Source organism: Gymnodraco acuticeps, unplaced genomic scaffold, assembly GCF_902827175.1.
Source record: "Gymnodraco acuticeps unplaced genomic scaffold, fGymAcu1.1, whole genome shotgun sequence".
Taxonomy (NCBI): Eukaryota; Metazoa; Chordata; class Actinopteri; order Perciformes; family Bathydraconidae; genus Gymnodraco; species Gymnodraco acuticeps.
In genome coordinates this window covers 698,839-843,017 of record NW_022990023.1, presented here as the reverse complement: position 1 = coordinate 843,017, position 144,179 = coordinate 698,839, and the positions used below count along the sequence as shown (strand labels likewise).

At 39.6% G+C, this 144,179-nt stretch overlaps 2 protein-coding genes across 2 annotated transcripts; one reads left to right on the top strand and one right to left on the bottom strand.

Annotated features, from left to right (window-relative positions):
• The first annotated feature begins 25,249 nt into the window (after nucleotides 1-25,249).
• gfra1b (gdnf family receptor alpha 1b) lies at nucleotides 25,250-52,375 on the top strand. The gene is made up of 10 exons (XM_034214291.1): nucleotides 25,250-25,779; nucleotides 26,080-26,388; nucleotides 27,331-27,414; nucleotides 40,614-40,792; nucleotides 43,803-43,975; nucleotides 44,557-44,666; nucleotides 46,076-46,210; nucleotides 47,226-47,428; nucleotides 50,170-50,217; nucleotides 50,723-52,375. Exons 1-10 carry the CDS (start codon nucleotides 25,740-25,742, stop codon nucleotides 50,861-50,863), a joined length of 1,422 nt encoding a protein of 473 aa, XP_034070182.1. The 5' UTR covers nucleotides 25,250-25,739; the 3' UTR covers nucleotides 50,864-52,375.
• Nucleotides 52,376-70,315: 17,940 nt separating this feature from the next.
• On the bottom strand, nucleotides 70,316-139,035 carry atrnl1b (attractin-like 1b). The gene is made up of 29 exons (XM_034214375.1): nucleotides 137,892-139,035; nucleotides 135,284-135,367; nucleotides 134,365-134,478; nucleotides 133,978-134,106; nucleotides 133,278-133,486; nucleotides 131,375-131,549; nucleotides 130,403-130,490; nucleotides 129,488-129,743; nucleotides 127,232-127,415; nucleotides 126,967-127,121; nucleotides 126,743-126,827; nucleotides 125,749-125,963; nucleotides 125,267-125,385; nucleotides 124,819-124,951; nucleotides 122,620-122,807; nucleotides 120,865-121,078; nucleotides 120,103-120,294; nucleotides 115,896-116,129; nucleotides 114,449-114,586; nucleotides 112,192-112,285; nucleotides 103,039-103,091; nucleotides 100,959-101,053; nucleotides 100,619-100,697; nucleotides 98,419-98,576; nucleotides 95,785-95,846; nucleotides 91,741-91,819; nucleotides 83,152-83,259; nucleotides 73,219-73,333; nucleotides 70,316-72,150 (listed from the first exon to the last, which is right to left on the bottom strand). Exons 1-29 carry the CDS (start codon nucleotides 138,140-138,142, stop codon nucleotides 72,026-72,028), a joined length of 4,131 nt encoding a protein of 1,376 aa, XP_034070266.1. The 5' UTR covers nucleotides 138,143-139,035; the 3' UTR covers nucleotides 70,316-72,025.
• Between the last annotated feature and the right edge of the window lie 5,144 nt (nucleotides 139,036-144,179).

The following is a 144,179-nucleotide window of genomic DNA, read 5'->3' as shown; positions in this document are numbered from 1 at the left end:
TCTAAAAGAGTCTGCTGGGGTTTTGTTATTAAAATGTCTGTGTATGCTTATGAATACAGAACATAATGCCATTGACAGACATGCCTCTGAAGCCAAATCTCTTCAAATTTAACCAAATCCATTTTCATCCAAACTGAACAGGTGTGAACCAGTGAGTTTGCCTTGGCAATGATCTTCCTTAAATTTAATGAGCATACTATAAATATAATACAAGTGCTTTCAAGCAGCTTAACATTCTGTATGAGTGCCAAATTAATGGTCCCATATTTTTGGTCAGATACCAATTTGTACAATTAAAAGAGTGTATGCAAATAGTCCACATGCCTCCTTTTGATAATATTGTATCTGGTGTAGTGCAGTCTAAACAAGTGTCATCTGCTGAACTGGCACTCTCTCATATCTATGTTTTGATGTATGTACCCACTACACTGCTGTACTGTAGTTATCTGTTATCAAACGCACATCACAGACCTCCCACAGGCTGAACATCTGCAGCAGTTCAAACCGGCACAAGCTACAGTTCTCATCTACATTTACTGAGAATATGTTCTGTATATAGCTGCTTGGTTGTACGTTTTACACAATGCCTCACCCGACCTTCCCTCCCAAAATGTCACTTAGCTTTGTCAAGGAGTCTGGACGGAGTCTGGAAGTGTTGAAGTGCTTCCCCTGTTGTTTTCCCTGGTGGCAAAACAAAGGAGATTGTTCCTATAGTATTAATCAGTGGTTGTAAATCCCACAAGGAAAATGTAGGGTTTGACATTTGAGCTGCAAGACACATTCATTTAAAATTCCTGCTGAGAGAAATTGAAAGATAAGATACAAGTTTTTAATTGGAAGTACAGCAAAGAAAATAGTTATTATTATGATTATATGTCATAAACGAAAAATAGCTTTTAGATTGTATTTGAATCAACATGACTTTCAGTCTAATTAAATACTGAAATGTGGGGATTAACTTTCCTACTAATATTTGAACAGTTTTCCTTTGAAGAAACACACAATATGCCCCCATAAAAAGCCTGCCCTGCCATTATTAATTCCTGCGGATAATAATTTGATGAAGAACAAGGGAAAGTGCTTCACATGCGACCCTGTAGGAATCGACGTCTGAAAAAAAAGGAAATATGACAACATTGAAGATTCAACAACTGTCTGTTGCTGCAAACAACAGCATGACACACTGTCAGTGACTCTCAGCCCAAACCGGAGCACTCTAATCTACTCTGTGGTATCTCTGTAGTCGTGAAGCTGCTGCTGTTGTTACACCTGTCTGGTCTCAGCCTCATCCTCCTCAGCAGGTGAACTTCTTTAAAACACTTGTCAATCATGATGAAGAGCCATCTACCGTGAGCTGGTGTGTTGCCTGAGACTGGGCTTACTGCCATCTGTTAAGCCAATACTGAATCTATAGGCATTAAACAAGACGAGCTGAAAGTAGGTTGAGCTGAACTGCTTGTTTATTTCTTCCTACCACTGTTAAATGGCTAAAATATCCCTGTGATTCATGCTAACCCGCTGCAAAATGAAAAACACCCCAAAACTCGGCATGCACAATTAATCAAAATTGAAATATGGAGAAGACCAATATTCAAATTGGAACAAGCATCATATTTGTTAAAGTCTAAATATGTATAGAAATACCATTTTGACTGAAGAATTATGGAGCTGCAGATATATCCTGGCCTCCAAATTGTTTTCTTCAGACTTAACAGGTTTGGTACATATAGTCTTTCAAATAACTAAAATCACAAGCATAATCATTTTAATATATTGTTCAATGATAATGAAAAATATGACTCCAAAATGAGCAATCCCCCAATTTAATGAAGAATATCACAATTGCAATATCAGTCAAAATAATAACCGTTACTTGTTTTTTGCAAATTGTGCCGCCCTATCCAAAATATAAAGAAAAAACCTCAATGCATTTAATATGAACGATTGAATCTTTTAGATACAAAATAAGAATAAGACCTCTGCAGTTTTGTAATCCCTTGCACCAACTATAGATTAAAGTGATGGAATGACGATATTTATACAACATATTACTGGAGATGCTTTTGCTGAATTCTAATTACAGAGGCATTGAAGGCCCCTTATGTTTGCACAAAAGATAAACAGTATCCGATTTGTAAAACATTAATCCGTTTACACACACAGAAACATATGTAGATTAAAACAGTAAAACATTCATTGTTGAATATTATCATATTATCTCTATATACTGTAAGGGCACGTTGGGGGTTTTCTTAGAGACTGAGGCTTCATGCAGAGAGGAGCTTTTAACAGATTATAGTCGGAGGGATGGTGTTGAATGTTGAATGAGGAATCTGTAAAGTCGCCCTGAGCATTGTCCCAGAGTAATGAGAGATCACAAAATGCATGATATCACTTCAACTGAAGGGGGCTAAGCTATTGTACTGTAGTAGCTTGACTGATGAGTATTGCTATATTGTGAAAAAAATGTCTCATGTCTGTGTCGATGTTGTTTGTGACTGACACCTTGTCACAGTTTGGATATCCCAAATTAAATCATCATGCCTCAAAGAAATCAGTCGATCATGCCTTCAGTCTTGTTGAATTTACAGATTGTACACTTCCCAAAGAGTCCAATACACACTACAGTAACTACATAGTAAGTCGAAACTGAGTGGACTTTTTGACATCCGTTATAACATTATTCTATAACGTTTTTACATTTTATGGGTAAAAAGAAAAGAGAAAAATGTGCAACAAAGGTAAAGACTAAAAGCATAAGAAACTAATCTAGGTCAGTTGATAGCTTAAGATAGATTAAACACTTTAGCTATGATTAAAACTTATATTTTAAAGATCCAACATTGTGAGTAATGAATAAGGCAGTAGCTAGATCTAACGATAATGGAAAAAAATAAAGTTAAACCACATAGGCACATCCGGCTAAAAGTGAACTACTCTAGCTTTACATGGCAAGCTTTACAGCCTCACTAATTCCCATTATGTCATGTGCTTAAGCTACCATTAAATCCTATATTTAAATGTAATTAATGCAACATTATTTTTAATGAAGCTGGCTCATTAGTTCAAATAGACGAAAGAGGTAGAACAAGTTTCTAAAAGGACTGTCCTTCGCCTTTGTAAAGCAGTGTATGTTATGAAAAATCATAATTTTACAAAACAAAATGGAGTTTAAATCGGGTACACAGTGAGAACAAAATATGGAAAAATAGTTCCTACTTTTTTGATACATGTCCTGCAATAGAGTTATCTTAGATTATGCACACGCCTGTACCCCTCATCCATCACATACAAGTGCACAACTGTTTGATAAAAGATAGTGTTTTGTACACTTGTGACAGCTCACAGGGTATATAAGCCATCTGAAATGTATAATGTACACCAAGCATGAAAATAGACCATGTGGACCAAGTGTGATAAGACATGAACATCTAAAGATACTGAGGTGTGCTTTGCAGCTGTGCTACAGAATATACTGCAAATAACAATCATGGTAGGGAGCACAATTTCCCCTTTAGCCATCACTATGGCAATGGAGTTTATCATAAAACAACAAAGTGTCTTGATAGGTTGAGAAGAGGCTACAGCGGGGTGTGCTTCACCCCAAACAGTGTCATTTGTGGACACCATAAATGATTTTTGCAGTATCAAGTGCAATACGGTTACCGGACAAACCAAATAAAGACCTAAATATATGTTTTAAAATACAATGTTCAGAAACTCAACCCCAAGATTTCTAATAAAATCGGATTAAATCAGTAATTAAAAGCATAAAGGAATGCTCCCTTAAAAACACAAAACGAATCCTAACAGGCCTTACATGTGTGAGAATAACAGCAACAAAACAACCACAAAATCAAAGCCTAATAAAGCTGCTATGTGTCACCCCTTACACTACTCAACTTATCAAAATGAGACATATAACCCTCTTTAAGCAAACTAACTATAAATACTGCATAACACACATGCATTATGAAGAAGAATAGCTTTGTTTGTATTCATTTACACACAAAGAATGAGGTTATTTCTTAACGTTGTCATTAAAAAGCATTAATACTAACACAAAGCATGCTCATGTTAGTTACAGTATCAGTGAATGGATTGAGGTTTTCGAATCAAATGTACATAAATAATTGTATATAATTATATTAATAACTGTAGCAGCGATAACAACTTCCTTATAATTACGGCCATTATTATTTCTTAAATTGGTCCATAGGGGCACTTCACAGTACAAAGCAAATCAATCAATGTTTATTTATATAGCCCAATATCACAAATGTTACATTTGTCTCAGTGGACTTTACAGTTTGTACAGAATATCAGTATGACAATACGACACCCTCTGTCCTTACACCCTCACATCGTGAGGGGAAGAGCTCTGCTTTTCCCTGGTTTAAGGCTCTGAAGACAGAGAGGTTAGGCCTTCTAGGCAAGTCAGTATTGAGGCACCTGTGATTTGCTCTGTTGCCTCGATTAATTCAGCGTTTGATATAAGGAGCTATCCACTGCATAACAAAATGGTAAAGTCCTGGGAAAAGGCTCAGAGTGCTGAATGTATTCTATTTAAGTATGTCTATGTGTGGGAGAGATTGTGGCACACAAGCGGTGTCCCAATTTCATACTATATGCAAATTCTAACTGGGTGGGTCACATGAAAGAAAAGTGGCGACAAACTGGTAGAATAAAAACATGTCAATGTATTTGGATAATTGGGTGGAATTTCGACATACATTACAAATACATTTGATGAACTCTGTCAAAGCAGTCCAATATATATAACGAAAGTGGAAGAGCTACTAAAAGCTAGAGACAATTCAAACGCAATGAAGAAAAGTGGAACGAAGTTTGGGGGAACAGTACATTTATGTCTTTTATGCAAACTAGCATTAAAAGGATTACAACGTACTGGCAAAAATGATATCCAGTAGAGCATTGATACACAGGCTGAATATATCTATCCTATAATACAAGCTGTTCGGTGTGCAAATGTGAGATTAAAGATAACACTTAAGACCACACATTAGTACTTTTCTGTGGAGCTACAGAGAGGTAGTTTTAAAAGGACTGCATATGGCAGTCAACAGGGCACTTGGTTGGGTTTGGTGATTTCATTTTAACAACGCTTCTGTAGAAATAACAAATACTGTTATTCTGTTATTTATGAACAGAGAGCAGTGGTAAAGAAGCAGGAGAGACCCTGAGGACTCAGAAAGGCAGATGAAAGCGGCTTTTTTTTTAAAATTGTAACTCATGAATAACAAGCAGAAAAGCTGAAGCAGCAAAACAGGCAGAACAATAAAAGTCCAGACACATTCAGCATTCAGATACACTGTTCATAGAAAAGAAGGACAGATCATGAGTGTGCATGGCAAACCAGCCCATAGTCAGGTCTACATTATAGGGTCGGTCCCATTGTAAAATGAGTTTTTGCTGATTTTTCTCTTTTTGCTGTTGTAAAGTCAATAGAGTCATATTAACATGCAGCCACCATGACGAGAGTTTTGTAATATCTGTTATGCCAAAGCTCTTTTGCTCAGTCAATTCCCGAAGCTGTATAAAAAACTCCGGAGACATCTAATTCAGTTGGTCAAAAGCAATCCATCAAAGTAAACCGAAGGCCACAAAACACATTTTTTGGACGTTGCATCAGAGCGGTAATAAGGCTTTGGCTCTACTCAGAGTTATATTAACGCCGCTATAATGGCCCTTAGTTCGATTTGTGTTGCTTCTGTGGTTTCCTCTTATTATTATTATTAATATCGTTGCTTTATAAAGTCATAATGTTCCCCTACAAAATGTGGTTATGCTCAAATTCTCCCTGTGTCTATCACAACCCAGTCTGGCAAACATGAAAGAAAGCTGGATTTGATGTCCTTGTGTATACAAAACAACAAATATGTCACCTCTCAAAGTGATGAATGCTGTAGAGGGAGGCAGGAAATAAGAAGAAACTCCAATCACACTAGAATGTTCCTTTTAATACCCCACATAAAAGGCCTTGCACTTTGAGTTATAACAGGATGTGCACATTATTCTGCAAGGTGTGCGCTTGTACAGATTCAACACTCCTGTCCTCACACCACCCCAGCTTGTGTTGCACTCAAACAATGGATAAGACAAGCTTCAGTCTGCAGTATGGTGCCGATCAAAATGTGTGTCCCATTGCTGGTGACATTTCCTGGTGGACGTGATGAATTTTAATTTGGTGGTTAAAGTGATATAATGATACAAATTCTGCATTCAACACGCTGCAATTCATCATGTAGGCAGGTGGTAAAATTATTAAATTAAAGTTGTAAAGTGTGTGCAATACACCTTTCAAACTTCAAATAAGGTCTGCAAAATTCCTTAATAACTGTCATCAATTGCATTATGGACAAGTGCAACATTTAAATTGCAGTAAGCACAATATTTGGTGAAAACAAAATTTGTATTAAAACACTATTTTCAAAATAGTTTTGGGGAGCTGCAGTAATCAAATCGTATTCTAGGTACTTGAAAAACACAATCGTTTGGTAGAAATCCTTTAAAGGTCACCTAGCATACTCTTTTTCAACAATATGTTATTGGTCTCAGATATATATTAAAAAAAATCTCAAAATACCAAACAGATCGTGCATTGTAGCATCCCATAAACCCCTCTGTTTCAGCTCTAAGTGCCGATTATGTGTCTGTAGCTTTAAATGCAAATGAGCAGCTGCTGGCCACGCCCACTCTGCGAGATCATTGGTCAAAAGAGAGAGATTCAGGTGATAAGGTGGGAGGGTGTTACCTTGGTTGGTGATTGGTTAATGCTTGTACAATACAAACCAACTCAAGTGGCTAAAATCTGATAAGCTCATTTTCAGACAGATATTTATATCGATGGATCAGGACAAAAAGAGAGAGAATTGTTTTACCTGAAACTTTCCATAAAAGTGAACACGTATGTATGTGTAAAATACATCAACAAATTGATTTTTACATAATAGATAACCTTTATTTTTCAATGATATCGAGAATATTAATGCAAAATGATCAATCCCATTAATATCGGAAATCATATTCTAATATGAGTCAAAACATTTGCAAATAGTTATATTTGACAACTCGTGTAGCCCTGCTTTACATCACATTGTACTTATAAGCTGCAGCCTAAAACCATGATCAGTGCCAAAACTGGCCCTCCTTTCAATGGATTGAACACTTGTAATATATAAAACCATTAAAGTGTAAGGATCCTGGAATATATCCTATGGCCTACAACAGGATGTGCTGCTCTTTATACTTGCTGAAGCTGCACGCCTGAAAACACGACATACTGTAGGCATACAGTGAAGAGTCTGTTCAGCTCAACTGGCAAGAGAACAGCACTATCCACAGTTAGGTTCAGAATTCACTGCATACATCGTGTTAGTAACTTAAATAAAGACCAATAACTTGTGAACAACAGGTTTCAATATACCATTGTCACTCGCTAATGTTCATTGTTCTAAGGTTAGTGAACTGTGGCTTGTGTAAACACTCTATCAGCACCCCTCAAATCCAAATCTCAATGCTTTCTGGAATGACAAAGTTTACGAAGCATCTAGTGAGGCGTAGATGAAGAGAGATGACATGTCACTGTGCTTGTCTGAACTACATTTTGTCCAAAATAGTGCTTAGAAGGCTTTAAAATGTTTGATTTCAACCCTCTCTGTCCACATATGTAAAAGTTAAAGGTTTTGGCTTATTTAATCTTTACCTTCTATTGCTTCAAATTAAGATAGTAAAAACATTTAATGAAGACATTTCATTTGATTCCATTTAGAAAGGTTAAACCTAATCAATACGCCTGCAGTAAGTTGTGGGAAAGGTCATTTTGCAGGAATTAACCTCATTTAAATTAGAGAAGCTGCTTTCTAATCAAGGTTTGGTATTGTAACTGGACTGTTTGGAATTGAAGGATTTAATGAATTGCATTTTTAACTTAACTTTACCGGTTAGTGGTTTCATACGATTTAAGGATTTACCCTTTGTGGAACTCTTGAGGATGTTTAGAATAGTGATTTGGCTGACTGCAGATACCAGTTTTTGTTGTTGTGTATTTCTTTCTGTAAGAGGGGAACAAAGACATTTTCACTATAAAAAATGAATTGTTATGAAGCCATTCAGCTTTCCTTTTCATCTTTAACATGAAATTATTATTACTATTTTTTTAAGACTCTTTCTTCAAAAGCCTTTATAGCCTGCTATACTAGCCCAATAGCCTTGTTGAAGATACATTATTTCTCTTTTCATGTAAGCAGTTCAAAGTGTTTGAAAACAAAGGTGTTTTTTTTTTCTCAATCAAACAGGTGCAATTTAAAGGTTCCCTATATTATACTGTTTTTCATCAATATATTATAGGTCTCAGATATATACAAAACATGTCTCCAAATACCAAACAGATCATTGCAGCATCCCATAATCCCCTCTGTTTCAGCCCTGTTTCAAAAGTGCTGATTCTCTATCTGTTACTTCAGATGAAAATAAGGAGCCCCTCCCCACGCCCCTCTGAGAGATATTTGGTTATAAAGAACACAATGGTGCTCTCGGAGGCGATTCAGGTGATAAGGTGGGGGGGGGGTTACCTTGGTTGGTGATTGGCTAATGGTTACACAAGCCAAAAAAAACGTTATGACATCATAAAGTGGCCAAAATCTGATCAGCTCATTTTCAGACAGGTTTTTATATATATATATATAAATGGATCAGGACATAAAGTGAGCATATCTTTTAACCTGAAACTTTCAGAATCTCTTTACACAGAGGGGAGCAGGGGACACTTGTTTATGTATGAAAGACATGGAAATATGAATGTTGCATAATAGGTGACCTTTAAAGAAACATGTACAAGTTGTATGTCATGGATTTCTCCAAATTTGCAGCTGGATATGCCAGATTATATACAGTCCGTCAGAAATGCGGCCACTATAATCAAGAAAGTTTATTATTATTATTATTATTATTTGCCGATGTGGCAGTCAAGGCAAATATCTGCCAATACTGACGTTGGGCCGATACATTGAGACTTTTAAGAGCCAGCATAGGTACAGTAAAGCTGTAGCGATCAGCAGGCTGAGGCATTTGGTGGATGAAGTGGGAGGCAAAGCCAATTTGAGGTCTAGCAGGTAAATCAATGTGGACAGAGCTTAAAGCAATCAGCAGAGGGGTGTCTAAGAAAGCATTCAAAGCAGTCTCTACCATGCTTTGAGTAAATTGGTGACTGGTAGCTCCACTTTTTAACTACGCTATTGCAATGGATGTCGTCATTTGTGCATTAAGTGGCATGCTTGTTGTGATGTTGTTTATACAGTAGTTTAATTATAAAGGTTGCGTGCATTCTTTTGCCAGTATTATTTTGGTTGTATAACTGTATGCTAGAAATGGCTGTTGGTAGAAGAAGCCTTAATGATGATTTGATTAGTAGTTGATTAGTTTATGATCAATCATTGTGAGCCTTATTGTTGATTTATTCATTTCATAGAGGATAACTTGTAGCATGACTGTGTGTCTTTATGCTATCAGTGTGGTTTATTCGAGGAGTACTAAAAGGATGACATGTAATCATTTATCGTATGTTTACTTTGTATGAAGGAGAGAATAAAACCTGTAATATCCTCTCAGTCTTCGCAAAGATACTCTTGACTAACACAAGTATGCTGCCTTTAATACTGTTGTACAACAATATAATATTTCATTTCAATCTCCAGTGTGTGTTTCTATTGTGTCATATTCTAATGTCATGAGTGTTTAAGTAACACATCCATGACAGTAGCCTTGGTCGCTAAGTGACTTTCATGAAGCCCAGTGTGTGGGTGTGTGACGAAGGTAACTTCGTCACTGTGGACTGACGGCTTCGGGCCTTGTAATATTGCACATGTGGTTTGGTTTGGGGGTGTTCCCCAAACCCGTTTTGTCTGTTGCTCCTGATTGTGTTCACCTGGTGCCCTGTGTTGTCTCCTCCCCCCTCACCTGTGTCTTGTTGATTGATTAGTGTGTGTGTGTATTTAGGCTCTGTTTTCCCTGTCAGTGGACAGGTAGTGTGTGGGAGATCCTTGTGGCTGCTGACTGTGTTCAGGGAGGACAGTCATATTGAGGCTGGTGACTATGTGCACCGGGTTATATTTGAACTCGCTGCCTCCTTGCCTGGTCGGGCCGCTCAACGGTCAGCTTCACAGGGTGTTCTAGTTTGTATGCAGGTGGATTGGTTCACTTCATTTTCTGCCTGAATGACATTAAATAGTCAGTGATTTGCATCTGAACTGCATAAGAAGTAGTGTTCTGACATTTTGCAAAATGCCTAATGAATGGTATTTCAGAAGAGTGTTTTTTTCTATAAATAAATAACAGTGATACAAATATATTGTGAGATCTGTTGGTTAATGAATAAGCAGTTTTACTTTTCCGACACTTTCTTCCCCAGTATGCAGAGGGGGAGATGTGTTACTAGACAGAGTAGCCATTTGCCCTTGTGTGTCACATTATAGTGTGTTATCACGTCAAGGATAATTGGAAGTGTGGGAGGGAATACCAAGCGAGGATACGGAGGACAAAATTACAGCAAAGGAAAACAGTGAAAGCCAAGAACAATATTCTAGCTGCCTGCACAGAAGTAACAAAATATGTTGCAAGATCACAACTTTAAATCAATTGTAATCAACTTTAAATGAATTGTAATCACATTATATGGTTAATATGTGTGCTGGAAAGCGCATTAAGATTGACATCATCATTCATCACAAAAGGTACATTAGGCAGAAGTGCGTCCATAACATGAAGAGATTGTTGGCAGTGGGGAATAACTGTATTTCTATTTCAAATTATATTTCAAATAATTTGACAAATAATGTATGGGCATCACGATGACCTTGATCATTTTTAAAATGTCAAGTTATCCTATGGCTGTTTACTTATGAAAAGGGTTAATTTTATTTTTAAATGGGTACAACTCCATTATTATACTATTATATTCTGATTACCATTTTCAAAAAAAGCACAATTACTTTATGAGCATAAATCATTCATTCAATCATAAATCATCATTCAATCATCAATTTTCATTTACAAAAATTAAACTGTTACACAATTCATCAAATATTTAGTGTCACATCATGTCATATTTACTGCAGTGAGTCAGCTTGGTCGCCTAGATCTTACAAAGAGCAGACAGCATGTTTAATTTTTAAAACCTGCACAGCTCATTGTCTCTTTGTGTTCATCCAATCCCTATGATGACACTTTGTGTATTCTCACATGTAATTACTGTACCCCATCTGTAGCCATATAGCGTCATTACAGTAGGGTGACCAGACGTCCCCGTTTTCCGTGGACAGTCCCCGTTTGTATTGGCCTGTCCCCGGTTGAAACTGTCCCTGGAAATGTCCCAGTTTTTTTAATATACGTTAAAAACACATAGCAACGTGAAATAAAACGTTTCATGTCAGGAAACACTGGGTAAACACAGACTGTGGTCAAGCCAGCCCCCACTTTGGAAAACACAGTCAAGCCAGCCCGCACGTTGTATTGCGGTGCGCGAATATCCTATGCATTACGGTAGAGGCCTGTAAAAACTGCCTTCAAAATAAAAGCGTTTACTCGGTCAATAACAAATATACCTAAAAAACACACCAAACATATTCATATATACTGGAGCTTAAATTAATAAATATGTACTATATAATGTGATCAATAATAAAAAAAATAAAACTACGTATAACTACCACATTATAACTGAGTGAATGTAAAATGTAAGTATACAGTTATGAAGACATATCTGACATTTCCACTGGGTGACTAATTTCAATTGATGTTGACACCATCTCACAACACCTAAAATAACATTACTTTCTGAAGCACAATTTAAAATGTATGCTGTTTAAAATCTCAAATTAGATCTATTGTCCATCTATATTTTGATTATTATTTATTGGAAACTGTCCATAATCAAAGAGTCATTCGAAGTCAATTAAATACTTATTTCACTTCAGGGTGATAGCAGTCTTAGACAGGGTCAATTTTCACAAAATCAGAACCCCGAAGGCATTTTGTGTTTATTTATGCTATACAACATTTCTAGGGGTATTAAGGGGTGCTGAATCCAAATCTGCTGTATACGAAGCTCAAAAATGTCCCAAAATGCCTCAAAATTGAGAAATCCAACATGGCTGCCACCACCAGCCTGAAATCTATTTTAAGTATATCTTTTTGACTAAACAAGGTACAAACTTTAATTAAATGTGCTTTTGTAAGTTCTCCTCCATGGGCAATCTGATGCCATATTCAGATTTGAGATGTAATGTGAATAAACTGCTTAGATCTCATATATATTGCAAAAATAGTAGTTTTTAACTATGAATAATTACTCAGCTATTATTATTATTATCAGGCTAGTTTTACTTACGTTGTATATTGTTTTGAGGTTAAATGTTTCAAATGTGCTGTGATGGAACCTTTGCCTTCCCCACTATTGGGTGTGGACAACACATGGTTGATTCTGGCCTGAGCGAACTATGGGTCAAGTGTGATCTACTGGGGGCAAATGCTGCTCAGCATGTCATGGCAGGAAAGGGGTATGCACGTGCCATAAGGACCCACAAACTTACCCTACAGGCTCTTTGGCAGCTACTGCTCCCACGGCTTTACACATATCTGGATGAGGTTGATGTTTCACTGAGAGCTGAACTCTCAGATCTCTGTCAATCCATAGATGCTGACCACATTGCGCAGATGGTCGACAAACTGACTACAGACAGATTCCAGCAGCCCATGAAAGAGTTTGCTGCATCGCTTGCAGTTGATGACCCGAATGCCGCATTCTGGTGGGACTACATGACTATGGTCAGCATCGTACTCTGCTTCACAAGAGCGCAACGTGATGGATTGTGGGATCTCCACCTGTATGCTTTCAAACGTATGTTGCCCTTCTTCTTCAGGTACGATCATATAAACAATACCAGATGGGGTACTGTGTACCTGACTGAGATGTCTGCTCTCCCACCAGAAATCCGCCTCGAGTTTCAGAAAGGCAACTTCTTGGTTAAACGCAGTGATCGACGCTTCAATCAGGTTTCAGCAGATCAAAGTACTGAGTGGCTAAACGCTACAGGAAAAAAGAGTGGTGGTTTAGTGGGCATCACCAGGATAGCAACATCCCTCAGTAGATGGATATTGTCGTATAATCTGAGAACAGTCATAGCTTCTCAGACAAAAGCAATGCTGAGACTGACAACAGATGATGAAGACGATGAGTACACACACACACTGAGTGCATAAAGAGTAGAATTGAGAGAGACGACGGGGATGAAAGCAAAATATGTGTATCATTGAAAGAGCACTGTGTATTTCAAGATGGTGGGGACACACTCAAGAACATAATCAACAAGGAAGTGGTCACACCGGAGATTCAAGAATCTCTGCTTGGTGCAGAATACCTTGGACAGGCACAAATGAAAGTGTTTGTGGACAAACGTCTGTGTGAACCTCCAGCTAGTGACCAGCACTTGGGACTGAAGTCACCCAATCGAAAGAACAAAGCCAAGAAATGTGCCTCTTTGTATGAAGTCGTGCAACTTTCCAAGAACAAGCAAAACACCATCAAAGTGGACAGGCAGATTCTACAAAGGCTAGTCACAGCTTACAGAGCAGGTCGTAAGCAGTGGCGTTTTCTCCTGGAGGCTAAGGGAAGCCAGGCTTCCCCTGTTTTTTCGGATTGTAGTTATAATTTTAATAAATAAATAAAAACACTTTGTTTAGTTTCGGAAATTCTTTGTTGTGTGTTGCTGCCGGTCCATCTCTCCCCCATTCTCATTGAGTATTTTACAAAGAGTGAAACAGCGCCCCTCTAGATGTTATGGTGAAACAGTAGATTGCACTCACCGTTGCGAGAGGAGGCCAGCCGAAATTGGCTTCCCTTGGTGAAAAAAATGGAGGGATTGACCAATCAGACAAGGCTCACGTCATGCCCCTGCCAACCTGTGATTAGTCAGGGCCATGCCAAGGGAAGCCAGAGGCGGCTGGCTTCCCTTGTCTCACAATCCAATCAAATCGCATCAATTTAGTGTGGCAGTGACGCGTCCCAAAATCCGGAAGTAAGCTGCGCTCGGTTTCCCTCATGTTTCCCTCGACAACAAAGCAATGGGATTTCTCCATAGGATTTAGGAAAATAGCTCGAAATAAGGTCAGTGGAAAACGAACCTGTTAGATAAATGCACGTTTTGTTCAGTCGGATAATATCCACATGTCTACCCTACTTTTATAATTTTGAATCATAAATCTAATCGATAGAAGATAGATAGCGCCATTGCACCACTCTCACCGCCGTTAGAAAGTAGCAAGCAACTGAAGCAAGTGCAATTATGGAGGGTGGAGATTTGGAGTATTTCATCAAAAATAATTGTACTAAACTTCCGCTACAGCAGCAACAACAAATACAATCTGATGACAGGCCACTGCCCAAACTGGAGCTGTGTACAGCGAGGAAAAAAGGAGCGAATCGGACGTAAAACGTTAAAGGTCTCCTGATTTAGTTTGTGAATGAATGCTTATTAGAGTTTCGGCTGGAGAGTGCGTACGGACCTGTCGGTTAGATAACAGGCGTGTGTAAGTCCTGCATCTGTAAGATACAAATGTGGGTAAAATGATACCGGGTGCTGTAATCACTCATCTGGTTACGTTATTACATTGACCACCACATCCCCGACCCAAAAGAAAGGACGTATTATTGGCTTCCCCTAATTTTTTTCCCATGCCACGCTACTGGTCGTAAGGTAGACCTGGAAAATGTCCTCCAGCATGAACTCATGCCCATCCCGCCATCTCTGGCCGCAACTAACGGCAGTCTACATTCCACCAACAAGTCTGTTTTTAGCAAATATACTGACAAAACATGTCCAAACGCCTGCAGATGTGCCCCTTCAGGAACCCAGCTGCCTGGCTATTGATGGCCAAGCACTTGTAATGGCACTTGGGAAGCCGCCTGACGCTACAACATTTGGCGACTATGCCAACAAGTTTGCTGAGACGGTGTTGAAGATGGGAGAGAAGTACCAGAGGGTTGATGTAGTCTTTGACAGGTACCATGACGAATCCATCAAAACGGGCACAAGGAGGAAACGTAAACAGCGTCACCGACCAGTACGCAGAGAAATCGTTATTGACTCCGTTCCACTTCCAGCAGACTGGTCAAGCTTCATGGCACTGGAAGAGAACAAAGCAGATCTCGCTCGAATACTCTCAAACCATCTGATAGAACACAGCCCAGAAGATGAGCCTGTGGTTGTAGTATCGGGTGGGTTTGCTGAAGCAACCACTGTCAAGTCATCAGATCCAGATCTTGATGTCTCCTCTTTAATGGCTGACCACGAGGAGGCTGATACACGTCTGATTTTGCACTGCATCCAGCCTCCAATGGACACAATAGTTATGTCAGCGCGTGACACAGACGTGCTTCTTCTACTTTTAGCACACCATGACAGAATCGGATGTACCCATCTCTACATTAAAGCCGGGACATCAAAGGATCCAAAGTATTTTCCATTACATGACATTCGCAAGTTATTATCTGATGATCAAGTGGACACACTCCTTGCCTTCCATGCCATCACTGGCTGTGATAGTGTGTCTCAGTTCAGCGGTCACGGAAAGAAAACAGCCTGGCAGGCGTTCGAGCAACATCACACCGATCTTACTGGCCTTGGGAAGGGCCCTCTCACAGAAGGTATTGTAACATCAACAGATAAATGTATCTGTAAGATGTATGGTGTGCCAGAGGCAACAAAGCAAGTGTGAAGTTTCATATCATGCGTTCACACTATCAATCGACAATCTGGAACCAAGCTCACCTGCCACATCCTGATCTTCCTCCAGTGGATGAAATGGGATGGATGCACAAGGAAGGTCAGTTAGTGCCACAGCTACTGTCTTTGCCACCTATGCCTAAAGCCTGAAGGGAGTTCACTTCATGTGGGTGTACCAAGGGATGCCTCAGCCAACGCTGCAGCTGCAGGTATGTGTATAGAGGATTAGCTGATCAATGTGTACAAGATCGTAAAAATATGATAGACTGGTTGAGAATATCAGCCTGCCAGACTGCATACTGCTGACAGTTTGTTGTTAACAGATTGTTGAAACCATAACCGGATAATTGTGAACCTATAACTGAGAAAAAAAGTAACAAAGGAACACAATAAGTGTAAGGATAACTGTAACGTGTATTCCAATGTACCTGTACTTGTCATAATCTGTCTATTCTATTATATTCAGAAAGAGTCACATGGAATGTATAGAGGCATGCAACAGCAGGAAACATGACAACACCTGCCGGAACACTGAAGAAGACGCTGCTTTTTAAAAGTGCCTGCCTTTTGGCAATTTCCCATAGGGTTTGATGTAAAAAAGGCAGTGTGAACAGGCCCACTCCTTCTTCTTCATTGCCTTAACACTAGATGGCCTGAGAGCTTTTTTTAAAATTATTATTATTATTATTATGATTATTATTATTATTTTGTAATCATTGATATATGGTGGTGTTTTATGAGATACTTGAATGAGGTTTTTACCATTTCAGTATGATTTGTATTCTTATTGAGTTGAACATTCCAATGCACCCATACAGTATGTTCTTACTGTATTGGAGCAAATAAAAGCATCTATGGGGGCTTTGTTGACGGTACTGTTGCTCCACTGTAGGCCTAATCGCGTCATGTTTACGTTATGGTTTGGTGGCCAAATAATTTTTTTATTAATACACTTTCTAAGCAAACCCTGGTTGAGTCTGACAACTTATTTATCACTAATGACCACCTTTTTCACTATACATGTATGATTTCAAGCTGATTATTCACATTTGATCTAAAATCAGGACAGTATGTTAAATTCCCCATGTGTGAAAACATATAAAAACACATTTAATTCTAGTTTGTACCTTGTTTAGTCAAAAAGTAATGTACTAAAATAGATTTCGGCCTGGCGGTGGCGGCCATGTTGGATTTCTCAATTTTGAGGCATCCAACATGGCATTTGGGACATTTTTGAGCTTCATATACAGCATATTTGGATTCAGCACCCCTTAATACCCCTAGAAATGTTGTATACGTAGCATAAATAAACACAAAATGCCTTCAGCACTTTAAATAAGCACATTTTCTGAAATTCTGCTCTATCTAGTCACTCAGAGAGAATCAGGACATTCTGATGTAGAGTTTCAAAATAAAATACTTTTGAAATCTTATATGGGGCTATCGTCCTTCTGTTTGTATCCAACAGTTAAAATGTTCGAATTACATTAAACCAGAATTGTCCATGTTTTTTCTTTAACAGTGAAGGAAATTGGATATGTTAATGATTGACCGCAAAACTCAAAATGTCCCCGGTTTTAATTTAGAAAATCTGGTCACCTTACATTACAGATATATTAACAATAAAATGATGTGATCAGGCTCTTTAAATATTGCACTATCCCTGAGAAATTGTATGCAATCCCCAGAAAAATTACGTCTTACATAACCACTTTGGTAGCATCCCAAATGGGAGCAACCGCTAGCAGCGGGTTATAATTGCTCTACAAAAACGGGGCGAGTTTATAACAAGCATAAATATATCCCACTCTCAACTTCAAACCTAGTGAAGGACACCACATCCCAGGCATCAGGCAGGGAGTTAAGGCAATGTTAGAGGCCTGTGTCCAAAGCCAGGCAGTGTAGACTCAACTGCAGGATATGTGTGGAGCGTTTAAACAGAAGTATTGATATAGCACAGTAGCCATCTTGCAATAGAGCATCGAAAATTAACATTATGTCAAGTAGGCCTAGAGCCCTGTTTCATGATCAGGAAACATGGTAATGGTGTTCGTCAGGGACTTAGGCACACTCACTGTCTATGTGCATATATGCAGAGTTAAAAGAAATGCAAGGGCTTACGGTGAAAAAAAGAAGGATTTCACTGTTCCACATGACTGGCTCTGTCACCTCCACTGTCAATGTATTCAATGTAACTGTGGGAGGGAAAAGGCATCTTGCAAGATCGTGGCATGATAGCTAAATTCTCCCAGAGCATTTGAGGCGATGACACAATGGCAGTGCAACACTCAGCACTATTTTAAATATAATCTCCATTGTGCTGTTATGAAACGCTGTGCAGTCTTCACTTATTTGCATTGCTCCTTGTGGTGTAACAACACTGCCCCCTGCCGGTTTCTGACATGAACAGCAGATGACAACCAAATCTACACAATTAAATTCCTGCTGTGCTCAGTGGGAACGGTTTCTTCGCCATATGAAAGCAATAAATGATAGAATGCACTTTACTAACAGCTGACACAAGAGTAATTGCCAAATGAGCGTAGCCTTGCCATAAAGCAATATACTCATCATGTTTGCCTGTTCGCTTTCCTAAATGCCAGCTGGCTGTGTGCACACTTTTGGGCGTGTGTGTGCACTCATATGTTGACTGGTCACATATGGTAATTTGCAGTAAATCATACACAATACAGAAACACTTCTCGTATAAAAAAAAAGAAAAGAAAAGCCATCTGCCTAAAAAACAAAAACAAATTTGCATGTACTCAATTTTCCATGGTGCGACAATCTCTTAATGCTACAACTGTCTTACTTTTTGTTTTGATTTAAACTCATGAAGTCTCCATTCAAACATCCTATTTATGTGTGTCTTTAAAATAATCTTTTTATATTGCCTTTGTGTTCTTTTATGTGTGTTCTTAGTGCCTTTCTGTTGAAAACCGCAAAACAACTAAGCTCGCCTTAAATACTACTGACTTTGTGGGCAGCTTAAAACAAAAAAATAGGCCTATCAAATGACGTTTATCCTGAAACATTGGCCTGTGGGATAGGTTTTTTATTTATTCGTGAAAAATGTTTTATCAAGCAGATGTGTGTGTGATCAGCAACCACAAACCTTTACCATTAGCAACATCTTTAAAGAATAAAGTCAACAAATTAGTTAGGACTTAACCCTACCCCGACAACAGTAATTAAAGTGACATATAATACAGTACAAGAAAAACACCATAGAAAATAATCACAAAGGTACATAATAACTTCAGGCACTAGCTAACTTTAACAATCACTTATATAAATAGAAATAAGAGAACTTGATTTTTCGATTTCCTGAAATCTGGATTTTTGAAACACCTTTGGATATGTACTCAGCGGAACAAAGCCCTTAAATAGCCATGTTCCTTAAAAGCCACTCTTCTCCTACCGGAAAGTAACTTAGAGTGGATGAGTGCAGGTAGAGAGGAAGGTAGCCGGGGAAAGTGGAGGCTCCTTTAGGCCGTTTATATTCTACTTCATCAAAAATGGATGTCTGCAACTGAGGAGATGTACGTGCATTACCCCACAGTATGCTTTACACAGGTATGTCGAGATCGAATTTCTGAATAAGCACAGATCAAAATCACTTGAAATGTAATCTGTAATAATCCTGCTGTTTCTTTTACAAGCTGGTAATTTCTCTTGCTGTGTTTCCTCACATTCTATCATTGATGTCACATTCTCTCTTCAAGTGAGACAAGTGCAACCTCTTCTATATCCTCTATTACCAGCACAGCATGAAACACTGTAGCACACACATCCTTTTTTCTAGGTCACAGAGGAAACAAGGAAGGCATTTCTCTAAGACACGCATCTCCTATTGTTCAGTCCAGACAGATGTGCTCTCCATTGCCAAACTCAACCTCACTGCGAGTCTGTTGTTCCAATTACTTTACCCAAATCAAAGTAACCTTTCCTCGATGCTAATCACAACCAGACTGACCTTGTTCCTGCCTGAGGGAGGCTGGGAGTTAAACACAAGGCATTTGAGCTGCTTAATGACCTTTTTTTTTTATGTGCATCTCTGATATGCAAATTACTGCAGCAAGGTGCTCCCGAAATCTAATCAGCTCATCAGTTGTCGGAGGGAAACGGGGAAATATGGAGTTTCTATTCTCAATTGTTTTTCAGGTATTGTGTGGAGAAGAATGTGTCTAGAGACAGACAGACGGGAAACAAAGAGAGAGATGCAATGCGTCAAAAGGTTTAGAGTTTTGTAACTTAGGTAATGTATTTATATCCCCAGGAATACAGGAGGGAAGGGTTATGTATGGGTTCACTAAACAGCAGCTGAAATACAATTTGAGGGGTCAAAAATAGCAGAAATTAAATCCATTAGAGGTTCATTATTTGATTTGACTTGGGTTAGAAAAGTTTGTTTCAAGGCTAGGTCGGTTGTTTGTTTGTCTCTTGCCAGTTTTCTCACACAAAATGTAGTAGATGTATTTTCTCGACCCCATAACTTTCCATTCTCCATTTAAAGGCTGTCTGCCATGACATAAATAAAATATAACAAGATTCAATTTCTCCGAGGGTGTGTCTGACAAATCAACAATATTAATATAAATGTAGAAGTTATAACAGCAGAGCATGATTCAGCAGGTCAGGAAGGCTGGTACAGAGTTGTGTTTTCCACTAGATGGTACTGTCGTCTCTCTTTATATCTTTAGCACCTGCAAGTTCTGCCATCTTTCCTATTGCTCCAATGTGATCAGGGATGCTTATAATAGAACTTTATAAAGTAAAGCATTTACTGTAAATACATATTGAAAGAGGAAACTTTTAGAAACACATATATGTTACTGTGGCCAAAGACAACAATAGCTAGGCTTTGATTTTCAAGTTAAAAGACCCTTACATTTGTGAATATAGACATTTGATTTTATATTAAAAATGTTTGGACCGAGTTCAGGCTTCTAAAACTATTCAAATGACACGAGCTGAGAAGGGAAACTTTTTAAGTTGAACTGCTGGATTTCATGGGAGAATGGCATTTGAAAGGGGGTTGGTCTACACAGGCTAAAGTGATGGAGATTCCTGGTTAGAGAGACCAATCCCATCCTATAAGTTATAGGCAATAACACGGCATTAAATATGATTTTTATCTTTAATGTAATATGGCAAATCTATGCAAACCTCAAGTATTTCCTCCATGGTCAACGACAGCCTTAAAAACAAGATGAGGATTGCAACATTGACAGACTTTTATGCACAGGTGAACAGCAGTAAAATTGTATTTGACGCTCACACCTCCAAAGATCTGTGCTATCTATATGTTGCTTCTTCGAGGAAATAGCAATGGTAGTCACCTTCAAGTCATGCTGGTCCAAACACACTCTGGGGGACCAGGTTTCACAACGGGAGGAGAGATATCAAAAGATCCCCGGGAATACAAACATCCAAATGAATACAAAGTTCCCACTCTGTATGGATGCAACGTCCCCACAAAGATCTGACTCTATAAACAGGGCGGAAACACACTTGTAATGTAACCAATATGTAACTGTCAATCTATTTCTTTCACCACATTCCTGATTAGCCATCTTTTTGTAAAAATGAATAAACACACATATTGCCCATCCATATGCTCAGTGTGTTTCCAACACAGTGTTCTTAGGATCTGGCGGAATAACGAGCATTTGGAGCACACTGAGCAAAACATGGCTTCTTCCACTCTTCTGTTTTCATGGTCTTTACGCACATCCATGCCATTCACATCCATGCCATTCAGATCTTTGGCATTCATGCGAGTTTGTGTATTCTGCCATATTCTGGCACAACTGTGGGTGTTTGGGAACATGGTGAGCATGCAGATGGAGGGGATTATGCTACAGGAGACATTTCTATTGATGTGTTTGTACGTGTCAATGTCAGGAAAATCTTGTCACCATTGAAATCCAACGCAAGTAAATAAACCTGACCAGAGATTACATTTGAGGAAGCGTCTAAAAACATGCAGTTAACAGCTTTCAAGCTGACAGGAGCTGAGAGTAGGAGTGTTTGAATAAATCATGTTTGTGAACAAAACTAGTTTATCAAATATGGGTAGGCAGTTCAGTCTGTAGGGAATCGGCTTGGGAACCAGAAGGTTGCCAGTTCCAGTCCTATAGGTTGCATTGGTACTTTGAGAGGGCCCTTAAGCAAGGTGTAAGACCCCCACACTGATTTTTAATATCTGCCCACTGCTCCAATACTAGGATAAGTGAAATGCTTAAATGTCACTATGTGTGCAGTGTTTTTTGATTTAATGAAAATCATACAATTCCCTTATCTATTTTCAATTAAAAACGCAAAGATAACTTGGATCAAGTCACACTCTTAATTTTTCATAGGGAGTATAAACGTAATTTGTATGAACAATAAAATGACTGACTGGGCTTTTAAAGAGAATGTAATCCTTTTAACATGAATGGAGTTATAGCATCCCGTCAAAAGGTGCAGGGGCTGGCCTATAGGACCCGGTAATTGGTCAGTGTTGATCTGGTGATATACACAGAACAATAATATTGATTAGCCCCTTATAAATCTCATCATGCAAGCGTTCCTGTGCAGAGAAGGTTTCAGTGTTCTTAGGGGACACATCAAATGAATGATCACCATAAAGGGCTAGGGATGGATAATGCTGAGGCGAGAGCTTTTTGCAAGGTAATAAAGGGTCCTGGCATGAATGGAGCTCGAGCCTCTTCCTGTTTCTGATTCCCTATAGATTTTTCATTTGTTTAAGTAGGACATATCATATGCAGGAAATACAACATTAGCTACTGTCACTGGAAAACTTAACAATGGATGGCTTCCTCACCTCCACTGGGGATTGAATCAATCACATCCTAAAGCTATAACACTATATCATTGTGTGGTTATTTAGCTACAGGGTCATAAATAGTCCTTAACTGAGAGGTGATGATAATGCAAGTTAACATAATATTGGCCTATTATTTATATGATGTAAGTATTGTTGTCAGTCGAAATTATTTGAGGTTTTAAATGTGGACAAAGATTTCCTTTGCAAATACATATTTAATGGTCAGCTCAGCTCAGGCTAGAGATATTGACGTATCGGTCAAATAGCACAATGCATTTACAAGAGCCCATCCAATAATCTCTAAACACTTCATTAGAGAGGACAAATTGCCATGTGGTTAAAAATACAACTGAACACAAATTGCCCGAGAAAAATCTCCAATGGTGCTGCATGAGGCTGAAGGATGTTTCTGTGATAAGGTCTACAGAAGCTGTTCTTATCCTTGTATTAGTCTGCACAATACATAGACAAATCAATGTCTTTAATGGCTTCCTTTTACTTAGGATGGGAAGTGTGACATGAATTACATTTACCCGAATTAGTTTTTATTATGATACTAATGTAATCCACTGGGCACTCACAATTAATGAATCAGTCCTGCTCCAATCGATTCAATTTGCTTGAGAAATCTTTGCTCGACTCTTTTCATTTGTACAGGCTATTCATATACAATTCGTTTACATTTTATATTAAACCTGAATCAAACATTTATTTTTGCACCATTACTGCCAATGGCTAGAGCATTTGAGTCACTCACTTGCTAAAAACATATATAATCTAAATAAAATAAGAACATTCAACTTTGGCTTGTGTATAAAAAAGTTAGTTTTGCACCCTGACCCAAAGCTTAAAAATAAAAATGTTTTATTTTTCCCAAATATCTTTTTTTTGGTGGATGAATTCCCTAAGGGAGGGGGGCCAGTCCATGTACACATCTATAAATAAAGCACATACTTTTAAAATACTTTTAAAATAAATTATGTTTATCAAGGATGGTACAGTGGTGGTATGAATAAGGCTTTCTGTCAAACACCTTGATAGCTCTCTTGTACAGCTGTTCTATCGGTTTCAGGTTTGTGGCACAAGCAAATGACCAGTTTGTAAAATAGTATTCAATATGGGATAGAATCATACAGTGGAGGTATGACTTTGCAGCATTGACAGTTAAGAAGGTTCTAATTTGTTTAAAACTTTGCAAGTTGAATTTAGTATTGGATACTTTCTTAATATGTTTCTTAAAAGTCAAGTTCGAGTCCAATATGACTCCAAGATACTTGAAGTGGGAGACTAGTTCTATTTCTGCTCCGTTTAAAAACACATTGGATCCTTCGATTTTGACTGGTCGTTTCAAATCGAAGGATCCAATGTGTTTTTAAACGACTCGTTTGCTTAAACTTGACTCGTCACCATTTCGCTTTCAAACATGGGGACGATAATGCTTGTGCTGCTCAGGGCGTATAATGCCCGAAAGCAAACTAAAGAGGATATATAGGATAATTACTAAATGAAAGGTGGATTGGAACAGAAGGGGCTTTGTTCTGTTAATTGGGTAGCATTGCATTACAACATCAATAAAGTTATATTTACAAATATCTAATAGGTAGGACACCGATCCTGAAGCATCTTGTATGTTTATCATTTATCATGTATTGCCTGTATGTGAAGTGAGACACAAGGCTGATGTTTTAGTTATTTTGATAATAGCATGGGTGGTCTTACTTTTTCAGGGATGGTCACCAACTTCTATGACTAACGGGTAACCCTAAAGCAAGGCACTATCCATTCTGTCCAACTTGTTGAGTGGGTTTGATTTGTTTTCTTCATACTGGTCCCTAAGTGGACAAAATTCTGTTAGCATGAGAAAATATAAAAGCAGAACATACTGTAAACAGTATTTTAAGGTAGCATTCATACACAAAATCCTTTACCCAGTGAATTCTTCAGCGCTACGTCTTGTTTTTCCACTCATTCCCTAAACCCCCCTCATTTCTCGGGGCAGAAAAACAAACTTTGATAGAAAAGGTTCTGTCAACAGATATCACAATTTATACGGTAACTGCAAATTTAGATAAAGAAGCAATGTCATTTATTTTTTTCTCAGACAGATTCCACTTACCACTTTCAATTTTGGAGATTGAATACCTTGAAATGTTTAAACTTCTTACAAAAAACACAATTGCAGGCGACCCACTCTCTTAAATCAAAGTGCTGCAGCCTATTAATATGGAATACCTTGGCTGAAGAGTGCCTTCAGTGAGATACTGAAACATTTAAAAATGGCTGCAATTTAGCTGTTCAAGTAGGAAATATATCACATAAATCGGTTAGGTTCTCATGTTGTGCTGGCCTGCAGGTTACATAAATATATAATGGGCTATTATAAATGTTGAATTTCCACAGAGTTAATAAGTGAACTTGATCCAGCAGAAATGTTCTACATATGTAACATAGTCGCTGCTTGCCATCAATTTGTTTTGGGTGTTTTAGCAGGCTGATGTAAATGGAGGCTGTTAATGGGTTTATTGAGGTTATTGTGCGCATAGTCTCATGACGTCACGCCCTCACGCGTTGCATCTCGAGCCTCTCAGTTCTTTGTCATCAGAGTGTAGGACAGTCCGGATCAAACGGGGTTGTTTTGTCTTTGCACCTGCGGAACGGGATGGATTTCTCCAGCTTTTAGAGGATGTATCGTTTAAACACAGTCCAATAAGGGCAGTTATGGACACTTAAAGTTGAATGCATTCCTTTATTAAGTTGGTTTAGAGTTTCATTGTGATTTATTTTCGTGCGCGGGTGTAAAGTGTTTTCCTCCAACCCACTGACAGCCTGAGTTGGAGTTGATGTGAGCAGAGTGAAGTGGAAATGGTCCACCACCAGCGCGCCTCTCTGTGTCACGCGTGTTTTTTTCAATCGTCCAAAAGTCCGACAGTTTTGCACGATGTGGTTTTAGCTGGTGGACTCGGGTGGAGAGTTTGGACTCTCACTGTTGGATCTAGCGGACGGATCATCACCTGAACTAACATGATGTACAACCCGAAGAAAAGCGGATCTGTGTGACAACTTTTATTTGAATCCCCTCTTTAAAAACCACTACAAAAAGCGCAATGTTTTTAATAACTTTTGTCATGATTTTGTCCTTCCCGGGTAAGTTATGCTTTCATCTGTTGATTATATTGGCTATAATATATTTTAAAACTGCACCTGTTCCTTTACAGTTTAACACGCAGCAGACAGTTGGAATAGGGCACTTCTAGCCAAATGGCCAAACGTATGATCTGTTTTGATTGTTAGGGAAGTGTGTCTAAGGCTCATTGTGCCTCTGACAAAATAATCAACCACTCTCTTGTAAATATTGTAAATTGACTGATCGATTACATTTTGGTGTATAGAAACAAATTAAGAAATTAGTTCACATCTGGATCACAAATCTGTTCCTGCTCCCAGACTCCGGGTTAACCTTGAAGGGTGACGGCAGCTCGTCCTCCCGGCCCGTGCGCTTGGACTGCGTAAAGGCCAGCGAGCAGTGTCTGAAGGAGTACAGCTGCAGCACCCGGTACCGGACCATGAGGCAGTGTGTGGCGGGCAGGGAGAGCAACTTCAGCGCGGTGCAAGGTTCCGAGGCGCAGGGCGAGTGCCGCAGCGCCATAGAAGCGATGAGGCAGAGCACGCTGAACAACTGCAGGTGTAGAAGAGGCATGAAGAAGGAGAAGAACTGCCTCCGGATCTTCTGGAGCATTTATCAGAGTTTACAGGGTATGCACTGATTCATAAGATATACCTTTTACATTACATTACATTACATTGCATTTAGCTGACGCTTTTATCCAAAGCGACTTACAATAAGTACATTCGACCAGGAAGACACAACCTTGATGAAAACAGAATCATATAAGTACATCAGGTTTCATAGAGCCAAAACATTTAAAGTGCTACTCAACTGGCTTTAGATAAGCCAGTCCTTTATCAGTATATAAGTGCTTTGTTAAAAGTTCTATCGCTCGAAGTGGAGTCGAAAGTAAATTATAAGTTGTAGAAGAAGTATTAAGCTTATTGCAGTCTTCCTTTTAGATTTGACCATTAAGTACAGTCATAACATCAGAACATTTCATTTTTTATGTAAAAAGCATTAGGCTTATATTGGGTAATTACCACTGTATCTGGCAAAGGTGGATCTATAAAACAACTGCTTGGTCTAATCTTCAATAATGCATTTTTTTCCATACTGTTCACTTTATATGTGAAATATTGAACTGCAAAGACATTTCCAGATAAAGGCAGTGAAGCAAAAAAGCACCACATTTGTTTCTGAAATAAATGTAGTAGAGTAGAAGTGGCTTATACTCAAAGAAAGTGCTTAACACGTGTATTTCGGTCAAGTTAGAATAGTTGCTGATTGATAACACTGACTAATCCCAGAATGAATCAGATTTCAGTAAGCAATTATCTCATATCTTATTGTACTTGTAACAAGATCAAACTACGTCATGAGAACTATTGTCCAATTACACAACAGTACTCATATTTACAAAACAACCACGTAAGTCAATATGAGTGATTCACAGGGATTCATAGTGTTGATTCATAATTGACAAAATGTTCAAGTGTATCAGATAGGCTACCATCCTCCCACACCACATGTTTGCACACACAATGTCAAGCTCATATTGATGACAGTTGTTTTTCTCTCCCATGCAGGTAATGATTTGCTGGAGTACTCTCCATATGAGTCAGTCAATAGCCGTCTCTCAGATATCTTCCGCCTGGCCCCCATCATCGCAGGTAAGAAGCTGCTTTTACATCGCCAACATTCCTCACGTTTTAGTTTGGACATTGTGCAAAGTTAAAGGTCCCAAGTCATGGCCATTTCCACTGATCATAATTCCATTGCTGAGGTCTACTAGAATAGATTTATATTGTGCAATTTTCCAAACTCACATTGGTTTCTCATACAGCATCTCTGTAAACTAGGCCTACGTGTATTCACAGAATTTCACTCTCTGCCTTTAACGACTCGTTGTAGCTCCAATAACTCCAGCCCCCACCCTCCCTGTGAGCACAGTGTGCTCTGATTGGTCGGGACGTTGTGAATCGCGCTGAGCTCCGTGGAGGTGTGGTTTACTTGTTTAGCGACAGCGAAACACAGCCAAACTCATCCTGACCTGAGCACACACAAAGTCACGGCCGAAGTAAAAACAATAAGTGTGGCTTGATATTGAGTAAGAAAAAGGTTGATAAACGCTGTGAGAATGGGTCTGCAGAGAAAATCTCGCCGCGATCCCAACTGTCTGTTATCAGCCTGCAGCCAGGGAGGAGAAATCAGCAGAGCTGCCAGTGTGTGTGTGAGGAAGTCTGTGGATTGGTCAATTTGGACCAATCAGCGGGGGCTTAACGTGACGGCTCCGCGGACGTAACGTAACGGCTCCACGGATTAGTCCATTTGGTTCCGGGTACCGCATGACCGTATCGCGTCATAGCTCTGGGCGCGGCTACTGGCCATTCCTACGTCACGATACCCAGGAAGTAAACAATGGACAATGACGTTTCTCCAACGAGGCGTTTTGGGGAGGTATTTTCTGTGTTAGAGTTGTACTCGCTACAGGGTGTACTTTGAGGGTTTTGACTCTGCACACCGTTTACATGCATAAAAACCTTCATAACACACAAGGGGACGGGTAATAACCGGAAAAGCATGACATGGGACCTTTAAGTCACAGCACACACGGAGCCATTAATTCTCAGTTGTACTCTAAACCCGGCTTAAATCACCACCTCACTGCTGCAAATCTGTCACTATTTGACAACCACTCTTCTGTTGCCGTCTGGTTTCAGGCTGCAGCTTTCAACGCTCATTATCTATCACAAAAGCTTTTTACCTGCCACTGTGACCCACCGTATACAAAGCAGAGTCATTTAGAATATTTCACTTTCAGCTCTCAAAGCGATGAGGGGTTTGCATTTTTTTCCACTGAAAAACTGAACTGGAAGTAGCATTTAAGGAGGTATTTTTGAATTAATTACGCCTTTTAGAGCAAAGCCTGTGTTGTCCGAGCACCAGGAGCTTAATGTGTTGATTGTGAAAAAAACAGAAAAAGCCAAACAGATATGTTTGTTGTTGCGAATGTATGGTATAGTGGATGCTTTCAAATGTCAAAGGAGTGCATTTGGACTTATATATATATGCAGGTCCATATTTAGATTTCACACACACAGAGAAGCAATTAACCATCTGTCTGCCTTCAATGGCACTGATAGAACAAGAGCTGTGTGTGACAAGTGCAGCACTCTGGCTCTCGTCAGTGTTTGGCTTTCTGGCTGCAGGAGGGCGTCTGCTGCACCGGCCAGCTACCATTCCAGTGGGGAAAAAAATGGTCATTTGATTCTCCCTCTCCCTCTTTGCTGCTCCCTCTCTCCGTCTGGCTCTCGCTGTGATTGAATCCACTTAGCGTATCAAAGTGGCCCTGCTCCACACGCGATGACATAATGGCAAACTGTATTTCAAACACAGAGTAAATAAATATATATTGGAATTCGGATTTCTCCACAGCAATGCCAGACTAAGACGAATGGCAACAAAACTGAAAGTGGAAGAGTGGTTTCACAAGGCTTTCAGATAATGAGTACTAGTAAAACAAAACAGGAGTTACTAGAGGACAAGAACAACACATTTGCTTTTTGTAGATGAAACAAAAATGTGAAATGTTTTGATCTTGATCTCTAGGATATTAAAAAAAAATCTGATCTTCAAGGTGCTCTTCACTCACAGTCAAGGACTAATACAGACATGGCAGTTTAACTAGTGAATCTCTATTTGGTGCCATAAATAATCACCAATGTATTTGTGAATATCTGAGCAATATAAATTGAGATGCAGCCGAGTAGCCAGTTTAATGTATAGCTGTGTAAAAAGTCAAAGGCTATATGAAAAAATAAACCACCTATTGGGTTGAATATCAGGAATCCATTTGCCATAAGTGACCTCATTCCTCTCTGCAACTAAACCAGGCCTCAGGCAATGTGCAGTGTAAATGCAGTAGTAGAAAATCAAGCTGAAAATCAATGTTTGTTACTATACATTGAGGCAATATATACAAAAATATATCATTATATTTAATATATATGAATTAGTCGTCACAACAATAGCTGGGGATTGTGGGTAGTGTAGTCTCTTTGGCGCTCCACATTTCAGAGAAAACAAGTTGTTTCTCAGAATTGAAGGGGAAAAACACAAAAGCATTGTACACAATTTAAACCTATCAATGTCGTTTAATTAACAAAAGGTAATCTGGTGTTTTTGAGTTGATGAGTAGTGGAGATATCACTGTCAAATCAGTCGACAGTAAGGAGAATACTTACTTCCGGGTGTACAATTCTCCGTTATGCAATGGGAATGGACGCTCACATTGCCTTTAAGAGCTGCCGACATAAACGGATGCGGTGCTTCCCTGAGCGTCAAATACCGCCGCCGATGGGAATACATTGCAATCAGTTGAAAGCTCTTTGCGTCCGTTTATGAAGCTGAAGGAGACTCGGCGCGTCACAACTGGACGCCACGGGACCCTGACCAAGCGTCGCTCCTGGACGCTTAGGGAGTGAGAGTGTGTTGCTCAATCATAATCTAATATTTAATCAATCCGCAACCCATGCTATTAATCAGAAGTGTTCATGTTATGAACTGGACAGCTCAATCTTTGCTGATTAACCTTTTCCTATTTGTTGTGTAATAAATACAACTACTTATGATCCAAGCCAAGTTCTGTGTCAAGTGTCTTGCTGGCCACCCACTGATTAAAGTGAAGGGGGCTGGCAAAACAAGTCTCACTTAAGGTGGGCTGAGTTTTAAGGTGGACTAGCTTTGTTGTGCTCAGTTTTTAAATTCTACCTTCACTTAGTCACTTTGTCATATGCGTCTACAGAAAGCGTCACTTCCAATATATTATTACATTGTTAATTCAAACTGAAAGGAGTGACATTCAAGCCAATAACAGTTTGAATATAGTCTCCAGAAACAGCTGAATTAAATGCTGTGTCATTTAGAAATCAATGAAGTTAATGAAGTGCCTTTCAGAGACGTTACAATGCTGCTGCGCAGACTGAGGGAAGGAGGTGACTACAGAACTCTAAACGAAAGAAAGAAAACTGCTTCTGTACAACATACTGTGTGTTTATGTCTATATAATCTTTATGTAAGCTTAAATAAAAATCTTTGCTAAATTCCACTGATCTTATTACAACTTTAGGTGATTCCAGATGTAACTCTACCTTCTCGGTTATGCTTCGTTTGCAATCCTAGCTAGAGTTAAGAAAACATTGTTGAAGGGTATATCTTGTACAACCACATTCCCAACTTATAATTACAAAGATTTTTAGAGACAAGATGAACGGATTGTGAATTTCCTCAACCAGTCTGACACCACTGATGTAAGAGCAGATTACATCCCAAGGAAAATCTTTGGAGTGTACATGCTACATTTAAGAATAAACATGGGAATCAACTCATTTTGTTCTCACTGCTTCCCTTTAACAATGAAATAATAGCTAAATTAGCGCTTATTTGAGTATGAATATGTCAATTTAGACCAGTCTTAGGGCCTTAATTAATACCATTTGTATTTGCAGACAAACCACTTCTAATCTATTCCTATTAATACATTCCTGCCACTCGTGTTCCTATGATGATATACCACCATACATTGGAGCCCATTTCGTTTTAGAGTGACAAACTTTTTTTTTTTAAACCCTCGAACCAGATCCTCAGTTTACTTGTAGGATTAACTCACGTGTACTGACCTTACCACTGACCCCAGTACCGTTCCCCACTCCTCCCAATCTATCCTCATCAGTAGTCCAACAGAGATTCAAGTCGGTGAACAAGAGATGAAGACAGGCATGATGATTTTCCATTGCAAAGATCTCCAGAATAATTCAGTGGTTGCCTGGAGCAACAGAATCATCCTCTGTTGTCTTTGTCCTCTGCCATTGGTCCGATCAGACCATGAAGTAAATATGAGCAAACTGCTCCAGCTGAACATCAGAGTATAGAAGACAGTCTTTTAATCTGCTGATCCTTTAAACCAGGGGTGCCCAACCAGTCGATCGCGAGATGTGTCTAAAAATAGAACAACAACATTCTGCTTTATCGTTAATGTCCTGTAACATAATGTTCCTGTGCCAGAATAATGCACTTGAACGCATCAAAGCTTTGTGATTGGCCGGCGTGACCCCATGTGTCGGGGCGTGGCTGGTGGGCAGTGCACTATTTTCGCTGACGTTGTTGTCCGTGTCAACAGGAGTGACAGTAAAAAAGCAAAAAAGCCCAAAATATATAATTTTCACTCCGAGTGGGAGGATGATTATTTTTGTATCTATTCCAATTCAAAGTCCATCTGTCTCATCTGCAATGCGAGCGTGGCTTTATCGAAGAAGGGTAATTTAGGAGCGGCATTTCAAAACAGTGCACAAATGCTACGAGACGGAATTCCCTCCTAATTCTGCCCTACGCTCCCAAAAGGGGAGGGGCCTGAAAGGACAGCTAAATGCACAGCAGTCCATTTTCACCAGGCCCAACAACAAGAGCAAGGCTGCTACCATAGCATCTTATCGTGTCAGTCACGTTCTTGCGAAACACATGAAGCATTTATTTTTATAATCTACTAAAATGCAACAAAAAAAATGGTTCGATTCTATTAATGTTGTCTTTTTTATTGCACTTTGGCAGCAGATTCCTGTGTAGCTTCAGATCTGAGTTGTCTTATTAGTAAGCCTAATTTATACTTTTGTAGCAACACTGTTTTTATATAATGGCAAAGAATGGGTTCAGAGTCTTTTCTTGTTCTCATTCATAACACTCCGTTCGATGTCTCACTATGGGATGCGCCTCATCGCGGAGCAAACAGAAGCATCAATCTCATTACGCCAATCCTGATTGGCTGGAGATCTTGACGTCAGCGTCAGGGAAATCACCCCCTATAAGTAGCTTGCGCCACGACGCATGCGCCATTCAAACACCTCTTCTCGCTTCAGAGCACATCTCTATGGTAGCCGGACAAGCTTCACGGTCCACAGACTGAACCCAAATATCCATTTCGGTCGACGGGCGCTTGCCGGCTACTCCTTCTGCTTCGCAGGAAGACGGAAATTACTAACGCTAGTTATTGTTGAAATCGACCTCGCCGCTCTCTTTCCCCGGAAAGTAAGCTAGGTCTGACTTTTTTCAAGCTAGCGTTAGCTTGCTCCCTCACTACCGACACCACGGTAGCAAGGAAGTCTTTTCTTTTCTCTTCCCCACGGAGGAGGAAAGGATTAAAAGGAGCATACTGCCACACCAGTCAGTATTCTCCGGGAATAAAAGACCCACACCGTCCTTTTCTCCGGATTAAGGACAGGGTGGTTACCTCTTTTTCTCCCAACCTACCTGTTGAGAGTGGGTCCTCTCCACGCCACGAGGCGAACAAGATGGACGCCCCTCTCCCTCACACCAGAGGAGTCAGGGACTCGGTGGCTCGACTCTGCGGCTGCGGGTTGAAGATCTCGGGCACAGACACACACCAGGTCTGCTCGTCCTGCCTCGGGCTGGAACACGCCCGAGGCGCTATCGACAACCCCGGCTCGTGCGGACATTGTGTCCGCTTCACCGTAAAGAGCCTCCGCCGACGGCTAGCACGCCAAGCTAGCCTGTCGGAGCAGGAACCCCCCATGTCCTCTGACCTGCCGGCCGGCAGTCAAGACGCGGGGACATCTGCCACAGAGAGTGAACCCCTCTCCATGTCGGTCTGGGGCTCAGTATCTGAGATGGCCGCAGAACCGGATTCCCGCGCCCTGGCAGGCCGGGACCCGGTGGCGGCAAGACACGCGGGAACGGGACCCCACGCTTTACCGAGCTGGGGCTCCCGGTTAGACCTCACCATGGTCTCACCCGCGGAGGATGTCCTCGAGCTTCACTACGACGAGGACGAAGAGGACGCCTCGGTGTTCCTCCTGTCCGAGTCGGATGAACATGAAGAGGACATCTTCATGTCATCGGCTCAGGCTGCAAAGCCTGGAGCGAGGGCTGCTCTCCCAGACGATAGCCACACCAGCTTCGCCCTGTCTGAGTATGGACCTGCAGGCCGTGTGCAAACGCGCTGCGGCCAGACTCGACATCCCGTGGCCTGAAATGGCCAAGGAGACCTCCAGGTCCCGCTACGAAGGGAAACATTTTCCCCAAGCAGCGCGGACAAAGAGGCAACTCCTTCCGGTCTTCCCGGAGATGTTGGATGAGGTGTCGGTTTCGTGGAGAGACCGGCCCTTCAGCAACAAGGTCCCAATCCAGGGTGCCTCCTCCCTAGACTGTGACGGAATGGAGAAGCTCGGCCTGCTCCGCATACCGACCATGGAACCGCTGGTAGCAGCCCACCTCCTACCGAGGATGGGCCCGTCACCAAGCAGGAACCCCACGCTGCCGGCAAAGTCGGACCGATTTCAGTCGACAATGACTGAACGGTCCTACAAAGCCGCAGCGTTGTCCGCCAGGTCCCTGAATGTGGCCTCGCTGCTAACCGCTTACCAAGCGGAGCTCTGCGAGGACCTGTCGGGTAACCCGGGGGCAGCCACTCTGGACGAGATGGCAGCGGTCACAGACATCTGTCTCCGTGTCCAACGTTGCGCCGTCCAGGCCACAGGTAAGGCAATGGGGATCATGGTGGTGCAGGAAAGAGCGAGATGGCTCAACCTCACCAACCTCCCAGACCGGGAAAAGGAGGATGTGCTGGATATGCCCATCGTTCCCGAGGGAATTTTCGGCTCCGCTCTTGCTTCCATGCAAAAGAGGTGTGAGTCGAAAAAGAGGGAGGACGAGGCACTCCACCTCTGCCTCCCTCGAAGGGTCCAGCCGCTGCCTTCGCAGCAGCAGTCCTTCGCCCAAGCTGCCTTGAACCCTGCTCGGTTTAAAACACCGAGAACGCAGAGGTCGCAGGAGACGAGGGCGAGCTGGCCCAGAACCGCTGGTAGCAGCCCACCTCCTACCGAGGATGGGCCCATCACCAAGCAGGAACCCCACGCTGCTGTTACGTAAGAACTATAGGTTACTTACGTAACCCCAGTTCTCAGAGTAACATGAAGTGAGATGTCTCACCAGACGGCCCTCCTTGCTATGTGAAGCGAGAAGAGGTGCTTATTTTGAATGGCGCATGCGTTGTGGCGCAAGCTACTTATAGGGGGTGATTTCCCTGACGCTGACATCAAGATCACCAGCCAATCAGGATTGGCGTAATGAGATTGATGCTTCTGTTTGCTCCGCGATGAGGCGCATCCCATAGTGAGACATCTCACTTCATGTTACTCTGAGAACTGGGGTTACGTAAGTAACCTATAGTTTTCCTGTGTCATATGTGGCAGCACTGTTCAATGTTTCTTGAAAACATTACCCACTGTAGTATGTGACGTGTGAATAAACTCCAACTCTGTATCAACAACACTGTTGTGTAACTTCAGTTAAATACTTGTATGTGTGTAGATTAGAAAGAGGTAAGATAAACGATCTGCAGTATTTTATGAAGTATTCATCGTACAAAGGTCAGTTTTATACAAGTAGAAGTGTGTATTTACCTGTAGTAGGCTGTAAGTAATGGCTACGCCTCTCTATTTGGACTGGTAGATCTCGGCAGACTGGCAACTTTAAAAGTAGCTCTCGGTTCAAAAAAGGTTGGGCACCCCTGCTTTAAACACAAGACTGCTTTCAGCCGTATCAGCGAGTCACCTGAAGGCATTTCCTTTCCCACACTTTGTTTTCCTTCTGCCCCTCTGTGACCGCAGAATAACACCATTTGTTCCAACTGAGTTAAGCAGAGGGAGCTCCAAACCCAATAATAGACACAAGTTATGGATTACAAGTTTGAAGATGCTGCGTAATCAAATAGTACAACTTAAGCATTCAGTGGCAAACTTTATCTTATTTATTAGTAAGCATATTGTGTCAAATGCATATCCTAGTAGATATGCAACCATGGGTGATGCAAGCAAGGGCTAATCATGACTTTGAGATAAGAAAATAAAACGCTGTCGGCCGCAAATGATGTTTTCGGTCAGGCGTGGAAGTATTTGACGTGCACAGCTAACCACACCCTGCACCCACACACAAGCACGTATACAAACACTTAATCATTCATACTATGTGCATTTGTGCTAGAGACCTTCATCTCCATGCAAATCACCCTGCCTGCACGTTTTCCCTTACATAGACAGTGACATCCTCTCAGTGCCTCAGGCTTTCCTTACATCTCTCAGGTTGATGCATTAATGACTATCAATGCTTAAAAGTAGAAGGGAAGAAAAAAGACCCCCCTATTATTATTTAGCAAGTTCATAACTGACTTTATGAACAACACAAGGCATTGATTCGTGCTCTTGCTCTGATATCCTGCAGTCATAACAGCGCTATGTGTCTAGTCATCTTAAAACAATCTTATCTTCTATTAGAATCATTCTGAATATGGCCCACTTGAGACATGCAGGAGGTATTTCACTTCCGTTTGAATTAATATAGGATGACTACCTGGAGGATTAAATGGAAATAAAAGGAGGAATAGCTTGTGCGGTATGAACTAAGTGAGATTTTGCTAATTACATGGGTGCACTTTATAAATGGGTCTTGGGTCTGGTCATAAATACTGAGACTTTGGCGTGGATTTAGCGGTGCTGGCAGGGAGCCTGATAGGAGGCAGGGTGCCATGAAGGAATACGCCCTGACCATCGCTGTTTTCCATTATGGGAGATGATAAAGAGGGCACTAAGTGGAGGGATAGGTTTAGAAGGATTAAATAAAGCAGTGATACATTGTAAAGGAGGATTTTATGGCATTAATCTGGACAGCATTCAAAGACAATATAGCAATATAGTTGTCTTGCAGTTTGTGGGATAGGGCATTTTTAGGTAAATAAAGATCAAATGTTTAAGGTTTGGACATAGTTTTTAAACATTACATGGCAAATATACATACTTTAGCTGGATTCAGGTGCCAGAAAAGTTTCATTCAAAATAGAACAATGGGAAAATAATATGTGCCATATATAATTATGAATCATCTGCATAAAAATGTAGCTTTTTGATACCTGGAATGGATGCATAAGAAAGGGAATGAAAGGCTAATACATATTTTCATTGAGGCAGAAATAGTAATTTTGCATTTAACACAATGCTTAATTTAGACCCTGTTAAAAATACAGTTACAGAACTGTTGATAAAGGATAATGTAATCAAAAATGCATTGATCTTTTTCTAATTATTATATAAAATGTCTTAACTTAAAATACATGAATAACTAATTAGATCGAGTTATGAAATATACAATTAGAAACCTTAACAAATATATTTATTAAAATACACAGCCCTGTTCTTTAACATGGTTGTGAGCCACAGGACTCAACAATGCTGATCAGTTTTAACCGACCATATGAAGTGGGCTCCATTGAAAGACTTTAAATCCACTTCTCCTACAGATCTCCATACACACAGCTGGCTCTGGAGGTTTGGACGCACTAATACTCTACTATAATCTGTGTTACATACTGTATAGGAGGATTTACATGGCAGACGCAGATAAAAAGGGAAATTCCATGACACCATGTTCCTATACATATTCTGGGATTACAAAGAAAAGCTTGAGCAGTTGCTTTTCAGAACGTTTTTATCCAGAACTGCTACAATGGAATTAAACCATATAGAGAAAGGAGGTTTAATACCAGCTACTGCTTCTGCCACACCTATCAGTTATTTTGCACAACTCAACTCATTTTTGAATTATTCTAAATATTTCTTCGCTGATAGCCGATTCATATCACAATTACTGTAACCAATATAAATAAACCAAAAATGGTTCTTTACAAACTACAAATGATGATATTAGTCAGACGCTCATAATGGTTCCGACATGGATTTATTGGATCCTTGGAGAAACATGCAGTTAAGATAATGACTGGCCAATTAATTTGTCATCACTGTGGGAAAGGAGAATAGCAGGCTGTGAAGTTAGTTTAAGCCATGTTCTCAATAATACATGGCTGCTGAGGTTAACAGATACAAAAACTGACAAAAGAGAACATTAGATGGCAAAAGGTGGCATATTAGTTCTTTTCTGTAAGTAATACAATACGACGTTGATATTGTCAGACCCAATTCACCCCCTCTATAGTTTGTTGAATGGTGGCATCAGTTCAGGAAATTCAGTTGGTGCTTTTTATATCATGTGCAAAGTGATAATAATCCATCTAAACCTGCCCTGTTCGGACATTTAATTAGCATCATTTGCAGCTCGTAAACCAGTGTGAGTTTTGTAATTTTTTTGACTTTTTATAGCTCAAACAATGATCCAACTAGCCGATAAAGAAATCATTAATTGCACAATCCTAGTTTGTTTATTATGAAGTGCTTATTTTGTCTAACAGCTGTTTTAGTATAAAGTGTACTAAAGTCCTGATACATATGTTTAAAAGCTAAACAAAGATGCTAGCCATGTCAATCAAGCTTTGGAACATGCTAAAGCTCACTCATTTGAAGTGTTGTTTGTAATTAAATATAAAAAACGTTATATGCTGCTAAACGTTCATAATCGAGGGCCTTCCAGACACTGTAACTCTTGGCTGCTGTATAATAGAAAAGTTTGGTTCTCATATCTTTACTTTAGTGAATGCACGCCCCCCCCAGGACACCATAATTAACCTCTTCTTTGAGATATACATTTAACCCTACCATGCTGGCGGTCCTTCAAAAGGTCTTTTGTATAAACCAATTAGAGGTCAAAGGGTCAGATTCCAGTGTTTGCTACTCTGGTTTAGTTTGTGGTCCACATCAATGGCAGCATGGTGGCCTTGCTCAGGGGTGCAACTCAAGAAGGCTAAGTGACATTTGTTTTTCTTTAAGCCTATGGATCTTTGAACAAGATATGTTCTATTTAAGGGGGGGCATATCGCATTACAGCTCTTGGAATGCACTTCTAGGTAAATACATTTATTATACAAGAAACTAGAATAATGTTTAGTTAGAGTCAATAACGTATATTCTAGGTTTACATGTTGGCACAGTCGTGTTATAATTATTTTTGACAAATGACCTCTTTGTGGTTGATTTGTTTTTTTAAATGTCAGGCTTCACTCATTTTAAAGAGAAACATGACCATCAAGACTTTAAGACAGTGAGAGGATTACAGAAACAAGAAAAGAGTGTTTTTCTATTGATTACAATCAGTGCAAGCAGCACAGAACAAAGCACAGACAAATAATAATGTCCAACAAAGCCCTGTTTTTAAGACTCATTGCCAGTATTAAATAACTTCATAGACCAGCATGTGTTGAGCACATTTCTAGAATGTGCTACTACTAATGCTCTCAATATTCTTTTGTGGGAGATTTCAACAAAAGTAATTTTTTGAACTTTGCCATATCAACAATGTCATAACTCTCCGTCTGACTTCAATGTGATCTTAGAAACATTTAAATATGAATTGTACTCTTGAAACTGAGAATATTTGACCCCGTAATTGGCTTATTAAATGCAAAAATGCTCCAGATAGAAAAGGTTTTCTCCTGCCGTGGGGTGCTGCGTCTTTATGGAGTCACACTGTGACCTACAGCTCCAACCCTCTTACTCACACTTAGCTCGGGCCGCCTTCTACATCCACATACTTAGATGTATACAATTATGTCTTCCACAAGTAGTTACTTTTCAAATGTGTGTTTTTAAGACCAGAGAGAGCATGTCTCTCTTTGTAACTGTAATTGAGGTAGAACTGTCACACCTATGGCCCCAGACCTACAAACAACCACTAAGGGATCACAGCCCACATCTCTAGGCACTTGTCAGATGTAAGTAATGGGTTTTGCAATATGTGATTAACCCAAGGTTCAACAATGTATTCAGATGTAATCATGGCTCATTCTGCGGTGCATGAAAGAGTGCAGTGAGCTTCAATTCCACCTCAAAAGGCAGACTTACAGAATTCACCCTTCCATCTCGAGGCTGAGGATACAGTTTGTGTTACTGTGCAGGACCCGCTGGAGCAGGAAGGATTTTATACCAACAAATAAGAAAAATGAGATGTGAGGGAGTCATTATGTGGGCCATGGAGTGTTTTTAATGTGATGTGATGGAAGGGCAGGCAAACTGGGATCATGGAAGCAAAGATGGATGACTTTTACGTTACCTTGAAGCAGGGAAAAAGCACTCAGTCTGGGCAGGTTTTTTCACATTGAACGTTTGTTTTGTTTTTCCCAGAGAGTTCAGACGTGTAACAAAGCAACTGCAACAAATGTGAAGCAACTGGAGAACAAATTGGTGCAATAATTCATAATGAAGCCCATTTAAAAGATTGCTATATAATGTTTGGAAATACAAGCATGAGTGAGTTCAACCAGGCTCAGTTGCTCTATTTAATTGTCAGTAATGCAATACTAGTATAACATTATGAGGAACTTGTTAAAAAATATAGAAAATATATATCTGGAGGGACATTTTTGAAAATGCTGTATATATTTATTCTGGTTATAACTTTAAGATGAATAGTCTCTTCCAATCATTTTGGATAATTCATCATTTGGATAATTCAATAGTAGCTAAATATATTTAAATGTTATCTACTCAATACCTTTTTCCAATGCACCTCAAAGATACTCTCTTATGACTGGAGGAATGGAGATGTGCATTGTTACTGTACCAGGTATCATGTAAATAAACTGTCAGTGTCACATCCAGATGTAATGGAACTTTTACAAGCTGAAAATATGGATTATGAGTGGAATATCCCTTTTAAAAAATCGCCCTGCAGGACAACAGTATTTCTTTGTGGAGCATTTCTTTCTCTTTTCACTAGAAAAGCTCTTGGCTGCACTGTTGGCTGCACTGTATCCCCTCATATAATTCACTTTGAAGCACTAATCCTTCATGATGCGAGAAACTGTACAATACATCTTACATGATGAAATATGAATTGATGCGTTTCTCTTCTTCCTCAGTGGAGCCTGCGTCTACAAAGCAGAACAACTGTCTGAATGCTGCCAAGGCGTGTAACCTGAATGACACATGTAAGAAGTACCGCTCGTCTTACATCACCCCGTGCACCAGCAGGGTGTCAGCGTCTGAGGTCTGCAACAAGCGCAAATGCCAAAAGGCCCTACGACAGTTCTTTGACAAGGTAATTAGGCATGTGATTTCTCAGCGCTATGTTCTGCTTTTGTGTGCGTTTGATGTTGCTGCTAAAATCAACATCAAAACTACATGTGAAATTGTTTTTCTTTGAAACTTTTGAATACAATCACTCTGAAAAAGTCACAGTGACTTACCAGAACTTAATGGTCACCTATTATTCAAAATTATTTTTTGCACACGTTATTATTAATAATATACAAATATCAGTGTTTCCCATACATCGACATACAAACCCCACGGATCCTCAACTCCGATGTGTCTCACTCATTAAGGCGAGACACGGCAGGCAAAAACATCGTTTTTCATGCACTGGTCAATTTTGAGATTTTGTGCTATTTTGATTCTATAACATGTTTTCTTTCACGCTTTTGGAAGGAAAACGTACAAAATACACATTTAGGTGTTTATTTTACTATGGTTTGTCTATTTGCGTCTGTAGATTTCTCCTCAATCCACCAAAAGTTAGCATTCTACCGTAACATAAAGTACCGCGACCGCTGTTTGCACCATGTCATCAGAGATATCGTTGGAAAGCTGCCTCTCTCCTGCACAATCTCATCGGATCCAAATATGGTCATTTCCTTTGTATCAGCAACCAATCGTGAAAGTACAAAGGGGTCTTAAACCAAGAAACTAAATCTCATTGGCTGGTGTCAATTTGCGTCACGTGGTGTGCTAAAACACTTCTTGGTTTAGCTTTCGCTGGAAATTTAAAGTGGACCTATCGTGCTATATTTGAAACATATATTGTAGGGCCATACCTATAGATATAAAGTATATAAATATTTTTTTTTTTTTCAAAATACCAAACAGATCCTGCATTTTAGCCATGCCTCATTTCGCTCCATTTGCTCTTTCCAGCCCTGTTTTTGCAGGGGGCTGATTCTGTGCAACTGACCACGCCCTCCTGCAGGAGAGGGGAGTTGGCAGTTACTTTGGCATTAGGGCAGGGATATCTAGATACTTTCCAAGGTTTGACATAATGAATTGTGCTACTTTTAAAGCAAGCAACGATGTTTTCAAATCTGTAATCAAAAAGCTCCTCAAAAACACTATCGAAGCAGTTCCTGACGTTGCTACGTTAGTTCAAACAGTAACAACGGATAATTTTTCTTAGCGGATGCATGTCAATTTAAATCAATACAACTATTTTTTAAATCAATAAAATCATTTTCTAAATCCATAAAAGCATTTCAATTAATATTGGGAGTCATGTCGTTACTTTGTTGAGAATGTGGCCATGTAATAAGCGGGATAATGTGCAGCAACGCGGTCATTATGGGGAAAAGAACACAGACAGGCTGATCAGGAGCCCGACGCGAAGCGGAGGGATCTAGATCGGCATGAGTGTGAACGCTGCACATTATCCCTTACAGTACATATGATTATATAGAGTCATTATCCATTTGTTTTAAAGCAGGAGGCGCAAACGCTTGCCTCGGGGAGGGAGAAAAAGAGCCACAGCGGAGAATAAACAGAAGGACAACCATGGAAACCATGCAAGGGAAGTCTTCTTCGCTGCTTTTGTGGCAGACTACAGCGCCACTTACAGGCCTGACATATGTACTACAGCGTCTCCAGCGCTTTCGAGCAGCAATGGCCGGCCGTGGCCCAACCTCTCATTCCCCTGATAGGTGGAGAATTGATCAATAGCCATAGCGCCACCGTCCTGACGTCAGGACAGTGTTCAAATCTGGATCAGTCTGTATCAGATCCGTTGCAGCCCCTTTTTTAGAGATTTGGGTATGGAGGAAAATAGAGAGGGTTGTGTTTTCTGACACTTGGTGAGTTCCCTGACACACCGGGGACACATATTCATGTATAAAGACATACAAAAGTGCATTTTGCATGATAGGTCCCCTTTAAATCTCAAAATGGCAAAAGAACAGCGAAAAAAACATTCACATAGAAGACGACAACAATTGTCACTTGCACGAAGCAATGTTAGACAAAAACCAAATGATCCCGAAAATGAAATACCTTCACGGAGTGCGTAGAGGCGCAAGCTGTCATCCAAAGAACAGCAGGGTTAAGGTAGCGCCCCACTGCAATCTTTAAAGGTAGTTTTCTCAAAATGAGTTTTTTCTCCTGTTCTGAGTGAGAAATCTCCACTTCAGTAGCACTTACATAGACCAAACCTTCCAGTTATATTCCTATCAATATTCTGAATGCCTTTACTGAAGGGTTTGTTCATATATCATTCATAGCCTGAATTATATAACATTGAATACCTAAAAACATGGCGAAAATTGATATTTTAGGGCTGTTGACAGTATTTTCTGATTTATGGAGAGATAAAAAGAGATGTCCAAAATCCCTTCTGTAAAAACTTTAGATTCTAATATGACTACAAATGAAACCAGAATTTCGAACCTGACTTTATCCAAAGTTCAGAATTGTGTTCCTGAAATGTATTAAAATATGCGCATATCTAATTAGATTATGGCTCATTTGCATGGTGGGGCGGGGGGGTGCGGTGCCCCTAAAAATATAATCAAAGTATGTGGGAAACACTGGATAATAATAATAATTTAAAAAAATTATATTATTTACATCTTTTTTTTCTTTCTTTTTTTTTAATCATCTCGCGAACCCCACTTTGGGAACCCCTGTCCTAGAGCACCATTGTGTTCTTTTTAAGCAAATATCTCTCAGAGCGGCGTTGGGAGTGGCTCCTTATTTTCATCTAAAGTAACAGTCAGAAAATCAGCCCTTCTGAAACAGGGCTGAAACAGAGGGGATTATGGGATGCTGCAATGCACGATCAGTTTGGTATGTTGAGCCAAACACTTCAGAGACATATTTTGTATATATCTGAGACCTATAATATCTTGATGAAAAACAGTATAATAGGGGACCTTTAACTATAAAAGTATTTATTAACTGGATATGGTAAATTCCTCAACTACTCTAGTACAGGTGGTCGTGGCATTGGAATTAAAATATGTTTTTTAAAACATCAATGGACATTTTTTATGTTTTATTTCCATAAAAAGGTCCCATCTAAATACAGCTATGGGATGCTGTTTTGCGCCTGTCCATCGGGGGATCAGACAGCATGTGCAGAACGCCGACGGCAAACGATTGTCCCCGTTTGTTCCTACGAGGACAAAGACAAACCCAACTGTCTGTCTCTGCAGAACTCATGCAAGACCAACTACATCTGCAGGTACAAAGTGACGCTTAATGGGCTTCATCTTCACTCTTATGCAGTCTAACGTTCTTCACAATAGTGTCGGTTTTTGTTATGAGTTATTATTGAACATTATAAATGTGGCAAAATACTTTATTTGTCCCACAGAGGGGACATTTACATTTGTTACAGCGGAAAAGAGCTAAAGACAGCTTAATGTTAACTAAGAACACAGTCCCCCTGCTTCCACTCCTACTGCTATTTATTTAACTTTTAACTTTATGATTTGCCTTGTTTGTTTGTTCACCATGTAAAGCGGCCTTAGGTCCCTTGAAAGGCACTATACAAATGTAATCTATTACTATTATTATTATTATTAAGAAGCATGCATAAAAAAAATTAAGACAATTTCTTTTTTAAAGATTACACAATTTACAAAATACACATCCTGTAACAGTTCTGAAGATGTAGCAGCCAGGTATATATATATATTGCACAGTTATTAACGGCATATATATATATATATATATTGCACATAGTTGGTATTTAACAACAAGTTAAGCTTATATCTGATGCAGAATGAGGAAATAAGCATCTTTAATTTGTTATGTTTTTAGGTCAAGGCTGGCAGACTTTATCAGTAACTGTCAGCCAGAAGCTCACTCCATATCGGGCTGTCTGAGGGAGAGCTACGCCGACTGTCTGCTGTCTTACTCGGGTCTAATTGGTAAGTTCTCTGAAGCATTTGAAAATTGGCCTCAGAATTGTGTAGATAAGACTAGTAACAGGACCTAAAGCTGGACTACTGATGCCCTTTGTTCTGTGCCCCTGATATTACTCAACAGTGTGACATCCATTCAGATTAACATGTTGCAAGGTCGTTTTTGAAATCAATTATTTGCCGGACAATATTTGTTAATGAGAAGCATGATTAGAGGTGATGTAAAAAGCTTTAATTGGATTCTGTTTTTCTGAAGCCAAAAGATAGCAGAAACCCAAGAGTAGAATGTTGATTGTTCTTTCAAAAGAGCTGCACATAATATGTGTTAGTGCTACCATGACAGTCACTGTGCAGCTATGGCCTTGTTCAAACAGTTCAATAATTCAATTTCCCAAACAGCACTTGTTAAAGAATAGAAGAATAGACTTAGGTACAAATGTAATTTTAATAAAATATAGGAGAAAGGATATGAAAATATAAATCAAACCATGAACGAATGTCACATGACGTGCAGCCTACAGATAGCGCTTTATCAAAGATTACACAGGAACTGTGAATCTTTCTCTGTAGGCATGTATAATAATACAAAGCTGTGTATTCTTCAGTGGAGATTGAGGCACCAGATCCCAGTTTATGAATTACAAATCCATAGGGTACAATTCATTATAGCTCTGTGCAAGAGTAGTGATTATTTCCTTTTGTCCAGCCTCTCTGCCATCAGCGGGTTCCATTATGTAGAAAAGTAACAACGCTGAGTTTTAGTAATGAGATTTAAACACAGGGCAACAGTGACCAATTGCAAACTCAACAGGCAGACATTTTTAATCTACACCATTCATATTGCACTCCACACAGGTTACACCCTCTAATTGGGCCCCCTGGCTTCACCACTCACTTCTGTCTCCATACACAGAAATGTGCATGTACTTGCACAGCTAATAACTAAGAGCCTACTCAACCCATGCTTCCTGTAAAAAAAATGTGTTTGCAAATTGTCCTCTTTTTCAGTTACATCAAGATGACAAAATTGGCCGAAGATTGTTTCATTTAACTTGAAGTACGTGTGTCCCAGTTCGGTCACAACGGTCGACTCCAATAGGTGGAAGGCAGCCTTGAAAACTTTTTGCACATATGTTTGCATGTTGTTGAACAGGCCCTGGCATATATAATGCGTATACTTTACAAGTCATGGAAGCTTATAATCACGATGCTGCAGGTCGTTACAGTACGTCAGTGAAAAGGCAAAGGCAAATGGAGATAAAGGCACCCTGTAATATTGAATATCTCACTCTCATTGGCTGATCTGAATATAGACATTTGACACCAAAAGGGTCCCGTTTTAGAGGGTTTCAACTGTGAGAGTGGGACTACAGTTTCAAAGACTCAAAGTAGTTTTGTCCTCCTTTATGCTGCAGGTACAGTGATGACACCCAATTATGTGCGATTTCTTGGCATCACCCTGTCACCCTGGTGCGACTGCAGCAGCAGCGGGAACAGCAAGCCAGACTGTGACAAATTCTCTGAGTATTTCACCAACAACAGATGCCTACGTGAGTTCAAACCTTGTGCTTTTCTTCACCACAGAATGCCAGATTGACCATTTTCTATTTGTAATTAAAGACTAGGAGATGATGAATAAAACCTGGAGTTGTATGCTGATCTTTGTTCTCACTTTCAATACAATGTGTGTTACAAGAAATATCTTTTAACAGTTGTTTTTTTCTCATTCAGGCTCCAAATCATAAGGGTATATAGAAGAGCAATATTAATTGAATGGCAATGTCCTAAATTGCTTTTACAATAACTCATGCCCAATACGTTATTACTATAAAACTAAACACATTTCAAATGTGCTGGTGCAAAGGTATCTTAGAATAAATGTCAAATAGAAATTGCATTACAACCTTTTATTTTACACGTTTTCTTAATTCAAGCAGGGATGAAGTACATTTTTTGTGAATCATAAATATTAAAAGGCGGACGCTGCTTTTAAAAAGGATCTCTTGAGAAAGGTCAAGTGATTTCTTCTCCTTCACAATTATCATTTATTTAAGCTGAACATGGACAAAATATTCAGGGCCATGGCATTTGCTCTTATTTCTAAAGCATCTGCTAACTTATAAGATGCGCATAATTTGTTATTAAATGGACGTTCAGAGGGCATTTTGTTAGATAATACTTAAAGTATTACATGTTTTTATAACAGAACTAATGACATTGGGTGCATATTAAGTCATGTTTGAAAACAGATGGTTTATTTTGCTTTCCAGTCACATTCCATTTAGTTTTAAACAGAATATTACATTACATTACATGTTACTTGTTAGACGCTTTTATCCAAAGCAACTTACATACTCAATACTGTGGACAATCCCCACAGGAGCAATTTGGGGTGAAGTGTCTTGCCCAGGGACACAACGACATGCTGACTGCAGTGGGACTCAAACTTGCGAGCCCCTGATTCGAAGTCCAGCACTCTATCGACTTAGCCACAGCCGCCCTATAATAGTGCATACATTCAGAAAAGGATCAAGTAGGCCATTCATTAATACACTGTTCTTGCAGGTAATGCCATCCAGGCATTTGGTAATGGCACTGATGTTGGAGTTTGGCAACCCCAACCCCCGATCCAGCCCACTGTGCTGGAGCCTAGCATCACCCGGCGGGGGGGGAAGGATCGAACCGGTAACGGGCTGGATTCACTGAGCGACATGAACAAACTGGACCTCGATGACGACTCATTATACAACATCTGTGGGACCTTACAGGTGAAGTGATTTAAAGTAGAGAGTTTAAAAAGTGACGTTTCTGTTTTCAAATATAGGATGTAATTTTTTTTAAATGGTATATTTAATTTAACCATTAAATCTGTGTGTCTTAAAAAAAAAGACGAGTAGAAGATATGGAAACTGCATCAGTTTTTATTAGATTTTAAAGTCACAACAACATTTTTGGAGGAAGCGCAAACTAATCTAAAGAAACACGCAACATTTTGATGCAAATCTAATCCAAGGAGTAAATTATTTTTGATGTTATGCTTACAGACAAAACAAACATCAGTGTATGGAAATTCATAATAGAACTTTTCAATTTCTCAGTCAATTTACCTCCATTAATCTTTTCAATAGAGAAACTGTATTAGTCTTCTAAGGATTTCTATGCTGAAAAACAAAAAGTACAGCTACTTTTATTACTGGTATTATCATTAAAAATACTAATCCTTATGAAGTCATTCGTTTGTAGTGAGTTTTCCTCTTTTTATGGCTGAAGCCTACAATAGGACAGTGCCATTTTAAGGAAAAATAAGATGAAAACATTTACCACAACAACAAAGGATTTTGATATTTCCTTTTTGTCCTTGTGCATTTAAAAAGGCATCAGAAACCTCTCCAAACTTCTGAGCTAAAGTGCCTGACTCTAAATTGATATCAGGGGGAGATCTATTCAGAGCTTTGTGTCTGCGCGTCAGTCGTCTGGCTCCATGGATCGAGGTCTATGAAGGCACAGAATCCCCCCCCCCCACCCCCGGGCAGAAAAATGAGACGTCAGAGCGGAGTCAGAGTCTCCCAAGCTGTCATGTCAAAGCTAATTTGTTGCCAGAGTAACATCACAAATGGGCCACAGGGGTAGCGTGTGCATGCATGTGTGTGTGTGTGCAGGGAAACCATTTTATTGTATAGGCAAGGCAAGTTTATTTATATCCTTTATAAAAAAAAGTGTCTTCCAATTTCCTTTTTCTTGTGATTTCCTACCTATTTAGGGTTAAAAAAAAACATCTTGCAATTTAGACTTTTTGTATTGATTTTTATTTTTGGATTTTACAGTACGTCCACTGTAGAGGACATAAGGACCATTTTAGTGGGATAAAACCATAGACTGTATATATAGGATAAAACGCACCTTTCAACACAAAGCAATTCAAAGTGCTTTACAAAAATGAAAGACATTAAGAAAATGGCATTTAAAAACAGTCATTAAAAAGGAAAGATAATTAAAAAACATTAAAAGAAAAAAGTATCAGTATAGGTGTACCGCTTTTCTTCATTTGTAGGTGCATGTTTGCTGACATTTCTGTTACTCTTATCTGTTCATGCTTGAAAAATGTAAATGCCGATACCGATTACTAGAACTAGACACACAACTATTAAAAAAAAAAGCTAATTTGAGCATCATTTTGAGAACTGTGTTGCCCAACAAATCAAAAGTACATTTTTGACCTTGGAGACAGTAGTCGGCAAAATGACCTCACCGTCCATTAAGTAACATACTGATCGTATTGCATATCTTTCTCAGCAGATCAAGTTTCCACATTTCAAGCACCACTGAGAGTTCTTTCAACGACTGCTCCCAATTCAAAATGTAAAGAAAAATACATCTAATTTTAACATCTTAGACTCCTGGGACAAATCCATCTGTTGAGGAACATTGTGTGATATGATCGCAAGCTTTAAAACAGCTAACTGCGGCATCGAGCTTGTTTACACTAGACTCACATTTTATTCTTGGATCTTACTCATTTGACATGACATCCATATAAATGTGCTTCAAATGAACTGTTTGGCTTCACCAACACTTCAGACCTCTTTTATCCTCTTCTGATAAATACTATTGGGCTATATTTTTAAATGAGATGATATCACATAAGGGAGACAATCTATCATGTTGGCTTTTAATAGCGATAATATGATTTATCTTCAGTGAAAGAAAAACACATCCTCCAGGAGAAAATACCTCCTATAGAGCAATGAATCACTCCTCTCAGGTTCATAGAATTATTTCTACTTAAAAACCAACGCATGGACTGTTTATAATGTCCCCAAACCACTATGGAGTCACTTTATCATTTTCTGTTCATCTGTATCTATGAGTGTGTGTTTGTTTGAGTGTGTACACAATGTGTGTGGGTATTTTTGTGTGTGGCTGAAAAGGTTTGAGGAAAAGTTTTAAATGTATTAAACTGTCATAACCTTGAGTTGGGGATCACACACACACACACACACACACACACACACACACACACACACACACACACACACACACACACACACACACACACACACACACACACACACACACACACACACACACACACACACACACACACACACACACACACACACACACACACACACACACACACACACACACACACACACACACACACACAGCTGGAATCTCCTGCCCGAGGAGGAGGATTATACAAAGAGGTGCATGTAGGTCTAAACCAGGGGAATTGGTGGGCACTGAAAGCATTATCATACATCTTATTGTTGTTGATGCAGTAATGATTTTTGCTCATCCTTGTTTTACTTTAAAGTCGATGCCCTTCCTTTAGCAACCTCCAGACAGAGACAGTTTGTTCACTCCACTACGCTGACACTGGCTAAGAGAAAGTCTGCCGTTTGCTTCAGAGCATCTTTGCAGCCAGACTGCGATCTTAAAATACAGGCAAACGAAAAATGAAAATCGATGTTTCTGTGCCGTCACTTACTTATTTATTTCCTTCCAGGCCCAAAAACTGGTGTTGAATCTAACGGTGGATACTGCTCAATGTGTGGTGAGTATCGTTTTATACAATCTATTCAATTCATTATTTCAGTGTTGAACTACATATTTGTAAGGCAAATTATTGTTGTGAGCATTCTGATATCATAAGATACAACATATGGATCCCTTAAATGTTGTTATTAAAAGACCAAAAATATGCTTCTCACAGTCCAAATGTCTCTAGCAAAACTCGACACGTTTTTTTTACATTAAAAAGCTGACAAATGCAGAAACACAAAGAATCTGATCCATGTTCAACCATCCACACATAACTGACAATTAAACAAAAAGGCAGATAATTGCTTTGCCGTTGTAATTCATCAGGTCTTCATATGCACAAATTAACTAAAAGATATCTAAAATGTAAAAACAAATAACTCTGACCCTGAATTTCAAACCCAACATTATCAGAAATGGTGCTATCGTTGTAGTAGATTTCATAGTGAAGGAAAAACATATATTTTTAGATATCGTTCTACTCAACTTAACCTCAAAACGATGCTCTCTTCCCTCAGAACCATCAGCTGGATGAGTCCGCTGACTCTAAGGCCAACGCTCGCAGCGCGGCGGCAGACTTCACCTTCTCAAACCCCTCAAGTGTGCTCCTCGCACTAACCGTCGCTTTAATACGGCTCAAAGGTTTCCAACGTTTGTAAGATCTGAGGACTACGGATCAACACTCATCAGATTCAACTCATTTTGATTTAGACATTTGCCTAAGTGTGACACCTGCATTTTTCTTGAAATGGAACTAAGAGTGCTACAAACCTAGAAAACTGAGGATTATATCCAAGGAGTCCACGATGCTGAAATCAGACTCATTTGCCTTCCATAGGGGCAATTCGGGTCCTTCAAGAATCACATTCACACTGAGGAAGACTCACTCTTTTGGAGCTAAACCCTGTGATCTGATGAGCACGTGCGTAGTGTCACTTCTTGGGAACCGTTGCAAATCAGTGCACATTTGACTGAATGGACGGCCAACGTGCGGAGGAGTGTTTTCGGGATAAAGCGGATCATCGTCTGCATAACTGTGCTTTCATTCGTCCAGTCAGTAAACTGCTTTAGTTCAACAACAGGGAAACTAGGTGTTGTGCTGATATATAAATGTCACAAGAGACAACTAACACACGTCATAGACACAACGTATGGAACATGATTCATAACACATGCTAACTAAATAAACAGCGTAACATTTTGTCAGAGTATTCTCAAAGTATGAAGAACGCAAACAGCTTCTCTTCTACATGTTCGGTACTAGGTATAGATTTGTTTTGTAGATTTATTTGATTGTTACGTTGGTTTGTGGTTTAATCACATTGCCTCTTAAAGAACATTTTGTACATACGATGCATAAAGTGTACACTCAATTACAGTGTGCTGCCGTCAGCTTGTTACATATCGTCTGTAATGTTTTTTGAGAGTCTATGTTAGTATCTGGAGACTGAGGCCTCTCAGCATTACCCAGTGTAGCTATGATTTAAAAAATGTGATGGGGTTCTTTAATCACGTGGTTACAGATATGACTGTTGTGTGATGTTTTAGATGCAAAGAGCATATCGTTATCTTAAACAGTACTTTTTCCTCGAGGAATAGCAAACTATCTGTAACACCAACAAGAACATACAGACTTACAAAAGTGATTTAAATGGATAAAACAAAGTAATGTCATGCTTTTGTTCTAATGAAAGTACCTATGTTCTGATATTGATCCATATTCTTCACACTGCCTCCAATACATTTGATTTTTCATAACGTCCTGTTGAACAGTATAAGGAACTAAGTTTGATTTTTTAATAACAATGTGTACATATGCACTCGAGCAAATGCCAAAAGATTAAAGCCAAGATGAATACATAATTATTATAAACAGGGCAACTCTTTTTTATCATTCAAAGAATGTACAACATAATGATGATGAAAACTTGTTTCTTGCCATTTCTAAAAATACGAGTGTTCAAATCACATACATTAAAGCCTGTAATGAGGCACCTCTTTTTAGATTTCAAATGTATTTGTAATGTTTTGGTCCAAAAATACAACTGTGTATCTGACCTATAGATATTACCACTTGAAGACATCTCATAAAGGAGGCCACTTTTATGTACAAGACGTCTTCATGACCATTTGAAACATTGGAAATCTGAAATAAAAATGGTGAACAATGACTCGTGCTGGTTTCTACGATCAACTGCAAACGATACATCCTGTTTTTGCCTCGTAATATTCCTTTACCCCAATGTTAGTTCTGTATTTTTAGCATCTAGGATTATAAGGCAGCAGCAGACAGTTCGCTATTGTCAGTCCGATCACATCAGTCCCGTTGCGGAGTGACACGGCGTACAAGGACGCAGCCTGTAGAGGACGGACTGCTCACTGGACATGTCTCGCCAAGAATATGACACACCTGTTTTGGCACAGTGATGGAATACTTGACCTAGAGAGAGAGAGAGAGAGAGAGAGTCTAAGATTTATGTCCTTGAACCAAAAGGACGAAAACATCCCGCTCATGTTATGCATGAGATGGAAATGACAACTCTCCATTTTAACTGATAAAGGGAAAGTAGAGTGGTTGGAGAAATTGTAGTACATGAATTTCTAACAAATATTTGCAATACATTGGGATGATACATGTGTAGCTAAAACTTGAATGCACAATATCTGCCATTGAGCTGTATTGCTGTTTTAAAAAACTACATAAAACACACTGTTATGAAGATTTCAAGGTCTTTTAGCTGCCATAAACACTCAATGAGTTATTAATCCACGGCTGAAAATGGTACTAAACAAACGCTATTTACTATAAGAAAAGTTTGCTAAAAACAAAAGGATATTATTATGTTTTATCTTAGAAAGGAAAGCTTATATTTGTGACAGATTAAAGATGTATGTCTTCAAAAGGATTGAGCTAGGGGTTGAGATTGAAAGAAAGGATGGACCAACACAGTGTTGAATGTGTTAAACTAATATAATTAACAGCCGTAAATATAAAAAGGTATCCATACACAATGTGACACGAGATGGTGATCAATCAAAGGGGTTCTACAACATGGAATTTAAAGTCATCATGAAACATTTATAGAAGTTTGGTCGATTGTTGTATGTTTGTTACATTGTCCTTGTGTTTGTTTGTTCATCCTATAAAAGGGATACATGTCATTGAATAACCCACGCAGCACTACTCATAGTTCCAAATTCTTCATTGGATTTGATGGTACTATAACAGAGATGTGATTAAAATAAAAATTGCACTGCTAAGGATTTAACAATGTAACACATTAGTGACTAAGATAACAGTTGTCATCAAACCTATGATAAATACGATTACTCGTCGCCAGTGTAACTGTTTCCTCGCCATAAAGCCCAGAGGACTGGGTTACAGTATTTTGAGATGCCCCCTCCCACAACTATAGCACCACTGCAGATACACCAAATCCTAAAGTTCGGCATAGATTAGAGAGAAACTGATAAAAAGGTTTAATCTCAGCTGCCTGGTAGGGATCACATCTCATTACCGCCACTTTGACCTCTCCGGCGACGTTGTTTCAGCCGCTCCAAACTGCTCTGTGGATTTCACCCTTTCCATTAGCCATGAGAGCAGCACCAATTTCACTGTATTACTTTCTTTTTCTGTTGTGTCCAAATGTCAGGGAGTGCCTGACTTTTCCACAGTAAACACTCCACAGCTTCACTTATTCTGAGAGGCTTCCCCCCATGTTTTCCACAGCAGAGCAGAGATAAGAGATAATAAAGCCGTTCTTTGATTGCACATTGGAGCCAAAACTATAAGCTCTACTTAACTGAAAAGACTGAAAACTTCTTAAATCACTGGATAGATGGAGACGACCTTTTAATGTACTGGAGAGAGATGGATAACCCTGTTGACCTTGATAGGATTTGATCATACACAAGTCAATATTTTATTTAAGAACTTGTACAATATGAGATAATGCACTCTTAAAATGACCAGTAACTAGACACCTTTTGGTTTAGCTGCAACTAACTCTGATATAAATCAGAGAAAATGCAACAAAACCTCACATTAAAGAATCTAGAACCAAACGATTAGTATTTCCACTTGAATTGAACAATCAACTGATTACCAAAATGAATGAAAAAATACAGTACACCCGGAAAAACAACCTGAATGGAAAAGAAAATTCAGTTGAAGCCATGATTAGTCATCAAGAATAATGTAAACTATTGATATTTCCTGATACAGCAAACTGATGACTCATCACCTGACACCTTAGAAATATACATTTAGAATGCTATTGACATACCATACTAACATACTTTAGTTACTACTGACTGGTGCTGCACGATATATGTTGTCAAAACAATAATAAAAGTCTCTCATATTTTTCTGTATTGTTTTTTATTGCAATATGGACCAGGTCTGTATTCATTTATTTATTTTCTAAAACTTTACTCAAAAATGGCATGTTTATTTTGCCCTTAAGTTGTTAAAATATTTCCTTATTTGTCAAGTATTAATACAGACAGAAGTAGGCCTACAAAATCACATGTGGTTATTTCATGTTGAACTTACTTATTGAATTGTACAGAAAGCATGCTATATAACATGATATATTTCCATAACGAGATATGAAATGACCTATAGGAGGTGGATGTTCTTGACAATATCACTCAGTACATGTGCTGAGCATATTAAAAAGCTGTTCGTATTGTAGAACCTCTACAAAACTTCAGTATATATAAGATAAATCACAGTAAAGAGCTATCTGTATACAGTAAAGTGGGTTTGCATGAACAGAGTCTATGCTAACAGCCAGTAATGAAAATAGACTTGTTAACTTTGCAAAAGTAAAGCTCTTACTGGATAACCTGGATCATTTTCCTGAGTAATACTGGGAATCAAACTGAAGTGTAATGCCTCTCAGCCAGCAGTTCGGCACCACGGAGAGCGCCACTTCCACAAAGGGCAACCCGAGGTGAAACTGGAGAATATGACACCAGCTGTTCTCAATCAAAGTAATGACTCTCCCACATGAGAATTACCTCCATCTTCCCTTTAAATTACTGATGGTTAGTTGTTCATTTCCCATTAAAACCTGCCGCTCTCCTCACAACCAGTCGCTAACCTCCTATCTGGGTGTTTTTACTAAGGCAGTGTCTTTCTGCTTTAGTCACAAATTGGCTGCTTTTAAGATTACACCCACTCCACAAAAAGGAACTACTAATCAGCTTTATTACTGCTACAAACAAATCTCCTACTCCTACAGCAAATGTGTTCTGTCAAGTTAGAGATTACATGTATATAGTTTTGCGAAATGTGTGAAACAATTATGATTTGTTTGTCGAGAGCTGTTTCATTCTGGAGGTAGTATTGCTTGTAGCAGTCACATCTGAGACCTTGACACGTTGGCTGTGTCCTTCACGGGAAGAAGCCAGCTGGAGGCTAATCGTTACACAAACACGATACCTTAAATGACTCCAGTTGAGTAAACCTTGTGTTTTAAAGCTATTTGATATTGGCAAGCAGGCAAGTCACTTAGAGCAGAGTTATTATGTAAAAACAATATGTACACAGTTGATAGATGGCAACCGGGCCCTGACACTGTCACTCCCAAAAGCTGTTCTAAGATCAGCACTCAGCGAAAAGCCCTGCTCAAAGCTAAAGAAGACACATATTGTCCTGGCTATGGAATACATAGCAATACATTACATGTCACTTTTTAGACGCTTATACCCACTAGCAGAATACATGCTACTCTTTAGTCGATAAAGCTATATAATCCTTCAGATATGCAGGAGATAATAATTATGAGGCTAACTTTAACATATTCCACTCTCAAAAAGAATTGTTCGAAACACTTTTTTTGGTATAAATAAGCAGTAGATAACTGTCAGGACAACAATAATCCTCATGAATTACTGTGCAACTGCAAATGCACATTAATTAACACTTAAAGGTCACATGTCATGGCCATTTCCACTGATCATAATTCCATTGTTGAGGTCTACTAGAATAGATTTATACTGTGCAATTTTCCAAACTCACATTGGTTTCACATACAGCATCTCTGTAAACTACGTGTATTCCCTCTCTCCACTAAACGGCTTGTTGGCTTGTTGGCTTGTTGGCTCTTGCTCTTGCCCCCCCCCCCCCCTCCCCCTCCCCCTCCCCCTCCCCCTCCCTGTGAGCCCAGTGTGCTCCGATTGGTCGGGACCAGTCGGGACGTTGTGAATCGCGCTAAGCTCCGTGGAGGTGTGATTTCCTTGTTTAGCGATACACAGCGAAACACAGCCAAACTCACCCTGAGCACACACAAAGTCACAGCCGAAGTAAAACCAATAAGTGTGGCTTGATATTGAGTAAGAAAAAGGTTGATAAACGCTGTGAGAATGGGTCTGCAGAGAGAATTTCGCCGCGATCCCAACTGTGTGTTATCAGCCTGCAGCCAGGGAGGAGAGATCAGCAGAGCTGCCAGTGTGTGTGAGGAAGTCCGTGGATTGGTCAATTTGGACCAATCATCGGGGGCTTAACGTAACGGCTGCGCGGACGTAACGTAACGGCTCCACGGATTGGTCCATTTCGTTCCGGGGACGACATGACATCATGATGTCCCCGGAAGAATCAAATGGACAGTGACGTACCTCCAACGAGGCGTTTTGGGGAGGTATTTTCTGTTTTAGAGTACTTTGAGGGTTTTGACTCTGCACACCGTTTACATGCATACAAACCTTCATAACACACAAGGGGACGGGTACTAACCGGAAAAGCATGCCATGTCACCTTTAAGTCCATTATGTAAATGTGCCAGATTTACCCATAAAGGCTCATTTTCATCTGCAGTCCCTGGTAGGTTGATGGCATTTAAAGAACATACAAGAGCACATAAGCACAGAAAAACACATTAGCACAATGGCAGCACATAAGCACAGGTAAAAGCACATGAGCAGAATTAAAACACATAAGCACAATTGAATCGTGATTGCAGCACATAATGCACATATGGCCGGTTAAACGCTGTTTTTAAAAACCCATCAGCACACAAAATGACATACATAAGCACATATAAAAGCCAATCTGCACAGACAGTAGGAACAACAACGATATGACCCTTACTCAAGTCTATGACAGCACGTTTGATTGTCCAGTAACCTGTGTATGAACAGTGTAAAAGATTCCCGAAGCCAATGCTCAATACTACTACAAATCTGAGTTTTCAACAAACAATCGAAACAGCAAAGAGGACATATGCTGTAAGCCAACAACACTCATGATACTTGAAAATAATAGCTCATACTTCACTATAATGTAAATCAAAATACCATAATCCATCTGACAAACAAACAAATGGGAAAACACACCAAGCAAAAACTGTAAGCAAGCAGCAGAAAAAAGGAAAGTAAAAGCAGAAGATGCAAAGACACATCTAAAACATGAAGGCAAGGCAAGGCAAGTTTATTTATACAGCACCTTTCAGCACACGGCAACCCAAAGTGCTTTACAAAATACTCATCCAAATGCAGCGTCAAAAACATACCTTTTTAAAATCTCGATTTAAAAGTATTAACAGTTGCAGCTGACCTGCAGGATTCAGGGTGTTTGCTCCAGATGGTCGGGGCATAACAACGAAATGCTGCTTCTCCATGTTTAGTTCTGACTCTTGAAACAGAGAGCAGCCCGTCCCAGAAGACCTGAGACTCCTGGATGGTTCATACTTTTGCAGGAGATCGTTAATATAATTTGGTCCTAAACCATTTAGTGCTTTAAAAACCAGCAATAGTACTTTAAAGTCAATTATTTGGTAGACTGGAAGCCAGTGTAAAGACTTCAGAACAGGAGTGATCCACTCTTTTAGTGTTTGTGAGGACACGAGCAGCGGCGTTCTGAATTAGCTGCAGCTTTTTAATGGAGACCTGTAAAGACACTATTACAGTAGTCGAGTCTGCTGAAGATAAAAGCATGGACAAGCTTTTCTAAATCCTGTTGTGACATGAGTTTTTTTAATCCTAGATATGTTCTTCAGGTGGTAGTATGCAGACTTAATAACTGTTGTAATGTGACTGTTAAAATTCAGGTCAGAGTCCATCACTACACCTAGATTTCTAGCTTTATTCATTGTTTTGAAGTCTGCCGACTGAAGCTCTGCGATGACTTTTAAATCGTTCCTCCTTTGCTCCAAAAACAATAATCTCAGTTTTCTGTTTGTTCAATTGGAGAAAGTTCCTACTCATCCAGTCATTGATGTGCTCAATGCACTTACTCAGTGTTGTAATCGGAGAATAGTCTCCTGGTGAAATTGTTAAATACATCTGGGTGTCATCTGCATAGATATGATTACATTGCATTTAGCTGACACTTTTATCCAAAGCGACTTACAATAAGTACATTCGACCAGGAAGACACAACCTTGAAGAAAACAGAATCATATAAGTACATCAGGTTTCATAGAGCCAAATATTTCAAGTGCTACTCAACTGGCTATAGATAAGCCAGTCCTTTATTAGTATATAAGTGCTCTGTTAGCAGTTATTTGTTAGTAATTCTATCGCTCGAGGTGGAGTCGAAAGAGATGAGTTTTCAGTCTGCGCCGGAAGATGTGCAGGCTTTCTGCTGTCCTGATGTCAATGGGGAGCTCATTCCACCATTTTGGAGCCAGGATAGCAAACCCACGTGTTTTTGCTGATGGGAACTTGGGTCCCCCTCGCAGCGAGGGTGCAGCGAGTCGTTTGGCTGATGCAGAGCGTAGTGCACGCGCTGGGGTGTACAGTTTAACCATGTCCTGGATGTACGAAGGGCCAGATCCATTCGCAGCATGGTAAGCAAGTACCAGTGTCTTGAAGTGGATTCTAGCAGTTACCGGAAGCCAGTGAAGGGAGCGGAGGAGCGGCGTGGTGTGGGAAAATGTAGGAAGGTTGAAGACCAGACGAGCCGCTGCATTCTGGATGAGCTGCAGAGGTCGGATGGCACATGCAGGTAGACCAGCCAGGAGGGAGTTGCAGTAGTCTAGGTGTGAGATGACGAGAGCCTGGACCAGAACCTGAGTCGCTTTCTGTGTCAGCTGGGGACGTATCTTCCTGATGTTGTAAAGCGTGTATCTGCAGCAGCGGGTTGTAGCAGCGATGTTTGCAGTGAAGGACAGGTTGTTATCTAGGATCACACCCAGATTCCTTGCAGTCTGAGTCGGGGAAACAACAGAGGTGCCGATGTTGATTGTCAGGTCATGATAACTTAGGTCGTTGTTTTTCATAATTTGGGCCAGTGGTAGCATATAGATATTAAAAAGCAAAGGTCCTAAGATGGAGTCTTGAGGATCCCCACATGTCATATTTGTCAACGCTGATGTGTAGTTGCCTATAGAGACAACGTTTTTTTCCTTTAAGTAGGAATCAAACCAATTTAGGACTTTTGCCGAAAGTCCCACCCAGTTTTCTAGTCGTTCTAGCAATATGTTGTGGTCAACAGTGTCAAATGCAGCACTGAGATCTAATAATACCAACACTGATATTCTGCCACTGTCTGTGTTTAAATGGATGTCATTGAAGACTTTAACAAGAGCAGTCTCAGTGCTGTGGTTTGGTCGAAAGCCTGACTGGAACACATCCAAACAGTCATTTAAAAGCATGAAATGACTCAGCTGTTGAAAAACAACTTTTTCAATAATTTTGCCTAAAAATGGGAGGTTTGATATTGGCCTTTAATTATTCATTACGGATGCGTCTAGATCAGTGGTTCTCAACTGGTGGGTCGCGACCCACCGTTTCGAGTGGGTCGCAGATGTGTGAGAGAAGAAAAAAAAACTTTTATTTTGAAGGCCCGATTTTCTAACGCTGTGCATGCAGTAGGCTTTGGACTGGAAGTACCGGAGACCATAAACGGTCAGGAAAACTTCTGTCACATAGTGATCATCTTCTCAATAAAACATCTTTGCTGATGTTTTTTCGAGTCTTCTGGCCAATCAGAATCAAGATTGTTGCTGGAAAGCCCCACGGAGAATAACTTTGCAGTAGAATTATTCTTTATACATCCATGGGTACAACTTCAGATAAAAATGAACACATAATGAAATATGACCCCCGGTTTGATGACTGACAGGTCACAGAACAATGGGAGCTATCTACCCTTACCCACAATTTAAGTAATTCACATAGACTCTCTCCTCTTTACTCTTCTCTCTGTGAGGAGCAGCAAGTTCAGCTGTCAGAACAAAGTGAAAAACAAACAATGGCATAAAATATTATTAATACGTCGGGTAGTAATAGATTTATTTATTTTCTTCTCAGAGTGTACCAGAAGGCGTAGTTTATATGTTAGTATTTCTAAAAATCTCCTGGGGGAGAAACCCCCCAGACCCCCTGCTGGGGTTGGGTTTCCAGCATGTGTCTTTTTATGTTATACATTACATTGCATTTAGCTGACGCTTTTATCCAAAGCGACTTACAATAAGTACATTCGACCAGGAAGACACAACCTTGAAGAAAACAGAATCATATAAGTACATCAGGTTTCATAGAGCCAAACATTTCAAGTGCTACTCAACTGGCTTTAGATAAGCCAGTCCTTTATTAGTATATAAGTGCTTTATTAATAAATCTATCGCTCGAAGTGGAGTCGAAAGAGATGAGTTTTCAGTTTGCGCCGGAAGATGTGCAGGCTATCTGCTGTCCTGATGTCAATGGGGAGCTCATTCCACCATCTTGGAGCCAGGATAGCAAACCCACGTGTTTTTGCTGATGGGAACTTGGGTCCCCCTCGCAGCGAGGGTGCAGCGAGTCGTTTGGCTGATGCAGAGCGTAGTGCACGCGCTGGGGTGTACGGTTTAACCATGTCCTGGATGTACGAAGGGCCAGATCCATTCGCAGCATGGTATGCAAGTACCAGTGTCTTGAAGTGGATTCTAGCAGTTACCGGAAGCCAGTGAAGGGAGCGGAGGAGCGGAGTGGTGTGGGAAAATTTAGGAAGGTTGAAGACCAGGCGAGCCGCTGCATTCTGGATGAGCTGCAGAGGTCGGATGGCACATGCAGGTAGACCAGCCAGGAGGGAGTTGCAGTAGTCTAGACGAGAGATGACGAGAGCCTGGACCAGAACCTGCGTCGCTTTCTGTGTCAGCTGGGGACGTATCTTCCTGATGTTGTAAAGCGTGTATCTGCAGCAACGGGTTGTAGCAGCGATGTTTGCAGTGAAGGACAGTTTGTTATCTAGGGTCACACCCAGATTCCTTGCAGTCTGAGTCGGGGAAACAACTGAGGTGCCGATGTTGATTGTTAGGTCAAGAGTGGGACAATCTTTTCCCGGAAGGAAGAGCAGCTCAGTCTTGTCAAGGTTGAGCTTGAGGTGATGAGCAGACATCCACTGAGAGATGTATATACAGTTCAGCTTTGATTCCATCATCTCATTAAACCTTTTTTAAAGCATACTTTAGTTCTGTGAAAGGATATAAGGGATGTATGCACTGTACTTCACTTTAATTGTATGCTGAAAAGTATACATTACAGAACGATTTTTTTGTTGAATAGATTTGAGTGGTTAAAAATTTCGGGTCGCCATTTATTGACAAAGGAAAAAGTGGGTCCACTGAGAACCACTGGTCTAGATTATGCTTTTTTAAGAGTGGTTTAATTACTGCAGTTTTCAGGGCCTGTGGAAAAACACCCGAGTGGAGAGACTTGTTTACTACTGTATGTGAAGTCGATCTGAGGCCATGCAATGAACAGTTTTGAAAAATCTTGTTGGAATAATATCAAGGCAGCAGGAGGAGGATTTCAGATGTTGAATAATGTCCTCCAGGTCTTTATCATTTATCAGACGGAATTGTGTCATGATGTCTGAATTGATTTTAGGTGGACACAGGGACAAAACATTTGCTGTACCTGGTACAGAGGCACTGACTGCTTTTCAGAATGTTGTCAGTGAAGAAGGAGGCAAATTCATTGCAGGCCCTGCTGGATAGAAATTCAGAGCTACTGACACTGGGGGGTTTGTTAGTCTGTCGACGGTAGCAAACAGGGCACGCGAGTTGTTTTTGTTTTTGGTAATGATGTCAGAGAAGAAAGACTGTCGTGCCTTTTTTATTTCCTGATTATAGGAGTCTCTATTTATATATTTCCAAGTGAACTTGGAGATTGTTTTTTCTCCACCTGCGTTCAGCTTTTCTAAACTCTGTTTTTGCTGTTCTCACGGTCATGGCTTTTCTCCAAGGAGATATTTTCTTGCCAGATACTTCCTTTATTTTAAATGGGAGCAATGGTATCCATGATATTTGTTATTTTATAAATAAAATGGTCTACTAGCTCATTTACTGAGTCGTTAGCATGGGCAATTGAGGAAGAAAAATCTGAACAAACATTTCCTGTGCATTTTCAATAAGTAACGTGGTTAGCTACCTCTTTCTTAACAACTGTATGGACGGAAATAGAGCTCTCAAATACAACACAGGAATGGTCGGAGAGCGCAACATCAGTCACCACAAGCTTAGAGATGTTCAGACCATAGACATAAGGTTCAGACCCTTTGATACAATTAAATCCAGAGTGTGTCTTATTGTGTGTCAGTCGGACCCGTCACATGTTGAGTCAGTCCATAATTATCAATAACACAAAACAGTTATTTAGCCCCTCTGTCTGTCTTGCGGGTTGTCGACATGGATATTAAAATCACCAACAATGACTAGACGGTAGGGCTGCTCAATTAATCGTATTTTAATCGCAATTACGATTATGACTTGCAACGATTACGAAAACAACGTAATCGAAATAAAACGATTCTTTTATTATTACTTTTTTTTTTGGTTTTTCAGTTGAATTATACTTAAAGTTCAGGGTAATCAACTGTTAAAAACAGAGTTAAAAAAAAATTCTCCCATAAATTGATGTTTTCAAAGTAAATGGATAATCGTTTTTAATAAATCGTGATATCAATTATTGACCCAAATAATCGAGATTATGATTTTTGCCATAATCGAGCAACCCTACTAGACGGCCAAAGTCAATACACACTATAGACAGCAATTCGGTAAAATCATCAAAGTGAAGAGCAGCCACATGTCAAAAGCTTAGGCTGAATGATCAGCAGACATTAACACATAAGCAAAGTCTTACCTTGTTGAAGAGAAGCAGAAATCCCCAAAGGCTTAGCGTATAGTCTCAGAGAAGTCCCCAAATGTTCCACAGTCCCATGGAAACGTGCAGCTTCCATTTTTAGAAATGTTTGACTGACAGGGAGTCCAACTGAATCTCAAGTATTCCTCCAGAAAGCAATCCCGAATAACACGCTTATTATGATTCATTTCCAGTGGCAGGATGACAGTATTCACGGAAAAGTTACACAGGAATTTGTAAACGAGAAGATCAGGAGCTTAACTTTGAGCACAAACCACTTGTGTGTCAAAGTGTGGACAGTTTAAATAACCCGCTTTTCAGCAGGTGTGGTAAATAAAATACTGTTATCATCAGCTGGTTTGGGACATAATCCACTTGGACCGAGAGTTGTCAAATGTTTGATAGTTGGTGAAACACTCAGGGTTAGTGCCATGACGGAAGCTCTATGCAAATTACGTCCACTATACTGAATGCAAAAACAACTATTTTAATCGGTCACCATAGTTTCTATATGTCAATTTTATCTTGCTAAGTACATGTTTCTACATAAACTACATTAAACATTCAAATGTAGGTGTGACAAACACAATTTCTGGGTTTATTTCCCACTTTTCCCATTCTTCTGGCGAGCCCTGAATGCAGCATTAATAGGCGAATCGCGTTTCCGGTTATTTAAATCGGAAATTGTACTGTTCTTTAAGGAAGGTGTTTTTGATGCAAGTCAGTTTAACAATAGCACAAAGGGGGAAACATTTGACATAGCAAACCCTTTTTATTAAAAAGTGGGCAGATATTAAATAGGCCTAATATACAAAAACAAGCATAAACAATTATAGCTGAATCATTAAATTATTTTCTAAAACTCATATAGTAGACCTATCTTGATGCTTTCCTAGTAATGAACAGTACAATGCACTTAATGGTTGGCCACACCAGACATAAGAGGCCTACCTAATAGCTTTGCAACAACAATACAGAACAGTATATACTTTATAACAGTGTCACGTCTTTTGAGCATTATACAAATAAGTCTTAACTTCCAAAGAACATAATTTTGCATGCAGATAAGCAGTTATGATGAGGTGGCAGCAGTGGCACTCATCAAAAAAGATTACCTCATAAATCTAAGATCTTATCCCTATATATAGAGTGGACTGACATTAATATCTCCTGAATTGAAGGCATGTACAGTTTGATTTAAAATGTGGACAGCCATCCAAAGTCTTCCAGCAGGATTATATTGAATAGTTTGGCAGACCTGTCTTCTGACACCCCACCATAAATTATATTGCTGAAAGTGACAGTGTAATCATCATCTCTTGGTAATACTGGAGACAAACAGGAATGAAAGTCCATATACTCTTCAATCATAAGTAAATCTGGGAGCTTTATAGTCCTAAAGGTGAGGTCATCCATTCTAATTCAATAGGGTATTAGTCAAAGTTTGCAAATATTTCCTCATCGTCTGCTAGCTGTGTGTTTTGTGTGTGTCCCAAAAAATCATGTATACATACATAGCCCTGGCTCTGTAAATGGAAAACAAAGTGGCTTGGACTGAGCCACAAAACTCTATTCCAGCCAATCAACAACAAGGCATTTACGCTTGGAAAAGGCCAGGTATGTATAAATAGGAGTCAGTGTAAGCTGGAGGGATGGTACATATCGATGGGCTGTAATTGTGTGGATGTTGAGTTTACATATCATGTTAGATGAATCCAACTTTAATTTTCAAACAGATGCCACACAACTTAATTCCAACATTTTGTGAAATACAGATTGCTCTCCTGGCGGCGATAGGGTTAATCAGAATTGTGTGAACTTGTCTAGCAAGGGCATGTAACGGACATTCATTTATATGTAAAAGTCCCGCACTCAAGCCTTGAATTCATTTAGACATCTTACGCAAGAAAGACAAGGTCAAGGTCTCTTCTCCTTTATTTCATTTATCTCAGGAACATTTTGAAATGTTATCAGGGCAACAACAAAGTTAACTGAATTAGGTCCTATTTATAAGGAGGGGGAGACACTTTGACATTGAAAGACTGTTTTTTGACTTTGCCATGAGAGGAGAAAGACTTACATGACATAAGAGGTTTCTCTGTTGAGCAACTGCTTTTCATAAAGTGCTCCTGTAATTATTTCAGCAAAAACCTGACCATCAGAGCTGGACCAGAACAGAAAAGAGTTTGCCAACCATGACTCAGGCGCATCACAGCAGTCATGCTGAATATTTTTGGTGCATCCCTCTTCAGTACTTAGCAATAACCTCTGTTCACTCAGCTGTCAATTTGAAAAATAACATTCAGTCACACCTTTGAACACCAGCAGCATGTTTGGTGAAAAGCCCTCAGATTTCACTGCCTTCTTAGATATATTTTTCTAAAACAGGACCATTTATAACACATTTGAATATCATATGCACAAGGACTTGCTAAATAAATGTGTATGTATTGATTAAAAAGTAAAAACATTATAAAGCTACAATAAATCTTGACAATATATGCATATAGTATATGGTGTTCTGCATTGTATATCTATAAATCAGCACATGTTTTTCTTTGTTTTAATATTTACAGTCTGCTCTATTGCATAAATCATCGTCTTGTTCAGAAGATGTATAAATGAACATACATTTGTAATTTGGGATTACCCTTTATCAAATCAAATCAAGTTTTATTTATATAGCAAATTTATAAACGATTTTTGGTCGAGCCAAAGTGCTGGACATATAATAAAAATAGCCTACAGTAGAGACACTTTACAGCAAATACAACAGCACAGATTGTTCAGAATATCAGTATGAGAAAAACGCCACCCTCTGTCCTTAGACCCTCACATCGTACAAGGAAAAACTTCCAGAGAAAACCCACAGTTTAAAGGGAAAAAATGGGAGAAACCTCAGGGAGAGCAACAGAGGAGGGATCCCTCTCCCAGGACGGACAGACGTGCAATAGATGCCGTGTGTAAATCGAAGAGATAATACATTTTACAGCATATAGACCGAATGTTAAGAAATGCATGTGTCTGTAATAAGAAAATGATTTATCCAGATTTTTAGGAACAATCCCTCTCTCACACCTTTTTTTTCTATCTAGCTTTTCTATCATTCATTATTCATAACACAACTATATTGGCTTCTGCACAAATGGCAACGTTTGTACTAATGTGGCTTTTTGAAAGATGTGTCTATTGTCAACATCACTCAAACAGCAGGGGAGGACATGAGTCATACAGCACTTCACATGCAGGACTGGCAGCTGTAAGTACTACGAAATTGCAAAGCACAATGCAGCTGCAGAGACCACCCGTCAACTTCAGAGCCTCACCCCTCTTTAACAAGTGCAGACAGAGCGGGCAGATTGTCCTTTAACATAGAAACTAGAGAGTTATAAAGAGTTAAGGTCAAAAACTCATGCATGCTTGGGTTAAAAGCAATATATTTTACAGGTCATAGTATGCCATTGCCAGGGGTGTCCAAACTACGGCCCGGGGGCCATATGCGGCCCGTGGTCCATTTTTAATTGGCCCTCAGCAGATTCTAAAAGTATAATGGAATATGGCCCACACCTGAAACTTGTGTTTGTCTTATATTCCATCCATCCATCCATCTTCTCCCGCTTATCCGTGGTCGGGTCGCGGGGGTAGCAGTTCCAGCAGAGAACCCCAAACTTTCTTTTCCCTGGCGACATCAACCAGCTCTGACTGGGGGATCCCAAGGCGCTCCCAGGCCAGCGAAGAGATATAATCCCTCCACCTGGTCCTAGGTCTACCCCTTGGTCTCTTCCCAGCTGGACGTGCCTGACCTCCCTAGGGAGGCGCTCCTTACTAGGTGCCCGAACCACCTCAACTGGCTCCTTTTGACGCGAAGGAGGAGCGGTTCAACTCTGAGTCCCTCCCTGATGACCGAACTTCTCAACTTATCCCTAAGGGAGACACCAGCCACCCTGCGGAGAAAACCCATCTCGGCCGCTTGTATCCGCAATCTCATTCTTTCGGTCATGACCCATCCTTCATGACCATAGGTGAGGGTAGGAACGAAAATGGCCCGGTAGACAGAGAGCTTTGCCTTCTGGCTCAGCTCCCTTTTCGTCACAACGGTGTGGTAAAGCGACTGCAGTACCGCTCCCGCTGCTCCGATTCTCCGGCCCATCTCACGCTCCATTGTTCCCTCACTCGAGAACAAGACCCCGAGATACTTGAACTCCTTCACTTGGGGTAAGGACTCATTCCCTACTTGGAGTGGACAGTCCATCGGTTTCCTGCTGAGAACCATGGCCTCAGATTTGGAGGTGCTGATCCTCATCCCAGCCGCTTCACACTCGGTTGCGAACCGATCCAGTGAGTGCTGAAGGTCGCAGACCGATGAAGCCATTAGAACCACATCATCTGCAAAAAGCAGTGGTGCAATCCTTAGTCCACCGAACTGCAGACCCCCTCCCCCACGACTACGCCTCGAAATCCGATCCATGTATATTACAAACAGGATTGGTGACAAAGCGCAGCCCTGGCGGAGGCCAACCCTCACCGGAAATGGGTCCGACTTACTGCCGAGGACCCGGATACAGCTCTCGCTTTGGGAGTACAGAGATTGGATGGCCCTGAGTAGAGAACCCCTCACCCCATACTCCCGCAGTAACTCCCTGGGAACTCGGTCATATGCCTTCTCCAAGTCTACAAAACACATGTAGACCGGATAAGCGTACTCCCAGGCCCTCTCCAGGATCCTTGCGAGAGTAAAAAGCTGATCCGTCGTTCCACGACCAGGACGGAATCCGCATTGTTCCTCCTCAATCTGAGGTTCGACAATCGGCCTGACCCTCCTTTTGAGTACCTTAGAGTAAACTTTCCCGGGGAGGCTGAGTAGTGTGATGCCTCTGTAATTGGCACACACCCTCTGATCCCCCTTTTTGAAAAGGGGAACCACCACCCCGGTCTGCCACTCCTTCGGTACTGTTTCTGACTTCCACGCAACGTTGATGAGACGTGTCAACCATGACAGTCCCTCAACACCCAGAGCCTTCAGCATTTCCGGGCGGATCTCATCCACCCCCGGGGCTTTGCCACTGTGGAGTTGTTTGACGACCTCAGTGACCTCCCCCCGGGAGATTGGTGTTGATCCCCCGTCATACTCCAGCTCTGCCTCTAACATAGAGGGCGGAGTTGTCGGGTTCAGGAGTTCCTCAAAGTGTTCCTTCCAACAGCCTAACACTCCATCAGTTGAGGTCAACAACGTCCCATCCTTACTATACACAGCTTGGATGGTTCCCTGCTTCCCCCTCCTGAAGTGTCGAACAACTTTGGTGAAAGTCCTTTTCCATGTCTTCTCCGAACTTCTCCCACACCCGCTGCTTTGCCTCGGCCACGGCTGAGGCCTGTCTTATATTCTACTTCTTTAATTAGCCAACTTTTCAAACAAATTCAGTCAATAAAAGTTGAAAGCATTTTCTAACAAATCTTAGTTTATACAAAAAAAGCCCAATAACTTATTTACATAACAAGCTTGAAATATACCCTTCATGTTTCCCCTTCTTATAAGCAATCTTAGGCTTGTGTTTTAAGGCTGCCAACAAAATAATTGAATATTGAAAGCTCAGATGTACTGTAGGCTCTTTTATTTCTTAAAGCATATTCAAGTATCAAGCATAATTGACATACATTTGATTGATTTTGCTAACTTATAACTTAACTTATGAGGCAATATACCTCACCTCCAGTGAGTGGCCAAGCCCTTTGTATTTCTTTCTGTATATATTGATTTGTGTTCACCAACACGATTTTTGCATTTTTTTCGTGTCACACAGAATGATTTTAAAAGCAATGTATTGGTAGTATGTTTCGTGCCTGCTCCACGTCTTTTTGTCCGGTCGGGTCTTGGAAGACCAGAAGCTGTGCGGTTAATAAAAAAAATGTCTTACTCAATACACCCTAAGCCTAACCCTTTTATTTTAAATTGTATAATGTTGGAGTTTTTTTGCCGTCCGCGAGGAAAATAAATGGGACTCAGAGCCTCAGAATACTGAAATCTGTATTAAAAAATATATATATATCCTTCTAATTTGTTATTATTTGGTGCAGGCATGAAACATACTACCAATAGAAATACATTGCTTTAAAAATCGTTCTGTGTGACACAAACAAACCGCGAAAATCGTGTAACAAGAATCAATAGATACATTTTGTGATTATAACATGAAATGCCGTGAGACTGTTGGTATGTGGACCTCAATGAAAAAAGTTTGGACCCCCTGTAGTACGCTATTCCTCTGAAAAAGGGGCATTGTTTAAAATCTAAGTAAAAAAATCTTACATTTACCTGAATACAGTAGCGCTAAATGGTTTTCTCTTTAGATGTCTTGCTATCAACAACATTAAAACATAGCCAAACTCCTTTAGGGTCCTATGGTGGCTTTTCACCAAGTGCATGCAGCTAATAAGTATACTGTTGAGTAAGTGATGATTCTACAGAGTAGCTCTTTGGCAGGCTGCATCCCTTTTTCTTTGCATCCTTGTTCAAATGCACAGCACTTTAGGCTGAAGAGCGGCTCAAGCACTCTCAGGAGTTGGCACATCGAAGGACAAACCTCTTAATCTGGCGGGTTATGGAAAGGGCTAATGCAGCGTGTTCTTTTCTGTCACATGTACAGTCAAACTTCGCAATAGAAATGAAAAAGTTCGTTACAGGATAATTAGTTTTTTGTAATGTATTTGTCCAATCAACTACTATCCTTTTTCAATCAGAACCGTTGCACTTGTTTGCTTGTTTTGACTGCCTGCTGAATATTAAAGTCAAAATAGATTTAACTTAACTGGCATTTGGGTTTTGATTCAATTTGCCCGTTATCAGGACTGTAGAGGAAGAATACATGATAACAAGCTTCATCGATGCGTCTTATTCCATTTCAATTGGACTTTTCCAAGATAGAATTTAAGAAAAAACTTTAATCCTGAAAATTCAAAACAGCGTGGATGATTGTCAATCATGTAAAAAAACACAAATTGTACACATTAAAAATACACAAGACTCGAGGTGCACAACATATTTGAAAGGTCTGTTTTTTTTATTTTCTGGCATGTTGTCCATTTTTAAAATACACTGAAGATACTGATATGCAGTTTATCATCTTTTGTTCACGGTAAAGTTTGCCCCCAATTCCTATGTAATGACACTGTAATCGGATTACTCTACAAACACAAAATAAAAACACAATAGCTGGCATACTGTCCTTATGAAATGCATCATAGGGACAGGTTTGCAACAAAAAAGACAATGCCCATAAAGTCCAAAACAACAAATGTAAGTCAACGATAAAATCAAGTTAAATGCTATTACACAGGAATCTGTTAAATATCAAAAGAAAAAATATTAACAGAAATGCTCTTTTCACAAGTGTAGCAAAAGACAATGTATCATAGATATAATAGTAACAGGTGACAAGTACTAAAATAAATGATAATCTCTTGCCTTTCTGTCATAAAAACCTGACAAACACATCTCAAGAGATAAGAGTGACAAAGACTCACATTTGTTCCAACAAGACACTGTACAGCTCGGGGGGGGGGCTAAAAATGGTCGACAGCTTTTTAAAATTCTGCAGATCAACAGGCCCGCTCCTTCCATGGAAATCCAAGGCATTATAAAAAAAGGTAACGTAACTCTTTGTACTAAAGGAAGGAAATAAAGTCATAGGGCTCTTAAAAAAAACATACGAAACAAACTGGTTAACAGCCACAGGATGTCCCTGGTCTTTTTTTTTTTTTTTTTTAAAAGCAGACACCTTTTTTCTTTGACGGCATCTGCCCACCACACCAATCCAAGGGCAAGTGTAAAAAGTTGCACAGCAAAATGACACAATAACAAAGTACAGTAAAGATCCACCAGAACGTCGGTGTTTCTTTGCATTATGTAACTTCTTTGTAACAGTAAGCACACACAAAAAAAAACAAATCTGGCAGTTTGTGACAAATGAAACTTCCAGTTTGCTAATTAAATGCATCTAATTGTTCCTATGCTTTCCGAGTTGTTCCATGCTTTTGTCCTATGACTGATAGTTTGTCCGTGCCTCTTCCAGTTAGCAGTGTTCCCTCCGTGCTGCTGGTAGTGTTTGCAGTCTCTCTGCAGCATTTGTATTATGTATTACACAGAAAATACAGACTTTAGCTTCAGCTGGCTGGATGAGACCTATGTACAGGAAATGCTAAAACAGATCATTAATGGTAATCGGCAAAGTGGTGTTGTCAAAACACTATCACGGGGGTGTTAAAAAGAGGCCTAGCGCATAGCTGTCCCCGCGAAAAGGCAGAGTGATTTAGCAAAAGGCATTCGCATAGGAACTAAATGCTTTAGCACCATAGAATACCACTTGATGGCAAGCAAGAAGAACAAAACCCCCATAGGCAGAATGTGTCGTGATGATCTGACCTAATGTACAGACACCTTCCCTCATGCTGAGCAAAATGGATGATGAGGTGTCTCGACTGAAGCTTCGGTGGGAGCGAATCCTCTCGATTAATCTGTCTCTGATGTCGCTGATCAGGCAGGTTCCCTCAACAAGAACATTAGGCTCCATCTAGTTGGAGTTAATTGGTTCCAGAGATCAGGTGACCAGAAGTGGATTTACGTAGACAAGAGACGAGGGCAGGAAAAGTAAGCAGGGTTGTGCTCTTGTGGACTTTGCAAGTTTCAGTGAAAACTCGAGTGGTAGCAGCCAAGTGTTATTTTCTACATGTAGCCATGCCATGTCTCTGACTCAGACACAGGTGCCTTGGTGCGATGGATGATGGGCTTTTCTGTTCTTTAAACCATGGGACTTGTCCTTAAAATCTGATGGTTTCTGCTGTGAAATGTCTATCAACGCACTGGCAACGATGAGTCCTAAAGAAGGAGAAAGAAAAAAAAGGGTTGTAAAAAACAAACAATAATAACAGCAATTTCAACAGATTGCTTTGTTCAGTAAAAAACCACATCAATGGATATTACAGGCTTGTCTATCTTAGTTCAAACACCCAATTGTATGTAGAATGTTTTGCAGCTTCCCGGAGTAAATTTGTTTTTTTACCGATGGCACATTTTCAGCAGTAAGATCATAGTAGTGTTATTTATTTGTGAAGACTTGTATTTTTCTGTGTGTGCTTTGTGTGTTATATGGTAAGTGTTTTTTGGAAGGTGCACAAGCTGGCTGTTTGTGATGTTGGAAATAGAAGATTTTAAGACTATTAATTATTACATTTAATGAAAGTCGGTTGTGTCCTGCTATCTTAAAATTACATAACATATTTACAGACAGACAGACTTATGGGTGAATAAACCATGCTCTGATTAAAAACATGGCACTTTAGTACAAAACCTTGGCTGAGCAAAAGGTTTATGACCTTCTTTGTAAAATGTCCAGTCATTGTGTGTGTGTGTGTGTGTGTGTGTGTGTGTGTGTGTGTGTGTGTGTGTGTGTTTCTCAATGTCAAGTAAAGCTGCTCCAGAGCCACTATTTCAAGCATACTATGTCATCGAGTGCCGCCGAAGGACTGTTCCAATGTCCAGCATACTTGGAATTCTACCGAACCCGGCGTACTTCGTAGCAAGAAATGTTGAGGCTACACATGTGTAGACTCCGCTGTCTTAAAATCCCCACAATGCTTTGCGCACGGACCAATTTCCCCAAATCTGTGGTGGGAAAATGTAAGGCGGGGCCTCTCATATGACGCACACCTGCTAGCCTGTTCCACTCTTCGTTTCCGAAAGCCAGGAAGTATTCTTGCCTTGCTTCTGAAGCAAGTGACTCGGAAGACATGTGCTACCAAGCAAGCGTACTCGACATTGAGAAACACCCTCTGTGTGTGTGTGTGTGTGTGTGTGTGTGTGTGTGTGTGTGTGTGTGTGTGTGTGTGTGTGTGTGTGTGTGTGTGTGTGTGTGTGTGTGTGTGTGTGTGTGTGTGTGTGTGTTACCTGACTGTCCTGGAGGAGGTAAGTCTGAGAGCCCAGAGGGAAGACGCATGAGGACGGTCAACACAGCAGCTTTTCCTCCTGAACACGGCTCCATGGCAACGGGTTTAGGCGCACCCTGAGAATAAAGATTAAAAACATTTCATTTAAAAAAGGCACAATAATTAGGATTTGTCATTTATGGTTTGTAATAACAACACTCCTAGTTGGACCCTCCTCCTCAGAAAAAGAGGGTGTGAAAGCAGACTGTGTTTATTCTCGTTTCAGAACAAACTTTTTGCTTTTCATATTCAAATGATTTGGTTCCATGTTCAACATTTGTGTAGCTTCCTCTTGTTTGTGTTTACAATCTTGTACAGAAAGATACATCAACAGTAAGTCTATACATAGTGCTATACAACTAAATGTAGGGGAAGTAATATGGAAATTCAAAATTCAAATTCAATCCCTTCATTTATAGTAATGTTTACAGTAAAAACAACTGCATCCTGCAAAGACAACACCAATACTAGTACTTTGAGGCAATGTGGGACAAAAGATACAACTTTATTGATTTGATGGATTATAATCCCACAATCACTTTAGCATCCCAGTTTAAATCAAAGCCATGATTGGAAACCCTTGGCAGTTGAGGATCAGGAGAACAACAGGCACACAGATTAGCCGCTGGAGTTGCTACATTTAACAAAAACAATTGTGTGTGTGTGTGTGTGTGTGTGTGTGTGTGTGTGTGTGTGTGTGTGTGTGTGTGTGTGTGTGTGTGTGTGTGTGTGTGTGTGTGTGTGTCTGTCTGTCAGTCAGTCCATGTGTTGCGACAATGACCTACCCTCTCAGTTAATGGCCAAAACAGTTTTTCTCAAGCGTGAAAAACATGTCATCCTGATAATGAATGTCAAGGGTTTCACAACATGTTTTGGATGAGGGGAGAGAAATGGGGGAATAATAACATGTCTGAATAGAATTGACTTTGTTTCTGTGGCTGGCTGAATTGAAAATGGAGATGAAAGAGCCAGAAGAGACAACATGTTAGGGAAACAAGAAATGCATTAAAAACATGAAAGAATCGGGGGGTGGGAATGCGCTCTTTGGAATCAATGTGGAACACATATTTCACTGAAACACTGATGCTAACTTGTGTTTGTTTAATGAGCTCGTTCTTTCTTTATTTGTTAGGTATATTTAATAGTCGAAACTACATGTAGAGTGCAATCTTGTTCCTATGAAACATGCAGTGTCATTTCTAATGCAACCTTCTTTCTTTAAAGGATTAACCCAAATATACTTTTGAACTGAGTTCGTCCTTCATCAAAAGAGAACCCTCTTTGTCTAATTTGAATAATTTGCAGAGGTTATAAAAGCTGTCCACATTGGCCTGGGTTCATTCCGATCTGCCTGAACTGCTAATCATCTGGAACTGATACAGAGGGACGGAGAGATGAGGAGGACAGAGCGCAGGACAAAGGTGGAGCAATGCAGGAGAAGAAAGTATATTAAATGTGACGGACATAAACTCGGATTGTTAATCAGTCGTTACACTGGACACAAACTCCAATTGTTAATCAGTGGTTAAACCTTTATAAGAAGCCCAACATTTACTGCACTTTTTACTCAGGCCATATAACTTCACGAGTGTTCACATTACAAATTCTGATATCTCCAATTTAACTATATGTTTCATTTAAATAAAGAGCATACTTTACTTGAAAAATAATCAATAATAGAGGTGGAAGAAGTACTAAATATCCTTTGAATGAGTAAAAGTAGAAATACTGTGGTCTTAAAATACTCAGGACCACAGTAACATTACAAGTAAAAATGATTAATTAAAAGTGGAAGTACTTCAGTTGAAGTACAGATGTTATCAGCAAAAATGTACTTCAATAATCAAAAGTACTCAGTATGCAGATTTGTTACAGTATTATTGTTGGATAACTATTGTGTTTTTATCAACAACAAATACATGTTATTTATTTTTAATGTGTCCGTTTTTTAGAGTTGAGACAAATGTAGTTACTTACCGTTGATACTGGGTAGATTAATAATACAGTAAAGGATAATTTCATATAAAGTAAGCATTTTATATGTACAAAATAGCTTGTATATACAAGTGTTAAATTCATGTAGTGGAGTAAATATAATAATATTTGGCTCCAAATGTAATGCAGCAGAAGTATCATTAAATGTGTTGCATAAAATGGAAATACTAAGTACAAGTATGTCAGAACATTAGGAAAAATACGTAATACTAGTCAAATGTATGTTCCGTTCCTCCACTGCTTAACTCTCTTATCAATCACAAGTGTTTCGCTGCACAAAAGGAGACATGTTTCTGTATTGCAGACATGCCTTATCGAGCCTTACCGATTGTTTATCTGCAATATGACTCAACCCCATTAGGGCCCATGATCAGAACACAGTATTCTCATATTGCTTCTCTTCGGGGACATTCATGATCGAGAGGCCCATTTAGATTTACCGCTGACATACAAGGGCAATTACATTTCCAGCCATTTCATGACCATTCAAGTGATTCTGCTAATGAGCAGCCACAGTATACAAGCCACAGCCAAGCAAGGGAGTTCATTTAACCTATGCTGAGTTTTTATTAAAGCATATTCCACTGCAAACCACACTTACATGGACCACTGGTTGAAACATCATTACAGCCGTTCAAAACTAATTAATTGTAGAATTCTAATTAATTGTAGAATTCTAGAAATACTGTGTCAATCATTGGTCAGGGCTCGACATTATAAATGGCTCGCTGGCCCGGAAGCACTATTTAGACACCCAGGGCCAGCATAACGTAGGCAACTTTCCACTTGCCCGCTCAGGCCACTACAAATATTGTTTAAAAAAAAAAAAAAATGGTCCTGTGGTATAGGTATTTTGACAAGCAATTTTGTTAAATTGTTTCGTTTATTAACGCTACAACATAGCGTTTCGTAAGGCGGTTGTCGTTGTTGGATGAAAAGCAAACGGCTGTTTTTGCTGTGGAGCGCAGCGCGAGCAATCTCCCATGTGGGAGCGCGCTCCTTCACTACAGACTTTAGCGCCACCTAACCATTCGCCAAAGAAGTTTTTAATACCAGCGGTAACCGGGCAAGCGCCGGGCAAAAAACAATCTTCAAATAAAAGAATGTCACCGGAGGAGTTAAAGGAGAGTGACAGGGAGTATGAGAAGAAGAGGGAGAGAACGTTTCAGCCATTGATCGATGGAGTTGGCTTCAATATGATGCCAATATAAACAAGGTCTTTTATCGGCTCTGTACATCAATGCCGACCTATTCTGACAAGTAAGTGAAGAGTAGAAAACATAAAAGGTATTGGCTATAGGGAAATGTCCCAACAGGTTAGGATAATGAAGGTTCTAATCTAATTACATGTCTAACTCCTAATGACAGGAAGGCAGAAAGTGCATTATACAAATAATAATACTCATAATAATAGCAGACATTTTTTAACAATGACCACAATATAATTATTTTAATAAACCAAATATGAACAATTGAGGAAAATTAGGAAGAACTGATGATTCAAATGTTGTAGTACAAGTAGTATGTAGTTAGTGCATAAATTACTATTGCAACAAATGTGTTCATTGTCTTCATTATTAGTCGATATTTTGGACGAATGCTCTTGGGCCAGTGGAATTGTACCCTTAATGCCTACCCCTGCATTGGGTATTAAATGGATATATTTAATTTATTACGTGGCAAATGCCATTTCAGCCATTGCTCCAGGGATAGCAATGTGTTGATGACATTTCTTACACATTGTCGTGATCCCCAGAGAATAGTCCTTCAAACTCTGGTCTCAGACTTTTTTCTCCATGTTGCCATGTTACAAAGCTATTACTGTAGTTACTGCTCTACCTTGCCCCATGCTCTTGTAACCTAGGAAGCCATTATAGCAACTTATTTCTTCTTGCTATATCTGCAAAGTGATTATATTAATCTAGGATAATCATCCACAATTCAGAGTAAAAAACCCCATCAATAAATCATTTCATTTCAATTACAGAGGTGGCTTTTTTTTAAATGGCTGTCTCCATTTTCATATCTTTCAAAGGACACAGCCTGCAATTCCACCATGCATTAATCAAGCTCTATAAAGCTTATTCACACACACACACACACACACACACACACACACACACACACACACACACACACACACACACACACACCACACACACACACACACACACACACACACACACACACACACACACACACACACACACACACACACACACACACACACACACACACACACACACACACACACACACACACACACACACACACACACACACACACACACACACACACACACACACACACACACACACACACACACACACCTTTGGCCTGCTGACTAGTGTCATCCATCATACTAGCTTTCTGTTAGCGCTTCCATATGTTGAATGCCGGCCATAGTGATAGAGACATCTGTGACACCGCAACCTGTGGGCCCTGATTGGCTCTCTGTCCAACAGCTGTTGGCATCTTGCTCACTAAAAGCAATGTCCATCTCCTGGGGTTTCAAATGGACCAAAAATGGAAAGAATTGGCACAAAGGCTGTTGTAATTTGCTCTCGGACCAGCTGGAGGGTCTCAGTGAGAAAAAGCTGGTAATAACTAATGCAGTGAGATCTGTGCAAACGGAGAAGGAGACCCTAGAAATGAGTTCAAATGGATGTGAGGGATCATTTTGGTACGGAAGTCCTTCTGTGTTTCCTGTGTTAGCTGGATCATCTACTGGGTTATGATATTCTAAAATATGCTCCGAACCATGTCCTTAAAGTCAAATTAATGTACGTTTATATATTCTTACATTAGCAATTTAACCTGTATCCAAATCAACCGTGTTTTAGACTCGAAAATACATTGAGGTAGAGACTTCTTTTATAATGTAGTTGAGTTACAAACAAAAGCATTGCCTTCACTTACTCAGTGAACGCTCTGAGTTGGATGTACAAGCAGATCTGAAGGATCAAATACAGAGCCATTAGTGCTAGCGTGACATCAGTGTCCTCTTTGACATCAACAAATGCTTCCGAAAGCTAAGTGGTGCCAGATGCTGACCAATCAACCTTTATAAAGAGAATTAAGCTCAATTCATATGGTTCACCTTCAGCTGGAGCCAGGGCATGTGATGGAGCTCTATGTGGGCACACTGAAAACGACTTCTTCTTTTGAGATGAGTCCAAAGCACACCGGTATATATAAAAAGATGGTTGAGTTATGAACTTGTGCTCCTATATATTAAAATATATCACAAAGCTCTAGAAGAAATTAAGAGAAAATGTTCTCAAATCTCAATGTGTTTGGCAGCCATTCCATTCCGGTGTTCAATTCCTACACAGAGAAATGTCGTCAGTAGTTTATAGAATAATAAAAACAAATAACTTTAAATAGTAAAACCAGAGAAACTGATCATTTTGAAGTGGTCTCTTAAATCTTTCCAGAGCTCTATAGTAGGGCTGTGCAATTAATCGTATTTTAATCTCGATTCCGATTTTGGCTTGCAACGATTACGAAAACAACGTAATCAAAATAAAACTATTTTTTTTAAAAAAAAAAATTTTATTGTGTTTTCAGTTGAATTATACTGAAGGTCCAGGGTAATCAACTGTTAAAAACATACTGTTCACATTTTGTTTTCAATAAATGGATGTTTTCAAAGTAAATGGATAATCGTTTTTAATAATCGTGATATCAATTATTGACCAAAATAATCGTGATTATGATTTTTGCCATAATCGAGCAACTCTATAGATACTTAATGCAATTAAGTATATGCAATACATATTTTTTGCAATCAGAGATTTCAATATAAAAAAAGTTATATGGCAACTACATGTCTGAAAACATATATTTTCAACAGTTAAATAAGTGTTGCCTTTTGTTTACCTGCAAGGTATGTTGTATGACCTTTCAGGAAATGAATAATGTTATGTGTGTGTACTTTACATCTGGACACCACGCATAAAGTAATGCTTGCATCTCAACTCATTGGATGTCATTTGACACACACTTTGTTTGCTGGATTTACCATTTAGACAGCAGTTAAAAGATTGTTTTCATAATGCCTTTATTTTTAAATAATGGGTAACACATTTGGAAATGTGCCTGTATCCCGAATATACCGTGTACTATGTTACTAATTAGCATTCAGGATAAAGCTGAAATACATTCAGGACACAGGCATGTCAATCAGGTTTCTCAGGTGTTTTCTCTGGCAAAACTGTGATACTAACTTCTACAAAAGCTGTAGGGACATCTAAGGGAAACTGAAAGTCAAGCATTCCTAGGTTCACTCTGCATCTTGAAAGGGTCAAGAACCAGAAGACTGAAGACACGTTTTCCCAGTTATCGTTTCCAGAACAGCTTTGGGTATGGTTTACACAGCAATGCTCTCCAGTGGATGCAAACTCTCACACTTTTGCAGAGAGTGTAGAAAAGGGAGCAACACTCCTGGTATAAATGCTTGAATTGAACAGATTAAAGAATACATTCTGAGGACAAGTGTATAATTAACCTTTTACTTAAATAAAGGCAAAGCAATAGTCTCTAAAACTGTTCGGATTCAGACGGTACGTAGCTGCTCTAAAAGCACAACAAAAAGGTGCACTCAGAGCTAAGAAGCATTGTTTTTCTCCTCTTGCCCTTCACAACACAGTAATGCATGGTGAGTACCACTCAGCATTATACATTAACAGCTAATGCAGGGGCCTCTTTCCTGGTTGCCACAGTGATTTTATTCCTCTCAGCGGCAGGTGACACAGAGATAGTTCTGGCTGAGGAAACACTGCTGGACCTCAGATGTCAATTTGAGGATGTAGCTCCCCATATTGCTTCAAGCTATGCTTTCATCCCATGTGTCACCGAGCCCTGGACTGTGCTAAGCGCCAGATTTCAGAACTGCTTTCTATTTGTATGGGAGGTATTCACATGGCGGGAATAAATAGGTGAGGTAGGGACTGGATAGAACATTTCAGGATGAGCATGTGAGCCTAATGAATCACAATTTGAAGGAAATAGCATGCGTCATGTTCCCAGCAAATAACCCTGGAGGAGAAATGATGTTAAATGAAGACATGCACACTACAGGTAAACGAACAATCATGAAATGTTCAATAAAGCATCCTGACGTCATCCTTTTAATATCAGAGCAATCCCTTTTCAAGTCAGTGAAGCTTTTCAAAGTAATGACCGCCTTTTTCTTAATACAACCATAACATGTTTTAGCTTGAAAAATCTATATTCATCTTTTTTCTTCACGATGACATCATTTCGCATAAAGAACATTTATAACATCGATTGAAAAATTTCAGCAAGTCTGTCGCCCTGATTGCAGAGGACAATTCATAGAGAGAGGGACGTGGGAATAAGGGACGTGGGAATAAAGGACCATCGATGGCCGATTTCTTACTGATGTGAGGAGTGGATAAAAGGCAGACTTATTGCGAGTGGAGGGCATGAGTTGCTTGAGTACATCACAATAACGTCCAATTATGTGGCACAACAAAACTATTGTAGCGATGTCAGTGGAAGCACATACAAATTCTGGATTGAGATTCTCCAATGGGTGTCTTTGGGGCTTTGAAGGACTCAAGAACACTTTGGGTGAAATCATGTGATGGTGAGATGAGGACGATACAAAAAAAAAAGTGCCAGCCTGTAATATGGAAGACTATTATGGTATGCAGTAGTTGTTGTTGTTAACAGTGTGTGTGTGTGTGTGTGTGTGTGTGTGTGTGTGTGTGTGTGTGTGTGTGTGTGTGTGTGTGTGTGTGTGTGTGTGGTCTAGCATTACTATACTTGTGGGGACCTACATCTGTTTACATAGTCACGTGTGGGGACTCGTCTCCCTTATTGGAGGTCCCCATGAGGGGAATCATTAATTTTAGGGTGAAGACTTGGTTAGGTTTAGGATTAGGGTTAGGGTAAGGTTAAGGGTAAGGGTTAGGGTTAGGCATGTGTTGGTTATGGTTATGGTTAGGATAAGTCTCCAGAAAATGCATGTAAGTCAATGTAATGTCCCCTGAAGTGATGTATACATACACCATAGACCATTATCTATTAATTTCAAAATTACATAGATACGGAGTGAGAGGAGTAGTTCTAGATTGGTTAAAAAGTTATTTAGATAACAGACAACAATATGTAGAATTTGCTGGTAGTACATCGGAGTGTATGAACATAGAATGTGGTGTCCCGCAGGGCTCGGTTTTAGGGCCTAAACTTTTTATTTTGTACATCAATGACATATGTGAAACGTCAACATTATTGCAATTTGTGTTGTTTGCAGACGACACAAATTTATTTTGTTCTGGAGATGACTTAAACATTTTAGCAAAGTGTATTGGACATGAAATGGTCAAACTTAAAAGATGGTTTGATGAAAATAAGTTAACCCTAAATTTGAATAAAACGAAGTTTATGGTTTTTGCTAATAGAAAAAAAGATGAAAACATTTCACTGTCCATTGATGGAGTTTTTATTGAAAGGGTTTCTGAATTTCGATTCTTAGGTGTGACGCTGGATGAAAACCTGACATGGAAATCACACATAGCACATGTTAAAACCAAAGTGTCTAGGAATATTTCTGTTCTAAACAAGGCAAAGTATTTGCTAGATTACAAGGCATTGAGGATGTTGTACTGTTCACTCATTTTGCCATTTTTCATTTATTGTATAGAAGTGTGGGGCAACACGTATGTGAGCAACATAAAGCCATTGTCAATATTACAGAAAAGGGCAGTAAGAATAATTCATAAAGCTGACTCAAGAGAACACACCAACAGACTGTTTTTTAAGTCAGGACTCTTGAAACTCAAAGACATAGCTGAGCTGCAGACATTATCAGTAATGCACAAAGCAGAATGTTACCAGCATGTTTACAACAGTTGTTTGTTTTTGGATCAGACAAGGAAGACCACAGAAGGAAATTAAATTTTAAGCATCCATATGCAAGGACTACTCTTAAACAAATGTGTATTTCGGTAGTTGGTGTACAATTGTGGAATTCTCAACACAAGGATCTAAAGAATTGTATATGTATTTTTCAGTTAAAGAAGTTGTATAAATTAAGAAAGATGGGACTATATGAAGCAGAATGTGAATAAGTCTATGTACTCTGCTCCTTCATGTTTTTGATGTCTTTGATGTGATGTCTCCTCTGTATTTGCAGGTCCCATTGCCATTGTTATTGTTGTTATTGTTATTATCATCATGTGTCGCTTTCCACCTTCTTCTCCAGTAGGACTCAGATGAGGGTGTTGCACTTTTCTTTTCCTTATACATGTGATGTTTTGTTTCTTTCCGTTAACCATCAAGTGGGAAATAAGTATTTTTTTGTGTGTTTCTCTTAGTATCCTAAGATACTGTTATGTTTGGCTGTGAAAATTGTTTTTATTATTATGAAGGGCAGACCATCTATTTGTATTTATTTGTATTTTTTAGAAAGGGGCAGGTCACATAAGATTGTATTCTTCTCCCTGCTCCTTTTCGCTCAATGGTAGAGTCATGTTTTGTGGCAATTATTGTACATTTGGTTTTGCGTACCATGAGCGGGACAAATACAAATGAAATTAAATGAAATACATGCTGTGTGTGTGTGTGTGGTCTAGCATTACTATACTTGTGGGGACCTAAATCTGTTTACATAGTCACGTGTGGGGACTGGCTTCCCTTATTGGGACAAATTGGAGGTCCCCATGAGGGGAATCATTAATTTTAGGGTGAAGACTTGGTTAGGATTAGGGTTAGGGTAAGGTTAAGGGTAAGGGTTAGGGTTAGGCATGTGTTGGTTATGATTAAGGTTAGGATAAGTCTCCAGGAAATGCATGTAAGTCAATGTAATGTCACCTGAAGTGATGTATACATGGTGCGTGTGCGTGTGCGTGTGCGTGTGCGTGTGACTCACTTCAACCACAGGATGCAACAGTTCCGTTTCTTCTCCCCTGGAATCCAGTGAGAGCGCGACTGAGGCAAACGGACGACTGGCCATCTGCTGACGCTCTCTCATCAGCTGCTGTAATAACAAACACAGAAAGGAGTTCGAAATACGGTTAAATTAAATAACCAAATATTAATAAATATAAGTGCGTACATTGATTACATGAAATATAGCATCATAAATCAATAGAAAGCACATTGGGGTTCGTATGATGTTGAAAAAACTGAAAAACATATTTTATTTCAGCTTTTTCATAAAGAGGACTTACAGGAAGACACTTAAATCAATACCATGCATACAATCACAACAACTTCTGACAGTTGATCAATTCCAACTTCCCTAGTGCCATAAATACACTATATTTATGCAATATCCATGTTAATAGAAATAAGTACAATATTATTGAATTGTGCCTCTAAACCCACCAAGCCCAGAATAATGAGGATTTTGTCGTCTTTCATTTTGTATTATAATATTATAGACCCTTTTTTTCAATATTCAAAAAACAAACTCTCCGCTTAGAAATACTGCGATAAGCGTCAAGAGTGACACCATTCCTGTTACCTAAACTGTAAAGAAACTACACTCTCTTGTTCCCCACTAATCAATATTGTAAAACAACTAGCACCATTTCATCAGCAACGCGGTGTCTGATCAATATCTTAACAAGCCACCATTTTAGCGCCAAGGACATCACTGATTGGTATTGGATTTGTGATGAGCTTAAGTGTTGAGCATTAGGATCTAATTGTACTTCAGATTACAACGCACACAGAGCGGTTGTGATGATCGGCATCAAGATGTGCCCGTTCTTTACTGATGAAATAAAAACAACATGGCTGCATATATTAGCATGCCTGGCTAACTAGCTTACTACCAAACATAAGCTTGTAAGGTATTAAGCTAGTTGTATCTCAGCATTACTTTCAACTAACATCACGGATGCTGATGACGATGACCTAATCTTTTATTTTCAAGAAAAATTTACGCTAGAGGCGGTAGGACCAGAAACGTTTTTAAGCTTCTTCCTGCTCCTGTTTTTTTGTACCTTGAACATTTTTGTTGTTGTTTTGCTTCTCTTTGTCATAATTATTATTATAATTATTGTTGTTTCTTTGGTTTCTGAGATTGTTCAATAAATTGACTAATACAATTTTGCTTGGGAACGGTTAGCTTTATCAATCCTTTAGCACAATTTTATTTCAATTGTCTATACTAAGTGTGCATTTAAGACACTTTTAATACGGATTTTGGTTCAAAATGTGTCAGATGGTTTTATTAGAAAGTCAGGCAGAGACATTGATACTGATAGCTTATAAAGTTAGCTAGCTTCAGCAAATAAAATCTGACAAACAGATGTCATTTCAGCGGCAAAAGCAGTGGTCAACAATAGTGCGTAGCATACATGTATGTACTGTGGTCTTACATGGAGGGGCTATGCATTTATCTAAATTCAAGCATTGATTTCATTGTCCACCTCTTTAATGATTTTCCAGGTACACTTGATTGTTTGGCACTTTCCAATTATCTCACATTACCCGTACAATAAAAGTGGGTCAATAGTTTTATGGCTCTGAGTTTTCTGGTGGTCTTGAAACCTGAATATGAATTAGTCCTTGGTGTAGTAATGAACCCTGGTATTCTTCTGTCCAGACCCCCCACACTCACTCACTCTGAATTTAATTAAGTATTCATTCGTCTGGCTATTAATTGGCAAATTTCAGATGAGGTCTGGAGAGGTTGATAGCATTGTACAAGCGAACAAGTGGAGAAAAACTAAATCTGAAGATGACACTCATGGGGAATCAACGTCCCCATCTATATGACAATTGGAGAGAGCCAGAGCACTGTATTCGTTTTTATCAAGTTGTTATATTTCTGTTAGGGGTGTACACAGGAAAACATAGACAGTTGATGGAAATGGTTTTATTCAATTATGTCAAAAACCTTGATTAGATATTTGAAAGCAAACAGTGCCTCATTACTAGTACTGGCACATGCTGTTCTACGTCCAGCGCTTCAAATCATCTGTGGCTGTTTATAGAGGTCGACTAAAAAAAGACCTTGCACAGGCTTACAAGCAAAAAATCAAAACAGCATGTTTTCAAATATAGCTGATCTTTAAGAAACATTTTGAGTAAATGCACTCTAACCTGTCTGAAACGCAGGAAATGGCAGACAACAATGTAATGAAAAGCATTTTCTTCTTGATATTCAACAGTGAAAATCACTTCCTGACACAATATAAGCTAATGACGTCTTCTAAATGCGTGTTAAAAGTGTAATGTGTTTATCATTTATTTTAAAATGCCTAGGCTTCTACCTTTTTTTATAAAATAAAAGAAGTCAAAATGTAAAAACTGAGAAATATGGTCAGTGGGTTTTATTTATGTTCTGTGAATCATAAATAAGGCATTTTTTGTATCGATGCAGCCCATAATGACGCATTTTGAATGATCAACACTGGCTAGTTGTCAAGGCTCACTGAAGGGGGAGTGAGTGAGAGAATTGTTGAATCACTCTGAAAACATTCCCTGGGGGAGGTTAAGGTGGGACAGAGAGAACAACAGCCACATGAAATTGAGATTGATCACGCGATTGATTTTTTCTTTTTGAAGCTTTGATTTCTAAACTTTAAATCAAAAGGCTCGGGTTAGATTGTTGGACATCTCTACTATTAAACATCAAAACCAGCAACACCAAACCGCTACATTTAAGCTGCTGGGCCACTGCAGGTCAAAATGAGAAATTTTTGCCCTTTTCCAAAAGATAAAAGCAAGATGGAGGGCCCGGCGGGGTTGTTGCAAAACAAGAAAACAGCTCGCGGCTTATTACGGTTTCCAACACAAGAGCCTCAAATCCAACAACATTCATCCTAAATGTCAGATAGCAGTAATGTTATTTATCATGTTGCAGAATGCATTTATAGCAAAAAAGGAGAACAGAAGCTTTGCACAGGCATCAAAGAATGTGCTTGGAATACAATCATCAAAAGGCCACTGTATTACCAGATAGACTCTACAAATGAACACTACTGTAAGTAAAAGACAAAAGGCAGGAGTGGACCCTTCGAAAGCAAAAACTCGTTCTGATTTGGTCAAGAATACAAGCTGGAGCCATTCACTTTTGCGATAAGGGTGCACTGCTATGCCTCTTGATTAACTTGGCAGATGAGTGCATGAATTATCCGTCTTTTGAATACAGCATTTTGCTCCCTTCATTGGATCCTATAAAAGGGTATGTGTCATCCCGCCTCTGAGCATTTCCTACACCTAAGCAGGTCACTTTGTCCTTTTCAAAGATCACTGGCTGTGCCCACAAGGCGCTGCCCTGCAGAAGAAACTGAAGAAAACAAAACGGAAAATAAAATAAAATAAATGCTTTCACAATCTGTACAAACAATGGGATTAATGGACTAAACTCAATGAAGATATTCCATCACTGTATGCCATACTGATATGTTTGGTGGTTTTGTGTAGGCTTAAGAAGCAAGAAATCAATGAAATAGAAAAATAGAAAGTCGTGGTAAAAAGATAAGTAATAAGGTTCAACTCTAACATAAAATATTCATTAAATGTTCCCTTGCTGTAATTAATTTTTGCTCATTAGTGGTGCAGTCCAAGGGTAAACAATATCCTGAGTTCCTATCCAATATCCTAATCACAGGAACGTTCAATCATCTGTTTCTTTAGAGGAAATTATTAGAGTGCGAACTTTAAACCGAACACGGGACAATCAAGGTGACCAGGGGCTTAAGAGCAGGATAATCTGATTATGGCAATCGATGGCCGCTGATTGAGCTCTTCAAGGGGCATGGGAGGATTATGTGGACAATGTGTTGCTTTCAGATTTGTCAATGCAAGCACATAGATAATAGAGTTGTGTTGATCGAAATGGGTGGTTTACAGTCATTAGTATTACACTGAGAACGTATGTATGTTCTTTTTGCCGTTAGTCCGAAAGGAAAAAAGGCGACGGTGTAGATTTGATTCTTTAAAGAATATTAACTGGTGTGTTAATACTTTTTTTATCTCCGTCTCCTCTGGTGTGAGAGAGAAAAGAGAACGTCCTCTTTACCGTGGTGTCGGTGTGGAGGGAAGAACAAACTAGCAACAGGTATGTTACTAGCTTGAAGAAAAAAATCAAACCTTACCGTTATTTCGACAGAAAGAACAGCGAGGCAGATTACAATATTAGCTGGTGTGTTAATATTGCTCAGTCTTCTTGCAAAGCAAAAAAGTAACCGGCAAGCGCCCGTCGACCGAATGTTAGCTTTGGGTTCAGTCTGTGGACCGTTAAGCTAGCCCGGTTACTGATAGGTCGAGATGTGCTCTGAAGCGAGAAGAGGTGTTTGAATGACGCTGCGTCGTAGCGCAAGCTACTTAAAGGGTGGGTGGATTCCCTGACGTTGACGTCAAGATCTCCAGCCAATCAGGATTGCCGTAATGAGATTGATGCTTCTGTTTGCATACGCGTTGAGGCGCATCCCATAGTGAGACATCGAACGGAGTGTTATGAATGAGAACAACACTTCGTTCCGAACAACTACAAATCTGAATGAAAAAAGCCTAAATAAAGCCAGCTGGGAGTGCATCAAAATGAAAATAACACTAATCCCCCTAAAATTATAAACCTGGACCGCAATGCAACTTTATCCGCTATCAAATATGTGCAAGCTGACATTCTTTTTAATAATATCAGTGTTCAAGTTCTGTATTTCTACCGTGTGCCTCACAATTGTTATGACAAAATATAAAATAATTGTCACTGTGAATTTCTTGGTGACAATTCGGGTAGTAGTTGATAAAATAGGTAAATAAAAATGTGATCTGTTGGTGGTGAAAGAGAAAAATGTATTGTATCAAACCAATATTGTCACTATAGCAACACCACTATCGTTATTAAATAATGTACTTAAGAAATGAACAACATCAGTTTAGCAGAAAACATATGTGTTTTAAATAAATATATTTATACTTGTCGATTTATGGAATGCTTAAAAAAAAGGACCTTTTTATGGTAACAGCTGCTGAATAATAGTTTGGAGGGCTTTCAGAGTGTTGCAAGCGCTTATGCACGTGTTGGTAAGAGTGTGTGAGAGAGATAAAGAGAGCATTAGATAAATTCACATGTTTGTGTGTAAAACATCTTCCGTGTTGCAGTCTTGTGAAATGTCAGCGCCCCCTCCCCCCCGTTCCCCCCACAGGTAGCTTCAAAGAGGTCAGCCCTCGTCCTCCTCCGTGGCATTTACAGCTGCCGTCTTTTCATCCCTTTGTCCCCCCCCCCCCACTCAGGACCCCAGTCTCGTCACTTATCCTCAACTCAAATTATTCAGATACAACCGTTAGCCTTTGCAACCAAGTCCTTTCAACTCCTGACAAAAAAGAGAAAGTGCTTATTCAATTAGTGCATTAGTGTGCTGGAAGATCTGCTTTGAGTGAATAAGAGCACTCCAGGAATTACACATTTACCACCTAATGTTTCTTAAGAGGCTGTTTTTCTTATCTTCAGATAATTTCCACATTACAAACAGACAATGGCAGCTTGGTTTAGAACAAATATTCATGTCAAATGTCTTAAATTAAAAAAAACATTTAAACGGTTTCATTTTAACACATAGCTATTTATGTCTAGCAGGAAACAGTAGGATAGATTCCACACCAGGAAGCCAATCCAAAAAGATCAATCACTATCAGGATCAGTGACTCATTATTCTCCCAGCTATCTCTAGAGGCCTCATTACCACTAGTTTATTCCATGTACTTATGTTAAATGGGGGCTTGTGAGCATTAGATGGCCTCCAGCCCAAATCCTCCCTGTCCATATTTGGACAAGCCTCGTAAATGCATGGGCCGATCACAAGCCCTTTTAAATGATGATCTGATACCATACAAGACTTGCTCTCGTCTCTCAACACAAGTGAGTCATCACAAATTCCACTGAAACTCTGATTCACTTTACTTTATGATGGGATGCTGTATGCAACAAGCCGGCTATTATTACAAGCCATTTGGGAAATGATTTGTTATTAATGCCATCACAAACTAGATAACTTTTTTGTATGTGACTAACGTCAAAGAGCACTCTTCTTTATTTAGCATTGGACTCCTATAACATTGTAGGATGGACAGTTAAGGAACAATTTAAATCGTAGAGCACAACCAGAGATTTTGTCTTTCATAATCCCTTGTTCTTCATTTACAAAAACTGGTCAATACAAATCTAATGAACTGTCATTTTTGTAATTGGCCATATAAAAAAGAAAGACATTTAATTAAGACAAATGCTGATTGTATTGTACCATATGAGGAAGCTAAAAATAACGGCAGTTTATAATTCTTAATATTTTAATTTAAAATGTCTAAATGGGGGAAATATAGAAACATCTTTATATTCTTAACTAAAAATATACATTCATATGATACTTTAGATTTGACAAGAACAAATGCACTTTTGGTTTTGTTAACCGCGGCATAAAGTTGTGCGCACTTTGAATTAGAGACTAATACTTTAATGTATAGTTTCCCTTTAAGAAAGCAAATAAACAAACAAAACAAAAATGTACTGTTCCATATAAATGGAAGAAGATCTTATTTTCTATTTATTTTTTTTAAAGAGAGATTTATTATGTCTGCACCTGTCTGATAACAGAGTAAAACAAATGAGAACACTATTTAAATTGGAGGTTGGTCAGAGGACAAACTGTTGTTTTTATTTGTATTCAATTCTATGATAAATGTGTGTTTGTGTTAGTAAATGGGTACTTTTTGTATCAGTCATAATGGTGGTAATAAACATAAGGCTCTACACCTATATAACAAGCTTACATTGATTGCAGCTTGAGGTCTGCAGATATAAAAACAGCTATAGAGGTTTGACCTTATAGCTAAAAACATTTCAGACTCGAGTACTTACATAAGTGGATGCCCCATTCCAAACATAAAACCATTTTACTCTGGCAGGGTGATAGACAGACCTTAACTACTTTAGATAACATCACTTCAAATTGTCCTGCTGGTTTTGGACATGTGAAATGTTGACAGCCACATGAGATGCTGTTAAAGTCTACAAGCAAAGCTGAAAAGGCACTGAAGCCCTGAAGACTGTCACAGCTTTCAGGAAGAGGTGACCAACACACAGCTCATCTTTACATCTTCTGGTCAAAAGTAGGGCAGCTGAAAATGCCACGGCAGGAACCTTAAGGTATTCTTTTTCTCAGCTTCATAAAGCCATGTGGCAGACATGTTTGAGAAACTGGTTAACCAGTATGACAGCTATATTTTGAAATAAAACTACCTTTAACAGGATTTAACTGCATAAAGGATCAAAATGTCTTAGGCTAGTCAGATTGTAGCTACAGTTTTTTAAACTTTTCAATCAAACCTGGATAAATCACAAATCAGCAGCCAACAAAAGCTGTAGCAAAAACCCAACAAAAAGGTTTAGGATTCAAATAAGATTCAGAAATAAGATCACTATGAGGAATGTAATGTTTTTTAAAAAGAAGGTACAAAAATAAATAATGTCCTGTTGCTAAAAGGGCGGGAAAAAAAGTTTGACGTAGCTTAAATTAATAAATACAAGCTGATGCTTCATCCACAAACAACTCTGTCAGTCCTTCTCAGAGAATAAGAAGTATTTTGTTTGGCTGGTGACAAAACTTTTCAATCACCTGAAATTGAGAGATGAGAGATCTTTATTTAAATATGAATCTGTCTTCATGTGGCAGCTGAAGGGCAGTGACAAACAGATTACAGGAATGCCAAGAGCAGACAGCAAAAGTGAGCAGAATTTCAATGACGTGAGCCCATCTGCCTGCATTAACTTTTATTGACTTTAATTCTTTGGATAGGCATGATTCCCGAGTTGCGGTAGCTATCATTCTTGTTTATTTTCATCAATTACAGGGTATAAAAATGTGGATCTTTTGATAATCAATGTCATGCCCAAAGGGGAATAAATTGTGGGAGCTTTATTAGCAGACTGCGGGTCATAAGGCTGGATGAGCACCAAATGAAACGTCCTGATATCAAGTATCTGACAGCATCTAGGAGAATATAGGATTCGGTCTGAAGAGATGGAAATGATGGCAGCTTTTACAGAAACCAGGAACCACCACATGCAGTTTGAGTTCACGGCTGAATTTACATATATTTGCACACTTCCTCCATTTCCTTACTTCCTCTTTCTTGCCCTCTTATTTATTTATTTTTACTGCCAGTCATCTCATCTTTCAACCCCATCTTTCAAAGTAACTGAATATTAATGTTACTTTCTATCCCCTTTTCCTTGAGTTATTCACAGTATCTCGACTTACTTCTAGGCTACTTCAATCATTAACTTCTGAATGACCATATTTACTTTTGGAAAAAATAAACCTTTATCAAATGTGACGTCTTGGCCACTAGCCATTGACACATAGTGACCTTTTCGATTGTTGTTTAGATTTGAACAATAATGCTAACTTAGCTAGCATGTTGTTAAGTATTTCTACAATGTTAACTGCAAGTTTTTTAAATATTGTAATGGTCCACAGAATGTGTTTTAAGGACTTACTTCTCTCCGTCGTGAAGCCCAGCAGGTCTGTTTGATCTTCCAAACCACTGCAGCCACCAGGAGGAGAGACAGGAAGCAACTGGAGGAAAGAGAGGAAACAATATCAATCAGCATGACTTTAACTAATAACATCTGTACCTGAGGAAGTGCACACATATTTCCATTGCATATAGGTAGCGGTCAACCCTTGGGTATTTAAAAGCATCAGTAGATACTAACAGGATATGAACATGCCACCTAGAAGAGATTCATATTGTAAGATTTTCTATTATATATATTGGATTTTTTAACAAACGTTGTGGTTTTACATTCTTTTCTAAGCATTTTTTAGGAATTAACATGTCAATCATTTGTATTTTCACAGTGTTTTCTTGATATATTTAAACATTAACGCACACATTTCAGTCTTTCCTCATGTCTGCCAAAAAAGTTTGACTTTCAAAATGCACACATCTTACGCTTTTAATTCAGACAATGAATTACACAGATTTCTATCAAGGTTATATGTCCTGTACTTATTGTGCTGCTTTGTGTCCTATATCTATATGCATTGCACACATTTTTTGATTTTATTAAAGCCTTTACTGTATAATCGGTGATATAGTATTTTGTGAAAAACAACTTAGCAACTACATTATTACTCCTTCAAACAGGGTAGACTTGAATATTCATAGTTTGGCTCTTACTTTAAAAAAACGAATATATATGATATGAAGAGGTATCACATCAATTTCTTGGCAAACTGAATATTTTGGCCGATTACTTCACTTAATAACCCAAGATTAAAATCATTAGTCAAGGGAAATTCAACAAGGTCCGAGGGCTGCTGGGATATAAAAATATGACTGATTGAAAGCTTCCACTTCATTATCCTGGTGACAGATGAGAGCGGTAGGATTATTATGGGCTGAAGGGAAAGAGATCGTTGTCACAGCAACACATAAGACACTGATCAATGTGGTTTGGTGAAAAAAACACCAAAAAACAAAAAAGGTGAACTCTTTAATTGATATTCATTTACTAACACGTATTTCATGATATCCTTCTTTCTATTCTGTACCCACTGGATGAGAAGGACTCTTTTCCTGTTGTCCAGGAACAAAGAAAATCATATTTGGATTTGAAACCTATACCGTAATGTAATATGACCAATGAGCCCTCGTCTTCAGGGACATGCCACATTTCTAAAAGAAAGGGCAGTCTGGTCCAATAAGCACATTTCACCAGAGACACATGACTAGCTCTAATATCACAGGCCCTTTTGTTTCATATTTTAACTCGCAGGCTTTCATTTTGCCGGACACACCTGCAAGTCAATTGAACGATAACGTCTGTGAGGAGCGTGATAACTCTTCAGCCTCTCAAATAAAGCAAAGAGTGGGCCGCCAAGCTTTAAAAAAGTGGATTTTATTTGAGAGGTACACCCTTTCATTCTTTTAGAAATACTTGCACCATCTTAGAACGCTTTGAAGATAACAGTGAATGGAGAAGGGGGGAGCTGTGTGGGCTTCAATGACATTTCCATGTAGCAGAAGTGACAGAAATCCCTAGACAGGGGTTTGGCTTTCATCATCACTATTTTAGACAGCTTAAATCCCCTTTGCTGTTCCTTCTGCTTCAGCTGTTAATAAAGCAGTTCTGCAGTCATTCATGTTCTATCGCCTTAAGGTAGTGAAGGACAAACATAAAAGTCTTAAAACAAAGGATGCACTTAAGTTATCTACAAGTACTTATTGATGTCCGATAGTTAGTAACAGCAGGTGTTAACTCAACTACTCATGATGAAAGCAAACAAGCGGTCGCACGTTGCAATGTTCCTAATTGTACTGATCTCAGGAAGGTCTTTAGTAGTACACAGCCAAATATGTTACTACTTAATATAGTGTCATGTAAAAGTGGCCTTTGGCAGAGAAGAAAATCAACTTAAATACATGATCATCTCTGTAACCACAAGGCTACAGTTACCAAATGGGAAAAGCAATCAATATTTTCTATACCTGCTTCCTAGATGCTTTATAGGCTGCTAAAACATGATCCTCTGTAGAAAAAGCAACCTTGAAATGCCAAATAGGAACACAATTACTTCTTGTAGGGTAGCAAATGATATAGTGCCAGAACTTCTTTAAAATATTAAAATGTTATTTACAGTTTTTGTTCAGCTTTGAGTGAATAAAGTTGATGCACAGATAATGTGTGCATGCTTCTTAATAAGTCTACTGTGTATGGTTGGAAAACAAAGAAATAACTCATGTGCAAGTGTACACAACTAGAGATTCTGTAAATACACACACACAGATGTGACATGAATGACACGTGTTAATTAGTATAGATTAGACCCTGGGGTTCCACTGCAAGTGTGAAGCCGTGTCCTATAGACTTTATACAGTGTCTAATCATAACACACAAAACAATCAGACTCATTAGATAACAACTTAGTGCTGTGCAAGTAAATATTGTCCATGAAGTCACTTAGACAAGGTAGCCGTGTGGAACATTTGTAAAAAAATATATTGTTAAACGGCGTGTATTGAAAAAGCTTGAGGGGATAGTTGAATAAACTTGGAAGAGAAAAACAACAGAAGGAGGGACAAGCGTGTGTTAGCAGTCATGCCATCATTTCTTCACCCCTATCTCTCATACAAGGAGGTCTAGAAACCCTGTGGGGTGATTTGACATTTTGTCATCAGGCTGATTATGTTTCCCGCCGGTTCATCCCCTCAAATCCACACACACACACAACCGCTTGTCACGGCCTCATAGCCTTTCACTCACTTTTGAGTTTATGGGCGAGTGAGAAGCGGACAACAAGGATGCAGAAAAGACTTCAGAGAATGAATATAATCTGCACGATAATGGGAAAAACAAAGAAATTGCAATGCATACTGATGGGAAACGATGTGCAACACTACGCTGGTAAACTGGGAAATCTATGTGCTGTGTCGTGGATTCCTAGGGGTTATTTTTGATTATATTAAGAACTAAACTGATAGAAACTAATACTAAAGGAAGGATAATACACAAAAACATTCTAAGGAATAATAGTAATGCCCAGGAAAAGTGCTAATTTGTTACTTTAAAAAGACAAACTACATGTTGCCCTTTTGTGACCCTATTTAAAATGGTTTCCTGTGCAAATGATGCAAGGAGCCGTCAGACACATTTTTAGATCAAATAAGCTGTCCTTCTCCCCTTTCGGTCCAAAAATCCCTGAATTCGGGTGTTCAACTGTAATTTGATCGGATGGAGGCAGAAGATAACTGATCGTGTGACAGCTTTTCGGGAAAGTTATTGTTGGCTGGGCAATGACGGGCAGGTGCCTTGGGCAAAGACTGTCTTCTATTCCCACCTTGACAGCTACACAGATAATATGTTAGTTCATCGGGAGCACACCTTGAAATAAAGTAAACGCACATTTATACACAGAAACTGCACTACGGTCAGTGTTAGGTGAGAAAATAAAAGGTCACACCAATAACACAGAGCTAAATATTCAAACCACTATAGTTTATACACTGCTGGTTTTGCATACGGTAACCAAAGCTTTGAGAGAGAACTCAATCTATTGAAGCTTCTAAAAAAGGCCGATATCTTACCTAAAGCATACATTTTCCAATTATACTCGCATCCTCTTAATGTATTCAGACTTCAGTGCCTTTGAGAGAACTCAATTGACTCATTTTCAACATTTCAATGAGAAAAGATTTCCATCGCAGCTCTACGGGTGAAAAATGATTAAAGAGCTCCTCATATCTTGATCGCCCATGCCTGCTCTTTAGATGGCACTCGCAGAGCAATATTCACCTATTTAATTGGTCACTGGCTGCTTCATTTGCCACTCTAAAAAGGAAGATTGCTGCCTTGAAGACACAAGAAGCATTTACATGTACTTGGTTAACGGAACAGGCTCAAGTAACTCAATAAGCCCCGAGAGGCAGGAGCGGAACAGGAAGAGGTGGCGGGTCAAATTCTGGATGATGCTTCTTGACTGCTGAAGAGCTGAATCAAATGACATGAATGAGTGTGTTACATATTGGACTCACTCACCTGAAAAATGTAACAAAGAACTGGACAAGGTCCATGATGCTGTTGTGTTGCGAGAAGGCAATCTAGAGGAGGGAAAGAGAGAAGAGAAATTATAAAAAAAATTGATATATAAATGACTATACTAAAAGGTTAATCAGGCTTAATCAGTCAATACAAATGGGGTTAGGGTTAGTAAACCTGAACTTTATATTTAAAATGTATTGAATGTGTGATAAAGAAATGTTAACTCTAAAAAGGTGAACTACTTAGCACAGCCAATCTTGAGTTTATTTTCGGTGGACGTGTGACATTGTGAAGGGGTTAACGTGATCTAGTGTTGACAGTTCACGTCGGCAGTAAGAGCAGAATGGACCCGTTAAAAGGTCAATTCTTCACTAAAAGCTTCTACTTTATAGAAAATTGTTGGACAAAGATACAAACAAGGCAGAAAGCTTTCTATTTCAACACAATCCACATCTTCTAAGAAAAAAAGTTTTTGATCGTATTGATGCATTTCGATGCAAATGTTTTTAATATTATGTACTGTATCTTTAATGACTTGAGGCCAGAAATGGAAAGCACTGCAGTTTTCTATTTTACGTATTTTGTTTCTGCATTTATGTCATTTAAAACATTTACATTACTGTAAGTAAGGAAAGTAAAACTATAGCATTACACACTTGAATTGTTCCCTAATTTGAAAAGGATTCTATTGAGTGAAGGGACAGCCTAATGTGAAAATAGTGAATCTCTTATAGCTGATTAGCGTATTTATATCAGCAGTAAATAACGTTTTACCTTCATTAAAAGAAGGATTGCACATACCCAGCAGCTCAATCACATCTGATAGGCCACATCATAGTGACATGTCATTATCTACTGTAGATGCTTTGAAGGCCTTTAGCCCGGAGAGCATCAGGACAACACAACGTCATCTGCAGCAGTACTGTCCCCCCCGGTTCATCGCACGGAGGGTTAAGTAATATGGCTCACAATGAGCTTTTAGAGGTTGATTATGTGCGTCATATTGGATGTTATGAATACTGATGAGGCAGAAATTCAAAAGCAATGATTCTTGGTGATTCAGATCAATGACGGACGGTTGATGAATTTGTTATATGTATTACAAAGAGAAGAAGAAAAGTATGTTTGTTTTTGCTTATCAATCAACTATCTTGTAATTGACAAGCTACAGGGCTAAATATATTTGTCTTACACAAAGCTATATGCATGTTCAAGTTGATTATAGCAGTACAGAGTCTAGTGTTCTTGTCTAACGTCTCCAACCAATTGACTTTCTCTAACACTTTTAGGTAGATAATAAGATCAGTGATCTGAAATGAGATGCTCGCTGACATGGCTAAAATGACTGAAAAGCACACATGTTTTTCTGGCGTTTTTAGTAAGTGGGGCAGTTCTTTCAGTGCTGGCAACCCTGCTTTTCACATAATACGAGGTCAAAGCAATACATTTGGGGTTAATCTAATTTCAATTCATCTATGTGAGCCGATCAATGGCATCTTCTGAGAATGTACTTCCATTACAAGTGGACTTTTATTACATCGAGTGGTCCTCTTGGGTAACAATTATACGAACACATAATGATGTCACAGAAAGCTCAAAACCTCGCTTTGCTATCTTTACCAACATTTAAATGCTTATTTGTATGGGTTAGACGCCTAAACACGAGGCTCATAAGTGCATTCTCAATTTCTGCTTTATCTCACGCAGGTCTACGCTCTCACCCCGGCATCATAAAGGCAAGCAAAGGAAGAGAGACCCTATCCTGTTACAAAAGCTATTTGCTTTAACAGCGCAGGCCAGTCCATAATAAATAAGTGACTGTTGGCCGGGAAATCTAATAGAAAACTATTACTGGGCCACCTCCACAGATGGACTGACCCCTGAGATATTATCGCCACAGCGTGGTCCAATCATCTACCTTGTGAAAGGGAGGCACAGAACAAATATAAAAATCAATACTTGGAAGCGTGCTAATTAGCAAAAAGGGAATTGTGTGATAATATTAGGAAAGCATCTATCATGTTGCTGAGTTCAAGTGTCTCGCTTAAATGTACAATTTCTCCAATGCAATTGTTGCAGACTAAATGGCTTTTTTTGGCATACAAAAATCACAAGCTATTAGGTGATTATGGTCAAGTGGCCAAAAAGTTGAGTATTTACACGTCTGGCAGATCTAGAGGAACATTAACATTTATTTAAAAGCCTGCAAGAATAAACCTTGGAACAATTCTTTGACAACAAATTAATGATTGTGTTCCTGCTAACCCAAAATAACTGACAGCAAATTGTATTTATTTTCCCTTTGTTGTATTTTGGCCACATCAAAACCTCAATCTCCTCTATTCAGAAAGAGGGGTAGGAAAGGTTAAACGGCGCTTTGCTTTTGCCCGCACAAAAAAAGACAGCTGTGCACCTATGCACACTAACCATCCCTCATTAAATCTGTAATTAGAATAAAGTGCACTTGAAATCACCCTGAGCAACAACAATAAGCTCTCTGTATGCATGTAGGAACAATTGTTTATCAATGGAATGATAATGTACATACTGTAGTGAGCCATTTAGAAGACAGCATAGCAACATAGATCAAGACTAATGATTAGTTCACGGTGTTTGCTGCTTCATCCTTACCTGGATCTTGATGGGCCATGAGAAGTTACTGACGTAGACATAAAAGGTGATGTTGGGGTTGCTTCTAAAGGTGTACTTCTCACAGGAGAAACTGTCTCTGTATTCCTTGATGTTAGTTTTGGACACGATGGGCACTTCCTCTCCAGAGATGGTTCCAGCTGTTGGGGCAACGAGTTAACTTTGAGCACACACACCTATATACAGACACGGAGCAGCAACGTATCATTATGAATCCATTAATGGGTTTATCAAGCCATTTGGGACAGGAAAGCTCTCATAAGCAATTCATATTATTATGTCTTAAGTGCATTTAGCTTCTTTTGGGTTGACCTAAAACAGTAGAGCTTTTATTTTGTAATTATACATGCCGTCCGTATTTAATTGTTAAATGGACGTGGGAGAAAGGCGCAGCTTGATAGAGGGAAAGTGTGCCGCTGCTGCCCATAGGTCAAGACTGAGTCATGCTAGCACAGTCATCATTTGAATCCATTTCACCACTCTCCGCTAATGCATTGAGTATATGTGAGCCCTAGAATTTAGCATGTTGTTCCCTTGGGCGGATGCAGCATGCGCAGATCCACAATTATTTATTATGAATAATTGTTTGTGTCCCGTTAGGTTCAGTATTCACAAGGGAGTTCATTTAACAACAGGCTAAAACTGGTAAATAACATTAAATATGGCCAAAACTGCATTATAAACGTTAGTGTTTTTAATAGTTGAATCAAACGAATTAATCTCCAAGCCACACTTGAATTTAAGTCTTTTTTCCTTCTATTTAATGTTTCAAGTCATTTCTTATTCTCCCTCGTGTTACTGGGTCCTCGACATTGGCATTCCAACCCACAGCTCTGAAACAAAAGGACTGGAAATGACAGCTTCAGTGTGACTACGTGAGCATGTTTATCTTAATTGAAATCACCCTCCTCCTCCCACCCAAAGGCGCTCCGACGCTCTTGTCGATTGTGAAGAGGCTCCCGTTCCTTCTGAGAAACCCAACTTCAAATATTAATGACGGCGGGTATTCTGAAAGAAAAGGTTAAGGTGGCGTGCGGGGGGTTAACGTGTTTCAGTGGTTGGAAAATGCCATTATTGTGGGGAGGGAGAACGTGGCGGCTGCCTTGAGAGGAGGGGGGGGTCCAGTGTCCTTGGCCGTCTCTCCTCAGGGGACATATAATACCCACTCAACAGTGACACAGGACATACTAACGACAGAGCGGACATTATTGTTCCTGATATACCAACCGAATAAATTATTATTGTAATAAGCACATTTCTTTTATCAAACGAAAAACTTAATTATCTACATTATAAACTCATTGTTTATGCCTCAGGCACCTGGAGGGGCAGTTGAGTAATTGGTGTTGGAAAGCTAATTAGAAATAATTTTCATTAAATATAATTAAAAGTGAATGGAAATAATAAAACAAAGGGTTTTGATCGTATGTAAGCCCATATTCATGGCTTATTTGTGTTAATGTTATGGAAGTAGGTGACTGTTTGTATAGGACCTTTTGGGTATTTAATTGACAATAAATAAAGACAATGTGTCTTTAAGCCGGGGACTGAGTTTGACATTTTGGTATAAAATCGTTTTTTAATGTTCTTATTGATGCTTGTGACAAACTGTGTATTTATTATTTTGTGTGGATCTGGCAAATTATAAAGAAGGAGGACAGTTTGGACGTATCCTAAGATTTTAAATGTCTGCTGCCTTAATCTTCCAATGCTTAAAAAAAAAATGTATTTCATAAAAATATGACATTTTAAAAATGCTGATGCCTTTTCACTACAATCTCTAATACCATTTATGACCTAAGCATTTTGTTGCTTTTGGTTTAGAATGTTTTACATGTTTCAACTGCATAATGATTCATGAAAATTTGCGCAGAAGATAGCAATAAGTATTTGCACAGACTATTGGTTGGATCCACAATACAATGAGGAAAGAAAAAGAAGCCTTTTTCCTCATTAACCAACGAGCTGTTGACATGTTCGCAAATCCATCTACTTAATCTAAAACTAAACTAAGAAATGGACTGATTATTCAATCCATGGGGATTAGATTGGAATCGATGTAACACCAGCTAATGGGATGTGTACACAGTTGAGCCATTGTCAAGGTTTCTGTCATATAGGAAGATAATATAGAGCAAGGTGTTTTTACTACACAATAAATTAACTGCAAATAAAAAGGTACCTGTGGATCCCACCGACCAGGTGATGTTCAGGTTAAAGTTGTTGGATGCGTTAATGGACATGTCCAAGTTCTTGTTAGCCTTCAGACAGAGAACACAAAACATGAATGTAATTAAATATAGAAAAAAAACTGAGAATATCACACACACACATACACAAGAGCCTTAATATGAAAACGTAGATCTAAAAAGCCTACTGTAGGTACAGGAAATGAAACTATTTGAGACTTTAATCATTTATGAGCTGTTCCAGACTCTAAATGCAACTCTTACATCTTGATTATAATGAAGAAAGATCAAAAACTGTCAAAGTGTCAGTGTGTGACTACAGGATATAGTTACCTGCTCAGGTGAGGCCATGAAGTTGATGGCGGTGTAGTGATTATCATCTTCCTGGATGAGACTGAAGGTGAACTGGTAGTCTATCAGGAGGTTGTCTGTTTTGGAAATGATAAAACAAAGTTCTCATACCTGGCTCACACTACTAGAGACTACTATGACAAGATGAATACATAGAGACGTACGCAATGTGATATGATCAAAAGAAAAACCAATAATAAACTGCATGAAGGCGACAAGTGAAATCTAAATGTCTGTAATCAAATCCAATGACGGCAATCAGGTTGCACAATTTTCTCATCAAGCAGAGAACGAGAACCTGACAGCGGGCTCTAAAACTACCCTGCAGCGATTAATGGAGTTACAAATTATTTATTAATAGTGGTCACACACGCATTGACTACATTCTGAGTAAGTATTAAGTATAAGTAAACACACATGAGATTTATTGACCAATATATTTTTGGATTGTATCACATTTAAATGGATTTTAAAAGTAGATGTTTTCTTTTTACAGTATAAAAGAATATAATAATCATTTACCAGTCAACATTGTTTTTATAAATACAACTATTTGGATTCAAGTGAATAGGTTGGAGTAAACGTGTTGTTCCCATTTGAAACTTGCCTGGGAGAATGATCAGCTAACTCATGATTCATTAGCTCTGGCAGAAGTGTCTGGTCCCCCTCCGCTTTGGAAAGATGTCAGCAGTCTGAGACAAACTGGGTAAATCTCAACCGTTTATCTGATATGGACTGTGTTTGAGATGTAGACCATAAAGAGGTCTATTAAAGCCACCATAGCGTCCTTTGTTATGCATTCTATGTACATACCTGTACGAACAACTTAAGATAGCTATTAACTGCATTAAAAGCTTTTCTTGAGAAGACTTTTTTTTTAGGTAAAATATTTGGCAAAAGTTTAAATCGCTCAGATTATATTAATAATACAAGTCCCGCCCTGATGTGATGTGATTGGCTGGTACACATTTTCTGTGATTGGTCATCTATACCGGTCAGACTTTTTTATCGTTTTTCAGCGCTACGTCACATGGTAATAACTCTTTGATCACGGCGCGTGTAAATTGTAAATTAAGACATTACAATTGCAATTTTGTTTTTATTGTTTACCTATGTGCTGAATTTCATTATAGATAAAAAAAACTACAATAAAGAAAAGTAAATGTATAAGTGGTTCTTATATCAACAAACGCAATCGTCATGTATCAAGTCTGTTTATGTGATTTTTCAGCATCAAATGTTCATTCGAATCGACCTCGCATTTCCTCCCATTTGATAGACACTGTGAAGTAGCTGGATTACGTCACTGTGAGATCAGCGTGTTTATCCACGATGCTCAATGGCCTTTCAGATAGTCAGGGGTGTCATGTTTACAATACTGAGTAACAGAGCTCAAGAGAAAGTCCCAGAGGTGTGCAGAGGTTAAAGCCGGCTCCAGGCTTTTTAGTTCCTGCCTCCCCCATCATTGAGCCCGGTGTCAGGCTATGGCATTTAAAAAAAAGGGACAAAAACTTGGCAAAGGCTCTGTTGTCAGTGGCAGAGTGTTGAAAGAGATGCATACCGCAGCACCGTGAAGGACACCACATCATGTAAACAAACCCCAACATGCACAGAATACACATAAACACTGGCACAGATTTACTCGTCAGCACTGGATGTCAATTTCTTTTTTTTATAACGCTTTGCATCACTCACCTTGATAGATTTTCCTTGTACTTTGCACTCAAGTCAAACTGACATTAAGTCAACTTTATAAATTAATGAATGAGTAGGTGGGTGATTGAGGGAGTGAGTCGTCGAGCGGAGAGTTTTTACTCCTCCGTCTCCTTGATTAGCTCAATCACTCACTCCTTCTGATGCACTTGACATTTTAACGACAAGTCATTCTGTCAGTGAACAAGCGCCCCTGGTGCCAAAGTGCTAAAATGCTCCATCTGCCCTTAACGCAAAAGTGGAAGTGTAGAGACGGAGAGAAAGATAAGCAGAGAGAGAGTCGCCAAGAATAATCAAGGAGATGTGTGTGTGTGTGAGCGCTGTCTCTGTACAGTGCAGAATTACTCACAGTAACAGGTTCCTCTGAGTGGATTGCCAAGGTAACGGTTTTCTGAGTCACATCTGCAGAGAGGGAAACAGAGAGGAGAGAACAAGATGAAGGAGAGAGGTGCCAACAGATTGAGAGCAAGAATGCCTTCTTATCAGGAGCCGTGTTTGCCAAGTGCCAGTGCATTAGCTCCTGCTGTCGGCGCCTCATCAAGTCTCTTCTTCTGACAAAGAGGTAATAATCTGATAGTTAGCAAAAGTTAATTCGTTTTTTTTTTTTTTACTTTTATTTATCCAAGCAACTAAAGTGCCATGAAACAAACTTTACCTGATCCCAGCGCACAGAGAGAAGCATCTTAAAGTACTAAATGTAATCCGTTATGTCCTTGGAGCCAAAAGCACAGTTTATGTAAATGAATTCCTACTTGATTATTTGAGTTGTATAGCAGCAAATTAAGATGTGAAAGAAAAATAAAACATATCTACGGAGCCCTGGAGGGTTCATAGAGAGAAAAATAAATAAAACGTGGCCACGTTTTACTTTCTCGTGCGCACGCTTTAGTAACTCGTGCGCACGCTTTAGTAACTCGTGCGCACGAGTTACTAAAGCGTGGGCACGAGTTACTAAAGCGTGCGCACGAGTTACTAAAGCGTGTGCACGAGTTAATAAAGCGTGGCCTCGTTTTATTTAAATTGAGGGATTCCTGTCCGTGACTCACAGTATCTGCTGCCCACAGCTGTTTTATAGAAGGAAAACCTCCTTCACTTTATGAAATCTCTGCGGCACCAGTGGCCTGTACTACGAAGCAGGATTTGCTATTTACACTATTCATTCATGAAGTAGGACGCTGCGCTGTCAGCACGCGTCTCCATGTTTGTGATTGGTCAAATGTTGCTAACCCCGTCCCTTTCACGTGAGCGCGCTCTCAGCCGGACAGAGAAACCCTGGTTGATTTACTGAGTTGATAACCAGCTTCGTAGGACCGCTTATCGACATCGCGTTTGTTAGGGTCAGTTAAGCCGGGTAAATCGAACATATCCAGGTCCAGGGTCTGTTGAACTGGCTTCGTCGTACAGGGCACTGGAGGCAGTAACGTGTAACTCAGCAGAATCTGAGAAGAGCAGCACCAGCTGCAAAGAGCTGTGCCTTTTACTGTTTACTTCACTGCGTTTCCCTTCATTAGAACCGCTGAATAGAGATCGAGGCTGCTACGTTTAACCACACACACCTATTCACACATCGAACTACCAGAGTATTCCCCCTCGTTTTATGAAGGAGATGTCCTGTCACCGGGGCGCATGATGTGTGTGTGTGTGTGTGTGTGTGTGTGTGTGTGTGTGTGTGTGTGTGTGTGTGTGTGTGCTCAGCTCCGCTCTGTGTGCGTGTTCGTGTGTATCCGACACCACCGGCATTTGTTTTCAAATTACCACAAACAGCACACGCACACACACACACACACATTACATTACATTACATTGCATTTAGCTGACGCTTTTATCCAAAGCGACTTACAATAAGTACATTCGACCAGGAAGACACAACCTTGAAGAAAACAGAATCATATAAGTACATCAGGTTTCATAGAGCCAAACATTTCAAGTGCTACTCAACTGGCTTTAGATAAGCCAGTCCTTTATTAGTATAAAAGTGCTTCGTTAATAGTTCTAACGCTCGAAGTGGAGTCGAAAGAGATGAGTTTTCAGTTTGCGCCGGAAGATGTGCAAGCTATCTGCCGTCCTGATGTCAATGGGGAGCTCATTCCACCATCTTGGAGCCAGGACAGCAAACCCACGTGTTTTCGCCGATGGGAACTTGGGTCCCCCTCGCAGCGAGGGCGCAACGAGTCGTTTGGCTGATGCAGAGCGTAGTGCACGCGCTGGGGTGTACGGTTTAACCATGTCCTGGATGTAGGAAGGGCCAGATCCATTCGCAGCATGGTACGCAAGTACCAGTGTCTTGAAGTGGATTCTAGCAGTTACCGGAAGCCAGTGAAGGGAGCGGAGGAGCGGAGTGGTGTGGGAGAATTTAGGAAGGTTGAAGACCAGACGAGCCGCTGCATTCTGGATGAGCTGCAGAGGTCGGATGGCACATGCAGGTAGACCAGCCAGGAGGGAGTTGCAGTAGTCTTGGCGTGAGATGACGAGAGCCTGGACCAGAACCTGAGTCGCTTTCTGAGTCAGCTGGGGACGCATCCTCCTGATGTTGTAAAGCGTGTATCTGCAGCAACGGGTTGTAGCAGCGATGTTTGCAGTGAAGGACAGGTTGTTATCTAGGGTCACACCCAGATTCCTTGGAGTCTGAGTCGGGGAAACAACTGAGGTGCCGATGTTGATTGTTAGGTCAAGAGTGGGACAATCTTTTCCCGGGAGGAAGAGCAGCTCAGTCTTGTCAAGGTTGAGTTTGAGGTGGTGAGCAGACAGCCACTGAGAGATGTCAGCTAGACAAGCAGAGATGCGTGCAACGACCTGGGTCTTGTGTCGAATGCAGCACACACACACACACAAAACGAGGCCACGCTTTATTAACTCGTGCGCACGAGTTACTAAAGCATGTACGGAGCCCTGGAGGGTTCATAGAGAGAAAAATAAATAAAACGTGGCCACGTATTACTTTCTCGTGCGCACGCTTTATTAACTCGTGCGCACGAGTTACTAAAGCGTGCGCACGAGAAAGTAATACGTGGCCACGTTTTATTTATTTTTCTCTCTATGAACCCTCCAGGGCTCCGTACATATCAACAATTAAGGTGAACCCTTTAAAAGCATCAGATAAGTGATTACATCTAGTGACTAGGGCTGAACGATTAATCGATTTTAAATCGAAATCGCGATTTGAAATGATGCGATTATCACATTTTTCTTGTGTCAGTCATCCACACCAATCAGAAGTGCTGTGCTCCACATGTACCAGCCATTGTTAATCAATCAGAAGCGGCCCATGATAGAAGGTGAAAGACAGATTGATCCAATCACCTGCCAAGTATTTTTGAAAGTGCCTGCCCAAGTTTGACTTTGTTTCACAGGCTTGATATTCAGAACTCAGGGTGAACATTTTCACAATGCTCACAGCACATGGCTGGTTTGCAAAATTAATTAGTTTTGATTCTCACCTCCATTCATAGCAATGTAGTTAAAGATCAGTGGATTTAAATCCGCAGCATTCAAGTACAGAATATTCCTTAATCAGTATTAGAACTGCTTAAAAAAAACTATTTAAATAGCCTACTAAAGTGCAACTTAAATGCAATGTTGAAAAAGACCTACACATTAACATAACCTACTTAAAATGCGTTCAAAAACTTAAATAACTCCCAATTAGGAGTAGATTTTGACAATAGGTATTTTATGGCAGCTGTTAACATCGGCACTGACCAAAGCTCTTCATCAGAAACGTTGTGATCAAGATATTGAAGTAGACACGAGACAAACATAACGAGAAATTCTGCCTGTTTGCTCGGAGGCATTTTGATTACAATAAAATGCCTTTCTACCACTAAAATAATGCATGTTGTTCAGTTTGTGAAATGTATACTTTTTTCTTTCTTTTTATTAAACACAAAACTACTTATTACAAATGATAAAACCTGTTCTTCATTGTTAAATGCATTCGTTTATACAGTAAGCCTGAGTAATAAGGGGCGTAAACGGCCTTCACTGGGGAATAAATATACAGTTTAATTTCCCCCTTAAAGACCCAATGGAGCAAGAAAATACTTTTTCCAATTCTGATGACAACGCAGCAACAAAGACGCACACAAAAAGTAGTCATTTCCAGAAAAATAACACAACTATAATTACCCTGTGCTTAACCCATGGTTTGTGTTTGTAGCAAGTGTGAAATGACTGTAAGCCCAGGGCGAATGAATGTTGTCTCCAGCTAATGAGGGTCATAACCCAGGGCTACACATGGCGGGAAAATTGGACAATTACGAGGTTCTATTTGCCTCCGATCCATTGTTGTTAGTTGACAAACATTGTAATTTATGAAGCCTCGAAAAGTCTCCACTCTCCACACAAACACTAACTGATTGTTTTATTATTTAGGATGCAATCTCTATAACTTTCTATAGATTGAATACAATTCTAAATAAACAGCCTTTACACAAACTTTTCATGTGTATTTGTTAAAAAAGGTGGTGATTGGGTTTCTTAGGCTCTTGTAATGTTGTGTACAGTATACACACATTTCACACAGATATTGCACCATCTTCCAAAATTGTCCGGTTTTTAAAAGGAGGTAATGATAAATAATTTAACATCCACAAAGTGTTACGTCAAGATCAAGGCTTTTCAAAGTGCTCATTGGATTACAGGGTTCTTTATCTCCATTTTAAATGCATCCTTTCGCTTTGTGTCTCTATCTTTACCGGTCTACAATTTACTCTGAACTACTGTGTCACCCCTCTGCTGTTAGAAGAACTACAACTGCACTAACAAAGTGGGAATGACATTCAAACATATCTCACGCTGATTTCGTTTCACAGTTGATTTTTATCTCACAGACAACCAATTAGAGTTGTTAAAATGGGAAGCGGTGTCGAGGAGTCACAGAAGACACCCATCGAGCAATGGAGGGGGGGCAAAACCAGCTGAGAGACACGCACGCTGATGAGGAGGAGGTGACAGAGAGTGATGTTATGCTGAATGACTCTGCCTCTAAAAATAACGCAGCATCGGTTGTTTTGGAGCAATTTGGATTCACGAGACAGCCGGAGTCACCGTCTACGACATTGTGCAAAAAAGACAAAATGTCAGTCAGGTGAGGGACTTATTTTGACTCCTTAAATAAGACCAGGGAGAAAACAGAGTAGAAAAGGTTGCAACTTGGCTTTGATTTTGTTTTAAAGAGTGACTTATTCACTACTTCAGGCTGTAACACCACTGTTGAGAAATAACAATACTATTTGTAATATATATACTTTGTGTTACAACTGGATGCAACTTAAATACTTGATTATGTCCGCTTCCTATATCATAATGCTGCTACTTAATATTAACCATGAATGTGTACTTATATTTTAAACAATGCGTGCTTGCCTCTTTATTAATAATCTTTGTTTATTATGATGTATTATGTCCCTTTCCAGTGACAAAGCAAATGTCCCCTGCTGTGGAATAAATAAAGGATTTCTTATTCTGATTTGTAATTATTATAAATTGTTCATATTGCTAAATCATATATATATCTAATATACTGCTATGTCTCTTGTCCCCACAGTTGTTTTATTGGAGCTACTGATTACTCAAGGGCCCTACATTCAAAGAAACAATATGAACTGACCTGATCAGAAATTATTCTGACTCTTTATCCAACAACCAGGGAGTGAAAGACAAGCATAGGTGCTCTGGAGGATCTAATGGGGGTCAGGACACCGATATGGGGAGGAATCAGCACCGACACTCTCACTGTTAATATTAAATAAGCGGGGACAGGGTAGAGTGCTCTTTTACTACGGTACAAAGGACAGAGGACACCTCGGGCTTTTTTGACCTTACAGAGCATCGCTGCTGGGGCGTTTCAGCTGCCTGGCATTTGCAGATGGTAAGAAACACACTCACACACACACACACACGTGCACCCGCATGCTCATCGTGGAGTGTATAATGCAACTCCCCTACACTGTATCTTAATTTAATCTACACCTGCATGCATGCGCGCACACATCAGAACTTGAGGCAATCCCCCTCCGCTGTATCTTAATTTGATCTACACTCAACTTGGAACCTTTGTCTATGCTTGTGCACACACTGGGATTAACAGGCAAAACACACACAAAGAGAGAAAATGTGGAATAAACATAAACAATGTCCTTCACACATACGCAGGCTGGAGGGAGCACACACGTGTCCACTCTCAGAGCTGCTCCTGTTTACCTCCAGCAGAAGAAGGATCCTGAATAATGTCTGTGTCCAAATGAGCTCTAGAATAACAAATATTTCCCTAACCGCTGTTGTTTGACTCATCACTGTAACGCAGTGTGGGCCTCATCAATTGTTTGCAAAAACAATTTTATTCTGCACCGATGCACCCTTCACGTCATTACTGCCGCCATTATTCGGCGGTCCTAATGGTGGTTGCGGTGCATGCATGTGTGAAAACCATAGGTGTGTGTGTGTGTGTGTGTGTGTGTGTGTGTGTGTGTGTGTGTGTGTGTGTGTGTGTGTGTGTGTGTGTGTGTGTGTGTGTGTGTGTGTGTGTGTGTGTGTGTGTGTGGAGGTCTTTGTTTAAGGGGTTACTGCTCGGGATGGTGAGGGTGAGTGGCTGACAGAAACTGATTGCATGTAATGAGATACTAGAAATTACATTACAGCAAAAAGGGACTGTTGGTCAATACATACACCAATTAGATTAAACATGAACAATAAAAGGTGTTCACTCTGACATGTTTAAATGTGACATTGATTTGAGATGAAGGATACAACTGAAATTAGATAATTTAATCAGTCTATAAGTGGGACTGATTTAGCAACATATTCTGGACGTTTATGTTGCTGGCTAAATTTGAAGCTGATAATCGGTAATGGGCTGCAGGAACTTTACTCACAACTATCTCCAGAGCTGTATGGGCACATCCGCCCTTTAAGTAGCTGATGATGATCGGCCTGCTGCTGCATGGCCTGTTCTGATATGCAGCTTTGATTTCATTAGGTAGAAACTGGCTCGTTTGTGTCATGTTAGCCACCTGCTATCCTGAGAGTGGCTCTGCATTGTACTGCGTTCCATCTGGTAGCCGGACTTAAGGTGACATTTAGTTTTTTGTGCAAAGTGTCATGTATTCGCTGTCAGCGTCAACCGAGAAGAATTGAGGGTTTTGAAGAGGTCTCACTCTCCACCCGACTCTAAACACTTCATGTGTTTTCTCACTTTGAATATTAGTCAAAAGCGTTGATGTTATATCGATTGCATCATCCAAGAGATGAACTTTGGAATACATTTTAATAGGTTTTCATTTTTATAATTTTTTCAACACAACTAACAACGTTCAGTTTTATTGGCTGCTATGAAAAAATGACTTTAAAGATGTAACAGGTATACATCCTTGTGCAAATTATTCTTTTATGTTAGGTGTTAAGAAGGCACATTCATGAAAACTGAATATAGGTTGGCCTCAGTCTATGGTTGGCCTACAAATGTATAGTTTGTATCGAGAACATGGTATAAAAATAACAAATCTACATGTAATCATGTGAAAAAGCTGCGGATTATGTAAATGTACATTTTCTAACATTCTTCTGCCTGCATGCTAATGCAACATGTGATTAATCTACAGCGCATGATGCCTCTAATGTGTATTAATTATGTGTAATGTTTTTCCATTTGAGACATGTGCAGGCAGTAAACACATTTTCCCAAACATAAATGAAGGCTACCAGCTCGTTTTATGCCAATTCATTTTTGATGGACTCCCATTTACGAAAACGTATGTTAAGTGATAATTTTAACAAAAACCTGACTTTGTTTGAGATTTAAATCCAAAAGGTTAAATGCACCCTGTGAAGTTTATGACTACTAGTTTGGCTAGAGGGATGTTTTCCCCCGTTTTACTGAGGAAGAGTAGCTGGTAAAAATGGCTGAAACAATCCAAAATGAAACATATATCAAATTAAACTTGAGAAATGAGGAAGGACATGCATGTTAGACTTTAAGAATATAGACACAATGTTGTTGTTTTTGTAAGAAAGAGAATATTAACAGAACTCCCAAGGGTGACTTTAAGAGCATCATGACTACTGTGACTATTGCTGACTAAACTGTTAGAATCATTACGGCATGTCCAGAATGTGACTAAACTTTAAATGTTTTCTATGAAGGAGCATCAGATGTATTTTAAATATGGTGTGAAATGTGTAACAACACGTAGAGATGACACAATCTGAACACAGTGAGTTTGGGAAGTGTTTTTGAGATGGATAGAGAGAGAGAGAGAGAGAGAGAGAGAGAGGAAGCTGAGGGCATGGTGTGAGAGAGAGAGAGAGAGAGAGAGAGAGAGAGAGAGAGAGAGAGTGTGTGTGTGTGTGTGTGTGTGTGTGTGTGTGTATTCCCGTTTGCCAGTGACCCCTCAGTATCTCTTACTGCATTAGTGGTATTAAGAACATCAGTCCATTCTGCTTACAACTGGGAAAGCAGGCGGCTAAGTGGAGATGGTCCTCCCACACCAGGGGAATCCACCGCATCAGCAGAAATTCTGCTGGAGGTGACCAATAACGCCAACTGATGGTTTTCTGTTTTTATTTTAATACCACAACATCCAATTGCCACATCGGAAGGAAGGGCGCTGCTTTAAGTGATCAGAAATCGATGCTCATGAACTGTGACCTCACAATCTATAAATCCCATTATATCATTTAAACAAAAGGGTTACTGAGAGTCAGGGTTCAAATACAAATCAACTTAATTTTTTTTTAATGTGTATACTTATTTTGTGTGTCTCTCTGACTTCCTTATGACCGCAATCCATCACTGAAGAAATGAATTGCTGTGGCAACACATTCATAATTAAACTGACAGATGCACTGGTCCAGTTTGTAACATTTTTGGTAGAGAGTAAAAAAAACTCCCCGAAGTCTCTATCTTCCATTATGATGTATTGTAAATGGTATTATTGCCATGTTATATAATTTTGTTTTATTTTCTACTGTTAATACCTGAACCAATATTCAGGTGTGTTAAGTAAAAGTATCACAAACAACGTATAACAGCCTTCAATGAGTGACTCTCACTTTTCAAAATGGCTACCTTTAAAATAGCCCCAAGCGTTTCATCATGGCACTATCCCAACTGATTACTGGCCCGGTGGCAGTCATCTGTTATGATTGACATTACCTCAAGTCAGTACATTTCTGTTGAAGCATTAACAGTTTTTCTCTTATTTTACCTCAATGGTGAAGATCAGAACTTTTGAAAAAATATGGTGAACTGAGACCATAACCTTGTGTGGAACTAGAATAGGGTTATACTTGGAAATGCTGGAAAATGTAACAAGGATATTTGTATTTGTGTGTATTTGTGTGTATTTGTATTTGTGTGTGTATTTGTGTGTGTGTGTGTGTGTGTGTGTGTGTGTGTGTGTGTGTGTGTGTGTGTGTGTGTGTGTGTGTGTGTGTGTGTGTGTGTGTGTGTGTGTGTGTGTGTGTGTGTGTGTGTGTGTGTGTGTGTGTGTGTGTGTGTACTCACAGCTGGCACTGGTCTCCTTTGATGCCCTTGGTGGTGCAGAAGCACTTGCCAGTTAACACCTGGCACACGTTTGCATGACCATTACACTTACAGGCTGAAAAGATGGAGGAGAAGAAGAGAGGGGAGCGAAAGAAGGAATATTAGTATCAAACAAAAAAACGATGATAACTGAATGCTTTCCGTTCCCCGCAGCTCTAACACCAGTTTAAAAGCTTGGAGCTCAGGATCTCCTGAGGGCACAAAAAAGCATAACATCTCCACAACCTGTGCAATAACAGTTGTTTTTCCTTCACTCTAAAGCACATTGCTAGGAGTTTCCCATTGTTTGCAGTGTTTGTGCTAAGCTAGGCTACTTAATAAATCTCTTCGGCTGTACTGAACGCGCAGAGATGAAATTGACATTGATCTTTGTAAGATGGTAAACAAGTGTATTTCCCAAAAGATTGCCTCAGCTTCAAAGATCTGAGATGTGATGGAGAAAATATGCCCCCCCTGCTAGATAGGACATCAGGATACCCGCGGGGCATTGTGTGTGAGTGTGTGTGTGAGTGTGTGTGTGAGTGTGTGTGTGAGTGTGGAATATAAACAGTGAAGCAATAGACGTGTGAATTGGCTCCTTAAGTGCTTCTAGTTTGGCCGCCTTTCAGGTTTGCATTTGCAGGACAAAAAAACCATTTACTCATTCCTTTCAGTTGACCGAGATGGAAACGACTGAGAAGGTGTATTACAGGAGGGTCAGCGGACATAGTGCTTCTTACGCATCTCACAAGAATGTACATATGAATATTTGAGGTGACAGCACTGCTTTTAACTGTGTCATAGCACTTTGTCCAACACTTGTTGTTATTGACAGCGTGTCATACAGGGATTTCGTTGTACTTTGTGCAAGTCACACTGGATAGCAGGGTTCACTAAATGCCCAATGTGCATAAAACACACATTACATATGCAATGGATCCCCTATCACATTAAAACATGGATCAATTGGCATGCAGTAATGATTGTCCTCAGGCTCCGAAAGTATAAGAGAATATTCCCTTCACTGATGCAGTTTCACTGTACAGGTTACAGCTATAGCCTGTGCATTAACAGATGGTATCTGAGACCATAAAGCTCCAAGGTGTGTGTGCGTGTGTGTGTCGCTCAGTCAATTCAAACAATAGCCTCCATGTAATTTCTCAGGAATGCTTTTCATGTCTCATAAGGGACAAGCGTGGGTACGTCTCCTCTCAAATAGGAATCTCTACCAGTCTTTTTTCAATCTCAAATGTATTCAGCCCATGAACACAAAGTCATTTTTATATTTAGTTGAATGCAAGTTCCTATGCTACAACCTAATGTTTACACCCATTCTCCGTGTTGAATTCAGCAAACGTTATGTGCCGTTGCTCGGAAAATGAGAACGCTGTATAAATTATTGGCTGCCATGCAATTTATTCAGCAATGAGCGGTTTAAAAAACATAATCAAAACAGTTTTTGATAAGAGAGAGAAACCTGAGTAACATAACCTGAGAACCAGGAAAAAATGAAGTATGTGCAGATGTGTTGGAATATTCCTTAGGCCTTTATGATATCAAAACACTCTCCTGTACGTGTGTTAAACCTAACATGCTAAATGAAGGTAGATGACGCATTCTTTTTTCAACAAAGCATGGATTTAGGGGATGTGACCTTCAGCGTACCACATCTGCGCCATGCTCTCTCTAATGTCAGAAAATCACAGTTAATCTTGATATTTCACCATCTTTAGTGAGAGTGGTTATTTTCAGCTGAGGTACTACAGCAAAAATAAACCATCAGGGACCAGATGTCTGTTTTTCCTTTGGTTGTTTTTCTGTTAATGAAACTACCATATGGAGGAATATTCCCATTAATCAAACAGGACAGAGAAACTGTCACCAATTTGTATCCACACAACACTGCCCTCTGTTGGTTAAGAGGCTGTATTACTGTGTGTTTATCTAATTAGAATTAATTAGAATTCAATGAGTAGCGAAGATTCCTCTAGGAGTTTAATTACCATTTACACACAGCAGGTCTATTCTAAATACAATTAAATAGTGAATGTAATTAGTGTTTGCTTAAACTTAATGTAGATTGTTAACTAAAATTAAATATATGCAGGTGATTGTGAAAAGATGAAGGCGGTTAGATGTTAACCACATCAGTTGACTGCTTCACCAAAACGATAACAAGTAAATCCGTTAAGTCTCCTGTGAGCAGAATGACTAATTTCTGTGGCGATGCGGCACTCACCCTGGCATTTGCCGCCATTGGTCGGGTCTCCATGGTAACCAGGCATGCAGGTCTGGCAGTGAGGACCGGTGGTGAGGTTACGGCACTGTTCACACACACTGCCGTTCACACAATTGCTGTGGCCATTGCACTGGCACGCTGAGAAAGAAACAGAGAGCGAATGTTGAAAAGGCAACCGCAAGGTCTGCTCTGACTTTCTGCGTCTTTAACTACATATTTAAGAAAAGTAAACATCAAATTCCAGATGTTAACATATTGAATAACTCGTGAATATTACAGCTGTATTGGTTATGCTGGGGGGTAGAAGACAAGCTAACACAAGGTGGAAGTAGCACTTTTTTTCATTATTAGAGACAAAAAAAATTAGTAATTTCTTCCTACATGCTCGCAGTCACAATCTCAATGTGTCTGTGAGTCTCATTGGACCCTGTTGAGTCAATTCTGAGTCATTTGTGTAACACAATCTTTGTGTGCCCTGTAGCTAATAGTCAGCTAGGATTTTGACACCATCCCAACAGAACTTACACTTAGGGTTGTTGTTGTTATTGCTTCCTGGAAAAGCGACAAACCCATTAGAGCTGTCAGTAGCTTGTGTCTGCCATGTCATAATAATTACTATTTAATCTGATTTTATTTTTATAATGGCAGCCACTTTTAATGAACTATGTGTCCAATTGGAAATCCAAATGAATGTACTCTAATGGAGTGGTAAACAAACGTCAAAATAATAAAAAGGGTTATTCTATGCAAGATTGATTTGTAGACTAACTTACTAACTTACTAACATACGTGCTTTACAAAAAACGAAAGACATTAAGAAAATGGCATTTAAAATCAGTCATTAAAAAAAAGAAGATAATAAGATAATAAAATAAACATTAAAAGAAAAAATACATGGATAAAAGTTACAGTGCAGTTTAAGATGTAAATAGTTCAATTAAAAGCAGCGGCAAAAAGAAAAGTCTTTAGTCTGGATTTAAAAGTAGTCAGAGTTGTAGCGGATCTGCAGTTTTCTGGGAGTTTGTTCCAGATATTTGGAGCTTTAATACTAAACTAGTTTGTATTGAATGTTCTCCGACAGTAAAAATGGATTTTTACAAATAATTCCAACTTTGAGAATGAAAAGGAAAACTAAGGGACCTAAAGGCTTAAACCTTAAATAAGAAAAATCACCAAAACCCCTTAACATGTAACCACTGAGCATCTCATATTCTCAAATTACAACTAGCTGTGAGCATATCATGGCATGACGTGGCTGTATGGACTTGGGCTTAATGACAGCATTAAATGCCGCACTAGCATAAGGTTGCATGAAGTCCTCAGGGAGGGATAAGTTGCATAGGGAAGTTGTAACAAGAATCCTTCATAAGAACAACCTCTCAAGTAGATAAAGTAATGATGCATGATCTGTAATTTCAGTAAGACAGACAGGAAGTGGATCACTTACCGGGGCAGTGGATGAAGGCCCACTCGAAGCCTTTGTCTTTGGGGCAGACGCCCGGCTCCAGGACCATGTCTGAGGGCTGCACCTGCTGTCCCTGCTTCGCCGGTCTCTTCAGCGGCCCACGGTAAGAGCCCTCCGTGCAGAGACCCTTCCCCGTGCTGCTGGGGTCTCCGCACCATCCGCACTCAGGCTGCTCCAAACATTGGGAACATGTTCGCACGCCGGAGCAGTTCTGGGCTGAAGGAGAGGGACGGGGGTGAGACACTTGATATATTTCTTTGAAAAACTACTGTTGCATCCAAAATGTTGTGCTTTGTTTATATTGCTTTGTGATTAGGGACGTAATTCTTTCTTTCTATATTGATTTTTTAGCTGCATTTGTCAATTGCATTTCATTTTATCATTCAGTTAGTGACCTTGAAACAAACAGCAGAATGCAAATTGTAACAAAAAGGTCCAATGTGGTTTCAGGTTTTATTTGCTTGGATTTCAGCCTTTTAACAGACAAATTCAGTCATTTCTTAGCCTTGAACAGGACATACAGATTAAGGAACATTAACGTACTTTGCACTGAAAACACACGCTGGTCACTATCCAGCGAGGTGTCAGGTTTAAGAGCACGTAAGAAGACAAGAGATGAACATTTAACAGTCGATAGAGAGGCGGGAAAGCCATAGCAGGAGATAGAAAATGTGTCTACAAGCCAAGGCCAGTGAGAAAAGTTTGAGCAAAGTTCAATAAAAGGATTAAATGTGATGTATGAAGTGGCACCTCGCTGTTTTGTCAGTATGGGGACGAACTTTCAAGCCACTTAATTGCTTGACAAGTTTCAGCGCCGCCACTTGCCTTCTTGCCTGCCAGACTCTTCAGGGTGGGGAGAAATGTCACTACTATTTTAAAGGAGACAAACATTGAGTGCTTTTACCTCAGTTTATGTCAAACAAATCTACAGCGATTCTGCTAATGGATGTGAAACCATGACAACGGCAGAACAATCAGTACAAAGTAAGGCCATTTAAGTCTGTTTTGACGACATGACGCAAGTCGCAGATTTCTCACTAACACACCTTTCGGAGAAGAGAAGCAGCTGGATGAGGACTTTTGTCTGGCCATAACACAAAGGCATGATCACATACGAAATCTGCCATTAAAATAAAACAGACATATTCCACATGCATTTCGACAGATAAATCAATACGTGTGAACACGAGCAAACTAAATCTGATGCCTGGAGCCGTTTCCCAGAACAAATAAAGCTTGTACTCAATAGATTGTCCCGCAAAGACTTTATTTATGGAAGCTTTCAAGTGTATTTTAAAATGCACGCAAATTGAACTTGTTTGATGTTGCTTGTGAGGTAAGACACTTTATTATTGAAAATTATTATTATTATTCAAAATGAAAGCATCACCATTTCGATATCTGTCTTTTTCTGTGTTTAACGTCGCTGCAATATCTTCACGAGTAAGTGGACTTACTATATGAAAGCATCTTCTTAACGTCAGTTAACTGTTTCACTCTCCCTACTGCTCTATTCAATTTAAGAAAATGGTTCCTCCATTATGACAGTGTTCTGCACAGAGCAGCATTAAGACCAGTAACTCTTAAAATATGTAGAAATCCAGTTTTCATGGTACTTAAGCATTGTGAACATTTTAATGGCAGAGATGCTGAATGGTTGAAATTTCTAATAGCATATTTTGCTTTAAAATAAATTATATTAAACTATTAAAAAAAGGCTTTGGGTGCAACTAATTACTTTTATTTAGAAAGAGAAAATATGCAGATTGTTTTTGCTTTATTAATCGATTCATTATTTGTCCTTCTATTTAATAACAGAACATTTGAATTACAAATTATTAATTCCCAGAGGTAATCATAAAAAAGTGAGTTTCTCGCAAACAAGGAAAGATCCATTTTACCGTCATATATGTTACATAAAGCAGTAAATACCCACATTTGAAAAAAAGGGTCATTAAATGTTTGCCTCTATTACTTAAAGTAATACAAAAAAAAAAGTACTTTACTAGAATACACCCAGTCACCTACAGCTTACCTGCAGGAGTAAAAAAAAAAGTGACCTTGATGTGGAAGAACAGGCTGGTCCTAATATTAACGATCAAATCAAGCACGGAGGAATATGCTTTGAAAACATCAAAAGTCAACCTGACCTTGCATGTTTAAAAGTCTGTCTGTAAAGTAAGTGCAGCTCAAGGAGATGCACTCTTGTTGATGAAACAGAGGGTGTGTTCATACTGTGGCACAGAGATGTTGATGTGTTTGATCTGGCAAGATATTTCTACACTGACGCTAAAGAGGTTTTTGGATCACTACTTACCTGACAGGTAGAGATCACTAGAACTGCTGTTAAAGAACATAACAAGAGTCCTTCCCCATATAAAAACAACAATCCAACAACTTTTAGGAACTTACAAATAACTTCCTGTGTCAAATCTGCAAAAATTGCCTTTTTTTCTGAGAAGAAATGCATTTCTCACACTCAGCACTTGTTATGATACTACAGGGCTTTTTATCACAAGGTTGAGTTTTTAAGTGCATGTATTCAGTCTGCTCAGCATAAAGAAAGCCTCTTGATGCACTGGAAATGAGGAGTAAAGCAGTAGGTGAGGTAATTCAATACTTAAGTGGTGATTGAAAAGCGTTAATGTGGAGGAGCAAAGTCAGACGGAGGAAGCTGAAAGAGAATAAAAGAAAACATGTATAGGATACCCTTCTCTGTCCTTCACGCCATAAGGGACACATTCCTCAAGACAAATATCCACCGTGTTCAGAAACGTCTCGGGGTTACCTAACACCATCTGACGCAAATGAATTGGAGACTGCACCCTTCAGCTCCCTAAATGTGTTACTCGCTAAACCGGTCAGAGATGTTTTTACGATCCGACAGATCCAAGGCTATAATTCAAACATCACACAGCCGAGCCGCGCCGACCTTCAGGTGAGGGAACAACTTACCAATGTGACGGGGAAATACTGCTAACAGGGTACCTCTGAATGTGTGCAGTACTTATTTAATGTTGCTTTTTACATGATAACAAATAAAGAATACCAAGCAAAGAGAGCAGATGTGTTTTGTTGGTTCATGTTTGAATTTAAGCCTGTTACTATCTCCATCCAACCCTGGTGGGTAATCCCTTTTTCTGCCATTTTAATTGTTTGTCTTGTGATCCTAACCCTAACACCTTATAATTTGGGTTTAATAAAGAGGTCAAATTAAGTTGTTATTATTTTTGTTATCCCCAGTAGTGCTTTTATACAAATGGTATGTACTTGTACAGAATATTTAAGGATCAAATGGCTTCAAATAGATTTTGTTTTTTATTCTGATTCCCTTTTCTTTTCTAACCAACAGATATATATAGTCTCCATCATAGTTCATCTTTGAAAGGTTTATTTAATTAAGGTACAGCCTGAAAAGGGAACACTTTCATTCTGATTATTTATTTAGGGAGGCCTGTGGCGCAGTGGATTAATGCGCTGATCTTCGAATCAGAGGATAGCAAGTTCGAGTCCCACTGCAGTCAGCATGTCGTTGTGACCCTGGGCAAGACACTTCACCCTGGGGGGATTGCCCACAGTATTGAGTATGTAAGTCGCTTTGGATAAAAGCGTCTAACAAGTAACATGTAATGTAATATTACTGTTCATTAAAAAAAGGGCATTGGCTAAATAGCATTTTGCAGCGCAGGGCTCGACTAAATTGCGACAGCTCCTTAGTTGTTCCCTGGGTAAATGTATCCCCTGATTCTTCTCCAAAAACTACAATAACATTCACATCAACATTACTGTATTTGCAGCCATTGCCATTATGCTTCTGTTTTCATTCACAATGTTAACATATTTGTAGGCTTCTCTAAAACTGTCCATAAACCACTTAAAGTCAGCTAATGGTAAAGGTCCGATCTGCAGCATGGTCAACAGGGAAATGTTAAGAGTTGCGTTGACGATATGTGAGAGTAATTGGCCATTACAAAGCAAAGCAAAACAAAAAGCTTCCATAGCCAATCACAGGGAAGCACATACAAACACCTCCCGCTTTAAACGGTTTTCCTCCCTTAAGCTCCTTTCTGGCAGTGATGAATATCGACTGCTTACAGAAGCCAATCTGGTGAAGCTTATTGCACCTTAATGCTGGACTCTGGGCTTTAAAGACACCTCATTTAGATGAAGTTCAGTAAAAGACACTTACCCAAACAGTCTCGAGTCTGCCACTCCAGACACTGTCCGTAGGGGAAAGAGACGACGTAGGCGGTGGAGTCCAAACAGCGCTGGGCATTTCCGCACCACATGCACTCCATGGCCTGGTTGGTGCAGTTAGCACAGCTGGTGTGCAGCGAGCACGGCTTCTTACAGGCAGGACGGCTGCTCTGGTTGGGGTTACCTGGACAGCAAAGGACGAGACAGAAGAAAAAACATGACAAAGACTCTTTCTCCAAAAGCTTTATAGTCATATGAAGAGACGAGATGCTTTATGCCAGACTATAGCTCATTTCCATCTGGCAAAGGAAATCTTAAATCCCAGGCTACTTATATTCTATTTTATTTAATTACTTGCTATTTTATCAGTTGTATTGTGCTGCACTGTTGGAGGAGCCTGTGACCTAAGATTTTCCTTGTCATAACTACACTGTAGCTATGCACACATGACAATAAAAGCCTTGAACCTTGGACCTACTTCAATAATGCTAAATAAATTAAACGTAACATTAAAAAATGTTTTTAAAAACAGCGAGGGATGGGGGGGGGGGGGAATTGACATAACGGTGCATGAAAGTTGCAATAAAAATAAATATATATATTTTATCAATTATATTGAGATAATCCCAAATGTGAATTTAAATATTGTACAATACAATAAATATTGCATACGGAAATAATGAATAAATATGACAATATACCCATGTCATATTACAAACAGATCACATATTTATGAAATATTTGCGCGTCTTACCGGTAGCTTTTTCACAGATGAGGCCGTGGGCGGTGGCCGTGCAAGGATTGGCTCTCAGGCCGGACACCTGGGTCTCCTCCAGGTAGGCACAGAACCCAGAGTCACTGGGCTCTCCGGGCAGCCATCGCAGGCTGCTGTTAGTGAAGGGGGACATGTCCTCCCAGCCCCAGTACGACACGTTGATCTTCCTCAGGCCCACCCAGGGAGAAAGCCGCTGTGGAGACACGGCAAAATACTAAAAACCCAGAGCAACCGGATGTTCAAATGCAAGATAAAACTAATCCAAACTCTGCCTCCACCATGCTGTTTAGGGAATAAATGTCTCACAAATGTACACCTGGGAATCAAAAATGCCATTAAAAGTCTACACACGTATCATTTCTTATTTGCCTTCAGGATTCAACTTGTAATGTAATGGGAAATGAGATGTCAAGGCTCTATTTGGAACAAACATGTGTATCTAAACCCAGCAGACAACAAACAATGTTCTCATGAATACAGCAGGCATGACCAAACTAAAATCATCAATAGACTTCACAATTTTCTTTCAGTGCCAGGCGATGTGAAGCTGTGGTGAGATGAGGAGAGAGAGAGTGTTTGCCCAAAAGCATCATTTCCATTAAAGAGGAAGAGTCTTAAATTCTGATGTTGTCAGGACAGTTTTTTTCTTGTATAAACAAATCATTATTTATGAGTTATATTTTATGAGCAATTTTCAGTACAGTAAACCCAGGCAGAAAAGACATCTCAAGGTCAATATACTATATCACGGTGAGGGTAGGGCTGCTCAATTAATCGTATTTTAATCGCAATTACGATTATGGCTTGCAACGATTACGAAAACAACGTAATCGAAATATTATTAAATTATTTTTCTATTATTAATTTTTTTTTTTATTATTGGTTTTTCAGTTGAATTATACTTAAAGTTCAGGGCAATCAACTGTTAAAAACATACTGTTCAAATACAGTAAATTGATGTTTTCAAAGTAAATTAATAATCGTGATATCAATTATTGACCCAAATAATCGAGATTATGATTTTTGCCATAATCGAGCAGCCCTAGGTGAGGGCATAAAGAATTTGGAGCTATGAAATTATAAACTAGAACATAGTTAATGCTATGAAAAGACAAACACGTTTAATAGATTTCATATAGATTTCCATTCATGTATTTGTTCTCATTAGTTATACAACTCAAAATGTACTTTATAATAGAAAAGTAATACTAAAAAAACGGCTCTCTTCAAAGTGAAATCTAAGGCTATGTCTTAGTGTTCATCGTTGTTGCCCTGGTTTGTTATATAAGGCAGGAAGAAGAAACTGTGATGGTGTTATGAAGGATAAAACGATACAAACAATGCAAAGTGATGTTTTGATTTTAACAGCCAGATTCATCAGGGTGCAGAATCTCAGAAAGCAGTGTTGTCTAATTGTAACATAGTGAAATACAAACCGTGCTGTTTGTGGCAGTGCCGAGGAAAACAGATTGATGAAAAATGGGTGAAAGACACAAATTACACAAGCCAAAAGCAATCAGGCATAAAACGGTGGAACGCACAAACTCAAAACTGATCGGGAGACAATCATAACAGAATGCATAGCTCATCAGCAGAGCAGAGAATCACTCGCTGGTCCCTACTATCGGCTAAACATCAGGATTTAAGCTACAAACCCAATCACTGGGACTCTGATGGAAACTATTCTGACTGAATTTGATGTACTGTATTTACTGCCAACACATGTATATTTACCTTGTCTTCTTGTTGGAGCTTCTTCAGTTCCTCGAGGACAAAGTCCACTTGTTTGGAGGTGGTGAGCGAAGCGATGTTTCCGTTGAGGTTCTTGCAGTAGTGCTGGGCGTTGTCGTAACTCTCGAGGCTGGAGTTGATCCTCAGACAGGCCTCCCCCACATGGCTCCACCCCTCACTGCACTGCTGGGCTGCAAAAAAGAATGATGTGGAGATGTGTGAGCCATGGGCCGAGAGAATTTGCAAAAAATATATCAAACATTAAACCTGAAACTACTGATTCTTTTTGTGTCCACTAGGGGGCAGCACACACAAGTCGTGAACACAACATTGACATATCATCTACTTTTATATTCCGTATAACTTGTTGGCTTATCAACACAGCCACCAGTTACTGAGCAACAATTACACATATGTAGAGTCATGTTTCTGGCCACCTGGCAATATACCGTATATGTACAAAATTCAAATCACTCTTTTTTTAGCTCTGTTTTAGTCCCTACCAAGTCCCGAGGATGATATTTGACTCTTTAACCCCCAAATGCCCCAGAATGCTCACCGGTAATGACTAGCTTTCCCATTCGGTGCTAAGAAGGTTTTGTAAAAGGTGTGTTAGAGCTTTATTGTTAAAAAAAGCTTTTACATTTTATTAATGCTATAAGAGCAGTCCGTGTGACCCAAATGAGTAAAGCTAAATTGAAGATATGTACTAGGTGAGACACTATACATGGTTTACCCTATAATTTGGTAGAATGTAATGAAATCATTCAACGCTGAAAAACAAGCAGTGCAAGTAGAAGACATAATCATGAAAACAGATTGCAGGAGGTCTGCCTTCCTCCAAACCAAAGAGGATTTAAGATTTGGGACCGTGTGTGTGTGTGTGTGTGTGTGTGTGTGTGTGTGTGTGTGTGTGTGTGTGTGTGTGTGTGTGTGTGTGTGTGTGTGTGTGTGTGTGTGTGTGTGTGTGTGTGTGTGTGTGTGTATTTTCACAGCTTCAGCAGGAGTGTAATCTGGACTTATTTGCCTCGGAGAGATGGAGTGATGTTTGGATGCCAAATTGTCTGTTAATTACGGCTTCTCGTAAAAATGTGGTGGGTGCACACTAAGATGTACAAGTGTATGTGGATGCACATATCTATTTTGTGTGTGCAGATCCTGCCTCCTGAGATTGAGACATCCTTTCAGGCATTGGAAATAAACACACAAACACACGTATCCACTCCCTCTGCAGCAACAAGCCCTTTGGCGACAAGGCTTCACAAACTGGATAAAGTGACAGCATCAATTCTTCAGATTCAGTCGGTTTCAACGTTTGGGAGGGGGAGTAGAGGGTGTTTGCTAAACTAAATAACCTGACAGACCTGATAAACAACATCAGGATGAAGACAATCATTTCCTGCAAATACTAGATGATGTGTTTAAGTCAGAAGTATAATAAAATGTGCACATCAAATGTATATTTGACGAGAAGGGCATTCAAAAAAGGCACAAGTCTGCCAAGGCCATGCCCCAGGGCCCTGCCCGGGACTCTTTTCTTAATCCCCCTCCTGCCAGCAGTGTGTGTGTGTGTGTGTGTGTGTGTGTGTGTGTGTGTGTGTGTGTGTGTGTGTGTGTGTGTGTGTGTGTGTGTGTGTGTGTGTGTGTGTGTGTGTGTGTGTGTCTGCTAACACCCTTACCCGCAAACATCCTGCGCATGCTGGCCCGGAGCAACAGAGGTCATCATTAAAATATGATTTTTATATTTTCCCCCCTTAAGGTTTAGTAACAGTTAAGGAAGAGGTTGGTGCTGCAGCAGGGAGACGGTGAGAGGCTTTCAAAACAAAAACGAAGAAAGGTCACGTTTTTTAAGAAGTTGATGAGGTAGAAGCTTCAGAAAAACACCACAGTAACGGAAGAAAGTGCTGTATTGTGTCGAAGTGGTGTTTGTCTTTTCTGTTCATTTCACATTTCTAATAAAAATGGTGCTGCCTGGAGAGAAGAGGGCTTATTACCTGGATATATTTTAAACAATACTTAAACACATGGTCCCTTGTTGGGTTGTGTGTTGTGCAGAACTACAGGAGAATTGCAGGTTGTTCATTGGCCCATGGTACACCCTTCCACCAAGTTTCATGTGTGAGAACTAAATGCAAAGCCTTCAATGTGATGGTTGTGTTTTTGCGTATGGTAATCAGCTTGGGGGCCCAGCGTCTTTCTTACCTGGCAAAGCGTGGCACTCTGACTGATTCTGGTCCCACTGACAGTTGAGATTCACCGAGCAGCTCTTGCAGTTGGCCATCTTGGTGCACACCTGCTCGTTGCGCACCGGACACTCAGTGAAGTTCCTCACGTTCTACAGAAAAAGAGAGTATAAAAGAAAGGAGGACAATAAACAAAAGCTGAATTTAAGAGCAGAGATTGTTCATGCGAGTAAATATCTTCTCCACCTTAAAGATATAGGTCTGTTTGTCCTATGATATAATTGATTGAACTCAAATTACATAATGAGGACAAAAGGAAAATGGTATGTACTCTTCCTAAGCAAAGGCACTAAGTTAAACCCTGATTATCAATTGATTTGAACAGTGATGATGCACAGAAATCTCAAGCTCTGTGCAGTGTTTGAGAAGACCAGCAGTGCTCTGACGCCCCCTGGTGGACCACTCACAGCGGTGCAGTTGCTGGAGGCAGAGAGGCACTTCTTGTCGTCACACCACTGGCACCCGTTGGTGTTGGCTGTACAGCTGGCACAGTCTGAGAACCGGTAGCAGCGCTCGTCCACTGTGACTAAAAGAGGGAGAGGGACAACGGAGAGCAGCAATGAGTGTGTATGTGGATGAGGTCCATTTCCTGATAAGATTATTTGGGGAAGTAAAACAATAATATGTCCTTAGAAATAGGAAAGAACACTTTGTAACTCAGCTTGTATTACATTTGTTGACAAATCAAAAAGAGGAACATCCTGTGAAAGCACTGAAAGATTAAGTCTATTATTAGTACCAGTCAAAGCTAAAACCACAATAGAAATCCCTAGGAACAGCTGACAACTTAATTCCTGTGTAGTCACTGTAGAGGAAAAAGCTGGAGTAGGAAAAATGCTGGGAGATATTAATAATTAGAAAAATAGAAAAGAGGAATCCTCTCTCTCACCAGCTTTAAGGGGGCAGAATGGAGCAGGAATAATGCTTCCATTAGCCATGCTGGGTTCCCAGGGGAAACAGCGACCTCTGCTCCAGATGCAGCGCACCCCTGGCCCAGCCTTGACACACCCCTCCTCTGCCAAGAAGGCCTGGCAGCTGGGGGGTCGGTAAACAAGCACATCGTTGAGCAGCGTGCCGGAGAAGCCCCCGAACACGAACATGGACCTGGATATGGGAAAACATGAGAACAGAGTGTAAACAAGATTGTTATTGTAAATCCTTCAGGAAGGGACAAATCAGTTATCAGAAAGTGCAACAAAGTCAAAATAGTAAAACGACACAAAGACGGAACATTCTTTCACTGTGTTTGGGAGTGTACCAAGATAAAAATAGTTTGGGAAGAGGTTAAATGTATGACAGAAGAGATTTGATCATTGCAAGTAATCATGGAGCCTAAGTGTTTTGTGTTAGGGTGTTACCCAAAAGAACACAAGGGTTAGGGAAGAGAGAACACATATTTTTAAATGAATGTCGAAACATATGGCAAAACGCATGATAGCACTTTTCATGGAAAAATGTTAACAGTCCAAGTATTGGCTAAAAGAACTGTCTGCATGTGTCTCATTAGAGAAAATAACCTGTTCAATTAAAGGAAAACAAGAACTATTTCCTTAACTATCTGGAACATGCGGATCTAGAGAGTACACTGAGTCAGCAAATTGGAGATGATTAATGTTCCTCTGCTGCGAGAAGGATAAAAGCCTTTCATATCTGCCTACATGTTTGTGTTTGTGAAGTTCATTTATTTATTTTATTTATGTGACTTGTAATGTACTTCATTTTGTTATGTCTAGTGGATGTTTGTGTACTGTCTTATATATTGTCTATATATGCTAAAACAATAAAGAAAGGACATAAAGACATTTAAAAGGATGCTGGGATGGTAGTTTGTTTGTGGCATCTGTCCAGTGTGTTTTAGTTGAAACTCAAAAAGTGAGACTCACCCATTGCTAACAACAGCAGAGTGACCAAAGCGGTTGACATCCCTGTGCAGGTCTGGTTTAGGCAGGACCCTCCACTCATCACAAGCTGAGGAAAACACGAGAACATATGTCAGAGACCTTTTTATTTGTGCTTTTAAAAATTAAGACAGTACATTTCTGCAAATACCCGAGACCAGAGACAACACACATTATTCAAGCTGCTGAAAACACCACTGGAGTCCTACCAATGTCGTAGGCTAGGAAGTCCGCAGAGAAACACTTGGCCCCGTTGCTGAGCGATGTGTCGTTATGTGTGTTGCCACCGAAGAAGAGCAGGGTGCCGCTGAGGAGCACAGCCGAGTGCAGGTACCGTGGAGAGCCGCTCTCTCTCAGGATGAACCTGGAACATATGCGCGACAAGTGTGTCAAGGGCAACTGTGACAAGAAAACATGTAACCGACAATGTCACATACACAGACATGCATGCATAATGAATATCCGTTAATCTACCATGTCCGTGTGTTAGCGTCGTAGCGGTAGAGGTCGTCAACAAGGCCGTATTTGTTGGCAGGAAATGCCTTGTAGCCTCCGTGAACATACACACTGCCGCTGGCACTGTCGAACGTGCTGCTGTGGCCGTAACCTCCCTGGGGAGAGGCTCCTTGAGTCTTGGGTACTACCCACGTGTTGGATCCTTCAAATATAGAGAGATTCATTTAATACATATGAAAAAGTCTACATTCTTTAGAGACAGATGGGCTCTTCACCCTAAAAATCTTGATATTCTTTGGCAGGAAACAGACGGGCATGAGTGGTTGGCAGCAGTTTGTTTTGTGCACATATTTTGTAGGTTTTGATTTCCTACATTTAACAAATTGTCAAATTACAAATGGCTACAGTGCTTCCAAGCTTCTTGTATCGCAACATTTAATTGCGAAATGTGGAGTTTATTGTGAGTTCACACAAGTTGTTTTGCTTGTAGGTTTTCAATTATTAAAAATAAATATTCCAAACTACTAAAAATGTTTGACAAACCATTACCAGACTCAGTTTGACCGCAGTGGGTGTGCAATTGAGCTCAGTTTGATCAAAACATTATCAGAAAAACCAGCTGTGTCAAACTGTTTTCTCTTATTAGCAGGGGATATTCATGTTATTGCCAATTAAAGCTGCCTGGAATGTCTGTTTTGCACTGTAATTAAATACCACGCATTACACTACAATCAGGGATCGAGTTATGTGGGAGCCAATGGGAGCTGGGCTCCTATAAGGAGGGGTCTGAGCTCCCAGGGACGCAGTGAAATCATACATCTGTGGGGGTCGCTAATACTTTACCAACAACCATTATTTGCAAATAATGCATGTGTCAATGTAATGCGTATTTATTTACGTTAACGAGGTAAATAGGCTAAAAGAAAAACATGTTTTCCAAAATAACTCTTTTGAAGGACAATATGCCTGCACTTCACCTCCAAGGTGCGCAATACATTATTGCGCAATCTATGCCTGTGAGCGTGCTGCGCTAGCCGAGATGATGTGTGTGTGCGTAGTTGAACCTTTTCATATTTAAGTTTGTAGCAAGTAGAGGAGGGCTGCTGTGTGTGTGTGTGTGTGTGTGTGTGTGTGTGTGTGTGTGTGTGTGTGTGTGTGTGTGTGTGTGTGCGCGCGCCCGGACTGGCCATCGGGAGGCCCGGGAGGTTTCCCGTGGCGCGAGAGCGAGAGCGCACCGGTTACTTTTATTGTTGTTGTTAGCATCTGGTGCTAGCTAGCTACGCTAATGGATTTAAGGAGCTGTTTCAACAATAAGGTGGAGGGAGAGCTCTCTACTGTCAGACTGAGAGAGATAACTACAGCTCAGGTGAGGTTAAGGACTCTGGGTATTTAGATATAATAGTTAACTTAGTCAGTTATCTCAGTGGGTCTCAAACGGTTTGGTCACCATTTATGCAAACACATATTTCCATTTGAGGGGGGAGTGATTAGAAAAATATGCATGAATAAAAAGAAAGCAAATGTTAACTAGGTGAAAAAAAGGCAAGGTACTCTTTTAAAGTCTTTGCTGCTGCCTCAAAGAGGAGCAGGGGGAGAGGAGGGAGACAGGTGAGGCTGGTTCAGGGGCCCAGACACACGCGCAACTATAAATGAACCAAAAATAAATAAATAAACAAGTTTCAATGTTTTTTAATATTAGATATGTTATTGGTTATGGCCATGTTCTTATGATTTTATGATTATTTAAATGTGTACAGTTATGTTTCATATGGGTGTTTCCATAGATCTAGTCTCTTTATTTTCCCCTCAAAGTGCACCAGATTGATGCATTTAACTCCAAAATTGAATAATATATCTTACCGGGGGAGCATGCCCCCGGACCCCCCTAGAGGATTTGAGGTCCACCCCCACTGAAAATATGTTCACATAGATAGATTCCTAAATACATTTGTACATTTTTTTAAATAGTAACCCAAGTCCATTATGTTTATTTTTGGGTAGTAGATTTAAACTATAGGGCTATCACTAGGGGCAGCAACGCTGTAAATATTGACAAATAAATCCAGCAAAATGGCACAAAAAAAAACTGGTAGTGGCCTAGCTGAGTGTGCGTCAAAGTTTTTAAGTTTATAAGTTTTTGTTTTTAAGCTTTAATAGAGCTCAGTTTATAACTCGAACCCTGCCTACAATGTACTAGACGTCATGTGATGTAATAAAACAAACAGGAGCTGGTAGAATGAGAAACAAACAGTTACTTAAAGCTGCGTGACTCACTCAGGTTGTACTCCTGGACGTTGCTGACGTAGCTGTAGATGGGGGAGTAGCCAAAGAGGACCAGCATGATGGCCTCGCCCTCGTCTAGCAGCACGCAGTGGGCCGAGTGCCCCTCCACGGCGTAAATCTGAGTCTGTGCGCCCCCCGCAGGAGTTCTCCGCTGCCACGTCCGGCTGGGTAAGTTGAACACCCACAGTTCCTCCGTCGCGTTCATCAAACCCGCCTCCAGCTTCCCCCCGAACATGTAGATATCATCCTGAGGAGAAGAGAGGCGTTCAAATAAGCTTAAAGTGATACCTGCTGCTATAAAATTGGATGGAAGGTTAAAGTGTGTCAAGTCAAAGTCAACTTTATTGTCAATCTTTCAGTTTGTGTTTACAGACAGAAAGATCAAAATACCATTTCACACAATCCCAAATACAAAAACAAATATATAAAAAATATGTATATCCCTATACACAAATAATCAAAATACACATTTATACATATGCACACATTAAGACCTAAATAAAAGCACAACAATCAATATATACAAAATAACAGTCACTTCAATATCTTTGAGAATGTACATTAGTGCAAGACTGTCCAGAGAAGCGTTCAAATAAATACTTTTTTAAAAACCAGAACATAATGCTAGAAAATGTTCCTTTTCAAGCCTGTTTTGTCGTAATTCCTTCATCTACTTACTGTTGAGATAAAGAGGAATATTGCACACTGAGAATATGAAATGTTCCCATGGATATATTACAAACATGTGTCTAAGCTTTGTTTATAAAGACATGTAGCTATTTGAAGATGACATTATAATACTGAACAAAGATTCCCTGTACGAGCAAACTTTATTTTCTCTCTTTCGCCTTTCTAATTCTGCCTCCCTCCTACGGACAGTTGTGGTATTTTTAAAAGTGTGTTTACCTGGTAGGCAGCGAGAGAGTGGCCGTATCTTGGCACGGGGCCACCGCTGACGGGAACGGTGCTCCAGATGCCACTCTCCAGGTTGTAGCTGCAGAGAAAAGCAACAGAACATTTACACTCTAATGCATGAACACTTCTGATACGTATTTAATTACCTGCACAAATGTTGTTGTCACTCCCTCACTTCAAGTACATCTATTTTCACCTCACAATCAGGTGATTTAATCACAAACGGTAGCAATTTAACTCAGTTCTAAGAGGACATGACTCAGCACATACTGTAAGTCAGTTCTTAAGAGCCCTCCAAGAACACTTAATACTCAATTAGGCTAATGAATGAAAGACCTATACATTCACAAAGCACATCATTGAAACTTTAACTCCGGCACTTACTGGTTTGGACAAACAGTGCGATGGAATTGTTAAGGAGTCATCACATTTTCCTGCATTTCTTCCTTTAGTTGTTTTTGCTTAGATGTGTATACAATATGCGAGTATTTAAAGTAAGGGCATGTTCAGAACTTAATCTAAGACATGAGCTTTTAATGGAGTACATAAAACTCTACCCAGGCTTTAGTGGAAATGAAAATGATTGAGCAGGCAGGGCAGGTTTTGGTGTTTTTGTTTGTTAAACCCCATTTCACAGTGGACTGGACAAACTAACTAAACACTTCCTATTACCTCCACCAGTGTGATGTTTTCAATTTGGTTTGTTTGTTTGTCAGCTGGATTGAGGAAGAACTACAGGTCTGATTTTAATAGAACACGGTGGAAGGGTGTAGCATGGGCCAAATAAGGACACATTTCATTTTAGTGCAGATTCAAGCCATGGGGCAGATACGTGCAATATTTTTCACCCATTGAAATAGCCCTGACTGAGTTCTGGGTTCCCCTACTTTGGATGTTGGCATTACATTTAAAAAAACTGATTCTTTGCATGTGGAAAAATAAATATTATGCAACATGACTTACTTGAGAATCATCTGGAAGGAGCTGTAGTTGAACGTGTATCCGCCCACGACCCACATGACCTTTTCCTGCACCACAGCCTTATGGGAAGCTCTGGCGAGTGATGTGCCAAAGGGTTTGACGCTTGGAAGAACCCAGAAGGACTCGGTTGAAGGAACAGTGAGAGCGCAGTCTGGGCCTAAGAGATAGGATGAGAAAAATACAATGTTACTCGAGATCTCAACTCAACGTTTCTAAAATAAAAACACATAAAACTATTTTAAGACCAAGAACTTCTAGCTAAATCTATTTAAGGGATGGGACTTTTCAGCAGTATCCGCCACATATTTTAATTCCTACTCATTCTGAAGAGCAAACATGCCTCTAAACAAAAGCATTACCACTCCTTAACCGAACATGACAGGCAAGGGGCTGTAAATATGTTAAACTGTGTGTGAATGAAGGCCGTGCTGAAAAAGCGCATGCCTCTGCTAATGATACTGTCAACTTTCATCACGTGAAAGCATTTGGTACCCTCCAGCTGGAGGCACATAATAATAATAATAATAATAACTGTCACGGGGCTTACCGGCGTGTTACCGATCAGCATTATGACACAAAACAACACAGCTGTTCACAATCGTCTGCTAACACAGTCTTCATTACATCTTTTACATAACCATTACAGCAGACATGGGAGGAGCGACAGCATGGGATGTTGAAAGTATGTTGCACATGAGTCATACAGTAAGTGCGTGTTATGAATGGGGAAATGACTATTGTTATTATTATAAGTGTGTGAATGCTTAACAGGTGCTGGGACTTCTTATTGTTAGTTTTCCTTTGAATCATTTATTTGTATCGCTAGAAAAACCATCTAAAGAATGTATTGCAGTTAGAATGTACACAAATCAGATTCAGAATATTATATCTATCCTGTGTAACATAAAAATGTGCTCAATTTTAGAATCAAATAAATGTAGAATATAAATATTGACATAAAAAGTTAGAATGTGCAATAGAAAGTAAAATGTCTCATAAATGAAATAGAATACAAATATCTATATAAACATAAGAAGTTAGTGTAAGAATGTACACATAGCATTACAACATATAACATGTAAATTACAATATATACATTGGTGAATTAGCCATTTTTTTCAAGCGGTTTGGCTGCTGATAATAAAGTAAATCCTAATACTAGTCCATTCACCATTCCGTTCTGTGGTGCATCGTGCAAGCAGTCTTTCACTAAAGCTACGTATGTGCCTGACCACATGTAACATTCAATGGCATAGTAATTAAATCACACTTAGTTTCACACACTTCAAACCATCCTTTTGGATCTGAAAGTTAGCAAACATCTGTTGAGTTTAGACCAGGGGTGTCCAAACTTTTTTCGCTGAGGGCCACATACAGAAAAACATACAAAGGGCTGGGCCCCTCACTAGAGGTGAGGTATACTGCTTTATAGGTTAAGTTATAATTCCGCAAAATCAATCAAATGTAGGTCAAGTATGCTTTCTACTTGAAAACATCACAGCTCTCCATAGGGTCTACTTTACTCTGTTTGCAGCTCATCCCTTAAAACAGAAGCCTGAGATTGCTTATAATATGGGGAAATATGAAGGGTCTATTTAAAGCTTGATATGGAAATAAAACTAGGATTTGTTAGAACATGTTCTCAGCTCTAATTGACTGAATGTATTTGAAAAGTGGGCTTATCAACACATGAAATGTATTGTGTAATATAGGCTCATATATATTTAAGAAGTATAATATAAGACAAGCACGAGTTTCAGGTGGGGGCCATATACCATGATACTTTGAGAATTTGCTGATGGCCAATTAGAAATGGACAACGGGCTGCATTTGGCCCCCGGGCCGTAGTTTGGACACCCCTGGTTTAGACGGAGCTGTCTGTTACCTTGCCAGCTGTCGTTACAGACGCACAGCTTCTCCCCGGTGAGGTCGCAGTAGCCGTGGTCGGGGCTGCCGCAGTTGTTCCTGCAGTATGGGATGTCACAGGCCTCTCCTTTCCAGTACTTGTCACACTCACAGTACACTCTGCTGGTGGCCGAGTTACCGGGCGTGCACTTCCCATGACTGGAGCAGTTATTGGGACAAGAGTTGATCCTGGACAGAAGGAGGTTTTCATTAAGTCAAACACTTGCATGCGCTTTTCAGGCCACGCACAGAGCTTTACTTGGAGACTGGGGAAGATTAATGAGTATCATCCGGCGTTTGGCAAAGGAGCTGGGGATAAAAGGATTGGTAATAAATGAAAAACGATCGGGCAGGTCACTGGACATTAGCGGGGATTGTTGCTGTAAGTTTTTAGTCCAGCAGAAAAGCATTTGTACCAGCCTTTTTGTTGCTGAAATGTGGGACGCAGAAACATTAACCATCCATCAACAGCAAGGAGGAATAAATGGAACTGGTAAGCAGTCCACTGTAGTTTATTATAAATAAAACACACTGATGAAATGTCTTTAACACAGGTGAGGGCCTTAGATGCAACATCAATGAAATGAGTTCTTCCTGAGGAGTCCAAATGTAAAGATATAAACAATGTAAGGTATTATTTTATGGTAGTTTAAGCTTCAATGTAGAGTCTGCATACTTACGAATAAAATATTTCAAACCCCGTAAGGTTATATGCAGCATCGCTAAAAAAGTGAAGTAGTGCGTAGCCCGAAGTAGTCTCAACCTCAGGAACCGTCTCATTTCCTCGTATCTCCGGTATGATGAGACCACTGTGATAAAATGCAGAACATTCATTTGCGTCACTTTGATAACTCACCCCAATTGTAGTTTACAGTAAAATACCCATATGTTTCTGCTAAATCAGGATGACAAGACACATGATGATGAGCTACAAAAAATTGGGACAAACTCATGTCTTGAAAAAAAAAGAATACATCCATTTGGAATTGTTTTAAACAACCAGTATTTGTGGCTGATTTTAAAATGACTTCATAAGAACCATAACGTTTCAATCCACTTTTCTTTACCTGAAAACAGCAACCAGCGGAGCAAATATCGAGTCGCCATCGTAGACGTACATATGGTCCCAACTACATTCTGTAGCAAAGTGGTTAAATCTTAACCGAAGAACCGCATTTGGACTGCAGAACAAACAATCAAAGACAGGGTTTAGGTTTCATTTATAAACATTTAAAGGTGGGGTAGGTAAGTTTGAGAAACCGGCTCGATATATATTCCATGGAATGCTCTTAACATCCCGATAGCAATGAATATCTTAAGTGCTTTGACAACAAATCCATAAAAGAAATTCATCTGTGGAAGCCGTAGTACTGTAAAAAGCACGACCAATCATTTTAGCCGGCCCGGCTAAAGTAACTGCATGGCCTACCTGCCTGTCAGCCTTCCATCTGTGCACAAACTTGTGCCCTCATTGGTCATGTGCGCGTTCGTGTGTGTTGGAGGAGGCGCTCTGTGAGGAAGTGGCAGATTTTCTCCGGCTGTGTATTTTCAAATTCTAGCGCACTCGAGCTGGTTTCTCCAAAATGACCTACCCCACCTTTAAACAACACACACGTTTATTTTACAACTAGCAGGATTTAGACATGTGGGCCTCCTATCGAATAGGATGTCACGTGTTATATCAACTTATTTATGACCTACTTAAGCATAGAAATACAAGAATAAAAACAGTAAATATACAAGTTATTTTTCCAATAGGATGCCTTCTCTTTCTGTTACATTGATAAAGTTTCCGAACAGCTCTGTCCTTTGTACAAAAACAAGTAGCAACGATTGCTGATTAAATGTAGCAGTCAAACAGAGTCGCTGTGTGATGCTGTGTAAGCAGCAACATGACACTCCTTTCAACAAAGATACACTGCATAATTGAATTTGTCTGTGCATGCGCAGCTTCTGTAAGACATACCAATTCATAAAAGTACTTACTAGCCCTCGATGAGCCATGTGCACTTTGTTTTATACTTGTAGTTGATTGGACCATCTGTGAGATATCCTGAGGGCTCCGTCAACCTGGAAGATCAGAGATCAGCACAGAAGTCATGTGTTAGGTTGAATGTGTAAGGTCATATGACAGAAATATACTTGTAATCCAAAGAAACAATTCTTCTTATGGTCTTTCATGGGTTGTAACAAGCCAAGAAAACGGTCAGTCAGTCCAAAGTCAATTCCTGTCGACCAAAAAACGCAATAACGGGACCCTTCTTTCTGCCCATGTCTGAAACGTGTTTTATTTGTTTTCATATTCTTCAAGCTAAATACTACTGTAGTGTGTCGCAATTAACTTGTAAGTCAACATTCGTCACTCACTGACATCACATGAGATTGGAGTTGTGTGTAAGCCGCCCACAAAACTGCAAACAAACTGATTACTTGGTTTAAACTAGTTTCTAATAGCTGTGACATTTGTTTTTTTGTAACAGATTAGATATGAGATACTTAGGTTTGATAACATTCAGTCCTTGAAAGCACTGGAACACTGAAAGGCGGTTACTTTGTATGACTCTGAAAGCTTCACAGATACATATCGGGCTGTTGTGGGTGGTCCGAGTAACACCGGGAGGGAATTCTATTTATTTGTATGTCCACAGCAGTCGCTTTAGATGCAAAACACGATGTAAGATACATTCAATTCAGAGGTTTAGCCAAGATAATGGACTCAAGATGGGTTAGTAACCAAGATGCAATGGTATGCATATTATATCATCTTGAGACATGGCTTCAAATATGTCCTGAAAATGGTTTTGTTTACTACTCGCATTACTACACGAAAGCATGTTATATGATAGGTCCGTTTGGGGTTTATCTGCAGATTGATAGAGTTTATGCAAAGCCTATTGATCATTATAAACACCAACCAGCAATGAATTAAGGCAGAGTAGACATCCAGGAGTGATGAATGTTTCATGCCGCACTCTGGACCTCACAGGGAAACCCTATCCTGTCCAAGAGACTGTCCCTAAACGTTTCAAGACTGTGATCCTGTTGTTTGAAAACACTGTTGCTTTCTGTGCTTTCATGTTTAAAATCAGACATTTAAACGGATAATATCAAAAAGGACTCTGTGATGATTCATAACTCACAAGATACGATTTCACAAGTGTTAAGCAGGAAGCCAAAACATGTGTTAATGCAGCAATGTGTTATGATCATGCTTGTCTACATTCAACTGCTAAAAGGGAAGCTCACAGTTACATTCTCACATTACAAACTCAGTCACATTCAGGACCAATGCCCTTCTGTACCATAGAGTGCAGCGTTAGATGTACTGAGAAGCCGTCAATGTTCATGTCAAGAGTCACTTTCAATATGATTATAGCATAGTAGTTTGACGTTTATCCTTAGGTCACTTTTGTTTTCCTGCCTTCTCCTAACTACTACCTATGAGCAAACACTCCGTAACTCATTGCCTTTATTGTGGGGTTGACATGGTGTTTTCTTACATGTGTATCGTATTCTTCAATTTAGGAACAAAAGATGTCATCCCCATAGACAGGCTGCATGGCATATGCTAAATTAGTTGCAGATGTTTCCTCAAAGCCACAGTAGGCTCTTTTCTCTGGCAGAAGCTAAAGGAATTTGTTTCTGAAAGGATGCATCAGGACGCAAGTCAATACAACAGTGTATGTTAGAGCCTTCTTTTTCTTGTCTATGCTCTGAAGTGCAGATTGATTGTGCAAGATAATGGTACATTCCTTCCTGTACTAGTCAACTTTAGACATGTGGGTATATCTCCAAAGATACACTGACAAATCACTAAGCCCGAATTGAAGGACTGTGGGAGGCTACAGGCTAAATAAGACATTTTAACTAAACAATTAGTCAATCCACCAAAGCCTAAAGTAAACTATAAGACAGAAAATAACGGACATTACTAAACGTTGCAGTTTATAAACAGTGAAGATGTAATGCTTTTCATTGCGTTGTATGCCCACTAAACTGAATGTCTTAATGTTGTGGACTTTTAGTCACACTGAACACACACTGAAGCCTGTGACCTAAGACTTTCATCGACATAACTACTCAGTAGCTATGTTCGCATGACAAATAAAGAACCTTGAACCCATTTGTAATGAATAACTCTGGGTTTTGTCAATTGTGGTGGGCTTTTCTGATACTTGTGTACACCAAATAAATATATTGGTTACAATAAATTGGGTAATGTCATCAAATATGTTTGCTAGTAATCAATTCAAGTATTTGTATTCAGATATGTTGGTCAAATATTAAAATAAGCCTTGAGCACTGTGTTCAAAAGGTCTGTGGAGGCTGCTAGCTCATTCAGAAAAATAGTTTACATTGTGAGCAACAGTCTGATTGTTTACTGAGTATTTAAAAGGCTTTTGTGTTAGTCCTGTCAGACAGTTATTGCAAGCCATCTTCCTAAAATCCTGTGTGCACCAAGGTTTGTTTTAGCTGTGTGCCAATGACCTACTGACACTGTTGTTTGATGGAAAACAGCCTCCGATTGATCCTAACCTACATTGGAAGGCTCCGACACCAAAAGTAATCAGATGTTCAAAAATAAATCACTTACTTGAACCTGCCATGGCAGTACTGACACTGGTCTCCAACCCATCCTCGGTCACAGACGCAGGATCCGTTGATACATTTTCCAGAGAGACAGTTCTTGTCACAAGGTTTCGCCGGGGAGGCGTGAGTGTACAGTACAAAGTAAAACAAAACACAGACCACCAAGTATCTGTTGATACCCCGCAAGTCGCCGTGGGTGGCTAGTTTGGGTCCAAAGAGTAACAGTTCAGTCTTACATTTCCCACCAGGATCCATTTTCTCCTCCAGGTCAACCAAGCCGAGTGAAACACCGGGGCCTTCAGGTCTGCTTTCTGGGGAAAAGCTTCGGCTGTTCAGGGTGCTTCAATTAAAACAAAGAAGTCCTGCATATTCGTCGAGTGCTAGGCATACTTACATTTAGTCTTAGCTTAGCCTGTGTACAAAGCAAAATGGCTATTAAAACGTAAGGTTAGCCAAGGGTTTTAAAGGCTGCCTGTTAACCGCATGCATATATTTGGAGTGGGAGGAATTCCCTTCACCCTACCTCTTGTTGGAAGAACCTACAGAAAAAGCCGAGCATCGATTAAAGCTAATTTAGCAGCTAACTCGTTGAATACTGTGCCTAGCTAAAACATTATTCGTTAGCCTCCGTAGCTTATTTGCTGTTTTCTCTGCTAGGTAATGAAACGTTACTGCAATGATTCAAGACTGCTCTCTTCCAAATGCCATTTCAGCAGCCATTTTAACGCGTAAACAATCCTTCAGACTCAAACAGGGATGTACATTATAACATGCCATGGTCCTTCCACAAACTACCGTGATGTAACCCTATCTTTTCCACAGAAGAACAAAGGGGTTGTGGTGTTTGTAGACCCAGTGGAAAGGCTGCCGCAGTCAACATGGATGTGGTGTGATGTGGGAACTCGAAGGCTATTCTTGCCGACTGGGGGGCATTGAGAAAATACTTTGAACTGTTGTTGGTCCTTCTGGTCTATTCCCACGGCATTTCAAGCACCTTCAAGCGTATACTTCGTTGGCAGCATGTTGTGGTAGTGTCTCCTTGTATTCCAGTAGGACAAAACACCGCTCTTGTGCTCAAAACATGACAAGAAGGCAGCGATGGATTTGCTAGCGCAGCGACACTAGACAGTTCATCAGGTTGGAGAAAACTAAACAGAAGCTGCGCACGCGCACTGGGGACGGGTTGTATTTAAAGGGACAGTGTCACAAAAGACCCTCCATGATATTTAATGCGGCACTTAAAAGCTGGAAGTGTCAGAAGTCTTTCAGGTCAAACAATATACAGTACTGTACTGTTAAAGTTCACAGTGTATGACATTTAGAAAGACAAATATGCCTTGCAAAACTTTTTTTTAAAGATTAACCATTTTATTTTCAACCTTCTTTAATTCTTCAAAAGCAAATTATAAAATATAATAACTGTGGATAACTATTTTCCTTATTCTGGTTGACTGTATATGGCAAATATATGAAAAGTAGCATAAATTATCCCATTGCAAATGACCTAATTTTTGGTAAATACTAGATTCCCCGATATTGAAAATCTCCAGTATTTATTTCCAAATATCAACTCTGCTGTCATTGAGTGTCATCTCTGTGCAGTTGAGTGTTAAAAGTATGCACTGCATGGTTTAGTGAAATAAGTGTTAGTTTACATAAAAATGTGTATCAATTTGAAATTCATACATTTCTTGACTCTTAATGGCACATACTGGAACACCATTACCAGGGAAAAGGTAAACATTAATAATAATGATAAGAATGATGATGTCACAAAATAGTCAGCTTGTCCTTGCAGGCAAGCTCATAGTTGCTATACGAAGAGGTAATTTTACAGCTACAATTGCCTTGCTGAACCTGACCAAAGCAAAAAGAAAGAACTTCCGCATCTGCATTTTTAATTGCATAACATTTACATTTCAATTTGTGAAGTTATATTCTCATCATATGTGGTCCTGGCACACCTCAGGAAATTAACACACAATGTTATGGCAAGGTCAAGGAGGGACAGGCTCTTTTCAATAAAAGTCTCTTATCATTCATTCTTTTGAGGAGGCTCTATTGGGCCTGTATAGCACTCTAACATCAGATGCAGTACATCAGAGAGCACTTATCTGTGTATGGGGTAAAGCTTGTCAGTGAGCTGCCAGCTGCCAAGTCTGACTGATCTGTGCTTTGGTGGAGTGTGCAATTGTTTCAAGCGGCAGGGCTAAAATAAATCTGACGTGCTTCTGTTTGTGTCTATCAAACATATGCCGATTGTGATAGGCAGTTGAAGGTCGACAAAGTGTTGAAAATAAAGAATGCTTCTTCTGCATTGTATTATAGTGCATACAACTACTATATTACTCTCTATAACAGAAAAGTCACAATTACATTTCAATTATGCATTAGTCATATATTAATACTCTTTATTTATTTATAATTTGTGTTGGTTTGAATTTGTATTAATCTAAAGCTGTACACTTCTTGTATACACCTGCAGGTGGCAATGTTGCACAGAGACATACAGATATAGACCCACTAATGTAAGAAAGTGGGGTACACACCACAGATACACTAAAATGACAGCCTTTTTGTTAGAGCTAGAGGAATAAAGCAGGACCAACTTAGCAAGGTTCCTGTTCTCAATGTTTTACAGTCATAGCCTAGATGTTAGGCTGCAAGAACATTAGCCATGTCTAGGTTCTATTCAGACTAGTAGCACTGACAGTACAGTGAGCCAGCATGCACAAAACCAGTAACCAGAAAATGAGGCGCCTAAATAGAATACAGCCATTATTGATTTAAATTACACCTGGGCTTTTCATGTGACATGTCAAAATGTGTTCTCACCAAAAGGGGTATGACTGTACAAATGTGTTATCATTAGGCAAAAGTGAAGCCGAATTAATATTCCTCCATGATACAGAACCTTGTCATTGATATCCATCTAATAGAAATATGTGCACTAATGGATGTATGTTTTCGTTTATTTATTTCTTCTTATTGACACTATATGGTCTGTTGAGATATACGTATCTTAACAGAAACCAGGCTTAAATGGCGGCATGGTTTTGTCATGAACAAACACAGAGACCATCAGATAAATATTTTAGTAAAGAAGAATGAAATAAACTTGTTTAAAATTAGTTGATTTAAAGGGACAGTTTATAAATTAAACTGAATTATCATAGAAAAATAGAAATATATCTTGAATCCGCACTGCAGACACAAAAACATATAATAATGGAGATACTGCTAGGGCATTGTGACACCCAGTTTCATGTGTTGTCATGGTGATTCTACTTGGATATACAGCCTTTTTATTTTTCACAGCTGGAAGTTTTTGAGTAGCCATAGTTTTTTCAGCTCCAAAAGGTATGTAAAAGCTTCTGCTATGAGAGAAAATCGTTGTATTTTCTTGTATTATAGATATTAAGGAATTGGAATTGTGCTGCATACATCCTGTTTTATGTTGACTCAAATGTTTAATGCAAAACTAAGTTTAACACAGTATTAGTGTCAAAGCAATACAGCAAATGTTTGTTTGGGAATTATTCAATTACATCTGTTAGTTCTTGTTTATGTTATTGATTGTGAGGAGACCTGAATACTCAAATCCATCTCAGCGTTCCCCAAACAAAACCTACCTGGCAGGCAAGATTTAAGCTGTCACAAAACATTATTGCCTCCACATTTTCTCAGCCCTCACATGAGTCATCCACACACACTTTGAAATCTGAACAGCCTTTGTTTATTTTCCACAGAGGTTACTGTGAACCTGAGCACACATGAACTAAGAACAATATTATCGCGCTATGACTTAACACTCTTCTGCTTAAGCCACGGGAGAGCCTCTTGGCGTTTAGTCAGGTGCGCACACCTCCGTGGTGCAGTGAAACCAGCACCATCTTTACATGGTGTAGTGTGTCTGAAGCCAGTGCCCTCTGCATTCTTGGTCAAAATGCTCTTAAAACAACAGGGAGGTGCAGCAGAGTCAGTGGATTCAACTTTCTCTGGAAATTCCCAGACCTAACAGTAAGAGTTTGGACTATATGAAAATCCCAAAATAAATGGGGGGTCTCTTTTCAGGGGATTCTGGGCGCATTATGTGTCTGAGTGTATGTGTGCAAAGATGGGAAATGCCCCCTGAATCAAAGAGGGTCCAGTGCTAATTTGGAGTTGAGTCAGTGGCCTTTGTCCTCTGATTCACAGCCGAGGAATGCTCTTTGTGCTACAATCAACAGCAGAGAAGAGGAGAGAAGCCCACTCCTCAGTTGCACCTTTGACTCAAAAATGCAATTTTATAAAGTTCAAGTGTGTCTGACTCAATCAGGAACTTTTAGCCACACCTACGCACAAACTCCGCACACACATGGACAAGCCTTTTGACCCCGAAATAATCCAAATCTGAATGTTCCCAAGACCTGAAACTTCCCGTGCAGCCAGGGGCTTCCAAAGGTCTGCTGCACAATAGGAATTCCCCTGCTGGATTATGAAGACAGTTCTTCTGCAGTGGACAGAGAGACACATAAAGGCCACCCTTGTATCCAATTCATGCTGAGCCATCATGCCTGACTCACATTCACACTTTCCCCATTTGCTCAAGGCTCTATGATAAAGTGTAGAAAAACTGTGACATCATCCGTTGACTTTAGCTGAACCGTAAAGTCTGAGCAGAGAATCAGACTAATTCACACAGCTTCAAGGCAAAGTATTGAATAATTTCTGTGAATTGTACAATGGAAGAGGATGAAAATATGTTTTCAATTGAATATTTCGCTTAATATTTCTCATAACAAAAACCTAAATTTATTTATTGTCTTTGGAGACAATAGTTTGACACGCAGACAAAGAACAAGCATGGGAATATATACAAAAAAGACACAAAAGCCAGATTTTGTCTTCAGATTTAAAACTATACTGTAGCTGTTCAAACATTTTAAAGCAGCTTACCATCCAGAAAAGAGACCCTGTAGTTTAACATTTAGATGAATACAGAGTGCATTCAGCAGAACATCTATTATTGCTTTTTCCAGCTTATCCTTTCATTGTCAATTCATCCTAACTGACAAGAGAATTGATTCAGATTTTAAATTAAACTGAAACTTCATGCTATGTTATTAAATAGATATATCCCTAAAATAAAATATACCCAGTGGTGAAGTCTCAGAACAAGTATTAGCTTCAGAGGAACCAGTAATGGGAAAGTAAAGATAAGTGCGGTTAGGACTGCCTGCAGGTGTGTGGATTCTTGAAAAATAGCAAAAATGCTTGATTATATTCATATTAGCTGTTCTTTTATTTCTTTGAATCTTGGAATTGAAGGAATTAAGAATAAATCATCATCAAAAGTGTGAGGCTATAAAGGCAGTTTGTTTGTTTGAAATGCTGAAATCTCTTTTGAGGCTGATATTTGTGACTTTAATGTAAAACATGAAAATGGTTCAATTTAGCACAACCTTAAACATCTCAAACAGTAAACAGCAATACAATACCAGAAACATTATATTTATAGTAAATCACTGACATTTTTACTGTAGGCTACACTGAATACTTTTCATACATTAAGTACATTTTTCTATTACCTACATGCAACTAAAGTTTGAAGGACTTTGATTTGCAGCAGAGTATGTCCGGTGTAATACAAGTGCTTTTAGTTGAGTGGAGAATCTAAATTCTTCTTCCTCAACTTTCAGAACAGAATATAGCTTAAAACGTCAAAAAATATATCAAAATATCAACTTCTGTCCCAACCTAACCCTCTTCTCTCTCTCGGCTGCAGTTTGATCATTAACCAGCATCAGATTACACCACCTGCTTTATCTGTGGGTTATCTTGGGTGTGACTGGTGGAATTTAACCATGACCAATTGGGCTTGCTATTTTGCTACTCCAGATAATTGTTCCTGACCACGAGCATGGTAGCCTATGTTTCAATACAAAATCTTCATCCAGATTGATGGTTATATACAAAACATTTGCATACACGTCACGCGTTTGAACCCTCCTCTGGAGCGTGTTGCGTTTTCTGCGGGACATTCCTCTCATACCTCCACCCGGCCACGCTTCTCCCACGCGGCAGATAACTTCACTTTCTTATTGTTTGAAAGTACAGTTCTCACCCAGTTTTTCTTTTTAAATACATCTTTTAAGAGTAATATTATCGATAGCAGTGTTTTCCTCAGGCACTATTTAGACACCATTTCCTCTCTTTCTGTCTCATCTGGCACGGACGAACTGTGTGGTTGTTATCGACTTTTTTTCAAACATTTGCCCCATATTTCTGACAGTAGTCCCACCCATTCAGG

Coding starts and splice junctions, on each gene's coding strand:
- gfra1b (XM_034214291.1), top strand. CDS start 25,740: ATGTTTTTAATAACTTTTGTCATGATTTTGTCCTTCCCGG. Junction 46,211..47,225: donor CACCAACAACAGATGCCTAC/GTGAGTTCAAAC, acceptor CTGTTCTTGCAG/GTAATGCCATCCAGGCATTT. Junction 47,429..50,169: donor ACATCTGTGGGACCTTACAG/GTGAAGTGATTT, acceptor ATTTCCTTCCAG/GCCCAAAAACTGGTGTTGAA.
- atrnl1b (XM_034214375.1), bottom strand. CDS start 138,142: ATGGATCCTGGTGGGAAATGTAAGACTGAACTGTTACTCTTTGGACCC. Junction 125,964..126,742: donor TCTGCTGTTGTTAGCAATGG/GTGAGTCTCACT, acceptor TCCCATATCCAG/GTCCATGTTCGTGTTCGGGG. Junction 112,286..114,448: donor CAATGGCGGCAAATGCCAGG/GTGAGTGCCGCA, acceptor CCATCTTTTCAG/CCTGTAAGTGTAATGGTCAT.